Source organism: Malaclemys terrapin, chromosome 4 (genome assembly GCF_027887155.1).
Source record: "Malaclemys terrapin pileata isolate rMalTer1 chromosome 4, rMalTer1.hap1, whole genome shotgun sequence".
Classification (NCBI taxonomy): Eukaryota; Metazoa; Chordata; order Testudines; family Emydidae; genus Malaclemys; species Malaclemys terrapin.
Window position 1 is genome coordinate 85,651,447 of NC_071508.1, and position 144,179 is coordinate 85,795,625.

At 43.9% G+C, this 144,179-nt stretch overlaps 1 protein-coding gene across 1 annotated transcript; it reads right to left on the reverse strand.

Moving 5' to 3' along the window:
* Positions 1-7,494: 7,494 nt before the first annotated feature.
* Positions 7,495-110,946, reverse strand: DCAF5 (DDB1 and CUL4 associated factor 5). Its single transcript, XM_054026507.1, has 9 exons — positions 110,723-110,946; positions 98,807-98,950; positions 94,901-94,937; positions 91,799-91,938; positions 83,204-83,333; positions 56,214-56,427; positions 35,470-35,536; positions 20,473-20,600; positions 7,495-11,468 (listed from the first exon to the last, which is right to left on the reverse strand). The coding sequence occupies exons 1-9, from the start codon at positions 110,934-110,936 to the stop codon at positions 9,651-9,653; spliced, it is 2,892 nt and encodes a 963-aa protein (XP_053882482.1). The 5' UTR covers positions 110,937-110,946; the 3' UTR covers positions 7,495-9,650.
* Positions 110,947-144,179: the final 33,233 nt, after the last annotated feature.

Here is a 144,179-nt window from a genome sequence, read left to right on the forward strand (position 1 = left end):
GCTGCGAGCTGGGATGTCGCTGGCCGGCGCCGCTTGGCCAGGCAGAGCCGCTTGGCTAGGGCCGATGGGGCAGGAGGTGCTCGGCTGCTGGCCGGCAGCTGAAACTGGGGCCTGAGCCGAGCCGGAGCGACCGGGGCTGAGGGTGCTCGGCCGGCGCCTCAGGGCCCAAGTCGGGCCGGAGCCACCAGGGCCAGGGCCTCTTGGCCGGCCCCTGGAGGGAGCCGCTGGGCCGGGGGGGCCAGAGTGGGCCACGTCTCCTCGCACCCCCCCCCCCCAGCCCCAGCTTACCCGCTGCCTGCCTGTTTCAGGCTTCCCGCGAACATTTGATTCGCGGGAAGCAAGGGAGGGGGAGGAGCAGGGGGCAGAGCATTCAGGGGAAGGGGTGGAGTTGGGGCGGGGACTTTGGGGGAAGGGGCGGAGTTGGGGCGGAGCTGGGATAGGGAAGGGGTGGAGTTGGGGCAGGGCCAGGGCCCCTTGGAGTGTTCTCTTTTTCAGGGGTTCCAATATGGTAACCCTAAGAGCCTGTTCACTCACTAAATGAGAAAATGTGAGCCAGATTTATGCACACATATTTGTAGGCAGATACAGGTATATTTGTACTAATTGACTCTACATACCTACAAACAGTTCCACATGCATAGTCTCATTAAGTGTTTTGCAAAGCAAGAAACTTAAAGAACAGCTCAGATCTGCTCACAAAAGTAGTGACAGATTTATGCAGCACATACAGTAACTCAAGTACAGGGCTAGTGTGGTTTGCGCTTGGGACAGTCGGCTTGTCTAGGATTCTATTTGGTATAGAGTGACCAGACAGCAAGTGTGAAAAATTAGGACAGGGGTGGGATGGGGGGGGGGGGGGGGGTAATAGGAGCCTATATAAGAAAAAAGACAAAAAAATTGGTAATGTCCCTATAAAATTGGGACATCTGGTCACCTTAATTTGGTACCACAGGACATCAGAGATGCGAGGATATTATAGCAACTTATGTTTGGATGGCTGGAACTCAGCTGTTGCATGCATGTTATTCTACTGCTGAGCTGAACAATTTGTGCTCATCTATACATAGAGCATATACATGGGGTTCCAATAGGGGGGATGTGATTAGCTGGGTTTTTGTTCTTTACACTTAACCAGACCACTTTCAAGGTGACCTTGTCCATATTAATAGACTTCTGCAATAACATGCAAACTGTGCCCATGCTTGATTCTGTGACTAACTGTGCAAGAGCATTTGTAAACAATATCTGAATGGAGAGAATGACTTTCACACTCGGAGTGACTATTTGTATTTAGCTCTTGCGTGAAGTGCACCTTTGGGGCAAACTTCATCCCAGATGTTTAGGAACAGGAAAAAAATACAGAGGGTTACATTCCTTGTTACAAAAGTGGCCAGCCTATGCACACTTGTTATTCTCATTATAGTTTTTTAGTACTTGATCTTTGTCGATCTACAAACACATCCATTTTATAAGCCTCCCCATCTGCATTTTAAATCGCCTCTAGCCCAGAAACTATTCTGATGCATCAGATCACGTCCTCTGTCCTTTGATTAGAGGTGTGGGTCCTGCCCGTCATCTTTTTTTCTTTTTTAAGAGAACATGCAACACAGATTTGCGGAGGAGAGGTGCAGCTGCCCCTTCTCACACAATTCTGTGGTGGAATAAAATTAACATAGCACAGGGAAAATCAAAATGGGAGGCTGTCACTACCTTAGTTTCCTACTCCAACAGAGGATGAAATTGTCCAACCTGGACCTTAACCAGGATGCTGAGGGTAATAACCATAACCCTTTGAAAAAGTGTCAGAGGATCCGGAATGGCCAGTAATGGCCAGAACCTCAGGCATTATTTGAATCTAGGGCTATGTCTATATGTACAGTGCACATCTGTACTGATGCCACTGCAGTGCATCCGGTGAAGATGCTCTATACAGATGGGAGAGAGCTCTCCTGTTGGCATAAAAAAAACCCACCTCTGCGAACGGCAGAAGCTGGGTCAGCGGCAGAAGCTCTCCTGCTGACATAGCACTGTACACACGAGCGCTTCTATCAGTGTAACTTATGTCACTCAGTGGGATGGAATATTCATACCCGTGAGCGACCTAAGTTTTGCTGGCATAGGCTGTAGTGTAGACAACCTAAGTGCTTGTGAGAGGAACACTTGTGACTAGTTACATTGGAAATCGTATATTTCTCTTTCTTTAAAACCCAACACACCTTTCTTATTGTGTGAATTGTGGACCACCACTGCATGTCCACCTGGCTCCCCATTTTAAACACTCCACAGGGACGTAGGGGTGCACTTTGCACATGCAAAAGTTATAAATGTATTACAGCAGCTTGGGGGAGGGGGGAAAGTTCTCCAAAGGCTACCTTTGGCCATTCAATTATTATGCTAAGATTACCCACAGCAATCTATAGTACCCTTCATGTTCTGCAAAAAAAGAAAACATTTTGAGAATCAGTAAATGGAAAATTGGGAGCCTGAGAGGAAAGTTTGGCGAACATAAGGGTCTCCCTGTGATGAAGCTGATGGCAGACAGAGTTGGAGAACCATTAACAGGCAGAATTTTAATCTAGCAAAGAAACTCAAATACCTGTCCCTTTCTTGCCGGCAAGTAAAGAAGGAAAGTGCTATGCAAAAATGAAAAAAAGTTCCAAATCTTCATGGGAGAGGGCAGCATTAACCTTTGATGGTCATGATGAATAAAAGTTTTCTATGTATACATTATACCAACTTTTGAAAGAAAACAAGGCTCAAGCCCATGACTTTAGGGTGTCCAGCATCACACTCAGCTAGTATCCTTAACCAACAAAAATCTTGTGATGGGATCTAGAGTATTTTAAATACATTTCCTTAAATTTACGAAGTGTTTTCCTAGTTATCAAGTGATGTGGCTTACGAATAGGCAGAAAAGCCAGGTTTAAAGTAGTAAGGAATGTGATATTTCAGGAAACATACTTTTCCCATGCACTGTATTTTGGGAAAAATTGACTCTGAAGTAACTTGGGAATCTCATCTGAAATTTCTCCATCCACCCCTCCTCCCCCAATTACACACATCATCAAAATATCTTGGAATTAACAAAATGCCTTGCGCATTTGCTAAGTCTGCAGTCAAAATCCCTGCCCCTGGCTTCTGGAGGCAGGTATATGCATCTGTGCATGCTGTGTCTAAGAAACCACCATTGCAGAAAGCTGAACAGCTTCCACAACTCATTATTGGCTTAGAAGGAACTCCCCACAAGTCATTGTATTTGAAAAAGGGCTTGTATTCTCCAAGTTCTCCACACACTGAATCTCTTCTCTTGGAGTGGGAAAACAGCCACAGAATTTTGCATGACGACCCTTAAGGCCCACTTGTGGGAATGAAAGAAGGTCCCCAAATCAGCGAGGCTGCTCTTGTAGTGCTTATCCCTGTTTGACGGAGAGCTGGTCTACACTACAAAGTTAGATAGACATAAGCTGCCTTCCATTGATCTACTTGTATTTGTGTCTACACTTAAATTTGTCTCCCACCGACGTAAGCACCCCCTTGCAGCAATGCAGTAACACCACCTCCTCACACAGCAGTGAGCCATGGGCGATGTACTGAGGTCGACGCATTGAGAGTGTAGCCACTGCGTTACTTATGTTGACCCTAACAGTCCTCCCAGCAGCTGTCCCACAATGCAGTTTATGTATACAGAGGTGTCCCTTGAACCCTCCTGAGCGCTCTTGAAACTTTCAAGGAAGTGGTCTGCATTTCCCTTCCAAAAGGTTTCTAGGGATGGCAGCCTTATTTCTTCATCCATGGTAGAATACTTTCCCATGTCAGTCAGCAATAGCTATGGCAGACCATTGTAGTAAACATGCTAGTGGCATTCAGGCCTTGGCAGCTTTGGGATGCCAGCAGCAGCTGTCCACTGTGTCTTGTTACCCTCAGGAGTGAGATAACATCTAAAATCACCACTACCTGTCTGGTGCCAGTATTCAGTGCCATTGCCTCATACTCAGTTTCATGCAACTCAGCAATTCTCTCATTTCCCTTGTGGGCAATACTCATCCTGGCTGGTGCTGTGAGTGGTGCACACGCATGCCTAAGCAGACATGGCACTAAGCAAGTCTTGTTTAAAACTCTCAGGCAGCAAGGAAATCTGAATCTTAAGTTTCATGTTCTGATTTGACTTTACTGACACTGGTATATTTGTTCTATTTGGAGTTGCTGCTGTTGCGGCCTTGAGGGGTTCCCCCTCCACACCCGCAGAACACCTGAGCCAGATAAAGAGGAGAAAGAAGAGGATTTGGGATGACGTGTTCACTGAGATCCTTCAAGCCAGTGCTGCATCAGACCATGAGCAGAGGTCCTGGAGAACGAATACTGCAGACTGTATGGAGAAGGAAAAAGCAGACAGGAGAAAGACCCAGGAGTCCCAGCAGAAAAAGGAAAGGGAGATGCACCAGGACATAATGGGGCTTCTCTAGCAGCAAAACACAGATGCTGCAGACTCTCGTGGACTTACTGGTTCAACAATCACAGCTCGGACGACTCCATTTTAGCACCTCCCTGTATCCTGCCCCCCTCAACATTCCAGATGGTTTCAGGGACCGCATTCCTACCCCTACTACACCATACCAGGGGACAGAAAGGACAACTACAGCTTCACGTATGCTGATCTGTGAGACCCATGGTTGCTCTATGTGTAGCCAAAATTGACTTGAATGTTCTTTCCCTTTAAGTTCTATTCCATTAGTTTTTAATGTATTTGCTTTTAACGTGCACAGATTTATTATTTGTAGTGGTTTCTATTTTTTGGAAAATAATCTTTATGAGTTCTCAACATATGCTGCAGAATATCTAGTGGTACTGAAAGCACCCACTTATTTACTATTGTATAGTGTGACAGCTCTCAGGATCAGTGACCAACACAAAGTAATAATCAAATATACAGCAAGCACCACAAAATAGGTGCACTGAGAGTGTTTTATTCAAACATACACCCAGCACTACAGAATTCTTAACAGGCCCCAAAACTGTCAGGCCAGATAGAGCACAGTCCACAATGCCTTACCATGGCTCACTGTTACCGTGATCTTTCAGGGCATCCTTGAGCTGTATAGCTCTGCACTGAGCTCTTTGGCAACTTTTCCCCTTCGCTTTACAGATATTATGCAGGACACAGCAGGCATTTATAACCATTGGGATTTTTTTTCACCGATATCCAATCTTGTGAGTAAACGCCAGCATCCCCTTCAATCTACCGAAAGAGCATTCAACGGTCATTCTACACCTGTGGAGCCGGTTGTTGAATCTTTCCTTGGTGCTGGTGAGGTGGCTAATGTTCAGCTTTATGAGTCAGAGGAGCAAGGGATAGGCTGGGTCCCCCAGGATCACTATTGGCATTTCAACATCACCAATGGTAATCCACTGGTTCAGAAAGAAAGTCCCTGGTTGTAGCTTTCTGAACAGTCCTGTATTCTTAAACAGTTCTGTGACATCATCATGTATCTTCCCTGACCAGTCACCATTAATGTTGGTGAAGTATCCCTGGTGATCCACCAATGCTTGAACATAGAAAAATAGCCCTTTCTATTGCCCTACTCTGGGGTGATGTGGGCTGGTGCCAAATTAGGGATATGCATGCCATTTATCATACCACACCACAGTTTGGGAACCCCATTGCCAAGAGTCACAGTCCTGTGTAGCAGGAGACAATTAATGGCTCTGCACATTTACATGACAATGGCCCCCCCAGTGGATTTTCCAACTCTAAAATGATTTCCCATTGCAGATTTCCCCAGTGCGATCACCACTCACCTCTCCACTGTCAGTGCAGCTCTCAGGGATGAACTCGACACACAGATCCAAGAACACAGCCATGCACATCTGAAATTTTTGCAGCCACTGCTCGTTGTTCCAAACCTGCAGTACGATGCAATCCCACCCAGTCAGTGCTCGGGCCCGGAAGCAGCGCTCCACCATCAGCAGCTACTCTGTGAATGCCACCAGGAACCTTAAATTCAATTTGGCTATGTCCCACAGCAATCTGTCCTCTACAAAATCATCGTGTTCCCCCTGATGTCCTGTACTTGCATCACTCATGAACATATTGCAGAGCTGTGCAGGTTCCATGCTTCCATCAGAGATGGCAGACAGTGAGCAGGGTGGCACGAGTTCATGGTTTTTTTAAAAAGATGTGAAAATGATGGGATATGGATGACATTATGGGGATGGATAAAGTTGCATGCTGGGAAGTTGACTCCTTGCTCCCAGTCACCCCTGTATGACTTTTCTGCACCGCTTGGCCTTGCCAAAACTTCCCAAAACACAGTGGTGGATGGTGGTGAACTGCACACTGGGATACCTACCTATGGTGCACTGCACCATGCATCGACAAAAGCACTCCATGGTAAGTGCAGTGCTGATGCAAGAAGCCAGGTATACACACACGATACACTAACTGCAGCAGCTTTAACCAAAGTTGGTAGACATGGCCTTAGAGAAAGTTAAATTTCATTGGTACTTTTCTTTTTGTTAGTTTGACAACTAGGTTAGCTTTGGCACTAAAGCTGTGAAAGGGGAAGTGGGAAGATGGCAAATGTACTCTGTGGCTTCATAGACGAGTGTCAGGTGGTCACCCATTAGAGATTACGCTATGAGGAGATGGGAAAGAAGAATCCCCTTTTCTATCCCCCCATGAAGTTTCTTGGAGACAAAATGTAGCTAACTGAATAGCAAAGGTGAAGGGTAGTAGTTGCTAATAAGGTAGAAAAATATTGATGTAGCATCTTTTATCCCAAAGCACATAGTAGAGCTGATTGGAAGAGATGTAAAATCTTTAGGTGAAAATGTTTTTAGTTACATTTTCATAAAGATTTTCCATTTTACACTAAAAATAGGATATATATATAGTACAGCACTAAAATTCTGGGGTGCAGGACAGAAGTCAGGAATGCAGCAAACCAATGTAGGCTCTGAGACTGGCCTCTGACAGAAAGTGTTAATGTCCATGCAGAGCAGACAGGACCTGAATTTTTTTTTTAAAAAGATCTTGGCCAGGAGATGCAGCATCCTGGTAGTAAAATGTATCCCTCGTGAAAGGATGGAGAGCTGAACGGATCATACTGGATTTGAAGGTGTGGGCCTAATGAACAGCTGTGCTATCTAATCCCTGGTCAACAAGGGGTTATCTCTCATCCTAATTTCCCCCTCCCCTAAAGCAGGTGCTCAGAGGAAGGGCTGAAAGTGTGACTGTTAGGGAATCATTGGACAGGGCACGTCTTTGGGAAGCCATAGTGAGTCCCCATGGCCTGAGGTTATAAGACAGAGCTGAACTTCAAGCCCTGGGGAGCTTTTCTTCTGTTTCTAGTAAGAAAATAAATTAGAAAGTAACACACTAAGCATTCAAAGAAAAGACCTTGCTTATTGGAATACTTTTCAGTGGAGTATTTGGTCAGGAATTCCAGGTATTTCATAGCACATGCACAGGAGGGGGAAAAAAGTGACTATAAAGGATAAAAAAAGTTTCCAATTTAATGAACTTTAAAAGATAGATTTTTGCTTTTGCAACCTTAAGATTTGGGCTTACAAAACCAGGATTTACAACAGTTTTTTTTTTTAAAGTATAAACAAAGACACTAAGAAGCCATCTCGATTACAGCAATCCGAGTCCCACTATTACAGAAATGTTTTTCCACTGGTAAGATAGCAAAATATTAACACTTCCTTGTTGCTACTTACACTTGTTTTGAAAACGTTTCCCCCTCCAACCTTCTTACATGCTCATTAAATATTCTATCACTCATCATCGGTGTTTCCCCTTAGAAAAACGGACCCTGACCGGGAGAGAGGAAATCATCTATGGCACGTCATTTCTCTCTCCTCCTCCTCCTAATTCATCAAGGTTTTTCAGTTCCCACAAGGGTAGCACATTCTTTTCCCTTCTCCTTCCCTCTCTCCTCTTTCCTTTCATCATCCTTTCAGAAGCTCTCTCTGTCTTTCATTTTCTTTTTTCAGGGCATTTTACCTGTCCTCCAGGTACAGTATCTGTGAGGCAGTTATACTGAAACCAATGCTGAACCACAAGCTGAACAGAATGGTATTGCAAAAAATGTCTTCCCAGGCAGAGTTCCTTATTCCTGAAAATCAGGCAGCCTTTGCTAGCACTTTCTAGCAACTACTACATTCAGCACAAGCATTTTTTTCTTTTATCGATACTATCAGAACCAAACAAGTAATTTTTACGCCCTATGTATCTGTTTTCTCTTTCCTCCCTAGATTCCTCTCATCTAATTGTGTGGGCAATAGTACCACTACCCCAGTACACCTAGTGTGTCAGGGCTGTTGGACTACTGCACTCTAGTAAAAACAGGGCCCAGCCAACATTACCCATCCTTCCAGAATGATATACCAGCTTCCCAGCGACAAGCTGCAAAGGCACCCTTCTCTGACACAAGACACCTCCTAAGTTTCAGTGTAGCCATATTTAGGGTAACTAGTTCATACATAGAAATACTTGTTGAGCTGGAAACCACAGGTCCAGTTGCAATTTCAATATTGCAGCATGGCAGAGGAAAAAACCAACCACGTACTCTAACACCAGCCTATTTGCACAAGCTCCCTAGTGTGATGAATAAGACCAATTTTGATACAAATGAACAGCAAAATTGGAAAGGCTTGAGAAGCTGTGTCAGATATATTATACATTTTTCCCTCCCTCCCATCTATAATCATCCTTCTTTCTTTGACAGATTGCCTCTTGTAAGTATGCACACAGAAGGTAATGCTTTTGTTATACATCCCTGCATTCAGGGTCACGTTCCAGTGACAATGAACCAAAGTATGCCAGGCACATTCAAGGGTATATTTCTGCGCCATATTTGAATGGCCTTTGACTGGAGTTGGGTCTACATCAATTCACACTTCTAACACCAAACATCAATATTTCAGCTTAACGATGCAACTGTATTAACTTTTTTTTAAAAAGGTAAAAGGTATCATAGGAACAGCCTAAGCTGATTTTGGAAAGAGGCTTGTTTCCTACACCTTTGTATTCGTATTAAAATGACTTCACTGAAGTACACCAACGTAAGTGCTTTATGAAGTATCTCCACATACATAAACGAGGATATTTTCAAAACATATCTGACACTTCTTTACTTTCTGAAGTGGAATACAGGGCCAGAGCGCTTTTTCCCATTTGCTCCCATTTTCTTTAAAGAACACACTGCACAGCACTATCAGTGTGGTCTAATTCAACAATCATTCTTCATGAGACTGTAAAGCCTGCATTGTAGAATAACTATCAATATGCAAAAACTCCTCTTCAGCAGAATAATTACATTAACACCAGTCAGATTAGGTGGCTGGCTGAACAAACACACGTTCACACAAGAATAAGTCAACCGTCTTAATAAGGATTTACTTTAACAGAACCTTGAAGGGTACACTATACTCAGTCTCATTATCAGAGAGTTGATTGGATTTTTATACAGCATGAGCCATAGGCAATCTAAAATAGACCCACTGAAGAATGGAAAGGAGAGTCAGAAAAGCAACATTTTAGACCCCCGGCTCTTGGTGCCTTTAATACTTCCTGTTTTTCTTTTTTTTAAGGAGAGAGAGCGAGCACGCACGCAAGAGAGAGTGTGCTAAACAGATATTTTCATTTATCATGTTTTTAACTTCTTTTCTGATGAAGAATTCTCTGAATCTGTGTCTTCAAACTCTGCTCTGTGCCTTTTCAGTCCTCCAAGAGCTTGAGAGCTCTCACTGTCTGTCAGATGCAAGTTGCTGATATCCTCTTTCGTACCCACACTGTAACTGTTGGAGTCCATTTCAGACAGGCAACAGTCTTTGTGCAAGGTCACACCTGTCTGTACAATGTTGCCATTATCAGCATTTAAGTGTGATTGTAGTCCTTGGGTTATAGTCTCCTGCTCTCCAAACCTCTGTCCATTGTTGAAATATGAAGGGCAAGGATGTAAGTGGCCATTATTGTGATTTACACAGGATGTCTCAAGGTTCCTGTCCTCACTGTCATCAGTTTGGTTTCTGGAGTAATTACCAGATCCGCTACAGATGGCGGCAGCAGAGAGTGAATCCTTGGAAATAGCCAGTGAGTGGTGGCTTGATGCTGGTTGACAGTTCTGGCTGTTTTTCTGTTCTAGAAATCCTGCAGTTTGAGTGCATGGCTCTTCGGTACGACTACTTAGCCCTTTGCAGATGGCTTTTCCATTGAGCTTTTTAGTCTCAAAAGAATGTTCTACAGACCCACTGCTGGTGTCTTGGGATGTGCTTTCTTGATCCTCTGTCCGTCGCTGATTGTCGCGTTCATGATCTTGACCATTACTAGAGTTTTCTACCGTACCATATTCCTTTAAAGTTTCTTTGCTGTGGCTTTCAGTAGAAATATCTTGGGCACCTTGAGGAACTAATAAACTCAAGTTACTAGCATCTTCCTTATTTAAGGAGAGTGCTGTACTGTGTCTTCCACTAGTTCCTGGTCTCCCCTCATCATTCTCCCCCTCTTCATGAGAGGATTCACCATCTTTACCAGTTGAATAGGATATATAAGAATACTGAAGCCATTTGTAAGCCTTGTAAATCTTTCTCTCTACTGATTCATTATCTGAGCAAGGAGAGGCCCTTTCTTTGAGGACCTCCATATTAGTAGAACTTCTTCCAGGTGAAGAAGCTGGAGAAGAAGAAAGGTCATCTACTTTGATCTGTGGGTAATCATAGAGATCCTCACCTATGTAGGTGCTCACATTTTCTGGATTTGTACTAGTCCTCTCTTCCCTTTGCATTTTCTGTCGTCGTCTCAATGCATTGCGTTGACGTGTTGATGCACGTCGTTCATTCAATTCCTCTTCATCATCTGTGCTGCTACTACTGCTAGAACTGCTAGATTCATTCTCCTCAGGACTTGGGGACCTTGGCCGTGGGAAAAGGTCTGTGTCCAGTTCTGCTTCACAGGTATTCTCATCAGAATCAGACTCATTGGAAAGAGCCAGGAGACGTTTATCCTGATATCTTCTAAGTGCAGATAGCCTCTGTTGACGAGAAGCCACATCTTCTCTTGCTGGCGGAGATTCTGTTGATCTTAAGGTCCCCAAGTTATAGGCTGTTTCGTCTGATTCTTCTGCCATTTGCGGTGGGGACTGATGAAGAGAGGCAGAGGACTCTGATTCACTATACCCGGAGCGTTCACTTACTCCAGCATGGAGCTGCAAGATGGTGCTTTCACTAAGGTCGCTGTCGGAGTCAGAACTCCAGCCTTCAATCTCCCGGCGCACGAGGGAGTCAAAGAATGCCATCATTCGTGGATCTTCCTGGACAGACTGGTTGGCATAATCATGGGACAGACCACTGCCACTGTTCAGCACAAGACTAATGTACTCTTCATGAGTGTAGAGGCAACGTGAATCATCCTCAGTTCTACCATCCAGATCTCCTGTGCAGTCAGGCTGCTTATAAGGACTCCAGATCTGTAAGAGTAAAACAGAAGAATACATTGCTTTTTATATACACCTATACACACACACACAATTTTAAATACATACTATTTAAAAGGATTTCAAATACTATAGCAACACAAATGCAAAGATTATGATATAAAAGACCATGTTTTAGACATAACTGTCCCCCACCTCCCAAACAAGAACTTCTAGTACTTGGAGAACTGTTCCTTTCACCCCATTCCAGATTTTTTTTAAAAGGAGTTTTTCCTCCCTTGGCGGCTCACATCACAAATCCCCAATAATTTCAGTATTTCAGACTGTAATATTTCTTGCAAATATCAGTGTTCTATTTTTGTATAAATAGGTGTTGCTTACTCACTATGGGTAAGAATAGTTTGTTGCCTACAGTACAATCTAAGCAATAATGAAGGCACTTGTTTCCCAGGAAACTAGGATCACTTGTAATGATGTGCAGTGACATTTCATCCAGTTGCATATATATCTATATAAAAAAATCTGCTCAGTGATCAGGATGCTGAATGCATGCAGGTAAAAAGCTGGATATTACTAGTACATCTGCTAAACAGTCCTGAATTAAAAGGTTATGTGAGAGATTGACTTCCCCATCCCTCGATGCATCTGATGTCAAGGGACTGCAGTAGATCTAATCAAAAAGATCCCCCACGCCTGCATTCCCATGAAAGAGAGGGGAAGTAAGAATGTTTAGATATTTATTTACGCTACCTTTGAAGGGGAGCTGAGCAGTGATGTTGGGAAATTGATTGACTCAATGTCAACAGTCTTGGCTATGCTACTGATGCAGAGCCCAGTGCTGCTAGAGGTTTCTCGATGAAAGAACAGAATACCAATGCTCTGTAGGGATCATGGGATGCACTAGCTAATGCAATACTTAAATCCTCTTTATTTTATTTCCAGATGGAGAAGCAACAAGACTAAAGCATTAATCTGGACTCTGATATAACCACCATCACCTTGCTAATGATTAATATAAGTCCAATATTATAATTATGTATATATGTATTGTAGACAGAGCTGGCAGCATCACCTATACAGAACCCTGGTCTACACTACGGAGTTAGGTCGAATTTAGCCGCGTTAGGTCGATTTTAAAATGAATGCGTCCACACAACCAACCCCGTTCCATTGACTTATAGGGCTCTTAAAAAAATCGACTTTTATACTCCTCCCCAGTGAGGGTAGTAGTGCTAAAAATTGACCTTGCTGGGTCGAATTTGAGGTAGCATGGACAAAAATCAACAGTATTGGCCTCTGGGAGCTATCCAAGTGCTCCACTGTGACCACTCTGGACAGCACTTTGAACTCTGATGCACTAGTCAGGTACACAGGAAAAGCCCTGGGAACTTTTGAATTTGATTTCCTGTTTGGTCAGCGTGGCGAACTCAGCAGCACAGGTTACCATGCAGTCCCCCCAGAATCGTAAAGCGTAGAATGTTTCTACGCTCCCTCTATCATCTCCGTCCCTGAGGTTATCGCAGATTAGAAGGCGAAAAAAAACGCACTCGCAATGACATGTTTTCCGAGCTCATGCAGTCCTCCCGCACTGATAGGACACAGCTTAATGCATGGACGCATTCAGTGGCAGAGGCCAGGAAAGAATTAAGTGAGCGCAGAGGCAGGACACAATGTTGAGGCTAATGGGGGAGCAAACGGACACGATGAAGAGTCTGTTGGACCTGCAGGAAAGCCGAAAAGAGCACAGACCCCTGCTGCAGCCACTGTATAACCGCCTACCCTCCTCCCCAGGTTCCATAGCCTCCTCACCCAGATGCCCAAGAATGCGGCGGGGGAGGCTCCGGGCACCCAGCCACTCCACTCCAGAGGATGGCCGAAGCAACAGAAGGCTGTCATTCAAATAGTTTGATTTTTAGTGTGTCTACAATAAGCAATGTGGCCTTGTCCTTCCCTCCTCCCCCACCCCACCCGGGCTACCTTGTCCGTTATCTCTTTTTAACGGAAATTAAATAAAGAAAGAATGCATGGTTTCAAAACAATAGTTACTTTATTTCAAAGGGGAAGGGTGGTTGGCTTACAGGGAATTAAAATCAACTAAGTGGGCAGGTTTGCATTAAGGAGAAACACACACAACTGTCACACCGAAGCCTGGCAAGTCATGAAACTGGTTTCCAAAGCCTCTCTGATGCGCAGCGCGCCTTGCTGTGCTCTTCTAATCGCTCTGGTGTCTGGTTGCTCAAAATCGGACGCCAGGCGATTTGCCTCAACCTCCCACCCCACCATAAACGTCTTCCCCCTTACTCTCACAGATATTATGGAGCACACAGCAAGCTCTATCCTGTCCCATATGCCTACTGGACTGCCATGTGCGGCGGGTGTCATAAGCTGGGGGGAGGCTGTGCCTCCCCAAACGGTGTGACCCTGCCCACACTCTGCCCCCAGGCCTCCCCCCTCCTGCTTCCCACTCTGTGTGGTAGCCCTGGCTTGGGCCGCGCCATCTGCCTTCCCTCCCGGTGCTCTGGGGCTGAGGGGCCTGGGGCCATGCCGACAACCCTCCTGGCACTCCTGGGGTGGGGCTGCCCCATCCCTCCCTCCTGGTGCTCTGGGGCTGGAGCCACGCGTTAGCCTGGGGCAGGGCCTGCGGCCACGGTGAAAGGGCTCTGGGCTCCAGCGGGGGGATTGGGGTGAGACACGGAAGGGGCGGGGCCTCGGGCTAGCCTCCCCCAGCCGGCTGTTCACATGCCACCCATGCGAACTGCATATGTGCCATTTCACACAGAGCAACTGAGCATCCCAGAGCTGCTGCTCCTAGCAGCCAAGGGCCACTGGAACTGGCAGCAGGGAGACTGAGGGTATGTCTACACAGCAAAAAAAAAAAAAAAACCTCTGCAGTTGGCCCATGCCAGCCAACTCGGGTTCGCATGGCTTGGGCTGTGGGACTGTTTCATTGCTGTGTAGACTTCCAGGCTTGGGCTGGAGTTCTCTAGGACCTGCCTGAGCCCAGAAGGCTACGCAGCAATGAAACAGCTCTACAGTTTTGAATTACTGGGATTTTTGAATTTCTTCCCCCAAAATATGCCTGATTGTAAAGAACAGGAACTAGGTCCCAAGCACTGAAAGAAAACTGATCTGGCCTACTCCTGTGAAAGCATCTCTGGAGGAGTCTTTCCTGGCTTGGGAGCAACTGGGGCAGAGTTTCCCTTGGTGGAACCTGAACTGGGTTTCTTCATAATCAAAATGCCTTGGCCTTTTGACTGTCCTGTCTGGGTGACCACCACACTGAGGGATGTGGAACAAATGGAGATAATAAGCTTGGCAGGTAACAATCCCTAAAATAATTCATCTCACGGTAGAAAGAGGAGAGGAGACCAGCACTACTCCCAGTTGTCCCAAATTTTGGTTTTAAAACCTGGGATAGCAACAGATATCTGAGTGCAGAATTATCTGCCTGGTCAGAGATGAGGATGCTTGGATGATCATGCAAGGGGCGTAACTGAGCACTGGAGCTCTACTTACAAGTCTAAGCTGCCTTTGTTATTCACAGGAAAAGAAATGCAGCCCCAAGTGTCTCAGACTTGGGGAGAGGTCATAATCCAGGAAAATCCATGAGGTACTGCACATAATTTATACACCATGTCAAAATAACTGGAAAAAAGTTTCAGAGTAACAGCCGTGTTAGTCTGTATCCGCAAAAAGAACAGGAGTACTTGTGGCACCTTAGAGACTAACAGATTTATTAGAGCATAAGCTTTCGTGGACTACGAAGTGGGCTGTAGTCCACGAAAGCTTATGCTCTAATAAATCTGTTAGTCTCTAAGGTGCCACAAGTACTCCTGTTCTTTTTGAAAAAAAGTTATGCTCTTAATGTAAGTGAAAATAATTAGAGCCACCTGACTACATCAGATTATCCTACCAAGCAGCAGCAGATAGCCATGTAGACAATGGCTTGTCACCATAGAAACAAGGGTGAAAAGATTTTCCTATATTTGATACACTGGTAATTTTCAAACAAGTGGAACATCACCATTCATCCTCAAACTCCAAAGCTGCTATTCATTTTAGGATTTAATGCAAAATGACCGTCATTCTTAAAACTCTCCCTGGACTTGCTTTAGTTTGTGTCCTATGGACATTCTCGCTGTACTCCCAGCATCCCTTGCCCAGCTGCACAGACCTCCTCTCTGGCTTCACAGGTGCTGGTGGGAGTGCCTCATCTGCATCTCTCTGTCAGACCATTTTTTCATTCCATCATTTAATTGTAAAGGAGTTTACAATGCAGTTTGTAGGAAAGATGTTAAACTAAATAAAACTGCAAAGGGCAGCTATTAAACCAGTACCTTAACTCTAGGGTTATCATATTCAAACATTTAAAAAAAAGAGGACACTCCACGGCCCCGCCCCAACTCCACCCCTTCCCCGCCCCAGCCCCGCCCCAACCCTTCTCCGCCCCCATTCCAACCCCTTCCCCAAAGTCCCTGCCCCAACTCTGCCCCCTCCTCTGAGCATCCTGCATTCCCCCTCCTCCTTCCCGCTCTGATCTTGGTTGGGGGTTGCTAAGTGCTTCCCTGCTCCCCACTTGCCCCGCAGCCCCTATGCCCTTGCCTGCCCTGCTCCTCCTCACCCTGCAGCCTCTGCACCCCCCCGTCCCTGCAGCCTCTGTGCCTCCTGCTCCCCACTCGCCCTGCAGCCTCTGCACCCCCCGCCCCTGCAGCCTCTGTGCCCCCTGCTCCCCACTCGCCCTGCAGCCTCTGCACCCCCCCGCCCCTGCGCCCCCTGCTCCCCACTCGCCCTGCAGCCTCTGCGCCCCCCGCCCCTGCAGCCTCTGTGCCCCCTGCTCCCCACTCGCCCTGCAGCCTCTGCACCCCCCCGCCCCTGCGCCCCCTGCTCCCCACTCGCCCTGCAGCCTCTGCGCCCCCTGCCTGCCCCTGCAGCCTCTACACACACACACACACACACACACACACACACACACACCCGCCGCCTGCCCTGCTACCCCCGCTCACCCAGCAGAGGGAGAAATGCAGGCTCCACGTGGAATCAAACACAGCCGCGCTGCTCTGTGAGGGAGGAGGGAGCGGAGGAGGGGGAGGGACTCTGGCTGCTAGAGGCCCTAGTGGCTGCGAGCGGCTTTCAATCAGGCCAGGCGTCCAATCAGGCACGCCGCACTCCTCATGAGGGGAAGGGGGAAATCCCGGACATTTCTACTTGATTAGAAATCCCCCCCGGACAGCCATTTAACGCTGAAAAAGCCGGACATGTCCGGGGAAGCCCGGATGGATGGTAACCCTACTTAACTCACTTCTACACTCTTCAAAATCATGTCCTCCCTTCAGAAGCCTGCACTTGGAAAGAGAGAGCGCTATACTCAGGGGTTAATGCATCCAGTATTTCCTCTCTGGTAATATGGATTCAAACACACTTTAATCCTGAGCAAAATGAGCACGATGGGGCTCAATCAGGGCTGTTTGAAGTACTCTGGGTTTAACTATACCCTCAAAATAAGCACCCAGATTTGAATTTAAAGCTTCTTACATGCCGTGTTTTCAGGTCTGGTGAACATCAAAAGTCCAAGCCAATGAGATATATTCATGTGGGTTCATTTTAAAAATCAAAGGCCAAAGCCACCTCTGGAGTAAGCCCGCTGATTTTATTAGAGTTAAGCTAGAGATTAATTTGGCCTTCCTTTGGTACCCAGCACTAAAATAGCAAGTGTGTTGGCAGAAGTGCGTGGGAATCTCAAATAGCTTGTCTGTATTATACCTAGATGTCGGTGCTAGCAGTGTCTTACTTCAATAAGTGCTAAATTTAGTAAAGCTAGTCTAAAAATTAAAACCCAAACAATTGCTTTTATCCACACTTTTAGCTCATCACCAACCTCATATAGCTGAGGAAATGGAACACTGGTTAATAGCTGAAAGGTTGTCTTTATATCTTCTTTTAAAAAAATAAAAAGGATTTTTTCGAGTGGCAGTGAAGGGAAGAGGAGAGCTTTTAAGAAAGTGATTTGAAAACTAGCTGTAGAGGTCCATTGTGCATCTCCCCTCTCACTTGCAATATCATGACATCCCTGAGGCAGCTACAGTAATTGCTTACATGAAAACGTCACATTAGGAAAGGATATACATTTTGAGAGGCTTTAATGCAATAAAAAGCCATTTCCCGTTGCTCTTCATCTCATCTTTTCCATCCACCTGTTCTGTCTCCGGCCTCCCTCAACATCCATCTCTGCCACTTGGTCCTTTTCTTCCTCTTTTCCATGGACATCATTCCCTCTCGTACTTCCTGAATCCTCTCATCCAAATACATAGCATGGACCCTTAGCAGAGGGCAGCTAAATTGACTTTTACTTTCTTACAAGCAGCTGCTTTTATTGGTCACCAGGCTTTTCCTTGCAATGAGGAGCACTGGACACTTGTAACAGGAACTGGAAACGAAGAGAAGCAGCCAGCACCATGTAACCTACCTACTTCCCATGATGAGCAATTGCTCTGCAGATCAGTTTGGTAACTGCTGCTATGTAAGACGGTACCTCTAATAGGTTAGCAACCTTCACCTGCAGTACTGCAGTGCAGATCTCAGCACTGGAAATGAGCTCAAATGCTGGCAACAGACTTGAACTCAAGACACGCTGGCCCCTAAATGAGAAGCATAATTAGCTTAGCCAGACAGATGATGTACAACAATCAAAGGGCAAGAAGTTATGCCACTTTCATGTATGGAGTTGCCTGGATTTTATTAAACTTTTTTTCCCCCACTGATTTGTTTCCAACTTGTGATCTTAAAGACTTCAGTTGTTTCAAAGCAGATAAGCAAGTTCCATCACACACATAGTGACAACAGAAATTGTCTTTTAAAAGAAGCGCTGGAGCAAAGTGATCTTCGAAAGTTACACATCCTATGAATGAACACTTAACTGAACCAAGCTTTTAATCATTAGACAAAGAGGAAAAAAAAAAGTGTACACAAAAGCAACACAGGGGATGTGTTTATGCCAAAGTTAATCCAACAGACTAAGTACAGTCATGCAGGAAGGATTCACAGGGTAAAGGGTCAATATATCCAAAATCCAAAAGAGAGACTTTAGACTGCATGAATTAAGTTCGCAGAGCCAAAAATTCCTCTGGCAGAATTGTGTTTAAATAGAAACAGGCAGTCTGTTAGAAATGGAAAGTCAATAAGCGTCTAAAGACTATACAACACACTTTGTCAAAATCCATACTTAGGATGATGCAAGCCAGATATTTTCTTTTGTTTTAAAAACACACACAAGTCTCTCAGGAGAATATAAATGAAAATGGAAAGAAAGAAGAGGAGGAAAGTGGAGGTGCAAAACTAATGTGTCAGAGGAAAACACGAAGAAGAAAGTGGAACTAGGATAAGATTCTAAAGGCTGTTAATAGTTGGAATGTGAATGAAGCAGATGGGCATTGGGCCATGCTCCCAAGGATTTGGGCCACGTCTCATCCCCAAGTTGCAGACTATTAAAACATTCCTTGGCAGGGTAAAGGTCAATTTGTAACTGACTAAAAGCATTTAGTTATACTCAAACAACCTCCTTTCCAGCCATGTGCACTCAAGAATCTTACAAAGCCATTCAAGCAAATGGTTTGAAGCAGGATCAGTTTTCATGGTTAGAAATTTGGTCAGTCTAGGTCTGTCAACAGGAACAGTGAAACAGAATTACTTATTTCCATTGCAGTGGCATGCAAAGCACGGTAGGCGCTGTACAAACACCTAGGACAACTCAGGAACAGAAGCCAACTTATCTTACACCCCAAGAGAAGTACTTGATAGCAAAATAGGATATACCTCTGCATTCCATGTAGTTTCTGGTAGTCACCGGCCTTCTGAAAATTCTGCACATTTTAAAATGCAGAATACAGAGAAGAGACAATTCTAACACCTAGCAATGTCCATCCCCTCTTGAATACATACAAAGATATGGTAATTTATACAGCTCCACTTATTCATGTCATCATTGTACAAGCATCTTAATACACTTTTGTGAAAAATTAGAAATGGACCCAGGAGGTAGTACTTGGGTCAGGTATAGGCTAAGGTTCAGTTGTACTGAAGTCTTCCAGGATGTCAGAAATCATATGAGGTAACTGATCATACTACATTTCTGCCAGTTCGGGCCAAAATCTCAGGAGACTTTAGATATGCTCAAAATGAAACTGGAAAATAGGTTCCTTTTCCTTCAGGCCCAAGCAGGAAACAAATCATAGGGGAAGATTCAAATCCACAAAATTCAGATCTGACCCTATGCCCCCACATCATTTGAAATTCAATTGGTTTAGATTGAAAATTCTACTTTTGCCAGTCTCTAATAAAACACTATATTTAGCTGAAAAAATCTGCTATTAAAAATGTATATAAAAAAAGAGACAAGGTCTAATATCAGGAACATGGTACTGATGTAATATGGATTCAAATATATGGAAAAAATAGGTTGCCCAAATTAAAGAGTTGGGTAAGAGACAAATCATGTCCACTTGATAGGCTAGCCAACTCGAGCCATTGCCTTCAGAATACTGCTGCCAAACAGCAGCACTTGCTGATGATCAGTTAAGGGCTCCAGGTCATGTGATGCTAACTCTTAGCATCTGGATACAGAACAAATTAAATTATATTTAAAAAAAACAAAACAAAAAAAAAAAACAAAAAAAAAAACCACACCGCACAGACATTTTCCTAATGTTACTTTTCTATGTATGCAATTTCTGTTGTTGTCACAGGAATATGATTGCAAATGGTAGGGTATTATGAAAGGGAGAGTGTCCACAAGACAGACAAACAGATATACATTAAAACATAGTCCACACTATGAGAGACTATGCTGCTATGAAGTCATGACAACTCATGGGGACACACCCTGTTTGGGGCCAGACAGATAAAGGGACTAACCCCCTTGGCATCAAACCTTTTTTTTTGGGTGTGGTGGGGTAGGGAAGTGAGTCATTAACAAAACAAAGGTGCTGTTTCAATATCAGTTTTTAAAGGAAAAATGTATTTATGACAATGACTGTTCTCTTACCTTTATAATCTTTTCAACGCCAGAGGAGCAAATCATGTAGGTATGGGGATTAAACCGAACCTGGTTTACAATAGACCGATGACCTTTCAACACCATAAAGGCACCATTAACAACCCTGCCGATCCCACCTAGGCAAACAGAAGAAAGAAGAAGGGAACTGAATTGGAGCATACTATATTTAACAGTACATCTTAACTATATTCTGTAACTCCTGTGTTGACAATAGAATATCAAATATGCACATTAAGTTACTACAGAAAGAATGCAGCTCCGATGAGGACTATACCTCCAGTGAATCTGTACTTGGAGACTACACACTTCATCCTCCTAAATAAAAAACATAGGCGGTTTTAGAACCCCGGGATAAGTGTGATAAACGTATGCATCTCATATAAAAGAACAGTAACATATTTAATTGAACTGCAAGTGAAGCTGGCTTGTTTGAAGCAGAAGACCTACTAGAGTCTAAATTTGAGGCAGAGATGAATTCACAGGTTGGTTCCCCAATCATTGTGCCTTCCTTTATCAGTGGTAAAGATTGCAAGATAATCTGCAGGCAATGAAATGGAGAAAAAGAGCATTGTTCCATGGGGTGTGACTCCTTGTCATGAGGCAAAGGAAATAATCCACACTGGCTATATACAAGATCTCTATCAAGCATTCTTAAAACTACAATACCCACCTGCTGAAGTGAAAAAACAGATTGACAGAGCCAGACGAGTACCCAGAAGTCACCTCCTACAAGACAGGCCCAACAAAGAAAATAACAGAACACCACTAGCTGTCACCTTCAGCCCCCTACTAAAACCTCTCCAGCGCATCATCAGAGATCTACAACCTATCCTGAAAGATGATCCTTTACTCTCACAGATCTTGGGAGACAGACCTGTCCTCGCTTACAGACAACCCCCCAACCTAAAGCAAATACTCACCAGCAACCACACATCACTGAACAAAACCACTAACCCAGGAACCTATCCTTGTAACAAAGCCCGATGCCAACTCTGTCCACATATCTATTCAAGTGACATCATCATAGGACCTAATCACATCAGCCATACCATCAGGGGCTCGTTCACCTGCACATCTACCAATGTGATATATGCAATCATGTGCCAGCAATGCCCCTCTGCCATGTACATTGGCCAAATCGGACAGTCTCTACGCAAAAGAATTAATGGACACAAATCTGACATCAGGAATCAAAATACTCAAAAACCAGTGGGAGAACACTTTAACCTGTCTGGTCATTCAGTGACAGACCTGCGGGTGGCTATATTACAACAGAAAAACTTCAAAAACAGACTCCAACGAGAGACTGCTGAGCTAGAATTGATATGTAAACTAGACACAATCAACTCCGGTTTGAATAAGGACTGGGAATGGCTGAGCCATTACAAACATTGAATCTATCTCCCCTTGTAAGTATTCTCACACTTCTTATCAAACTGTCTGTACTGGGCTAGCTTGATTATCACTTCAAAAGTTTTTTTTCCTCTTAATTAATTGGCCTCTCAGAGTTGGTAAGACAACTCCCACCTGTTTATGTTCTCTGTATGTGTGTATATATATCTCCTCAATATATGTTCCATTCTATATGCATCCGAAGAAGTGGGCTGTAGTCCATGAAAGCTTATGCTCTAATAAATTTGTTAGTCTCTAAGGTGCCACAAGTACTCCTGTTCTTCTTTTTGCGGATACAGACTAACACGGCTGCTACTCTGAAAACTGGCTATATAAAGAGGAGTGCCAGAAAACAATGGTAGTACCTATAAGGCCCTACATTACTGACTCCAATTTAAGTGCGAGAAGCTCTCTGTATTTTATTTTATTAGGTCTATTTCCCAATGACAACTTTTCACACAGTTGATTCTTCAATGTATTTATATGCAAGTATAATTCGTTTGAGAACATGCACTTGCATTTTAAAATAAGGAAATGTCATAATGAAGAATGTGAGCAAAAACAGCACTGTTCTTTAAAAGTCAAAAATGAAAACAACTACAGAGGAAGGAAAATGATCTATCAAAATATAACTCCTGAGGTCAAAATACATCTTTTAGAAAGCTGAAGGCGGTTTACTGAGCTATGCTGCCTGCAGCAATCCTAACTTCAGAAGAAAAAAAAAAAAAAAAAAAAAAAAACACACACACAAAGCTTGCTTGTTAGGTTTAAACTGAACTGCTTTTTCCCCCCAAGTGGCTCTGCTCATCAGGTTTCGTTCCCCCTTTGTCCCCATACTTGAGCTACTTCAGAACAAAGATGGTACTGTAGTTCGATTCCTATGTTGTCCTAATTAACTAGCAACATTTTCTCCTGAAATGGAGAGCAGTGAAATTTCCATCAAATGGCCATTTCCTGTAGGAAAAGCTGCACTGACACTAAATGGCAGCCGGGCAGGGGGAAAAAAAACAAAAAAACCCCAAAACCAAAACCAGACATCATCTCAAATACAGATTTTATAGCAGCCTTCCTTTGTAGCTTACATGAATAGCGTAGAACATGTAATCTACCAATTTCTCAACCTTTCTCCCTTAGTGAAAGCTTTCATCAGCTGATTTCTACTCCACTCCTCTATCCCTGAAAGCTCACCTCTCAACCTAGCAACGCATAAATGAGGGACACAATGTGTGACAAGAACCCAAAATGACAGGGACACAATTTTACTTGATTTAAAATGTGGGACTTAGTCCTTTTATGTAAATAACTCTTTCCATAACTTCAGTTTCATGGTACTTTATTTCTGGTGGAAGGACTTTTCAATGGTAAAAGAGAAGGGACCCTAAATCTGCGTGGGACACAATTAACTTTGGGACTTGAATGAACATACCACATTTGAGATGTATGCATGAAAGAAAGAGGGAAGAGAGGAGGCCATAAATTAGATTTAAAAAAACAGAAAGACAGAGACAGCCTGGCCAAATGCTTCAAAATTTACAAAATGAAAAGACCCCCAGTAACCTCTGAGAAATTTGGAAAGTTCTTTCCCCTCACCTACATCTCTTCTTGGGCAGTCACCAAGATTGAACCAGGTGACAATTTTAACTAATTTGGGCAAGTCTCCACAGAAAACGCCAGTTATGCGAATGGAATCCCACTGGCGTAAGTGGGGTTGGTACGGGTATAACTGGAAGCAGAACAGGACCCTAAATCCTTAATTTCAGACCCGGCTTTGACTCCTCACCCTTTTCATGCTATTGTCCATGCTAAACATTCATGATCACATTCATTCATGGCAACTTGCCTTACTTCTACGGCATTCTTTCCAACCAATTCACAACTGTCAATCATTAGCATGCATCAGGCCAGCTGTGCAAGGTTATGCCAAATGCATTTCTTGAAGTTCTTATCTTAGCTTGGTGGAGAAACATTCCAGGAAAAAGCCTTAGGAGTAAAAAGGCAGAAGCTGCTCAGTAAATGTTTCCAATACAAGTGATGCCTGGAAGGCAAGTTTTAAACCATCCACTGATTCTACACACTGGCTACTTGAACACACTGTAGTACAAGACTCAGGTCTGATATTGGGAAATGCTTTGCAGAGGATTAGGAATGCTCCTAAGAGTCAGGCGCTAGAAATAAAACGGGAAAAGAAGGATGGTCTTGTGGTTAAAACACAGGCTTACAAGTCAGACACCTTGGGCTCTATTTCCACATTTGTCACAGGCTTCTTACTTGCCCTTGAGCAAGTCACTTCCTCATCTGTAATATGGTTATAACCGTTATTTACCTCAGAGTTATTCTGAAGATTAGTATTTGTAAAGTACATTGAGAGCTCTGGATGGAGAACAACATGTAAATGCAAAAGATCTTAAATATGTAGGCATCCAGAACTTCACAGCTGTCACTATGCTGCAAAGTGTGACCACTCAGAAATTCAGCGGCAATGGGAAAGGAGCTCCAATCATTCTGCTCCAAAACTGGAAGTCCTCATCATTTCAGCTAACAGAGGCTCCACTTGCTGGACCAGACTCATCTGGCTAATCTAGTCCAGTATCCTGTGGCCAGTATCAAATGCTTCAGAGGAAGATGAAAGAAAGCCTAAAATGGACAATTACAGAAAGATTTCCCTATAAGCAGGTTATTCTAACCCTATTAGTTAGTGGTGAGCTTATGCTTCCAAACACAAGTGTTTATATCCCTTACAGTAATATTTTTTTATACTCTCCAATGTTACTGATGAGATTGTTACCCCTTGTGACCTATGTGGCTAGCCAAAAAATCAGGGTCTTTTAGGTTGTTCCAGTTAGGGTGAGAAATTGGTGAGAGTCATGTATTTCTTTGATGCAATTTTATTTATTTACAAAAAATAGACAAAGTACTGTTTCTCTGAATACAGGAGAAACCAAACAGGAGACAGTTCCTTTGCTCGCTATTCTAAGCCTGCCTTTCCAAAAAGCTCTCACTTCTAGCTTTCCCTCAGGGCCACATTACCAGCACTTCTGTTACTGTTTGCTTGGGTTTCTCTCTGCTTCTGTCACTGTTCTGTTTTTCAATCTCACGTACACATACTTACTCAAACAATGCCTAGCTGAGTTCCTGCCCATATAATTCAAATTCCTGAGTGGCCTGGGATGTGCCTTCATTTTGGCAGGAGACATGGGCCTGTGTTTGGGGTAGTGGCCACTTAACTGTTTCAGTCACCTGATTACAATGGCTTCTTTACATTTATCCTGAATGTAAAATGGCAGTTAAACTGGACCCATAACAAGGTTTAATTCAACCCATAAGAATAGCCATACTGCGTCAGACCAAAGGTCCATCTAGCCCAGTACCCGGTCTTCCGACAGTGGCCTATGCCAGGGCCCCAGAGGGAATAAACAGAACAGGTAATCTTCAAGTGATCCATTCCCAGCTTCTGGCGAAACCCATAACAGTATTCTCATCCATTTATGTGTCATACATGTCAGTTTGCTCCAGCACTTTGTTTTCAGACACCTCAGTCTCCGACAGTGGTGAAGGCTAATGCAAACAAGTTATTTAGCTTTACTGTAATGTACTAATGCTCTAATCAGTCCTTTTACTCCATAGTGATCTAGCAGACTCATTCTAATAGGGTTTCATCTTCCAATATACTTAGACTTTGGGAGGTTTTGGTGATTAGCGGTTCAAATTCCTAACTCCATCTTTAGTTTTATTTGCCATAGTTTGCATCTTTCTGTTGGCTTCACTTAGACTGGACTTCCATTTTATGGAGGACAACTGTTTGGCCAGAATAATCTCTTGTATTATGCCATTTGACTACATGGATTTTTTTTTTCCATCGTTGCCCTTATTTCTTTTTTTGTTCATGGGTATGCATACCTTCTGTGACTGACTCTGCATGGTGATTTCAATATTCTTGCATAATTATAGTATACATATAAGCTGCTTCTATTCTGAGTCTGAGGATTTAATTTCCACACTTTTGACTTTAGGGTGGTTTTGATTAGCTTCCTTTTTTTTTTTTAAATCCTCTTTTCTGAAAGTTTAGAATCAAAAAGTTTAACTTGCTTTTTATGAGATTCTTCCCATGAAGGCAGTAAGTTTAGTTGTACTGTCATCACTATAACTCAGTGGCTTAACAGGGGTGAAAAGCAACAGAGGGTCCTGTGGCACCTTTAAGACTAACAGAAGTATTGGGAGCATACGCTTTCGTGGGTAAGAACCTCACTTCTTCAGATGCAAGTCACTTGCATCTGAAGAAGTGAGGTTCTTACCCACGAAAGCGTATGCTCCCAATACTTCTGTTAGTCTTAAAGGTGCCACAGGACCCTCTGTTGCTTTTTACAGATTCAGACTAACACGGCTACCCCTCTGATACTTAACAGGGGTGGTAGCTACTTTTTGATCTACTTCTACTTCCTACATGTTACTCAAAATTAGAGTCCATAATAGGTCTCCTTTTGTATGCTCCAAAGCTAGCTGCTCCAAAGAAAGAAATGTTTAATGTGTTTTATGATTAATTATTATTTGTATTACCATAGCACCTAGGAGCTACAGTGCCCCAACATATCTGACTCATTTCTGAGAGCGGTGCAAATACAGGGCTTATGAGACAGAGCTGGGTATTTCTGATTACATCCAGCAGAAGGCAGTGGCAAATGGACTAACCAGTTTGGTTTAATTTTACATATTATAGCAGAGTCTAATTCTTCTAGCATTGAGTTAATTTCTCTCTGCTAGAGATCCTGGATTACAAATCTGAACAAAACAAAATTCCACAGGCTAATTATAGTTGTATTTAAATATCTTCAATTTCCTAGACATTTTTTAAATGGCTAACACAATAATAGTTTATGAAATATGTCTGGGTTCTAGTAGCAGACAAAAGGTAATACTAACCTACAATGTTAAGATGGTAGGTGTCTAACAACGACAAAGGGGTTAGAATTAGGCCTGTTTTTATAATCTGTACTAATTATCTGGAAGAAGGGGTTTAACAGTAGGGAAATAAAATCCACTGATAATAAATTATGCAGTGCTGCAAATATCAGTTTGGACAGAAACACCACAAACAGGGCATGAAATACCAAAGTGAGATTACACTTAGAAATATGCATGCCAATACATTCAGGAAATGCTGTTAAACATACTGAAGGGAAGAGCTATACTTGGACAGCAATAATGCCAACCAAGATCTACAGGTGGTAGTACCCAGCAAATTAGATAGGAGTTTGAAATGCCACATAGCATTGGGAGGGAATTAAGATTTTTGGACCACACAACCAGAGGTATAACTGAGGAACCTATAGCATTCTGGAATGGAGAGGAGTTGCTCAGGTGTAATGGGATGAACATAAGTAACAGATTGTCTGATTAGCTGGAAAAATGCCCTAGAGTTGAAAGTCTACTAAAATGTGGAATAGTCTGAAAAGTAATCGAAGTCCCATTACTCAAATCATTTAAAATTGGACAAGCCTCTGGAGAACTTACTGCAGGGAACAATTCTCCACTGGCCTCCTGAGGACAAACTCAGTGACCTAACAAAGTCTTTTCCATCTAAAACTTAAAAAAAAAAAAAAATCCACTCACTCATATAAGGTAGTGGGAAGTTGAGAGACAAAAGTGTAACTTCATACAAGCCTTGTGAATTATTCTAAGTGCTGAAAACTAGTGAGAAGGGCCAGATGTTCACAGCTGCTGCCAGTTTGACACAAAACACCATTAATCTGTAATACATGGCACTGCAGTAGCAAGCCAATTTAAATTAATTTGTTTTTCCATTAATAATATTCTGGGACACTTTGTGCCCTAAAGGCACAGTCCTGAATTTGAGTTGTATAATGCTAGGGGGAATCCATGGAGGGATTGTACCTCAGGGAGTCATGTGGTGTGGGGAATGGTGATGGTAATGAAGGACCATGGCCTTGCCTCAACTCCTCCCCATGAATAAGTAGGACACGGGTAATGAAATTAGGCATGTTTCCTACAAGGGGGAGAAGAGGAGTCCAGGTAAAACATCCTAAATTCTTCCTTCTCCCCACTCCTTTGTGCACCCATGCAAGGGACAGGCACAATCTGGCTCTTTGTATGTTAGCAAACACCTCTGTTTCTGGTTTTAAAAATACATGGCTTCCCATTTGCAAAAAACAAGCAAACACACACACACAAACAAATAAAAAACAAACAAACCACAGATACACACAGCATGGACCAGACCCTTGTGTGTAAAAAAACAAAACAAAACCCCCCCACACACAACTCAAAACCAAAGCACTATACAAAGCTAAAGTTAAGCAAAAAATGGAGGTTTCTATTCTATCCCTTCTAGAGAGTGGGGTTGAATAGTCTATAATGCAGACAAACTGGAGGCCTGGAGAGGTTTTGAAATCCACAGGGAAATTTCAGACTGAAACATCCATAGAGAGTGGAGGCTTCTGCACAGAGGGTCAGTCCCTGTGTAATACTGTGCCCTGCCGTGGGAGCAGGGTTTCCTCTGAGATGTTGGTGCTGGAGGCTCCCCACCACTCTGAACAACCAACCCACCCCCCAACAAACCACATGCTTGACAGTCTGCAGATGCAGAGCAGGACTTGAAGGAACAAACGCTGACAGTCAATGTTAATTCCTTGGGATATTTCCTCATGGGTTTGCCAGGGGGACTGTCATGTGGTGCAGCCCCTTCACCCTCACTAGAATACCAGAAAATCCAAATTTCACTTGCCATACCTGGAATGGGGAGGAGGAGTATAATGCTACATAAGATCAGCTTCTCCCTCCAACAAATTTTATGGCCAATTATTCAAGATTTCTACACATTTCATCCCCTCCGTAGGGGAAGTTGCAGGTGATAACATGGACCTAGCATGAGTTGTAAGTATCTTTTGGGAACAGCTCTTGTGAAACAAGCAAACATTAATAGGTTTTTTTTTTTTTTACTGATTAATGTGACTGGAATGTAGGTGGGCTGGATAATTTGATGATGAAAATTCTTACTTGAAATGTCCCGAGGGGAAAAGTAAGTTCCACCCTAAATGATCCAGCTCAACATTCTTCATTAATGCAATTAGCAATTTTAATTTTAAGTGGTAAGTCGCTGAAATCACTTCCTAGCCTCTAGAGGAAGGGCTATGCCTATGAATGAAGATATGCTCGAAAGTGAACTTTCTATAGCACAATGGAATTTGATTTAGGTACCAAGGAGTTACTGTCTGCCTCTTACTGTCAAATTGATTGGGAAACTCCAGCATCACTTGCCAGCAAAAACATGTGATTTTAAAAAGTTACAGTAAAAATCACTGTCTAAATTCAGGGCTGTCTACCTCAGGATTCTTTGTTGCTAAAAGCTGTCGGCACCTCATCTACACTAGCCTCTTGTTGCTACACTGGTGGAGTTGAACAAACAGACAAGGCCAGAGTAATTACTGAAATAAACTGGAAACAATTTGGAGAAGCAACACACCCTTTAGATTCGCTCTTCTCTTCGGTCAGGAGAAACACCATCTGCTGGTGCTTTTAGCTATACAGTTCTCAAAAAAGTGCCTAGCACATTGTTGGCACCATAAAAATTAACAATGATCAATAGTCCTCCAGAATGCTCTTCCTGAAGTTAAAGGAACAAATCTTGTGAAGTTATAAGATGGAAAATAAATTATTTTTCTTGGATGTGGAAGTGCCAAAGACTCTGAGCATTAAGGCAAATGGACATATTAAAGCCACACATAGTAGTTGCCAAAGAATTCAGCACAATGTAGAGAAAAATACAGGCAATTGAATACTGGGGCAACCAAAATGGTAATAATTTGGTATTTATGTTTCTCTTCCCTTTCTGTTCTCAGCGTGATCCTCACTTTTGAAAATATGTATTAAAATTATTTTAATGCTGGTGAAAGGACCTAGAATGACAGTCCTGGATGCTGAAACTTAGAATCATAGAATATCAGGATTGGAAGGGACCTCAGGAGGTCATCTAGTTCAACCCCCTGCTCAAAGCAGGGCCAATTCCCAACTAAATCATCCCAGCCAGGGCTTCATCAAGCCTGACCTAAAAAACATCTAAGGAAGGAGATTCCACCACCTCCCTAGGTAACCCATTCCAGTGCCTCACCACCCTCCTAGTGAAAAAGTTTTTCCTAAGATCCAACCTAAACCTCCCCCACTGCAACTTGAGATCATTGCTCCTTGTTCGGTCATCTGGTACCACTGAGAACAGTCTGAGAACACTTTTTGGAACCCCCTTTCAGGTAGCTGAAAGCAGCTCTCAAATCCCCCCTCATTCTTCTCTTCTGCAGACTAAACAATCCCAGTTCCCTCAGCTTCTCCTCATAGAAGTCATGTGCTCCAGCCCCCTAATCATTTCTGTTGCTCTCTGCTAGATTCTTTCCAATTTTTCCACATCCTTCTTGTAGTGTGGGGCCCAAAACTAGACACAATACTCCAGATGAGGCCTCACCAGTGTCGAATACAGGGGAATGATCACGTCCCTCGATCTGCTGGCAATGCCCCTATTATACAGCCCAAAATGCCATTAGCCTTCTTGGCAACAAGGGCACACTGTCGACTCATATCCAGCTTCTTGTCCACTGTAACCCTTAGGTCCTTTTCTGCAGAACTGCTGCCTAGACATTCGGTCCCTAGTCTGTAGCAGCACATGGGATTCTTCCTTCCTAAGTGCAGGACTCTGCACTTGTCCTTGTTGAACCTCATCAGATTTCTTTTGGTCCAATCCTCTAATTTGTCTAGGTCCCTCTGTATCCTATCTCTACCCTCTAATGTATCTACCACTCCTCCCAGTTTAGTGTCATCTACAAACTTGCTGAGGGTGCAGTTCACGCCATCCTTGGGCACTTTGCTGGATACCGGCTGCCAACTAGACATAGAGCCATTAATCACTACCTGTTGAGCCCGATTATCTAGCCAGCTTTCTATCCACCTTATAGTCCATTCATCCAGCCCATACTTCTTTAATTTGCCGGCAAGAATACTGTGGGAGACTGTATCAAAAGCTTTGCTAAAGTCAAGAAATAACACATCCACTGCTTTCCCCTCATCCACAGAGCCAGTTATCTCATCATAGAAGGCAATCAGGTTAGTCAGGCACGATTTGCCCTTGGGTGAATCCATGCTGACTGTTCCTGATCACTTTCCTCTCCTCTAAGTGCATCAGAATTGATTCCTTGAGGACCTACGCCATGATTTTTCCAGGGACTGAGATGAGGCTGTCTGGCCTGTAGTTCCACGGATTATCCTTCTTCTCTTTTTTAAAGATGGGCCCTACATTAACTTCTACTGGATACAGCAGTACAAGCTGCCCAATAATGCCTCCACTCTGGAGGATGTCCTCTCTGAATAGCATCTGCCTTCACAGCCCACTCAGGGTTTGCCTTCTCTCCCAAGAAAGCCAACAAGGGCTTTTTAATGGTAGTTGAGGTGGTAGTTTGTGCGATATGGACAAGTTTTGGTCACTACTGAGTTGAGGTGGATTCAAACCAGGGTTCTAGAAATGAAGGGATTTATATCCAATCACCAGTTGTCTGAGACACAACAGACTTTTTAAATTTAAAGTGTTCCAGAGTACGTTCCCACTGGATTAGATCACTTTCCCCCCAAAAATAAAAAGTAAGTTCCACTAATCATGTTGGGACTTTGAGAGCTTAAAACACAAACTTGTCTCCAATGCAATAAAATCTTGCCATCTAATACTTCAAGCATGAAGAGCTGTTTGCATTTGCAATGACATTGCAAAAAAGGTAAGAAAAATTGCATAAGTCATGCTGAAAATTGCCATAATTAGTTTAGTAACTGGACCACAATGACAGGCCTGTTACTGCCAGCTGTTACAGAGTTATAGTCAAAGATGTTATTAAGAGAGATTTGGGAATGCAGTTTGCTGTTCTGATTTATTAAGCAGCTCAAAAGTCTGGTAACAGTTATTTCAATTAAATAACTCAGTGATCATCTGATCACCTTCTCCAACCCACAAAATAATAATAAAATTCCTGTTGCTAAAACAGCTTCTTGGAGTGATATTTAAAACACACACACACACACGCACACACGATTTGGTAAATTCTGTTGAAAAACCACAAACAGTTAAACAAGGTTTTAACAGTTCTGCTGAGCAGCATGGGCGGGGCCTACATCTCATCTCGCTTCAGCCTTCCTCACTGCCAATAGAAACTTGTAGAAATACTGGTCATTTATTTGGCTAACCAAATTCAATGTCCCAGCATGGTGCTAGGGTGCCCTGTGCTGCAGGAAATGCTATCCATCAGAAGAAAGATAAAACTGAGGCTCTGCCCACTTGTACCCTTCGATGAGGAGTCCATAGCTCTAATGAGGGAATTAGCTAAAAAACTCACCAAGCCATTATGATTATTTCTGAAAAGTAACTGAGAACTGGATAGGAACTGGAGATGTGGGGGAAGCATGGGAACAAATGTTCCACCATCTTCAAGGAGGGAGGGAAAAGGGTGAAGGAAGTGTGATCGCTGGCACTTATACATATATATTACATTATCCCTATTAAAAATAATCAAACATACAGGGAGAAAGTTGGAAAAATGCTTCTAAGCTTCCTAACTTTTAAAGAACTATTCTATTGTGACATAAGACTCTCAAGGTAAGCAATGAAAGCCCCATTGTGTGGGACATTTAAAACTAGGCTGAACAAATCACTGGAGAGCTTACTGTGGAGTGGGGAATGGCCCAGCCTATCCACTGGGAGAACATCTCTAAACTACAATTATTTGCAAGAGTAGCAGAGTTTGTTACAGAGTCCTGGAAAGATGCCAACACAAGTAGTTGCATTCCACATACAGTAGAATCTCAGAGTTACAAACACCCGGGGAATTGAGGTTGTTTGTAACACTGAAATGTTTGTAATTCTGAACAAAACGTTATGGTTGTTCTTTCAAAAGTTTACAACTGAACATTGACTCAATACAGCTCTGAAACTTTGCTATGCAGAAGAAAAATGCTGCTTTTAAGCATCTTAATTTAAATGAAACAAGCATAGAAAGTTTCCTTAGTTTACAAAAATTTGACAAGGTTTCCCCTCTTTTTTTTATAAAAAAGTTTAGTAGTTTTACTGTTTAGTAGTTTTACTGTTGTTGGTTTTTCTGTTCTTTTTTGGGTCTCCGCTGCTTCCCTAATGTGTACTTCCGGTTCCAAATGAGGTATGTGGTTCACCGGTCAGTTCGTAACTCTGAGGTAAATGCAGTTCTATTTGAACAGTGTATTCTTTACTGCCTCCTCTAATCTGCTGTGGGATGATGCTGTGAGCTGTTAAATAGCTATCATCACTTTCCACCCTTGATGTGGCTACATTTTGGTAATGAGTGAAGTTCTCCTTACCTAATAATTCTGTAAAGCAATTTCAGGCTTGCAAGAGAAAGGTACCATATCATACACAAATCATCAGTACTGCTCCCTTAAATATGTATTAATAGAAATATTATGTCTCAAATCAATTGAAGAGGGTCATAACTCAGCTGTAGTCATATCTTTACTAAAAATACCAATAATTAGAACAGTACAACTTTAGTTCATAACATTTATGATTGCCCTCACTCTACCTTATTGGATCATGGGCATACAGACACTTCTTAAGACTCGTATTGGAGGCCAGAAATGGAGCATGAGGGAATTTCCTGTATTAGCTAAGGTGGGGTGTGATAAAAAAGGCCTCAGCACACCTGTGGAAGGAGATTTTTTTAATGTAAATGTCGGTAATTTTTGTAGTCAAACCCTACTCACTGGGTTGAAAAAACTGCCTTGCCGGTTTAGAAAGTACCTTTCATCACAATAAAGAAGGCTACATAAATTCTGGAGAATTCCCCCACTCCCTCTTAGGTTGGAAGAAGAGGTGAGTGAAGAAGACAGATAACTACAGATCAGTTCATCCTAGATGAACTGGATGGCTGGCAAATTAGTTACCACAGAAGCCAATATCCATAAGCTGTATAATAGCCCCACTATTACTAATGAAAATCTTGAAGAGTCATTGTCAGATCAAAATTCTGGAAATGTTCACTGGATACATTAAAATGCATCGGGGTTTAAAAACAGATTAGCAGCACAGGACAGTTAAATTGGGCCTCCTCCAGGGAGTGGCATAATATCAGCAAATAAAGTGATGCCTATATGAGATAGGAATGGTTTACCAGCAAGAGTATGAGCTCAGCTAAATTCTTCCAAAAAGGGAACCACTCAGGTTACAGGAGATCAAGACATACATAGTCTATCTTGTGATTTTCTGATCATTACTGCATTTGACATTAAGCAATTCGTTTTGTAACTGAAGTGTTGAAATCTTATACTACTCCCACCCTCAAGTTACAGGAAGAATGGACAGGAAAATGTTGACTAACATGACATTTTAATTTGTGCGAACTCTAGGTATCAGCCCTTGTACACAGGTGCTCATCTGCTCAGCACCAAGTTCAGAATTGCATGGTTCACAGCCAATAGCTGAAGACAACTAACAGAGGGATGGATCCTCTAGATATTAGGGCCATCAGCATCCATTGCCAGAGAAATGCAATATCCTGAATCCAGGAACTGACCGAAAAGTAAAGGAAGAGTATATGAACAGGCCTATTTTAGAATATAAAAGTGTAATTTGGAATCTACACATTTTCTCTTATTAATTTCAAATAGCTGTTTTAAACCAAAAAGTTACACAGGAAATTGAGGAGAGTGATTTCCTAGAGAAAGGATGAGAATGTCAAAGGAAAAGGCAGGACAAATCCATATAATCCTGGTAAAGAGACGTTAATATCTTTAAATTTCTATGGTCTAAACATAGTCATCAGTTTTGTATCCCAATAAAATAGATTATTATACAGAATCAAGTTTAATAACCAGTCCAAAATTAAGAGGCTTCATTTTCTCCAAAGTTCTCCAGTTTGCTGAGCCTTTTATGACCTACTCTCCTAATAGCAGCTAGCTCTCATAATTCACTGTACCTGACCAGCTTTTAAGAATAAAATAAAAACTTGGCACTTTACTTAAGGCAAATTATCTGCTGCATTACTATGTAACTGTAGCACAGGAAGTCGTCTTCTTATTAGCGGATGTGCAATGTGCCTCAGGTGGCACGTGACCAGGATTCATCACCGAATTTGGTTAGCTGGTTGGATCATTAACTTCCCCGACTTGGGCCAAGTACTGATGGGGAGTGCAAGTGAATGCTGATCCGTGCCCCCCAGCACAACAGGTCATACTTAATTGTATTCAATACAAATAAGGTACACATTTTCAGCAGTGAGGGTTAATAACTGAAGCAGTTTATCAAAAGAAGTGGTATATTCTCCAAACACTTGACGTCTTTAAATCAAGAGTCAACGTCTTTCCAAAAAGTTATATTCTAGATTAAGCACAAATTATTGGGATCAATGCAATGGAGAGACTGGGTGAAGTTCTAGGGCCTGCATTATGCAGAAGGTCAGGCTAGAACAGACTATATGAGGGTCCCTTCTGGCCTCAATCTATAATACAGTATGATATTGTGCAATATTTTGAGAGGTAACTAGTATTTAAACACTAGTATTCGTCAGATTCCACATGCAAACTTACCTGCTTCTGGATCCGGAGGAATCCTCCACATGTATAAGTTGAAGTCGTCAGAGCCAGAGAGGATGTACTATTAGAAATAAAAATAAATAAAGCAAATTACAGGTGAGGCATCACTTGAATTAGGTTCTCTTTCTTAAAAGTGAATTGAGAGAATTCCAGCTGTTTGGTCATGACTTTTAGAACTTCAAAGTTTTACTTCTGTGTGTGTCTGGACAGGCTGCTGCCCCAGCTAGGAATCTCAGAACTCTGGACACAAAAGGACGAGAGTTCCAAGCAAGTGTCTGCTGTCCGGGTTTTATTTTTGGTCTGCTATGCAGTCTAGCCTCCAAGGCAGAGATGGATCCAGACCAAAATCCCAGACCCAACCACCCTGAACTTCAAGCTCTCACCCTTTCCTAAACTCAAAATTCTTCATCCTCAGACACCACAAGCATCTAGAATGTGCCATATATTCAACCACCCTGCACCACTGATACCTTTATGAAGATTACCATGAAAAGTCACTCACTGTTGCCAAGAAACATCTTGCTATTATTCAGTAGAAGGAAAATGACCAAATCTAGCTCTCTCTTCTTAAATTTCAGCCAACGCCGCAAATACGAGTTTATCACAATACTGTACTTTTTTTGGCCTATAGTTTTGCTGGGGAGGTGATTACAAACAGCCCCTCCTTTCAGCAGCCTATAATGGATGAACAAATGCTTTATATGTACACAAAGGCACAATGCACATTTCTTTATGTATTCCCTACTTTGCATAGTGCAAAGAGTCAGTCTGACTGATGTTTCACTCCATATTCTTTATGAAAATATGCTTATGATATGAATAGGACATAACCGATGTACTTTATGCAAGATGGCTCATGTGAGATATCATTGGAAAGGTTATGATTTATTGAATGTGATTATCCAATTTGTATGCCAGTATCATTTCTGTATCGGCAGTTAGGAATATTAATTATGTATCTGTATTTCAAATGTGTTACTTTGGGTGTCAACCCCAATTAGTTCTTCAGGTACAACAATGGAAAAGCCAGACAGGGCTAATGGGCCATTAGCAGAGACAATGGACTGTGAAAGAGCTTAGGCTTCCTGTGGACACTCCAGACAGCCTACAAGTAATGGCAGCCACAGCTCTGCAGAGACATGGGTCTGAGTCACCTGGTACTGGACCCACCCTTTGGAATACCAGTGTTCTTCCACTGGGAGACAAAGGCTTCCCACCATACAAGAGCTATATAAGGCGGGGAGTGACAGCGAGGTTCTCCTCTGCCTCCCCACCCTAAGAGACACTGAAAAAGACCTGGAAGCAAGAACTGAACTGAGGGGAGAAGGGTTGAGTCCAAGCTGGAAGGGCACCCAGCTTGTGAGTAATATTAACTGAGGTTTCAAACTGGAGACCAGTGTAGCTGTCTTTCAAGACTTTCTGTAATCTGCCTGCAACAAAATCTAGGGTAAGAAATTACTATTTATAACCAATTTCTTTAGTGAAACAAGCTTAGTTTGCGTGTTTGGTTTTATATGCTTAGTAATCTGCTTTGTTCTGTTTGCTACCCCTTTAACCACTTAAAATATGCCTTTTATAGTTAATAAAATTTGTTTTGTTTCTTATTAAACCCAGTTTCTGTAATTTCTACTGGGGGGAGGGGGGCAAGGAGTTGTGCATACCTTCCTCCACATTGAGGGAGGAGGCGGATTTCATAATATGCCTTTGGGTCTGCACCCCAAGGGAGGTGGACACCTGAGTGCTGGGGCACGTCCCTTAAACTGAGCCTTCCCAGAACTGATCTCAGTGTCTGTTTCATCATGCAGTTGGGTGTGGCCCTGCTTGTGTGTGTGCTGGAGGAGGCTTAATAGCCTGGCTCAGCAAGACAGGTAAAAAGGGTCCCAGGCTGGCATAACAAGTGGGCTCAGTGGTATCTCAACACATCAGGTGGCATCCTAAGGGATCCAACCCATCACAGTGACAAGGGGACATTTGAAAAAGAACATTTCACTGCCTTCCAGTTGCCAGGGAACACAAAAAATACCTCTTACCATATCTTCCAACAATCTGCTCTGTAACTCATTTACCTTAATCTCAGATGATGGACAACAGGGCATGTAAACTAAGGACAAAGGGGCAGATTCTGGTCTCAATTACCCTGATGTAAACTGAAAGTAACTCTGTTGAGTCTACTGACTTAAGAATCATTTAAATTGGTGAAAATCTGATTAATCTAGCCCCCCCCAAAAAATCAAACATTTTTTGTAAGTGAGAGAGAAAGAAAATTTGGCCTTTTCTTGACCCCTGACAGAAGATAAGCTCTACTTGTCTGGCTTGAGTTTAACTGGTTTTCATTCTCCAGGGATAAACAAACTCATCAGGCAGAGTGATAGCAGACTGTGAAGAGACAGGTTCGGTGATCTTAACACAGGACTAAGAAACAAAAATAAAGCCAAACGACATGGAGAAACATACAATTTTTACAAGGTTGTGAATATGATAGTTATTTTACAGGTAAAATATGTGCTGCCACAACAATGCATCAGACCTCTGGAATCCCCTCACATTCCCCCCCACCGACACAATGCAACCAACTATTCTTTTCTCCTCACAGCTCCAATTTTAAAACTATATGGGTATGAGTAAGCATCTACAATTGCAAATTGCCTATTTACTGAGGTGAAGGAGCATGGATCAAACATCAGTTGCTTTACAAAACTTGTGTGCACTAGTTCTGTATTGCTTAGAAACCCTTCCTTTCAGTGCCAAGCACTCCAAAGAGTAATTCCTACAAGCGAACATGTTCAGGCACTTAGGCAGCTTACCAGTGCCAAAATGACCTAGTGGTGCCAGGAATATAAGCGGTTCCCTTTCATATGACAGCTTATAAGTGCTAGCCCACAGCAGGCTAGGCGACTGTGCCAGATCTACATAAATTAGGGCTTATGCAGGCAGCCTCCCAAACAAAAACAGTTCAAGAAACAAAGCAGTTCTGCAAATGGTATTTGTTACACAAGAAAAGGCTACATGGAAAGTTTTGTTGTTGTTTTTGTAGTTGTTTAAATTATACAAAGGGTTGCCATCTTATCAACATTTGCTACCCCAGAATGTAATCAAAGCAGAAACTGCTCAGCACAGGGGAAAGATGGTCCTAGTTTGAAAATAAAGTGACAAAATATCCCTGAAAATGGTCCAAGAGAACGCTAAACAAATGCTTCTATCAGGAAACATCTGATGCTGAACAATAATCAAGTTTCCCTCTTTACCAAAATCACTGTCATACCCAGCACCTCATGTCTTGCTTTACATAATATATGTACTACAAAAGAATAACCAGAAGGAATTAGTTTCAGATTTATTTTTTTAAGGGGAAAGGGAAAAAGAAATCAAAAGAAAAACCATTTGTAAAGAATAGAACAGATGCATACAGCCCGCCTGGAAACTTCAAAATGCATCAGGCTGCAGCTATGCTAAGAGTCTGGTTTGGGAGCAAACTTCTTTGGGAACCTAGTAACAAAGGGAAAAACTGAGGCTACGTACGTGGTGGTGTCTAGCAATCCAAGTTTTAGGGAGTCTAACTTGCCATAACTTGCATGCCAAGGAGCTGGAAGAGGAAGTTAAAAGCTCCTCTCCTACTTTTTAAAGTTACTCTTTTTAAAACTTTCCTGCTAATCATTCACTTCATGCTATAGTCCTCTCTCCCATTGATGAAGCTGCACAAGCTTAAACTTACTTTAGAGTCAGTGTGCCAAATTCCAAAGTGAGGCATGTGGGTGCATACATGGTATGATGTAGCCTGTAGCTGCAAAATTTGCCACAGACTTCACTTCTTGCCACAGACAGATGTACCCGAGTCCCAGTTTTCATTTTAAATAGTGAGTTGTGCCTAGTGATAGCCATCAAAAGCTGTTAGTAGTGTAAACTGAAGAGTCACCTGCACAAGTCTGCAGACAGCTTGAACCAATAGCTCAGTGATGGGAGATCAGAACCCCATGGACTTTGGGTAGGAGTAAAAAGCCACATTTTAGAAGATGCCAAGAATTCAGCATTTCTGTCACAGAATTTGCCATTTTGCTGCCGTCAAAGCCAGTAGCCAACGTTCCCACCTCCCACCCCTCCATATCTCCTTGCCCTGACAGGATCTCCCTATAGTTGTCTCTTGTTTTCCAGCTTTCCTCACAATAGCAGTTAACTGGATTACAGAGCATGCTCCCTACACTGTTGCATGGAGCCATGAAGCAGGGGTCAGGAAACCAGAACTGGAGTCCAGTTTACAGTCAGGGACTGGGGAGCAGCCAGGAGTGTAGGCATGTGAGCTGCACTGGCTGAAGAACAATGCAGCAACTGAAGCTTAAAAAGGAAGATGAGCTGCTGAAGCCATCAACAATCTCCCCGTGTCTCTGGCACATTCAGAGAGGAAAGGAGGTTCTGATCTGTGCTGTCTGTACAAGAGCATTGGAGCCAAAGCCTGGGGCGTGTAAATGGGCCACCTGTCCAGGTTTGTTTAGACATCTATTTTTGAAAATAATTAATTTTACTTCAATTAGTATTTCAATGAACCATAGTTGCATGTGGTATTGGGGGATAGGAATAGGAATGAAGTATATTTCATGACAGAATGAATTAATACTGCTGTAGAACACAGCGCCATGGTTATATGTTGGTAAGTGTCAGAAAGCCACTAAGCTGGTTTAAAGAAAGGCACCAATTGAAGGAGCCATATAAGCAATGTTCTGTCAGCTTAGACTCCACTTTATATGTGGTCCAAGGATCTTAGATTGTAAGGGAATGGGCAAGACTAACTCCTAACAGAGTATCTTCTACCAGCTGATTTGTAGAGTAACACTGATGAGGATCATGGAGGTAAGCCAGCAGAGATGAATCACGAGGGTGGTAGGAAATAGTGAAAAGATAAATGGTGGGCCCCCAAATAGAGGAGTATTGAAATAGTGGTGACTTCTGAATCAGGCCAGTCACTGAGGGAAGAGCTCACATGCTCAGATGTTTGGTAGGAGAAGCCTCCACCAATGTTAAAAACACCTGCTTCATAGTCTGCATTTTTTGCTGCAGTAGCTGATCACTACGGTAGATATTAACATGCAGGATGTTCACATGTGCCATTAACAGAAAAGTATTTGCTAAGAATCAGCACATAATTAAGTATTTCATTCTTTTAAAGGGAATCATTAGGAAAAGGATAGATAATAAGACAGAAAAATCATATTGCCTCTATATAAATCCATGGTAAGCCCATATCTTGAATACTATGTGCAGATCTGGTCCCCGCATCTCAAAAAGGATATATTGGAATTAGAAAGTTACAGAAAAGGGCAACAAAAATGATTAATGGTATGGAATACTTCCATATGAGGAAAGATTAATAAGATTGGGACTTTTCAGCTTGGAAGAGAGATGACTAAGGCGGGATATGATTGAGATCTATAAAATCGTGGCTGGTATGGAGAAAGTAAATAAGGAAGTGTATTTACTCCTTCTCATAACACAAACTAGAGGTCACCAAATGAAATGAACAGGCACCAGGTTTAAAACAAGAAAAAGGAAGTATTTCTTCACACAACACACAGTCAACCTGTGGAACTCTTTGCCAGAGGATGTTGTAAAGGCCAAAACCATAACAGAGTTCAAAAAAGAACTCGATAACTTCATGGAGGATAGGTCCATCAAAGGGTATTAGCCAGAATGGGCAAGGATGTTTGCCAGAAGCTGGAAATGGGCGACGGGGAAATCGATCACTTGATGATTACCAGTTCTGTTCATTCCCTCTGAAGCACCTGGCATTGGCCACTATCCTGAAAGACAGGATACTAGGCTACACTGAGCATTGGTCTGACCCAGTACAGATGTTCTTATGAAGGATCAGCCTCCATCTATGCTGTTAGCAACAACAAGGGGAAAAGGCTTCCAAATGACTACAAGTTGCTGATTCAGAAGTTGCCTTAGAAGGAAGAAAACTCTCAGGTGCGGTTAATATCTGCTGCAGAAGAACACATGGATTCATTCTCAGAGCTGTAAGTATGCATAAAATGCTTGGAATTAACAATGACTAGGACTTTGGCCGAGTTACTTCTAGACTTGTGTGTTCTTCTTTTGGTCCACTGCAGCTCCTCCCATTCCCCCCCACCTCCCCACCACAGGCGATACACACAAGTTGAGATCTGATCTTTGCTGCTGCAGTCACACAACAACAAACATTAGCACATTCTAGAATCCTGCTGCCTTCAGGTCTTTATTTCCCTATTGTCGTCTGTTGGAAAGCTCTCCGTATCTTGCAATCTACATTTCCTACATGAAGAATTTGAGAATTCCACTTTCTCTTATCCCCATGAAATGGTTATTCAGCTATACTGATTAAAGCAAAGTATGTGTGTAAGGAAGGGTCACTTGATAAGCAGTATTCTATATCCATCTCAACCCACACTTTGTTCTAAAAAATAAAAATAAAAATAAAAATAAAATCTGTAGTTGCCATTAGGTCTTCCATTATATTAAATCAGTCCTATGATATGAGAACTACAGGGCAGGTTCAAATGGATAACAAAGGAGATATTTTTCATATGGAGAATATTAATTGACGGACATCTACTTTACAATTTCACTGGAATTATTGTAATAATTCCACATTTCTTGTGTGTAGAAAATATGCACTTGTGCAAGCAACAGGAGAATTTGGTATTTATCAAGGACCTGTTTTCAGTACTGTGTCACTGTCATATTAGCAGAATGCCCACTGGCCACAGCTGAGACAAAAATAAAAGACGGTTACTCACCGTTGTAACTGTTGTTCTTCGAGATGTGTTGCTCATATCCATTCCAATTAGGGTGTGCGCGCGCCGCGTGCACGATCGTCGGAGAATTTTCTACCCTAGCAATACCCGGCGGGTCGGCTGTGGAGCCCCCTAGAGTGGCGCCTTCATGGCGCTGGATATATACCCCAGCCGACCCGGCGCCCCCTCAGTTCCTTCTTACCGGCTACTCCGACAGTGGGGAAGGGGGGCGGGTTTGGAATGGATATGAGCAACACATCTCGAAGAACAACAGTTACAACGGTGAGTAACCGTCTTTTCTTCTTCGAGTGCTTGCTCATATCGATTCCAATCAGGTGACTCCCAAGCCTTACCTAGGTGGAGGGATCGGAGTGAGACATTGCTGTATGCAAAACTGCTGATCCGAATGCAGCATCGTCCCTGGACTGCTGTACCAGTGCGTAGTGAGCTGCAAATGTGTGGACTGATGACCAAACTGCAGCTCTACAAATGTCCTGGATCGGAACCTGAGCCAGGAAGGCAGTCGAGGAAGCTTGAGCCCTCGTGGAGTGAGCAGTGAGGTGCGGTGTTGAGACACCTGCCAGGTCATAGCAAGTCCGGATACAAGACGTGATCCAGGAGGATAGGCGTTGTGAGGAGACCGGTAAGCCTTTCATCCGGTCGGCCACCGCAACGAAGAGTTGCGTCGTCTTTCTAAAGTGCTTTGTGCGGTCAATATAGAAAGCCAGGGCCCTGCGTACGTCCAAAGAATGCAAACGCTGGTCTTGGCGAGTAGCATGTGGTTTAGGATGGAAGACTGGGAGAAATATATCCTGATTCAAGTGAAACGGAGAGACCACCTTAGGAAGAAAGGCAGGATGTGGACGAAGCTGCACTTTATCCTTATGGAAAACCGTGTAAGGGGGCTCGGATGTAAGCGCCCTGATTTCAGAAACGCGCCTTGCTGAGGTGATGGCTACGAGGAAGGCGGTCTTCCAGGATAGATACAGAAGTGAACAGGTGGCTAGTGGCTCGAATGGAGGCCCTGTGAGCCTAGAGAGAACCAGGTTGAGATCCCACGTCGGAACGGGCTGACGTTGTTGTGGGTACATCCGGTCTAAGCCCTTGAGGAATCTAACGACCATCGGGTTAGAGAATACCGAGGATGCGAGTTCCCGTGGGTGAAAGGCCGATATAGCAGCCAGGTGAACTCTAATTGAAGATATCGCCAAACCCTGCTGTTTTAGGGAGAGGAGATATTCCAATATGAGAGGAATAGGTGCCTGTAACGGGGACATGGCTCGTTGTTCGCACCAACAGGAGAACCGCCAAGTACGTGGTCCGTGTTGAAGGCTTCCTACTGCTCAGCAGAATCTGTTGGACAGAGTGCGAGCATTGCCGCTCTGCCTGGGTGAACCATGGAGCAGCCATGCCGTGAGGTGGAGTGATTGTAGGTCGGGGTGACGTAGTCGGCCGTGGTCCTGAGAGATGAGATCTGGACACAACGGAAGCGGGATCGGCGTCTGAACCGAGAGCTCCAACAGTGTGGTGTACCAGTGTTGTCTCGGCCACGCTGGAGCGACTAGAATTACTTGAGCCTGGTCTCTGCGTAGTTTGAGTAGCACCTTGTGGACCAGTGGAAATGGAGGGAAGGCGTAAAACAGGTGGTCTTTCCAAGGAAGGAGAAACGCGTCCGATAGAGAGCCCGGGGCTCGCCCTTGCAGGGAGCAGAATACGTGGCACTTCCTGTTGGCTCGAGATGCAAACAGATCTACCTGGGGAAACCCCCACCTCTGGAAAACAGAATAGATGATGTCCGGACGAATAGACCACTCGTGCGTCTGAAAGGACCTGCTGAGTCGGTCCGCTAAAGTGTTCTGGACTCCAGGGAGGAACGATGCCGTGAGATGGATTGAGTGGGCGATGCAGAAGTCCCACAGGCGAATGGCCTCTTGGCATAGAATCGACGAACGTGCTCCTCCTTGCTTGTTGATGTAAAACATGGCCGTGGTGTTGTCGATGAGAACTAACACACAGCGGCCACGTAGGAGATTGAGGAATGCCTGGCACGCCAGGCGCACCACCATCAGTTCCCGAACATTGATGTGCAGGGCTAGCTGGGGTGCAGGCCACAGGCCCTGGGTATGGTGTTCGTTGAGATGGGCACCCCAACCCAGAGAAGAAGCGTCTGTGACCAGGTGCAGAGAGGGTTGTGGGGCGTGAAACGGCATCCCCTCGCAAACCACACTGTGATCTAGCCACCAGGTGAGGGAGGTCAAGACCGAGTTCGGAACCGTGATCACCATGTTCAGGCTGTCCCGATATGGGCGGTATACCGATGACACCCAGGTCTGGAGTGGGCAAAGCCGAAGTCTGGCATGTCTGGTTACGTATGTGCAAGAAGCCATGTGACCCAGGAGGGTGAGGCATGACCTCACCGTGGTAATTGGGAAGGCCCTGAGTCCTCGAATGAGGCTTGTGATGGTATGAAAACGATTGTCCGGTAGAATAGCTTGTGCACGTCCGGAGTCTAGGACTGCCCCAATAAATTCTATCCTCTGGGTAGGCTCTAGAGTGGATTTCTCTTCATTGAGTAGGATGCCCAACTCGTGGAATGTGTGTACTATTATGTGGACGTGAGCTCGAACTTGCTCTCTGGTGCGACCGCGTACCAGCCAGTCGTCTAAATACGGGAACACCTGTATCCCTTGCCGACGAAGGTATGCCGCCACGACGGCCATACATTTTGTGAACACTCTTGGGGCCGAGGATAGGCCAAAGGGAAGGACTGCAAATTGGTAATGCACCTTGTTTACCACAAATCGCAGGAAGCGCCTGTGAGGCGGGTAGATTGCTATATGGAAGTATGCGTCCTTCATGTCGAGGGCGGCGAACCAGTCTCCAGGATCCAGGGAAGGGATAATAGTCCCCAATGAGACCATGCGGAACTTCAACTTTACTACGAATTTGTTGAGTCCGCGTAAGTCTAGGATGGGTCGCAGACCCCCTTTGGACTTGGGGATCAGGAAGTAGCGGGAATAAAATCCCCTGCCCCTTAACTCTAATGGAACCTCCTCTATGGCCCCCATAGATAGGAGCGTAGAAACCTCCTGTATAAGAAGTTGCTCGTGAGAAGGGTCCCTGAAGAGGGACGGGGAGGGGAGGTGGGGGGATGAAGAAAACTGGAGAGCGTACCCCCTCTCCACCGTGCGAAGGACCCAACGGTCCGAGGTTATAAGGGACCAAGCACGGTGGAAATGGGAGAGGCGATCCCGAAAGGAGGGGGCTGGATCCTGGGAGATGACTGGGGCGCCGTCCTCGACCGCACCTTCAAAAGTTCTGCCTGGGGCCTGAAGGTGGCCGAGGTGGCCCCTGGTTCTGACCGGGTTGAGGGCCGGTCAACCTTCTCCTACCACCTCGCCCCCGCCTTCTGGTAGAGTCCTGTCTCGGACGAGGTGGGGGGGATAGAACCGCTGAGGTTGAGGCCAAAATGGCCTGCGCTGGGGTCCCGGAACATGCATCCCCAGGGAGCGCATGATTGTTCTCGAGTCCTTGAGGCTCTGCAGACGAGAGTCCGTCTTGTCCGAGAACAATCCGTGTCCCTCAAATGGTAAATCCTGCAGGGTTTGCTGCAGTTCCGGAGGCAAGCCCGAGACCTGGAGCCAGGAGATTCTCCGCATGGCGATACCTGAAGCCAGGGTTCTCGCAGCCGAGTCTGCTATGTCCAAGGAGGCCTGTAAGGAGGTCCGTGCCACCTTCTTACCCTCCTACACTAAGGCCCCAAACTCTTCCCTGGAGTCTTGGGGGACCAATTCCTTGAACTTCTTCATAGAGTTCCAGGAATTAAAGTTATAGCGGCTCAGGAGCACCTGCTGGTTAGCCGCTCTAAGTTGTAGCCCCCCGGCTGAATAAACCTTACGCCCAAACAAATCGAAGCGCTTAGCTTCCTTCGATTTGGGCGCTGCGGCCTGTTGACCGTGGCGCTCCCTTGCATTCACTGATGACACCACCAGTGAACACGGCTGGGAATGAGTATACAAGTACTCATAGTCCTTTGAGGGGACAAAGTACTTTCTTTCCACCCCTCTGGCTGTGGGTGGAATAGAGGCAGGAGTTTGCCATATCGTAGTGGCGTTAGCCTGGATCGTGCGGATCAGGGGCAACGCCACTCTGGATGGAGCATCCGCAGAGAGGATATTCACAATGGGGTCCTGCACCTCCACTATCTCCTCTGCTTGTAGGTCCATATTACATGCCACCCTACGTAATAGGTCCTGGTGTGCCCGGAGATCTATCGGGGGTGGACCTGTGTTCGTTGTGCCCGCCACTGCTTCATCTGGGGAAGATGAAGAAGAAGCCTCAGGTGGCAAGGGATCCAAGGGCGGGTCCTGGTCCAATGAGCCCTGGAGCGGAGCATCACCTGCCCCTGGGTCCAGGACGTCAGGTGGTGCGGGTACGGAAGCCTCCATGCCCCCTGGAGGAGGGCGAGAGATGGTGGACTCTGGGGCCCTTCGCTCAGAGTGCACCGAGCGAGAGGCAGATGGTGGTGAAGCCCCTTGTGCTTGGTGGTACGCCCACGGGGTCCAGAACGACCAGTGCGAAGGACCCCGAGCGGGATCCTCCGCTACCTCCTGCCAGTGGCCCATGTCCGGTTCATTGGCCTGCCCCTGAGGGGGGTATGCCGATCTCGATGCCCCATCGGAGGAGCGAGACACTGATCTCGATGGCCATGGCAGTGCCGACCGCGCCAAGATGAGCTCCGGAAGATATGGTGCCGTTCGGTGCCGGTCTGGAGATGATCGGTCCCTATGCAGTGCCGGTGCCGAGATCGGGATCGGTGCCGATGACCGCGTCGGTGCCGAGAGTCCGACCTGGACGGCGATCTCGAGTAGGCCTTGTGCCGGGAGCGGCCCCTCGACGTCGAGCGTCGCTCGTATCGGTGCCGGGAACTACGTCTCGAGGTCGAACGGTACCAACGATCATAACGGTGCCGCGACGATGATCTTAGCCGCGAGTACGACCGGTGCCGAGGTGATATTTGGCGCCGGGACTGCGAGCGGCGTCGGGACCTGCTTCGGGACCTGGATCGGTGCCGTGGCTCCAGTCCTTGAGACGGTGGGCGCATCAGGGCAGGTTTCCCCCTGGATTGCACCGGACGAGGGGCCAACGGTGCCGGTGGTTGGGGCGGTGCCGGCTCCGTGAGAGCAATCAAGTCTCTCGCTGTCGCAAAGGTCTCTGGGGTCGACGGGAGGCACGGTTCCACCACTGACCGCGGTGGTGATCCCGTCCGCACCGGACTCAACGGCCTCGGAGCCGGAGTCGACGGTGCCGGAGGCACCTGCTTTTGGTGCTCCACCGGTGGACGCGGCTCTACCCCCGGCACCGGGGGGGCCAGCGTCTTCAGGACGGCAGTCTCCTGCGCCTTACGGGATTTCCTATGTCCCGGTGATAACGATCGGCGCCGAGGCACTTGCGGCGGGTGCGGTGCCGAAGGGGTCTGGTGCCGCGGAGGCTTGTCCGACTCCACCCGCGGTGCCGGGGCAGTCGGTGCCGCCGGGTCACTGCGCACCGAGGCGCTTGGCGCTGGGGCTTGACGCGCCGATGGAGTGTCCGGGCTAAGTGCCACCTCCATGAGGAGTTGCCGAAGCCGAAAGTCCCACTCCTTTTTGGTTCTCGGTCTGAAGGCCTTACAGATCTTACACTTATCTGTTTGATGGGACTCTCCCAGGCACTTCAGACACGAGTCGTGCGGGTCACTTGTGGGCATAGGCTTAGCACAGGACGCGCACTGCTTAAAGCCGGGAGCCTTGGGCATGAGCCCGGCTACGCGCCGGGGGAAAAAGGGGGAAGAACAACCCCCTTAATCCCCTTTAACTATATAACAACAACTATTAATAGAGTAAACTGAACAACTATCTAACTATATAACAACTACAACTATAACTACAACTATCTACAAAACAGAATAAGCTAGGGAGAGTGGAGAACAGCTATGCCGCGCTCCACAGTTCCAACGACCGTCAGGGGCGGTAAGAAGGAACTGAGGGGGCGCCGGGTCGGCTGGGGTATATATCCAGCGCCATGAAGGCGCCACTCTAGGGGGCTCCACAGCCGACCCGCCGGGTGTTGCTAGGGTAGAAAATTCTCCGACGATCGTGCACGCGGCGCGCGCACACCTGATTGGAATCGATATGAGCAAGCACTCGAAGAAGAAGGATATGTCTATGGAATTAGTTGGGGGAAATGTCTCCAAATAAAAAAAAATTAAAGTAAAACCCTCAGGAAAATACCACTGCCTGACAGGAAAAATAGTTCATATTCTAGGCTCCCCTCTTTCCCTGAAAGACAAGACCAGACAAGACCAGTTTGTTGACCAAGCCTTCCCTTCTACACACAAGACCATTGTCTCCATGCCTGGCTGTAGTCCGCAGTCCCGTGAACCCAGCTCCCTTTAAGCCTCTCAATATGAGTTTTTCTCATCAGGGCAGCCACTTCTGAGGCCTCTCTCCTCATAACTGTTCCCTCCCTATTACTAACTCCAGCCAAAGGGCCTGGCTTGACACTTATGATTGTGGAGTAGAGCTGATTTAATACCTGTATCCAGGGCAGACTATTAACCCCTTCTTACCCTGTCTCAATGGGGAGTTCGTATACCCAATCAAAAGTATGGAGAGAGGCAGGTAGAAATTATTCCTAGAAGTATTTGTTAGATTAGAAAAACTTATGAATAGAAAGCTGTATGTAGTGATGTAGTCATGTCAGTCCCAGGATATTTGAAAGACAAGGTGGGTGAGGTAATATCTTTTGTTGGACCAACTTATGTTGGTGAAAGAGAAACTTTCGAGCTTACAAAGAGCTCTTCTTCAGGTCTGGGAAATGTACTCGGTGTCATAGCTAAAGGCCAGGTCTACACTACACACTTACTTCAGTATAGCTATGTCATTCAGGAGTGTGAAAAATAGTTAGTTATACTAGTTATACTGACCTTAACCCCCCATGGAGATTTTATACAAGTTTCAGTCCCCAGTCAAGCGAACATTTGTACATTTGCTACTTAATGAAACTTATCTGTACTCCTGAGGTAACAAGTGCCTTTTTCCCCAGCTTCACCATCTCTTTCCCTGAGTCCAGATATCAAATCTACCTTTCCCTCTAGAAGATCAAACAAAAGGAAACCAAGCCATTCTATGTAAAAAGCATATAAACAAACCAAAATAAAATTCATGACTAAGACTAAAAAGAATACAAGTCTGATGACTCTTCTGTGGGGATTTTTGCCTTCCAAGACTCACTTCATAAAGGGCAGGGTCTTGCTTTCTAAATAAAATATATAGGATTTATGCAACACACCTATTCTGCCTTTGAAAATTCACAAGCCCCCTCTCCCCCGCTGCCCCCAATCTACTGTACAAGTTTGCCTTGCGTCCTAAAATGGCTTTTAAGTTTGGTTAATGTTGAAAACCAATTCCATTAACATGGCTGTGCCACGGGTGTGGACAAGGCACAAGACATACTGAAAATCATGCAGGCCTATGTAGTGTGACCAAGAGGAGAGATTTTCAACACACAAATTTGACTATGATTAGGCTGCTGGTGCATGAGACCCACTACTCATAAAGTCTGCCAATATTGTCTTATTGTGTTCTTGTACACCCCCATCGATCTGTCTGTATCCATCTATTGCCTTGTTTCATTTATTCAGTGTTTGTACAGTGCCCAGCACAGGGGGCTCCTCAGTGTTATGGTAACAACAAAAACACTGGCTTCAAAGAAAAAAAAAAAAAGTTATCCTTTTTCACACTAACCAGCACAATTCTATTAACCTGAAACTGTTTTCCAGGCTGGTTTCCCCCCCACCCCATGTTTGAGCCATGTTAAGTAATTAAACAGGCCTTATAACCTCCCCTTATCCTCAAGGAGCAAGTCAAGGGCAGAGAAGAATCTTCTCCATTTATAACATTTACATAAATGTTTACAAAGCATACAATGTTTGTCCAATTAAAACGGTTGGAGAAGGAAACATTTATCAACTATTGTTGTTAACCATGTGCTGATCAACTTACACAGATCCCCAAAGGCTTTCTCTGCAGTAATTGATCGATTGTTGCCCAGTAAGAGACATGCTGGTCTAATGAACTGTACTGACTGGACAAGAAAAGCCAGATGGCTGTGTAACAGAGAATACGGAACTGCACTGAAAATTCAAATCAAACCATTACTCCCACCCCCAACACACACCCCAATCTTAAAAGCAACTGAGTGTCCACGGAGCAATTTTGAAGACCTGTCATACAAAACTGTCATCAAAACCTATCAATCAATATTTTGCAGACTCACTGCATAGTAAAACTGAATTTTTAATCACCAGGCGAAGTAGCTGAAAATCTATGACTGCAGATTTCTGCAGCAAGGAAAATATTCCCACTATGTCCAAAAGAAAACAAAGAAGAAGTTTCTATGCACGCAGAGAGGAAGAAGGGTAGATGTAGACTATTTCTGAACATTGCTACAGCTGCAGGCACCCTGCATGCTTTTCCTGCTCTCTTGAACCCAGTGACTACAAAATTCTATTAATTATGAGAATTCAAAATTCTTAGCCTTCTCATCACTATCCATCTAGAAAAGGGCAGATTTTAAGCTTGATTCTGAACACAGTTTGTCCTTGTCTACACTTGCAGTTAAACAGCATTCGGTACCAGTTCAGCTGTACCCATCGCTGGCCCCTATTTTGTTAGCAACAGGTAATTTTTTTTTTTTTAAAAGCGTAGATCAGACCACACCCATCATCCTGATGAGAGAAGTCCTTACACTGTAGATTTCCTAAAGTATACATAAAAGAAGCTCCAATTCTGCAAACCTCTGAAAGTACTCGAAATCAGGGCTCCTTGCCTGCAGAGCCTAAAAGGAGCACAGCTCCTTTTGTGCTGACCTCAGTGGCCAGAGGACTAAAGCTCTCCTACAAAGGTCTGCAAGAAATGAGGGAGAAGAAATGTACAGGGCAGGAAGGTTGCAGGGAGACGAGGGGGAGTCAGCAGAATCAAAGGGGGCATTCTCTATCACTTCTGCTGAGACTCAGATCCCATGAAGTCTCTTTTGGGATGGGATGGGATGGGATGGGATGGGATGGCAAACACTGAAAGTGACAATGTTTGGCTGTGGAATTGTGTTTCTTCAACTTCTATATACAAAGCTCAGTTCCAAATACAGGCTTTTAAGATAAATAAAAAAATCTTTACCAATGAAGACCAGCCATTCAGCAAGCTGACAGACACCAATTTTATCTCTGCAAAATTTAGTAAGACACTAAATTATTTTTTATGTAAGGAAGTGTCCAACCCCCCCACCCCCCCAAAAAACCCCCATATTTGCACACCGAGTCCTTTACATTTCAAGGCCTGATGCTGCAAGAGAAATTAGTTGCTGTGCGCTATGGTTCATACTCCGGCATCCTTTCACACAGGAAAAGCTTACACGTACTCTTTAGAGAGGAAATCGCTCCTTTAATTTTTAAAGAATTAGACACTGAAGTATCACTGCCTCAAACAAATTCATTTTAACTAGAAAGCATGCAGGAAAGTACAACAAAAGTTAGATTTCTATACCACAGCAACACCCCCCCATTTATGGGGCTTAGGAACCATATAACTAATCCGGTTTGGGAGAGAGCAGTGCTGATGTTTTGATTAGTTGATGGGCATAAATCATATTATCCCCAACCAGAGTTTAGTGTGCAGAGTTAAACATAACGAAAGCTGTAACTTTATAGGGAGTTTGAACAGTCTGCAGTACAGCAAGTTATGCATTCCTGAAACTCCCCTTCAGTGTAATGTCAACAGAAGAGGCTGAGTGGTGATGTAATGTCTGAGGGCATGCCATAGATTCAAGACACTTTTTGTTCTATTCACAGGATACAAATTAACCCTTTTATTGAAGCAAGCAACAACCAGCTGTATATTTTACTAATAAAAGTTGGTTATTGGCATTCTGTTCATTTGCACCACATATTGTAGCTGGGAATCATGAGCAGGAAGTTTATCTATCTTCAGGTTTTATACCACCACCCAACACTAAGATACAAATGCCTTCCACTAAATGTATATGTACTGGGACAAACTGTGCTCTTCATTTAAATCCAGGCAGTCCCTCTAAAGTTGATAGGGTTCATTGGTGTAACTAAGGCCAAAGTCGGGCCTATTCAATCTGCCTTCCCCACACTCCTTCTGTGGGTGTGTGAGCAGCTAGGCTGGGCTGAGTTGAGCTCCTAATTAAGGCAAACAAGACACTATATTGTGTTCATTCACTGACCAAGATCAGAGCTCCTGTAAAAGGAAGAGGAGTCTCTTCTTAGTAAGTGGCATGCGAACAGTGTATTCATATTTAATACCTAGGACAAGGGCAGAATTTTGTGTGGATCCAAACAATAAAAGTTTTCATTTGGACTTTGGTCACCATAAGAACCTAGGTATTTGAAGAAGAGTAATACACCACTCAACATGAGTAAGGGTAGCAGAATCTGGCCCTAATATCATCATCCGTTATAATCCAAACAAATGGAAATTCATTATGGATTGATTAAAAAAAACACAACTAAAAAGAATGCAGATATTTAGAGCAAACTAGATTGAGGGTCTGGCATTTCTGGGAAAAATCTTGCATATTCTGTTTATTATTTCAACAGGTTCGTAAGGACAACGGTTATGTTAGTGTTCAGACTTGAATGATTCAGATGCTTTCATAGGAACACAAAGGCCTGTAACCAAGGGCACAGAAAGAAGCACGGCTAACTAGCCTCTACCCAACAAAAAGGATATGTTCTTGTCACAGCCTACGTGCCCAAAATATCTAAGTCCAATAGGAACGCAAACCAGTGAAGCACTTTTATATCATTTCTCTCAATTTCAGTAATGATTGAGATTCAGTTTATATTTTGTATGATTTTTAGTTCAGCAATTTCATAGTGAGGCTAAAGAATGAACATTTCTACTTTTTACAGCTTCAAGGAACAAGGATACTAACTCATCGACATTAGGCTTCTATTTTACTAGCAGCAGGCCTGCTTTAATACCATTTGCCTGCATGCAAATCACTTGCAGCAGGTTCCCATTCTCAATGACAAATATTACAGCATTTTCTATCCCTGTTCCATGAGATGGTTAACAGAGTCTATCAGAGAGAATGGGATTCCAGAGCACAAAGCCCTATAAAATAATAAGAGATAAACACAAGAACACCTGTAGAGCCTGATGGCCATAAAACTCTCTAACAGTTTCTATCTTCATCACTGTCTGGACAAAGAATCATCTACAAGTTCTGTTAACCAAAACTACATTCTTAGCAATGTTGGTTATTTAGGACTTTTGCCGTACAATGAAGAGTGTATTTTATACTCTCTAGTGGGAATTAACCTTTATATTCAGCTATCAGCCCAATATATATGTAAAACTAAGCAACTAGTGAATAATATAAAGGAGGACAAAGACATGGAAATCTGCCTCTTCCCCATCTCTAAACAGTCAATAAATTTACTTTTCTTCCTCCATGTTTTTTTCCTGGTTTTGCACGATCATTTGCTAATATGTTTATGACTTGTTCCGTACCTCATGCTTCATCTTTGAGACCCCTTAGAATGGTCTCTTTCCTGCCCCAGCTCCCAAAGACGAAATTAAAAAAATCACTAGTTTAGTCGATAGAACTCATTTCTCAAGTACAGCCCCCTCAACACAACCTCCATCTCACGCCCTATTAAGGTATGCCTTTGGTAACCACATGTTTTCCATTTAGGAGTATAACTTTTAAATCAAATACAACTTTGTCAGAGGGTCTCAACTTTTGTACAATACTCAGGATTTTTAATTGAAAATTGGAATAGCATATAAAGTATTAATCACTAGGTCCAATGTAAAATATTAAATCTTGAGTTACTTCCTGAAGATGTCTTGAACATAAAATTAAAAACAAGGCCTGAATCATACATATTGTCTGCTTAGCAAATACCAGAAGACAAGAAAGAGAGCTGCAGCTGGAGAATGCCTTTCTATCTTAAGTGACACTCACAAATTGAACATCCCTTTTATTTTCAAACCCTTCCTCACATCTTCCTACCTCCAAAAACAACCCCCCACCCAAAGCAGAGTTCTGACCCCATAAAGGGAAAAGGCTCATTTGCTACTGATTTTACATGGAAGGCACTAAGGTACTACAGTAATAGGATGCAGCATAACACTCCAAGATAAACAGATGGGAGCAAATTTCCAAGCCTTTTTTCTGTAAATTCTGTAATTTTTCTGGTTTCATGAATGGACACATATAACACACAAAAACAAAGAACTCCAACACACCCGCCAAAGTACAGAATTTGTCTTACAAAGAACTGCAGAAGTCTCCTGTCCTGTATCCCTTGTGGATTTGGCTGCAGGTTCTAGCTCTTATCTTCATGTCTAGATATGCCCTACCAGGATGCAATTCCTATTGGAAGTGACAGTACCTACATGTCCAATTCCTATCACTGGATATTTTAAAACATATCCAGTTACTTACTTCTAACTATTGCTGTGTAGTTTCTTGAACTTTCATATTCCAATTCATTATTTTTGGAGTCCTCTAAATCAGTGGTGAAAAAAAGTCACTGCAGTTTTCCTTCAGTTTGGTTGACTGATGTACTAGGTATGATTAGTATGCCCAGTAATATTTGACATTTCTGCAGTTAACAGACTTCCCCACACCAAAGATTAAGTTACACGTACATGTTTTGGCACCAGTGAAAGGTTTTCCGTAACACCCTAAAAAAAGTTTGCCATTTTGGAAGACTGCCCCAATTGTCTCATGATGTTCCATTTTATATCTCAGCTTCCCTCTTTCCTTCCCTGCTCTAAATTTCATCAGGAAGTGCATCTCCCATTGCTCAGAGATTCTATATTGTATTTAATGCTTATATACTAGCTTCCTAACTGAACCAGATAACCTATCGGGTTTTCCAAAAGGCAAAGAAGAGGCCCAGTGAAGAATGCCCACATTCTTCCCATAAAGTAATGAATGTATGTGCCCCCCACCCAAAGTACAAAAAGCATAATGCTAAAGGTCTATCTGGGTCCCAATTGTAGTTCTACTCTGACCTCTAGAGGAAAAAAAACTAGTTAGTGTCATCTTTAGGTTTGTTCATTATGGACCCATAAGAAGTGGCATGTTTCCAAATGTATAACAGGTTAGTTTGCTTCTGCAATATATTTCTTTGCCCTTTTTAAGTTTCCTTGGGGCAAACTCCTCCAATTTTTAAATTGCCTTCAGTACTGCTTCTGTGCACTCTGATTAGAAATGCACAAACATACCTACTCCCTATGCTTCTTAGTCATATCCACTTACTTCAGTAACAGAAAGAGGTTTTCATGCCTGAGCCCTTATAGTTACAAGAGACTCTATTCTATCTCCTGCATGGGAAATTAAAGTTCCGATTCCAGAATCTTTATTATTGATATCAGGGGAAATCTCACATGCTGGGCAGGTTTTGTGGTTCCAGTAGTTGTAAAAATTCGTTTTTACTTGTAAAATAATAAAATTTGACATGTAAGTTGAGAAAAAAGAATTTTAAATACCCACAATGTTTGATTTTACCAGCCTGTTTCTCTGGCTTTAAATAATAAGTTTAGTTTTCTGACCTAGACAATATTGTCTAATTCACAGGTCTGAAAATTGATCAAATGGACCTTTCAGAGAGCTAATTTACATGTTTCCTTTGAAGACATATTTTCTAATTTTAGATTACTTTATTCAGATGTAGAATTTACCACACCCCTTGGTGTGCATTATTTTTCACTTACAATTGTGTGGTATTGCAACAGGACAACTCCCCCTCTTTCCCCCCCCCATGTGTTCTGGATTCAGTAATACCCCCCAAATCAGAGAAGGCTCTTAAAGTTGTTTTCAAATGCTCATGAAAGCCTCTACTTTTGCACAGAGTAATTAGCACATGAGCTTGGGAGGGCACCACTTGCCCATTACCTGGTCACGGTCGCCTGCAAAACAGCAGCTCTTCATGGTACACGAGTTGAAGTAACCTTGGTTGTCAAACTGGAAGACAGGCAGTCGGGAGTGGATATCATAGAGGACTGGTGGAAGACGCCGACGCAGTGCCAGCAGCTGGGTTCCATTGCTGTTGAATCGGACACTCATGGCACTTTGAAGGGACAGATTTCCACCATAGCGGAGCAGTGAACTACGATAGGGAAGAGAGAACAAGTCAGGCAGGCTGCCTGAAATTTAAAGTGTACATAAGAGTATCAACTGTATTTCACTTTTTAAAATACATGTGTGATCTCCCAGTGTAGTTATCAGAGTTTTAAAGAGAAGAGGAAATTCTGCAGAATGATCTTTGCTCCAGGTGTCGTCATTTCATTATGCTGCAATATAAACAATTTTATACATCTGAATAAAGTCTCTCTCTGCCCAATTTCTGCAGAAAAACATTCAAAGCACCCATTCCCCAGCAAATTTGAATCAAAGCTTGAATGACAAGCTAGCAAAAGTGCTCAGTTTAGAACGGTGTTTGGAGATAGAGGCTAGTGCTACTTGCTTAATTGACAGAGATTTTATTCTCCTCCCTGCCGCCATGTGCAGCAGATAGAATTTGTCCCCATGCAGGGAATTCTAAGACACAGATGATTACAATTATTAACTAAAAAACAAAAAAACCACACACTGTTGTTGTAGGGTTGGGCTATTTGCCTTTTTGATTTTGCCCTGCCAGCACTCAGATCTTTTGGTTCATCTGGTGCCCTAACTAGTGTGGGCTAATATTTTTCTGCTACCATGCTGGTGGAGGATGGAGGCTTCAGTTCTTTATCCACAAGTAGATGATCAGACCATTCCCTCATTCCAGCTTCCATTTACAGTTTACATCTCTACAGCACATCAGGTAATGTTTGTGTTGACTGCTAGTGAGGACAATCAGCTCTAAGTATCTTAAATAAAAGACTACTTTAAGGTTAAGTTATTATGAGAAAGCATAAGATAAGAGTTAGCTAATCTCAAACATGCGTCAGCTACAAATACTGCTAAGTAGGCAAAGCTTATATTACATAGGACACTATTGCCTAAAATTCTTACATGATAGAAGTCTGTAGCCTCACCCAGCATGTTACTCACAACAAGTGTACCTATGTCAACTCTTGCTCACGTGTCCAAGACAAAAGTGAGTGTTGGTGTTCCCAGACCCTAAAGATTCTTCTTTAGGGGAAAGCCAAGCTCTTTGTCTCCCTCAGGTGCCCAGGATAATAGAAACTTGGTTGGCTTGGGTTCCTTTGTGCTTTAATTTTTTTTTTTTTTTTTTAAATGGAGATATCCCATCTCCTAGAACTGGAAGGGACCTTGAAAGGTCATCGAGTCCAGCCCCCTGCCTTCACTAGCAGGCCCAAGTACTGATTTTGCCCCAGATCCCTAAGTGGCCCTCTCAAGGATTGAACTCACAACCCTGGGTTTAGCAGGCCAATGCTCAAACCACTGAGCTATCCCTCAACCCCAAAATGCATATTTATTCTATGGATGGGGAAAATCTTTTGTTTGCTCTGTGTCTGGTTTTAAGGGATTTAATGACTCCTGCCACAACATCTGAGATAGACCTTTTCGTTCATGGGTTTGGGGGAGTCCCCACCAACTGATTTGTACACAGCTGTGAAATCTTGTCCACCCTCAGTAGCTAACAGGCATGTGCGAACAGATGTCACATATTTTCAGAGGAAGTTGACTCAGATTTTAACGCATCATATTTCCAGATATAGTTCTCTGCCCAAGGCTTTTATAAAAGTGAGTCACTCCCCATGGAAGGGAATCTGCATTCCACAAACGTTTAAGCATGTCTTGTTTCATGACATATACTGTAAAACTGAACAGATACTTGCTCTTTAGTTAGAGTCAAGAAGAACCTATTAATGTATTTTAAATGGGCTCAGTTCCCCCCCCCCCCCCCCAGTGGCCAGAGCTGGATTTCCATGAAGAATCTAGATATGTTTTTCAAAAGTGACTAATGACTCATGTTGGGCACCCAAGGTGCTTAAAAGGATCTGATTTTCAGAGAACAGGTGCTCAGCATTTTCTGAAAATCAGCCCCCCGCCCCATAAGATATCAATTTAAGCACCCAAAATCACCAGTCTCTTTTCAAAATTTATCCTGGGTTTTACTCCTAAATATTAAACCTACAAACCCTTGAAAGCCTCCTTTGTAAATGACCTCTTTATGAAGTCTGAGACAATGGTAGTATGGAAACCTAACATCATAGGCTGAAACCATTTCCAACCTACTTTTTGAAGGGAACAAACGTGAGTGGGGGAAAAAGTTGTTTTTTTAAAAGACAAAAGTACCTAGAAGTGTTACAAGTAACACTTGTAACTATAGTCTTGAATTCACTGAGCCAGGTCTACATTTGGAAGGCTTTGCTCGTGTAGCTATACCATTATACTGTATCAGCAAAGAGCTCGTAGGCCTGGGTCTACACAGACATTTTGTACTGGTATAATGATGTCTCTTATGGATGTGATTTTTTTTAAACTAATGTAGTTATACCATTGCAGCTCTAGTATGGACACAGTTATACTGGTACAAAAATGCCTTATGCCGTATAGCTTATCCCCCTTTCTATAAGGTAACAGCTATACTGGCATAACTGTGTTCACACGAAAGGGAGTTGTACTGCTTTATCTATGCCAGTATTGTTAAAGTGGCACAACTTTCTAGTGTAGACAAGCCCCTAAGGTAGATGCAGTTATACTGGCAAAACTGTGCTTTTGCCAGTGTAGCTTATCCAAACCACACACATCACAGAAAGAAAAAAAAAAAGCTATATCTGCAAAAGTGCAGTTTTGCCAGTGTAACTGTGTGTATAATAGGGGTTTTTACCAGCGTAGTTATGCTGGTCACAAATCTTGCCTTGTCATACCCCTAGCCAACATAGCTATGCTGGTAAAAGTCTGTAGCCTAGACCTGGCCTAGCAATGAAAAAGGGTAGGAGGGAGAAAAAAAATGCCTCCCTCCATACGTTTGTACTGCTTCCCCTGTATAGTCAGTCAGTCACCCTTGTTGTTTGTGGGGTTGTATTCCCCCTGCCCGAAATAAACCAACCGGGGAGAAAAAAAAATAGATATCTCTTGGAAAGGGAGGAGGGGGAAGTGACAGCTTTAAAAAAACCACAACACTGACTAGATTTCAAGCTGCATGTGTACGTCAGTGCTAGTTTATTAAGAAGGGAGGGGGAAAACAAAAGAGCAGGTTGAGAAATGGGGTTTGTCTGGTGAAAAACTGCATGAAAATGAGAGAAAAAAGTCAGCATTTTCAGGGGGAAATTTCAACATTTTGTGGAAAAACTGAAAAATTTTCACCAAAAACCTGAAAGGTTTTTTTTTTTAAATGAAAACTTGAAATCTACAAAAAGCAGCTCTCACACACACACACACACACACACACACACACACACAGTCACAAAAGAAAACTGTTGTGTTTTCTTTTTACTAACTAGCCCTAGAAGAAACCTTCATGTTTAAACAGTGTTTTATTTTTAAATACTAAGAGTTTACAAGGCCATTCCATCCATCGCCATGAGGTCATCTCGCCACATCCTCCATTTCATCAGTTCTGGCCATCTCTCTCACTATATCTGTTCCCCCTCACAATCCACACACTCCCTTCCCCCCCTCATCCCCTTTGATGAACACAGATGAGTCCCCTACACCAGCTCTTTGAACTTTCTCCTTGCATCACTACTGATTTTCTCTTTTTTTAAAAAGAATGTTGCTCAAAACCAACTTCTATACAACCTAGAAATAATAGTGCTCACCAGTGCCCCATGCCACTACTCATTATCAGCCCACTACAATTCTCCCAGTCTACTGTCCCCACCTACTCTCTTATAGTAACCTTTCCATGGCTGCGACTGCTATGCACTGACAGCTGTATGAAAGACACATTCCAAAATGCCATTTTATAGTAGTAGCGTAACATTAAAGCAGATGGAAACTGGTTTACAGACCTTTGCATTAGTCTCCCATAGTGGTTGCAAAGTTATTTGACAAAAAACAAAAACAAAAAACTTTGTTAGATTTAATGTTGTGAATGTTTTAGTAACTTGGGGGAAACAAACTTTAAAAGAATATTTTATCTCAAACACCAGTCAAGCCCAAAAGAAATTCGGGGTTAACGTTATACTTAAAAAGAAGTCTGAAGCTATGGAAATGTATATTTAAGGCCTCTCAAAAGCACGAAACCTCTGCCCTCACATTCCCCCATAATGCAAGCTAACCTTTAATGTAAATACAACTCTGATCAGTAGAGTCCCATGTATTCTGCAATTCCATTGCTGTGGAATTGTACTCTAGAATCTCAGTTTTCATTAAGTTTCTCTGGTTGCAGTGAAGCTCAAACTGAATGTAAACCAACTGAATGTTATCTTTCCAAGACTGTCAACAGCTAGAAAAGTACTCAGTGGTTCGATCTACCCCATTCATCTCAATCAGGGCTCCCTGGACTCAGACTTCATGGCCATAGAATTCATTATTTTGTTGCACCAATTACCTGACATTTTGTTTTCTGTCTTCCTGCCAGCACATGCCTGCCAGGACTCTCTGCTCTCCAGCTCCCCACTACAAGGGTGATTTAATTAGATTACACTGCATACTCCCTGCACAATTCTATGAAGCCAAGCAGCAAGTGGTTGGGAAGTCAATGGCGGGGGAGGGGAGGGAGAAAGAAGAGGTAAAAGCAAAGATGGCAGAAGGGAGTTAGTGCTTTATAGCAGAATGGGGACCATGTTTGATAATTGTATATAGAAAGTTGGATGGGGATGGACAGGAGTATGCATGGTAAGAGGAGAAATTTTATAGAAGACTCACATAGGAAAGGGTGAAGAAGAGGATCTGATGGTTAAGGAAGCATCTGAGGCATACGTCATAGCAGGTATAGTTAGCGATATCTAAAATCTTGCATATCTTTTTGATTCAACTGTCGACTTTCTAAATGGTGCTCAATATGTGGATGATATAAGCTCCTAAAGATTTCGCATAGCCTTGGCCCAAAGTTACTGAACAACTCCAAACCTACTAGAACCTTCCCAAGACAGTAAAAGGTATTCGGGTGGGGGGGAGGAGGGGGGGAGTACAATAAACCAAGTTTGGAATCTCTAGGTCAAACTATTTTAAAGTTATGATGTGGCAAAAAGGTAAAAGTTTGGTTTTTCAAACTGTCATAACTGTCACTTTCAGTTTTTGGGGCAGGAACAGTGTCTTTCTCCATCATTTGTGAAGTGCATAGCACATCTTTAGTACTAATAATCTGACTAATCATGCTGTCTAGATTACCCCAAAAACTTTCCCCAGATAAAAGTCTCTTCTGGTAGAAAAGCGCACACACAAAAAATCAGGTGGTCTAGTTTATAGTGCAAAGCTAGTTACAGTCTTAACTACCTGCTGACTAACAGGTCTTCCAATAATCTCACTTTCCAGCATTATGGCTGCTCCATGAAGAAAGCTCATAAATGCATATTGAGAGGTTTTGATTCCAATAATTCAAGATAAAAGGACTCTTGCTTCTCAGACTTAGATTGCTGGGCTGATGAAAAATATAGGTACAGTCTTCTTTTAAACTTTGATGTTGGGAGATTAGAATTTTCCCTTATACCATCTGAACTTGTACATAAGGTGCCCCCAATGCCCAGTCCCACAAGGATACATGTGCAATACAACACAAAATAATAGCCATCACATACACAACACGTTTACATGTTTTATATGTGCAAAAGATAATTAATGGGTAAAATGGACTACCAAATACAGCAAGAGAAGCTGCAGCCATGAATGCATTCAAAGGAGTTGGACAAACATTAAACCTTCTGTGCGCTGGGAGATGGAACATTTGTTTTAAAATAGTTTTCAAAACACAGCTCCCTCCCCACAAACTTTAAACATTTAGCCAGCAGGAGTAGATCTAGCCAAATTGCAACAGTGACCAGATTTAGAAATAGTAATTCAGTCCTGTAGAAGCAGATGTCAAGTAGGCTTTCTGAGTTGAATACTGCATACTGTTTGGTCCACAAACCTGTATTGCATTTGGTTTTGGGGCACATGGGGAAGTGAGGAAAATGCATTTGCAGACTTTTTGGACAGGACCCCATTTTCTGCTATACACAGGGCTTAAGAGGGGGAAAAGGAGCATAACAGGGTACAAACCATAGCTACATAAGTGAATGGATCTAGAGAAGCTGTGCGGCACTCGTTTCAGCCCTAACTATACATTCAAGCCTACTTACCACAAATTACGTCCATTAGATTGGCAATTCTTTTAAGTGAAATTAACAACGTGGTAGGGCTTGTCTGCAACTTCACAGTACCAAGTCAAGCTTTACAACTCACCATCAGCGTGAGCTTACCAAATATCTGCTTGCCAACTGATGCTTAACTATTAAGCAGTTCTCAGCATAGATCTCTGTGGGAATTTGGGTAGCTTTTAATGGCCAGGTAATTCTCTGCTGAGTCTGGACAAAGCAACTGAGAAATCCAACATCTGAAGTTCATTTCAACTTTGATAAGTGACTATAAGAATAGCATCTTCTTACTAAAAGATCAGATTCTTAGCTACTGTATTTAGTGACTAAAAATAAAAGTTGTCACTGTTTTTAATCCTAAAGAGCCGAGACAACGAAAAGAGTGATGCACAAGTTGGAATACAATCCCATCTCAACCACATTGTTTACCAAGTTCCAATCAGTTACACCTGTGCAAATCCACTGAGACAATGGGGCACCCTAGAACCTTTACTACAGGTAATGGGGATATTGAAAAAACACAGCTTGCCTCACAAACTCTGGGGTGAATTTGCAGGACTGGCAGTTAGTGGGGAAAAAAATCTGTTTTTACTTGTATACTATTACATTTGTCCTGGAGTTAGTGAGAGACATCAGTCTTTTAGAGTCATATTTCAGAAAGGAAATCTTATAGAGGATTTTTTTAGGTTGTTATCATTGCTGACCAAAAAAAAAAAAAAGAAGGACGGCCATTCTGTTACTCAGAATTTCCTTCACTTGTTATTTATCATGTCCCCTTCTCTGTAGCTAGAAGAGCAGACAAAAGTCTCTCTCCAAAACTGGGCAGATGACAATATACACTCATGGGGTTTTTTATTTTTCCCCTGTGTGAGCCACCAAGTAATAGGAACATAAAACTTTATTCAATTGTACACAGTGAAGAGGTGTCACTTCCCTGATACGAAGTTAAGGTATTAGATCAGTGCAGGTTTTGGCTCACTTTAAAACTGCTTTCCCCCCCTTCCCCCATCACTTATACTCCCCTGCAACTTTCCTTCACAGAGTAGTTCTCAGAGGTGGCATCCTCCTGCAGGAAGTGTTATTAGTGTAATCAGCTAGAACCAACCCATATCCCTCAGAGAGATGAAGGCCACCAGTAACAAGATACCTGAAGTCAACTCTCAGAGATCACCATCTGTCATGGTAACACCAAGCACAACCAGAGCAACCACTGATGGAGCATGTCTGCGTGAGCAAGGTAACATTCACTTTCTGCCATAAGCATCACTTCACTCACTCATTCAGAACTATCTTGGCATTTTGTCTGCTTCTACTGCCAGCTGGGTGAGCCAGATATGGAATGCTGGCATTGCTGCACAGCTCTGGAAACAACAGACAAAGACAAACATACATTTGAGCTTAATTGGTGGTGGTAGTGGGTTTTGTAGAATTAAGAGAAAGATGTTCTGTCTGTGGACTAAATCTAAGTCCTAACATATATATACTGGTGTTGGTGGCAGGGTGAAGGAGAGAATGACAGAGTTATGTGCAATACGGTCATTGCCATAGCTGGACGCACTGTGTACGGGCAGCACTCACGTGTTAACCAAACATGTAGCTCAGATGAACAATATGAGGCTATCAGTCCAAGATCAGCACCATTAGTGCAAATAAATCAATTTCTGCTGGAAGCTGGGGGGGGGGGGGGGGGGGGAGGGGAGAACCACAACAGCCAGTATTTGCTCAAGGCTTCCTTTCCAGGGAAGTGGCGGGTGGGGGAAGAGAGAAGAGGGGGAGGGACCACTTATGCCTGAAACAAAAAAACTGCCTTTTTAAAAAGAGCTGTTTAAATAAACATTCCAAAAAAAGATGGAATGTTTAAACATTTGGTGGGTCAGCATAAGCTTGCCCAAGTTGTTCATAAGTTAGCTTGGCCACACTTAGTAGCCACCGATACAGAGAGACTAGCATAGGACCTTGGGGGAAGTTTAAAACAAAAAGTGCACCAGGATAGCATTAGTGGAGCCATTCAATACACATTCCTTTTGATAAGCAACAAATGTTACACAGTGAAATGTATTACAGTCAATGTCTTTAGGAAATGAAAGTCATTTGTGGGGAAGGGAAGGAAGGAAGGGAGAGAAAGTGTTGATAATTTCAAGCAGGGCTGTTTACAATATAATGCAATAAAGAAGACGGACCTTAAAAGGAAAAAAAAAAATTGAATGCTTGTAACCAATATGAAAACAAAATGCCCAATACACACGATCACATGCCATCAGGTTTGTCAGCACTCTGTAACCACTAACCTGAGGCACTTCTAACGGTGCAAAAAAGAATTTGTATTGGGATAAAACCTGGCAAAAAGAATCTAAGCCTGCGAAAAACAGAGAAGGAGATTTTAACAGATCAGTTAGGCTTTGAAAGAAGGTTGTTTTCAATACACAAACAAGAAGTTCTCATTTATTATGGATCACTCCCTATAGGGACTGAAAATATTGATGGTCTAGAAGAAAACACAAGATGAGTGTCTTGGCTTTTGAGACCAGTGGACTTCTCTACTTTATTTACAAAGCCAAAACAAACCTGCTATACAGCTAACCTGCTTTGAAAACATAAGCATGGCCATACGGAGTCAGACCAGTGGTTCATCTAGTCCAGTATTTGGTCTTCAGACAGTGGCTGGTACCAGATGCTTCAGAGGGCATGACTAGAACAGGGCAATTATCAAGTGATCTATACTCTGTTGTCGTACCAGCTTCTGGCAGCCAAAGGTTTAGGGACACAGAGCATGGGGTTGTACTGCCATTGATGGACCTAACTTCGTGGGTTTTTTTTAAACCAGTTATACTTTTGGCCTTCACAACATGCCCTGGTAACAAGTAACACAGGATGACTGAGTTGTGTGAAGAAGTACTTCCTTAGGTTTGTTTTAAACTTGCTATTAATTTCATTAGGTGACCCCTGGTTCTTGTGTTATGTGAAGGGGTAAATAACACTTTCTTATTTACTTTCTTCACATCATTCATGATTTCACAGATCTATCCTCCCCACCCTAGTTGTCTCTTTTTTAAGCTGAAAAGTCTGAGTGTTTTAAATCTCTGCTCATATGGAAGCTGTTCCTGTCCCCCAATATTTAGGTTTTTTGCCTTTCTTTGTAAATTTTTCCTAATTCTAATTTTTTTTTTTTTTTGAGATGGGGCAACCAGACCTGCACACAATAGTCCAGGTGTGGGCATACAATGGATTTACATAGTGGCATTATGATATTTTCCCTCTTATTATCGATCCCTTTTTTCATGGTGCCTAACAGTTTGCTTTTTTTTGACTGCTGCTGCACATTGAGCAGATGTTTTCAGAGAATTATCCATAATAACTCTACGATCTCTTTCTTGAGTGGTAACAGCTAATTTAGACCCCATCATTTTGTATATATAATTGAGATGACGTTTTCCAATGTGTATTACTTTGCATTTTTCAGCACTGAATTTCATCTGCTATTTGGGTGCCTAGTTACCTAGTTTTGTGAGATCCCTTTGTAACTTTTCACAGTCAACTTTGAATTTAACTATCTTGAATAGTTTTGTTTGCAGCTGCAAACTTGACCACCTCACCCTTTACCCCTTTTTCCAGATCATTTATGAGTAGGTGGAACAGCACTGGTCCAAGTACAGAGCTTTGGGGGGACCCTGCTATTTACCTCCCTCCATTTTGAGAGCTGACCATTTATTCCTACCTTTTGTTACCTTTCTTGTAACCAGTTATTGATCCATGAGAGGACCTTCCCTCTTATCCCATGATTGTTTACTTGACTTAAGAGCCTCTGATGAGGGACCTTGTCAAATGCTTTCTGAAAGTCCAAGAAAGTTATATCCACTGGATCACATTTGTCCATGTTTGTTGACAGCCTCAAAGAATTCTAGTAGATTGGTGAGGCATAATTTCCCTTTATAAAAGCCATGTTGGCTCTTCATCAGTGTCTGATAATTCCATTTTTTACTATAGTTGCAATGAATTTGCCTGATACTCAAGTTAGACTTCAATAGCCTGTAATTGCCAGGATTGCTCTGGAGCCGCCCCTCCCATTTTTTTTTTAAATAGGGATTACAATAGCTGTCCTCCAGTCATCTGGTACAGGGACTGATTTAAGCAATAGATTACATACCACAATTAGTTCTGCAATTTCATATCTGAGTTCCTTCAGAAGTCTTGGGTGAATACCATCTGGTCCTGGTGAATTATTATTGTTTAGTTTAATCAGTTACTTACAAAACCTCCTCTACTGACACATCAATCTGGGATAGTTCCTCAGATTTGCCACCTAAAAAGTATGTCTCAGGTGTGGGAATCTCACTCACATCCTCCACAGTGAACAGCAATGCAAAGAATTCATTTAGCTTCTCAGCAAGGGCCTTCTCTTCCTTGAGTGCTCCTTAAGTACTTACTTAAAAGTACTGACTGTTTGGCAGGCTTCCTGCTTATGATGTACTTAATTTTTGAGTCTTTTGCTAGTCACTCTTCACATTCTTTTTTGGCCTGCCTAATTATACCTGTACACTTGACTTGGCAGAGTTTATGCTCCTTTCTATTTTCCTCAGTAGGATTTGACTTCCAATTTTTAATCAATGTCTTTTTCGTCTCTAACTGCCTCTTACTCTGTTTAGCCATGGTAGCATTTTTTGGACCTTTTTTTTTATTTGGGGGGGTATACATTTAGTTTGAGCCTCTACTACAGTGTTTTTAAGCAATTTCTATGCAGCTTAGAGGCATTTAATTCTTGTGTCTGTTCCTTTTAAATTTCCGTTTAACTAGCTTCCTCATTTTTGTGTAGTTCCCCTTTCTGAAGGTAAGCTACTGCGGTTGGTTGCTTTGGTATTTCCCCTCCTACTGAGTTCTGAGGTCTCTTAATGCCTGTGAAACATATAAAAGGGAGGTGAAAATAGCCCATCAGTGCATACAGTAAAAAATTAATCTACACATACAAGATGGTCCTAAGAATTCTAATATAATTTAATAGTATGTGCACAATGTTCTGAATGCCCTTTAGTATTTCTAATCATAGCAATACTTCGTACAGGTAATTCCTGTAGGACTACGCCACCCAGAACCCTTCACAGGAAATTGGGAGTCTGTGTTGGGAGAGTGAAAAAACAAAGCTTGGGCAAAAATTAAGCTTCCAGGTCTGTCTCCCTTTATAAAATTAACCCCACATAAGTACAATACACTACATCCTTCCAGACTGGATAAAGCGTGGAGAAATTTAGAGTAAATAGTACTGCCAATTCCAAACATTTGGAAAAAAAAAAATCACGTGTACTCCTCCCCCACACAAAAAACAAAATATATTTTAAAATCATGAGGTTAAATTTTATATTTATAAAATCTGATGGGGGGAGGGGGAGGGGAAGAGAGGGTTGGCTTTCTGGTTCTTGTAGGGTTCATTTAAGTCTCATTTTCAAGTTTTTCCATCCCAACCAGGAAGGCTGAAAACTTTCATTAAAACAAAAACAAAAAGTAAATTGAGATTCTCATGTGATAATTGACTTCAGGAGCTAGGACTCTAAAATAAATATCACAAGACTTGTGATAAATTTGTAAGAGTTGACAAAACTGGGTAAATATCAGGAAGGATTTCCCCAGGGTTAGATCTGCCCTATCTTCCAGCTCTATGATCTAATTTGGCCATTGAATGCCTCCTTTGCCCTGCCAATGAATTCAGCCTTTCTGGCCAGTTCACTTCTTTCACAAATATTTTTGTGCCTTCTTCCATTTCATCCTTTATTCATAGACAAAGCTACAGACTTTTGCATTTGAGGGAGGAAGGGTGAAGGGGAAAGCATAAAAAAAAAAACAAGTTATCCTTCTTCAAACCCCTCCTTCAGACTCACCTCCACCCTTATGCCTACAGAACACAGCCAGATGACAACAGTTAGGCAGCTGAGTCAAGACTACTGCTAATTTTGCAAAATCATGCTTATTTTACTGTTAACTAATCCTTCTTCCATCCCCTCTCCATTTGCTTGTTTCATCCACCTGTTGAGTCTTCTCATAAACCTGTCCCAGAGAGCTCAACCTCTGAATCATCTTCATGACATATCTGTACAGCACCTAGCAGAATGGAGCCCTGATCCCTGTTTAGGTCCTCTAAGAGCCGCCGTAAATCTAAATAATAAGCGAGATCTACCAGACTGTAAAATGGTTTTTCAACAGAAACAGAAGACCTCTTGTTTGATTTAAAAAGCCAAGTGAAGAATACAATTTAAAAAAGAATCCTGCTATGACCACAGGGAATGGTCTGAATCACCTAATAGATCTCTTCCATCTCTAAATTCTCTGATTTAGGATTTTATTATTTAAATTGGTCAAAAGTAGCAGTTGTATGGTAAGGTGACGGTGTGTGAAGGGAATATACGTAAGCAGGATTCAAAGTAAAAACAAAAACCAGCAGATTCCACCAGACTGACGAGACACCAGATATGCCATAGGAAAGCGACCTTCAGACAAAAATGAAGGCACAAATTATCATTTCTGAAATGAAGCCGATTTGACATCAGTAAAAAGCAAGGTACACAGCTACCAGGGAAGGCAATGTGTTAGTCTGGAAATAATTCATTATGAATTACAAACTGCTGCACTTGAAAAGTGAATCTGTTACTATTACTTTACCTTAGCAGTTGAGCCAGAGTCAGACTGCAAGACTATCATGATGTTGGACACTAATACACACACACCAGGACTGACACTGCTAAGCAAATGAAACGAATGCAGCCACACCCCTCTTTGCTATCAAAAGTAATCACAACTTTCTTAAGTAACCGGTGATGGAAAGAATAAATCAATCTGATTATGGGGGTAGCGTTTTGCTGCTATATTAGTCCTTCCATTAGAGAATCCCAAAGCAGGGATTTACAACTAGCCAACCAGTTAAGGATCACATGCTTCCCTGTAAATGGGTAAACTGAGGTAGAGAAAGATAGCGAGATTTGTCCAGCTGACATCATGATAGAGTTGAAAATAGAAGTCAGGTTTTCTGACTCCCACTCTGTTATGTGAAGATACTTTTATTCTGCGGGGGCGGGGGGGACAAAAAAAAAAAAAAACCCTCTCTAAATATCCTTTCATGGTCCCATTTATTGACTGTTCCATAAAGGATTTTGTGATGCAGTTTTAATGAAAGCTGCTGTATATAATGAAGCTGAGTAGTACTGAACCAAGGCAGGAAAATATGTATGCTGGAAAGTTCATACCTTTCACAAAGCCTTGTACCTATTCACTGCTAACACTATTCTGGAATCAAAGCAGCATTTAATATATAACTGATGAAAGTGTTCCAGGTACCCTTTCACAAAAGATACTCCTAGCACAGGTCACTACCATTGTTGTAGTACAGAGTGCAGCCCTTTTCTTATGAGAATGCGCTTTGCATCCCTTCTCAAACACACCATCCTTACTCAGCCCATCCCTCTGCCGCTTTCCTCAAGCACATGAGAAATGAATATGTGCAAGAGAAACAAATAATCAAAGCAGTAGATCACTCCACTCCTTTTACACCACCACCTACATGTGACACAGAGGCCCATTGGGTACCAGCTGCAAAGGGTTTACTATTCTGTGACAGCAGTTCCTAACAGACCTGAAACTCACAACCCATAGCACATCACTTCCAAGATATTTATCCATAAAGAATATCATGTGAGGTTTACACTAAAAGCTGTCAAATGTATGTATTGCTACTAGATACTGGAAATGTGTTCTTATAGTTTGCATCAAAGTGTTAATTCCAGGCAAAAGTGAAAAACTGGTTTCTTGCCAGACCAGATATGTTTACCCATCTATCTGTTGAAATGTAAATTGAGTGTTGTCTCATTCACAATCACCTTCATGCAGATGAAGGATTGTGCAATTTATCAGAAAGAGCAGAACAGCAGGGGGGAAAAGAGCCTTATCTGGGGGTGCACTTCAAAGGTTTACTGGACTAGCTGAGGGACAAGGAAAGCACCCTATTATCCTGCATCTATGAAGTAAATGAACACAGTTTACACTCATGAAAATGGGATCAAAACCAGCCTGGAAATGCTGCAAAAAGCATTGGGGGAGATAAGCCTACTCTAGACAAGAGGTTAGCTTGGTTCATTTAGTCTAGTCTCTAGAAATTGTGTATTTTGTTTTATATGTAACCCTTCTGCTTCCATTATCCTTAACTTACTCTCTCTTGAATCTTGATATTTGATAAAAAACTTATTTTTGTTTTCACTATAGATATATCTCAGTGCTGTGGTATTGTACAAGGTATTGATCTGAAGTTGAATCATACAAGCTGGTGTGTGTACTGTTCCGTTAGGGACAGCATATCTGGTATTACTAGGAGCAAATCAGTGGATAAGCGACTGAACACTACAGGGGAATGGTTCAAAGGGGCTCAGGGACCAGGGAACACCTACTGTTAATCTGCAAGGCAAAGTACGGGCTGGCATAGCCCAGACAAGATTGTTTGGGTGGCTAACAGGCTGGAGGAGTCAGGGAGCTGACACAGTTAAGCACACACAAGTCTCCCCCTTGCTGGAGGCACAGGGGTAACAAGGTGACTCTCAGACTTGGGCATCTTGAGAACTGTCAAAACACCGAACTAAAAACAAACAAGTTCATTAACAATTCATCCTGAGTTTCAAAGACAAAGGAAAATAAACCCCTTATAAAAGGACAAGTCATTTGCCCTTTGAGACAAGGCTGAGATACAAAGGTGCCATTTCACAGTTATCACAAAGCAATAGCTTGTCTAAGGAAGAAATATATCTAGCAAGTGCACTACAGCCATCTTAGGAAACACCCCATGCCAGTGAATAGCTCTATTCCCCCCTCCCCCTTCCCTCTTGCTTGGCTCATGGCCTGTGTTTTTATGAGTGATTTAGTCTTTGTTCTGCAGGTGTTAAAAACCCTCATTATACACAGATATGGAGGTCATATTTTTACCTATAAACAGGGTTTTTTATTCCACCTTGTTTAATAATGCTTCCAATAGCCAGTCAAAAATAATTTGCCTTTCTATTTGTAATTGAGAGATCACAGATTGTGTTCACCAACGTTATTGATGCAAACAATCAGTAACTTCCTTTTAGAGCTTCTTCCCCCTAAAAGTCTAGCAGCTCCTTTGCAAGGGGACCCACAAACAACCCCTAGTGAATAAAGTCAATTTAACATGCGTATAGCTTCTCTCCTCTGACTGAAGAGTTTGTTTTTCCAGACTTAGGGTGACCAGATGTCCCGATTTTATAGGGACAGTCCCGATTTTTGGGTCTTTTTCTTATATACGCTCCTATTACCCCCCACCCCTGTCCCGATTTTTCACATTTGCTGTCTGGTCACCCTATCCAGACTAGTTCAGCATTGTACTTTATATATGTATACCTGGATCTCCTAATTTATCTAAGTATTAGAAATATTCATTTTGATACACTTACCTCTATCATATGGACACTGAACAAGTCTTAGTATTTATAAAAAAGCTTTGAGATCCTTAGCTAAAAGTGACAGGTTTTGTTACTAATGAGAAGCCATTCAACTAGGGTTACCATATTTTGTGCCTCCAAATGGAGGACACTCCACGGGGCCCCGGCCCCGCCCCCAACCCCGCCCCCAGCCTCGCCCACGCCCCCGCCCCAACTCCGCCCCCTCCCCTGCTTCCCGCGAACATTTGATTCGCGGGAAGCCTGAAGCAGGTAAGGGGGAGTGTGGGGGGAGGAGGCGCGGCCCAGGCTGGCCCCCCGGCGGCTCCAGCCTGGGTCGGCTCGGGCCCCGGGCCCCCGGCCGAGCATCCCCGGCCCGCCCAGCACTGCCGGTCCCCGGCGGCCCGGCAACCCCGGACCGGCTCCCGGCCCCGCGGGCCCGGACCGGCAACCCCGGCTCCCCGGCCCAGCGACCCTGGCTCCCCGGCCCCGCGACCCCCGACCGGCTCCCGGCCCCACGGGCCCGGACCGGCTCCCCGGCCCAGCGACCCTGGCTCCCCGGCCCCGTGACCCCAGACCGGCTCCCGGCCCCCGGCCCGGCAACCCCGGCTCCCGGCCCAGCGACCCTGGCTCCCCGCCCCGGCTTCCCGGCCCGGCACCGCGCCCCCGGCTCCCCGCCCGGCCCTGTGCCCCTGGACCCCGGCCCGGCACCGCGCGCCGGGCTCCTGGACCCCGGCCCGACACCGCGCGCCCGGCTCCTGGACCCCGGCCCGACACCGCGCGCCCGGCCCGGCTCCCGACCTGGCACCATGCCCCCGGCCCCGCACCGGCCCCGACACCAGCCAAATAGGCCCCGGCCGAGCACCACTGAGCCCTCCCAATTTTCCCGGACATGCCCGGCTTTTGGGGATTTCCCCCCGGACGGGGATTTGAGCCCCCAAAAGCCGGACATGTCCGGGAAAATCCGGACGTATGGTAACCCTACATTCAACTCAAAAAACCATCAGACTCCTCCAAAGTTTCACTTTAGAGATGGGCCACTACCCTATTCCACTCCCTTGCCACCTTCTCCTCCTCCCCTCCCCCCCAAAAAGAAGATTCAAATTAAAGAGCAGCCTTGCCTCTTAGACCTGGCACTCCTACATAGAAGAATATGAAGAACCTGCTCAGTGTAAGGTCCAACTACAATTTCTGAATGTGTGTTGGAAATTGGTCCAGTCTATATTTTAGATTAGTCTGTTTTCAGTGCAACCATTGATGACGCCAGTTATCAGCACCTGGTAAAAATTTTTAGTGTCCACAAGTTGTCTCCTAGCTTTCAGAGTCCATATTAACGGGAAGGAATGGAGGTGGGGGAAGTGACAGAACTACAAACATATAGTGCCATTCTCTTTTTGGGCAACTAAAACAGTTTACCACAGTAAGACTTCAGCAGTACCAGCCAGTGCCTATTTCTTCTCAGCTCTGGACCATCTGACCTGCAGCAGAGCTCAGGCTGCTACAAGTCTCGGTCTTGGGTTTAAAAGACTATGGTCTGGAGCAGGCCAGACTCTACTGGAAGTTTGAGAACACACACTTCAGTGGGAAGGAGGTGCAGTAGCACAGAGCTCAGCACAGAAGCTTGTTGCTAATGGACACAGACTGCATAGTTAACTCAAGTGATCGGTACCCCGGTTAGCCTAGCCCAGTTGTGAGCAGCAACACGGTAAAGCCATACTCAAGTTATTGTGCCCACACTGTTGCCATCCTCACTCATGTGAGTCATTAGGACTTCTGTGATCAAATCCCATGGTTCTCAGTGCTGCAGTAAGCAGAGATTAGCACTTCAGTGGTTTAGCATGCAGTCAGATTGCAAAGTGGGCCAGTTACCAGCCCGGACATAAGCAGCACTCTGGCTTTAGCCTATAACCCAAGACAGGCCAGCTAGCTCAGGTGTAAAGCACACCATACTCTGATGAGAGGCACATAGACAAAAGCCAAGTCAGAGGCAACATCTGAGTAAGATTCTGAGTCCATTGCCAAGTTAAGACAAGCTCTAAAAAGGCAGGGAGGCCAAAGAGAGATGACAGTACCAATCTCAAAAAGCTTGATTTACCTACCAGGTTGTATCCAGCAGAGACTCTTTGGTGATGTCTACACTGCAGCTAGAGGTGCAATTCCCATCGTGGGTAGACAGATTGGCACTACCTCAGCTTGAGCTAGCACACTAAAAATAGCAGCATGAACATTACAGCACAGGCTAGCCACTCAAGCTCAGACCATGGGTTAGCTAGCTGCTTGAGTGAGTCCAAGCCCACCAGACCCAAGTTGTCACCAGTGTTGCAACATCCACACAGGTCTAGCTCACTAAAAATAGCAAAGTGAGGGAGACTCAGTACTGTCTACCCGGGCTGGGAATCATACTTCCCAGTTGCAGCATAGACATACCTAGTGATAAGCATCTTTAGAAATACCTTAGGTAAGTGTGTATGGTATCTACACCAGCAAATTAGAAAAAAGTGTTCATCTCAGGAGTACAAATATTTGGCAGCAAATACACCAGCAGTTTGCTGTGCAAATTTTACAGATTTAAAGAAGCACCTCTGCTTTTAAACCACTGGAGCATTTAAACCACTGGAGCACTGCATTTTTCCAAAAGCTACCACCAAAGATTAGATGTGCACGTAAAACTTTAGGAAAGAGAAATGCTCGGCCGTGCAGAAAACAGGACTCACAGGTAAAGTGGTGGATAAAGTCTGAATGCAGTCACAAGAGCTTCAATACCTGATCCATTTCCAAAACAGTAATTATGCTGAAGGCTCCAACACCCTCAAAAATAGAACTACCACCATACAAAAATCCTCATCCTACAAAATCTGAAATAGTACCAAAGCTCTTCACAAATTCAATGGGGTTCCACTGTCAGTTTCAGTGGTTTACTGCATTACTTTTCACAGTGGTAAAAAGCAGTCTTCAGACACAATTGGAAATAAATGCGCAGATCTCAATTTAGCATCTAGGCATGAAGGGCATTTGTACTGAATTATGCATTGCCAGGCGGAGCCCAGGAGCAGAACAATAGCCAGTAGTGCAGATTAAGGGTGAGGTGTATCAGTTGAGCTGCATGGCACCACAGAACTCGAGTAAGAGGATGCTACAATTTAGGTCTGAGATGCATTTGTAGAACTGTGGGAGAGGACTGCAAGTCAGATTTGTGTTGCTTTGGTAGAGCTGTGGAGGCGAGAGTTTACACTGCATCTATTTGTCCTGTGCCTGTACTAGCTATCACCAGTAATTTCAACAAGTACAAAATTAGTCAAACTCACATCAAAAGGCAAAAATGGCGGGGAAGAGGAAATGAGTTGACAAAAATGCTGATGAGTAATAGTTGACAAAAATGCATTTCTTTATTTTTTGCTGCACACAGCAGCACAACTTTCATTTAGGAAAGAGGCTGGCAGATGTCCCAACATACACACACAAATATATATCGCATATAATTTTACTGTACTGAACCAATTAAACAGTTAGTGCTTATACATAGCCAAGCAAAGGGATGTGGTTTCTTGGCCATTTGAAGGGACTTCTGCAATCCCAAAGCTTGCGAATTAGCATTTATTTGTTTGTACCACATTGTCTGCTCTTGAGATTACTAATTTCTTTCTCCCCATTTGAATACCACAGCTCTTATCGCTTGACACTATGGAACATGAGGCTGGTGCCACAATATGGCCACAGAGCAGCACTAAAACCCCCACAGTTCCTTTTCCTCAGAATAGGTCCTTTTATGAACAGAGCTCCACTTAAAGCACAGTCATAAGATCAGACTACGTGCAGATCTTTTACTTCCACAAAGAATGGAGAGCACATTACAGTTGCTGTTTATTTAAGGTTGTCTAGATCAAGCAGTAATGCTTAACTAACATTCAAACTCATAAGTGCTCTTTCACAATGGAGGTTTGTGTCATTCACAGCAGGGGGAGAAAAAAGTACTAGAGAGAACCACTGGGAAGTATTATATGAATAAATAGCACCCCATTAATTTTAACTAGGAGAAAAGTCGGTACAGTCCAGACTAGATTTTTTCCTTAGGAATCAGAATTATTCTTACATTTCACTTACATAAGGGATGGGATTCAAAACAAAGGTTCCATAGTAGGCTTATTTGCCAGGTGGGAGGGGGGGAAATGTTGCACTGTATAGCAGAGTGCAGAGGCCTTACATTGGATCCAGCATCATGGAAGTTAACTCTTCAAGTTTCCATTAGCTCACACCCACACAGGTAGACAGGACTGAGGCAATAAGGAAAACCAGTCAGGAGTGAAGGGTTGGATTTTCAGTGGTGCAGACCACCTGAAGTTCCCATCCATTTCACTTGGTGGCGCTGTTGCTCAGCACTTGGAGACAGCAGTTACATTATATGTGTACCATTGTGAAAGCTTGCAGACAACCAACCAAAGCCTGCCTCAAATAGTGCTTTTCTGGCAAGCTTGTTAAAGATGCTGACTGGGCTACAACAAGAACCAGCCTGTATTAACCCAATGTATCTCACATGCACAACTTCCAAATTCTTTCGCTTCATTCACAGGAACACCTTGACATGTTAACATTCTGACTGTCAGTATGACACAGTGAGAGCTCTTCCCCAAACCATCTTAGTAGCTTAACTAAGCTACTGCAGAGAAGAAACAGTCTGACTTACTACTTTAGTGCCTTAGTATGTACAAATGATACCCTGCAAAGGTGCATATCTACAGCCTAATGCCATGTGTGCCAGTTCACTGAAATACAGCAGCTTGTAATAGCAAGGGGTTAAGTGGGTCAAGGAGACTATAATATTCTCCTTACTCCCCCTAATACAGTTAGGATGAGTCCATTCTGTGACTACAGAGGATTCTTTACAAGCTGTTCCACCTTGAGCTACAGAGCCACCTTTCAGTACTTTCTTTGGGGAGACAGGGTGAGAAATGCTCTCTTTTTGACTTTACTGGAGTCCTGAAGATACACTGAGTTTTACCCCACTTTACATTTTCCACATGATAGCCCCCACCTTTCCACTATATTCAGACAGGAAGGAACATCCTTAAAGTCCAAAGGATCTGCTCTTTAATTAATGGGAAGGTTCACTACTGAACCAAGTGAGGCAATCCCTACCTACAGAGCTGGAACTTGCTTCCTGGGCTTGGAGTATGAGAGAGGCAGTAAGACCACGTTCCAACTCAAGATGCTAATATGGATAAGATTCATTAGCCCAGCCCTCTTAGTTTTAGTAAGTTCTGTATGAATAGTAGTGCATCTTAGGCTCAGGTAAATTTTAGACAATTATTTATGCAAATAGCTTTTTCTTATCAGAAGGGGCAATATACACCGGAGTACTGTTCTCTTCGCTGAGAAAAGAAGTTCTACAAGACAACTAAGAGCTGATTTGATTTTAGGAGTTGCTTGTTTTGTTTTTAAGAGGTGGTGAAAGCTACTGTCTTAACCTCAACACCCAGCTACTTGAAAACAGACTGATTTATGTGACAAGGGCTAGAAGTCATAGTACGGCCATCAGATGGTAACTTTTGGTTATTACAAACCTTAGCTAGATTTGAACCAGTCTCTTACAGGTGAAGAGTTCCATATCTCACTACCAATCCCCTACGGAAACTATTCAGTTTCACCCCCTTTCACTCAACCAAACAAGACACTTGTTCCTGGACAGCATTTAACACCTTCACCCTTCAAGAATGAGGAATAGGGGTGCAAGCTCAGCATCCCCATCATGAACAGCAGTCAAAAGCACTAATGGGAGTTCATGGGAATGTTTTGTTTGCTGACCATTTCAAAAGTGGAAGATGGCAAAAAACAAGAGGCACCTAAATCCATTCTGATCTCAAGTGATTTCCAGATTAGTTGACATAGGTAAGAATAAACCTCATCTGACTTTGCTAAAGAGAGAGAACTGAGATGGAGAAATAGACAGTATATCCTTTAACAGGTTCCAGGTTTAAAAAAAGTGGAAAACTTGAGAATTTAAAAATACTGTGTAATTAGACATGTCCAAAGGAGAAAATATGTAATCTGCCTTATTTATTTACTCCAGGCAGTTCTGTACAATACATTCTTCACTCTTGTAAGCAAAGATAATTTTCAAGACATGCACAAACATGTTTTTTGGGTACACAATATGGATTCTAGACACCATCTAGTGGCACAAAAGCCTTATGACAGCTCAGTCTGAACAGTCATCCTCCTCAAGGATTTGCAAAAGCAGTGTAGCATTTTCTTTAGAGCAGTGGTTCTCAAACTTTTGTACTGGTGACCCCTTTCACACAGCAGGCCTCTGTGTGCGACCCCCCCTTATAAATTAAAAACACTTTTTTATATATTTAACACCATTACAAATGCTGGAGGCAAAGCGGGATTTGGGGTGGAGGCTGACAGCTCGTGACCCCCATGTAATAACCTCGTGAGCCCCTGAGGGGTCCCGACCCCCAGTTTGAGAACCCCTGCCTTAGAGAGCTCACTAAACCTGGTTCTAAGGTATTATTAAAGAAAGAAGGACAATAAGTAAGGCCCATATGATTTTGGAGATCTGTTTCTTTCAACAAAACCACCTTATGCCCCAGCTAGGCTTCATACAGCGCTGTTTGTGTTTGATCAGCACTTCACATGTTAGCACTCAGGAGCCAAAGCACCATACTCAAGATTCCCAAAATATCAATGCAACAGAAAAATGCACTTGCTGTGTTGAATCAGTTTGGCAACAGAAAAGCAGTTAAGTGACTTGTCTTGTATTTAGAGATTAGCTCTTTCTATTGGTTTCTTTTTAGTGGTCATTCTCTCATACAAGATGTAACCTAGGACTCATTTAGTCAGTTCATGATCAAATTTAAGACTTGACCAATTAAACTTTTGAGACCTATCTCAAGCCTGTGTAACTTCCCCTATCTTTCCCCACATATTTAGAGGAAAGTTTGGCTTCTCATTTGATCACTACACTGCAATAGTTAGAAAGCTGCTACTGTCTTCTGCTAATCGGAAGGCTGATCCATTTCAAAGCCTGGGACAAGTTGTACTCACACAGCAGGAACAAAAAACTGAAAAATATTTTACAGTTTTTATGGTTAAATTAGAAGGGGTGAGGAGTGCTGCTTCTTATAGTGTCATGGCTGCTAATCTCTAGTGGCTGATGAACAGAAGGTATAAAAGCCTCGTTACTGATAGAAATTCTCCTTAGCGCAAATGGCAAAGACTTTTGTATTTTAGAACAAAATAACCTGGGATTATAACCCAGTTAATTCATATGGTATAAGGCTAGAAGGGACCACCGATCATCTAGTCTGACCTCCTGCACATCACAGACCATAGAATTTTTCCAAAATAATTCCTGTTTGAACTAGAGCATATATTTTAAAATCACCAGATATAGGGAAGCCACTACCACAACGTTATCCTCACTGTTAAAAATTACGCCTTATTTCCAGTCTGAAATTGTCTAGCTTCAGCTTCCAGCCATTGATCTTTTTATACTTTTGTCTGCTAGACCGTCAAATTTTTGTTTCTCCTGTAAGTACTTATAGACTGATCAAGTCAGCCCTCAGTCTTCTCTGTAAGCTAAACAGATGGAGCTCTTTGAGTATCACTATAAGGCAGGTGTTTCAATCCTTTCATCATTCTCATGGCTCTTCTATGAACCTTCTCCAGTTTATCAACAGCTTTCTTGAATTGTTGACACCAAAACTGGATGCAGTATTCCAGCGGCAGTCGCATTAGTGAGACATACAGAAGGTAATGTAACCACCTTACCCCTTTCACTTTTCCCCTGTTTCTACCTCCAAAGATCACATTAGCCCTTTTGGCCACAGCATCACACTGAGTTCATGTTCAGCTGACTGAAGAAATCTGTGGGGGTGATGGTGGATAGAGTCACTGCTTCCCAGGATAGAGTCCCCCACCCTGAATGGCCTACATTCTCTGTTCCTAGATGTATAAGTTTACAGTCTATTTTGACCCCTTCTCACCATCCCAGCCAGCTTGGGCGGTGGGGGTTGCTATATCACACAACATCCTCCAGTGTAGAAAACTAGAACAGCTGAGGCATACTTCTGAAACTACACAAAAGCCTTGTCTAGATTAGAGTTTAAAGAGTTGATGTTAAGGCGGTTAGCAAGTTGGCCAACACAGCTGAAGAGTCTAGTGTAGACAAGGCATCCGGCCGTTAACACATGCTTAACTCATAGAGTTGTTAAACTGGTCAAGTTAAAGTATGTGCTAAGGCAGAGTACCTTGTCTACACACTACGCTTAAAATATGCAAGTCTTTGCCAACATATTCCAGTCCAGTCAAAGCCTCAGCGGCCTAATCCTGCATCCCTTAGTCAGTGGAAAAAAAAAAAAAAAAAAAAACTCACTGAAGTCAATTATGGGACTTTCTTGAGTAAGAGATGCAGAATCTTGCCCTAAATGAGGATTTCATATGTCTGACATTCAACTTCTCCCTGCAAAGTTTATTATTTTGTTCAACAATAAGCCTGTTAAATCCAGAACAATATAAATAGCAGCCAAAAGACAGAACATACTCAGATTGGTGACTCTTTTTAAGGTGACCATTTTGGGTATCAGCAAGAACAAAGCTATACAAGTATGAATTAAATTAGTGCCCTCTGAAATAATAGGCAAAGTTGGTTATTCCTCCCTTCCCTGCCCCAAGCTCTCCATTCTGCAGTAAGTTACTGCTTACTAAGGCTAAGCAATGGGGCAGAGGAGTGTCTTAAGGTTGGAGATCTTAGTTATTCTACAAGTCAGTGAGAGAAGCAGAACACCATCAGGTTCTGAGGGGAAAAAAGATCACTACTGACTCCTTAGAGACCAACCCAGAGACCTGGCAGGATGGAAATAAAGGTCTAAAATGTAGAAACAGAAAAGTATGAACTCGCCAGCAAGAGAGTGCTATCACGGCCAGAAAAAAAGTTAGTACATGCATAAAAATGGTACCATCTTACATATATTTATTCAAGATAATTTCTGCTGCATTTAATGACAATTTTGGCTACTTTCTAGGTCATGTTAGCCCAGCACAGCACAGCCATCTATTTGGGAGAGCACATTTCACTCTATTCTAGCTCATCTAGGAATTTGGTAACTAAGGGCTTATCTATACGGAGCAACTTTCTGGCATAACTATACTGCTGTAACTCCCCATGTGGACACTTATTCTGGAATAGAGAGCTGTGTCATGACATAAGTTAAACTGGAAAAAGGCACTCATTCTACAATAAACGTCCATACTGAGAGTTATAACAGTAGAGTTATGCCAGTACATTTCCCTGCGTAGACAAGCCCTGAGTTACAACCATGGAAGCTTTATTACCATAGATAGGGGTGAGCCAGAAACAAAGAGCCCAGATTGCTTATCTTTTTACAAGCAAAAAAGATATTTTATAGTATTGACAAAGGAAAAACTGAGCTGGGAACCTGACTGTATCAGTGAAACTGGGACACAGAATTCTACAATTAAACTGTTAGTAATTATTTAGGGCTTGTCTACACAGACAGCGCACTGCAACCTGGAGTGTAAACATAGTACACAGGCTAGTACGGGGTAAGTGTCCATGTGGATCCTGCTCATATGCACGAAGAGTTCCCTACTGCATTTTGATCTATTCCGGAAAGCATACTACAGAATTTGTAGTGTATGGCAGCAGGATCCACCCAGACACTTAGTGGGCGGCAGACTGGTGCAGAGGTGATTTAGACCCTAGCTTGCCTCAAAAAAAGAGTGTTTGCATAGAGAAGCCCTTAAACTAGAACTTCATGTTAAAGGGATGAGCAAGGACAACAATGCTCATTAAGGGCTAAATAAGTCTCAGTAACTATCAGAAAAGTTACAGTTAGCTTAGCGTTGAAAGTATGGAAAAGATCAGGTAAGGCAATTTAGATACAGATTCTAACTACTCTTTTAGTTCACTCTCTCAACATTTAGATGGTTGACGTGTAGCATTACAAGGCAGCCAATGAGGGACTCTCACAGATCTTCCAAGTGAGAGAGTTCCACAGCCAAGGACCCATGGGAAAGTCCTGATTAAAACTAGGTACCAAAACACAAAACCAATCCATTACACAATTCACAGTTTAAATAAATCAGAGTCCATCATTCTGTCATCAGTACAATGGATGTCTCAACAGGTTTAAATGAGTTTTCTATAAAAGCCAGTCCTAATCTAATTCCATTAGATGAAGATTAGTCTGCTCTACCAGTGGATACGTAATAAATACAAGTGCGCTGTTGTCTGAGTAAAATTGTAAATCTGGGGCTATGGGCAGTGTAAATCACTGTAAATTCATTCGCTTGGAATTCTCTTTCATTTATCGGCACGTGCCAATTTTCTTTACTGTAATGTCATTTGCGTATTTCCAATTACGAAACAAGAAAAAACAAAAAGGGAAATTTTATACATTTACTTGAACTGCTCAAAAGAATTCTCAGATTATGCTGATCAAGAGAAAATTAAATTTAGTTCTAAAGTTAAATTTGTAAAAAGGGAGAAAGAAGAAGAAGAACGTTCCTTCCCAAAAAAGCAGCTCCAAAAGAAAAATTCTAAGTGCACATACCACACTCAGATGTTGCACATTAGGGATGTCCTTCATTTTAAAAGGAAGTACATCTCCCCTAATACTGTAATCGCACACACTCATTTTTAAATTGTACATTTTTGCCAGAAAGCAGAATAATGAAGTTGAATTAGACAATAGAAGTCTGAGTATCCATAGGACTTTTTGAATATCTGAAACCCTTGGATAACTGGGAGTTGCTGCTGGGTCAGCTCACCCAAGGCACACAGACTTTGGAGACTGATGGCTTTTCCTCCAGTTACTCAAAAACAGCTAGCTTCCACTAAGGTTGCGCACTCTACCAGTATTTCAGTGCATCAATGCTGGGTGTAAAGTTAAGATGCAGTGATGATAGCCTGGTGAGCCTTTCAGCTTTCCAAAATTCCTGGGGAGATGAAGCTCCATTATGAATAAAAGGAGTTTTTGTATAAATCAAGGTTCTACTATATATATATATACACACACACACACACACACACACACACACACATATACACACACACACACACACAATTAATCCTCCATTATTGCAAAACTTCGTGCTCTAAAATTTTTTATTGTGCCTCTCATTCAGGTCCTTTCTCACCACCCCACATTTGGACCACAGCTAGTTGAATGGCATGCCAGCACCTATGAAAAGAAGATTAGGCAACATAATACTCTATAAGAATAAAAAGACAGCCAGCTCTTACCTCTGTGGTTTGCGAATATCCCAAAGTCCCACACCCTCTTTAGAGTTGGCAGTAGCCAGTAATCTGGGTTCTACTGGATTAAACATCACACTATGAAAGGCTGATGGGTAGTTTGCCAAGCAGAAGGGATCTGTTGAAAAAAAAAAAAAAAAGAAAAAAGATTTCAGACATAAGAACAAACAATGCATGCAACTGTTCTGATGCAATGATTTTGCAACTCAGTATACCATTTCCATATAGTGATCTGAAAATACAGACACATTTCCCTGCAGATTCTTACATTAAACACATTCCAAACAACAAGTTTCAGAGTAACAGCCGTGTTAGTCTGTATCCGCAAAAAGAAGAACAGGAGTACTTGTGGCACCTTAGAGACTAACAAATTTATTAGAGCATAAGCTTTCGTGGACTACAGCCCTAAGGTGCCACAAGTACTCCTGTTCTTCTTATTCCAAACAACATAACTGATGTTTTGAAATCCACCCACATATATCATCTTTGCCCAGTGTGGAAAAATCCCATATATGGCAGTTTAAGAAAATTCTCCACGTAGAAGCTTAACAGAAGAGTTTAAGGCCATGACATTATACAGATCCAAAATTTCAATCTCATTAAGATGGAAGGCAAAAGCTGATCCTAAGTCAGTGGGTTCTTAAATCAGCAGTTTTCAAAGTTTCATAGTGCAAACCACATATTTACTAAAGGAATAAATTTCATGGAGCCCTCCCCATTCATAAAAGGCAACTGCAGTACTTGCTTACATGGAAAAGTAACATTACTTAATGAAATTTGGCAGCTAGAAACAAGGGGAAAGAGTCAGAACCATGTGAGAAGCCATCTCTCCACAAATCACTGCAGATTACAAATGCTCTAAAGATCAGTGTCAGAGAACCACTGGCTGTGTCATTTATTTTAATTCTAAGTGTTATTCAATAGTTTTGTGATTCACAGAGATGTGCTGAAGTTCAGAGGAAACATACCTGGTACACGTAACATCACATGTAGGTAAGTTACTTGGTTAAGCAGGTTTATGATTCCAATAGCATAATCTGCATCAGCTTTTTATTCAGTGGACATGAAAAAATTAGTATAAGTTACATCAATTTTACGTTCTGTGGTGACCGCAATCAGCCCTGGCTGAATATGGGCACAACTCCTTTAAAAATCAGCATTAAAGAGTCTCAGCACCTCTGAAACTCAGGTCACTTGTATTGGGTTTTTAACATTAAGCACTCAAGTTTGAAAGTGTTGGCAAAAGTTCGTACTACCCAGCAGAAGTAGTGTCACTATGACTCCATGGTAATACAAGAGTATTCTAATTACTTACATTTATTTTTGTAATCACTAACAAACTACCTTCAAGTCTTATACACAGAACAATAAAAATAAAACCAATAAAAATGCATAAAAACTTTTTAAAGAGAAAGACATGCAACTAACATGACATGTGCCTGCCATCATCTCAATTCTTCTACTTGTAGATTACATGCTATTCTGCCACATTTTTTTGACTCAGCTCTTCAGAGCAAGGACTTTTTCCTTAAGTGTCTGTATAGTGCCTACTACAAATTTGGCACCTATCCAGTTTGGGACCTCTGAGCAGTGAAGCATTTAAAAGAAACATGAGGATCTGCTATCCGGTTTGAAGAGGAGCTTCTCTACCATTAGAAATCACTGGAAATGGAAGAGTAAGTTGTTTTAAACTGACTGACTTTTGGGTCCCACATTTGCAAGCATCCAACATTTTGGAGATCTATAAATATCAGGGCTATTTTTAAGGGAGGGGGGTGGTTTGTTTTTCTTTTAAAAAAGAAGTTTCAGTTTCTAGTTTCTATTCATTAGAGAGATTACCTGGACATCATAAACTGAACACTAAGTTTGAGAAGTTATCCCTGTGATTTCCTCCCAAATGATCCCATTATTCATAGTCTACCCCAGGGGTCGGCAACCTTTCAGAAGTGGTGTGCCGAGTCTTCATTTATTCCCTCTAATTTAAGGTTTCGTGTACCAGTAATACATTTTAACGTTTTTAGGTCTCTTTCCATAAGTCTATAATATATAACTAAACTATCGTTGTATGTAAAGTAAGGTTTTTAAAATATTTAAGAAGCTTTGTTTAAAAATTAAATTAAAATGCAGACCCCTCCTACCAGTGGGCCAGTGTGAGTGCCACTGAAAATCAACTTGTGGTTGCCTACCCCTGGTCTACCCTATAGCTACCCATGACTGGCTTTTGGTGCTCTTGAAATTGACTTATTTTTTAGGAATACTTTTAACCAATTTGCAGCCCACAAGGGGTCAATGGTTGCCATTGATGGCACATGTCAAATGCCTACAGCTGAGCCAAGTACCTCCACTGAATAGCTAGTGTGACCTCTAACTATGAAGGGGAAAAGGCGAATAGAAGGCAAATTCACCGAGCACAGGACAGATAAAGGGACCCTGTGTTTTAATAGAGACTCCCTTTGTAGCTTTGGTCAAGTCTCAGCCTCCAACTGATCTCAATTTTACAGACAGGGAAATGTTTCTATTTTATAGTGCTGTTCTGGTGATTAAAGTTTATGAAAAGCTATTACAAGTGCTAAAATTTATTGGAAGGCACACACAACCCTCCAGAGACTGCAGGCCTAACAGCTCCTAAAGCTGAGGTCTAGAGAGCGGTCCCTTAAAACACACTTGCCTGGTGACAGCTAGGCACGGGCCCCAACACAAGCAGCAGGCCTAAATTTCTCCCTCCCATTTTTACAGAAGATCAGTTAAATTTGGAGTACCCAAGACTGTCCTGTGTGTAGTAGTGTGATCAGGAGGGGCAAACATTTGTTTGGCAAGCCCACCCAAAGCACTAAGGCTGGCTCTAGTCAACAGGCAGTTTCAAAAGCAGACTAACGGTAGAACCGATCCTTTCAGTTTACATCATCAAATCGGGTTCCTGCTGGGACATAAATGCTGTATCATTAAAACGGCAGCCCTCACTGAGAAACACAGACCCCATTCACCGAATGGAGATCCTGGAATAGTGCCAGATTGCCAAATGAAGGGTTTTTTTATTTAGTAAATATTCACTTGGCCGAGTTACTGTAACTAAATCACTGGAATTTCACCTGCATTAAAGACACACTTACCTTTCAAAGTACAGCACTGTACTTTTCTCCTAATTTACAAAAGTCTGACAATTTGTTTAATTAAAAACAGATTATACTATCCAAATTAGTCAATTTAATTAAGGGATTTAATTTGGTTATCGTTCTCTTCTGCTTTATTTCACACTTGCAGCTCTCACACATAGCAATATGAAAAGGTTTGTTTCTTACAAGAGACGTTCAATACCATCCCTCCCAAAGCTTGAGAAAACAGGTTTTTAAAAGGGAAAGTCTATGCAAGAGATTGAGGGCTTGGGGGAACTGAATTCCACTCTATGGCTGTTAGTTAAAATAGAATATATTCTAGTAGCTTATATATGAGATTTGAGATTTTAAAAGGAGTTTGCCAGACTTTAAGGATTTTGACCCTGCATACATTTACTAGTAGGCATAGTGCTCACTACCACAAATGGTCCCATTGAAATCAGTGAGAGTACTTACTGGCACTTATAGTGGGGAGCACTACGTCTTGTAGCAAAATGATTACAAGCTTGGGACTTAAATGCTGCACTGGAGCCTCCATACATGTTTGTTTCTATTTAATCACTAGAAAACATGCAGACTTCATACTGACACCGAACAACCCCTGGACAAAAGGCCATCCTTATCAATAAACCTCTTAAGAAGCTGCCCCAGAACCATCTCAAATGTATCGAGTGCAATCCTGCTCCACGTTAGTTATAAGGCCATCTCTTAAATGAGTGTCAGTAACAGGTACAGCTGAAGCAGTGACAAATATGATTTAATTGCAAGTATAGGTAAGTACAAATGATTTCAGAAGCCTTAGTTAAACTTGAGTTTAGCCATATGATGCTAAATACAGTTTCATCTTTTGCACACTTGCAGTTAAACAGTGCTCAGCTCTACCTGTTGCTAACACCCATTGTCTGTACTGGGAAAACTACCTGTTGCTGATAAGGCTTTACAGTCTGTCTTGTCAGAAAGAGACAATAAAAGAGGGTGGGTTTTGTTGTTGTTTTTTGTTTGTTTGGTTGGTTGAAGAAAAAACTATTCAGAGACCTACCTGTTTAGTTAGGTGTTCACTCAATATGGTGTATTTTAATAAACCTAATTGTATACTTACCCAACAGTGGGACTATTAGAGATACACTATCAAGTAGTTTAGTTCAAAAATTGAGAATTAAAAAAAAAAAAAAGAGTTTTGCATAGGGCTGTCACTTAATCGCAGTTAACTCACGAGATTAACTCAAAAAAATTAATGATTAAATATATTAATCGCAGTTTTAACCGCACTGTTAAACAATACAATACCAATTAAAATTTATTAAATTTTTTGGATGTTTTTCTACATTTTCATATATATTGATTTCTATTACAACACAATACAAAGTGTACAAGTGCTCACTTTATAATTTTTTACAATGCAAATATTTGTAATAAAAAATAATATAAACAAAAGAAATAGTATTTTTCAATGCACTATAGTACTTGTATGAGCTGAAATCTTTGTCCTGAAAATGCAACTTACAAACGTAGATTTTTTTTTGGTCACATAAATTGCACTCAAAAACAAAACATTGTAACACTTCAGAGACTACAAGTCCACTCAGTTCTACTTCTCCTGCAGCCAATCGTTAAGACAAACAAGTTTGTTAACATTTACGGGAGATACTGCTGCCTGCGTCTTATTTACAATGTCACCTGAAAATGAGAACAGGCATTCTCATGGCACTTTTGTAGCCAGTGTTGCAAGGTATTTGCATGCGAGATATGTTCAACATTTGTATGTCCCTTCCTTCTTCAGACACCATTCCAGGGGACATGCTTCCATGCTGATGATGCTCGTTAAAAAAATAAATGTGTTAATTAAATTTGTGACTGAACTCCTTGGGGAAGAATTCTATGTCTCCTGTTCTATTTTACCAGCATTCTGCCATATATTTCATGTTATAGCAGTTTCGGATGATGATCCAACATATGTTCATTTTAAGAACACTTTCACAGAAGATTTGACAAAACGCAAAGAAGGTACCAATGTGATATTTTTTAAAATAGCTACAGCACTCGACCCAAGGTTTAAGAATCTGAAGTGCCATCCAAAATCTGAGAGGGATGAAGTGTGGAGCATGCTTTCAGAAGTCTTAAAAGAGCAACACTCAGATACAGAAACTACAGAACCTGAACCAGAAAAAGGGAAAATCAACTTTCTGCTGGTGGTATCTGACTCAGATGATGAAAATGAATATGTGTCGGTCCGCTTTGCTTTGGACAGTTATTGAGCAAACCCATCATCAGCATGGACGCATGTCCTCTGGAATAGTGGTTGAAGCATGAAGGGGCATATGAATCTTTAGAGTATCTGGCACAAATATTTTGCGACCCCGCCTACAACAGCATCATGCAAACATCTGTTCTCACTTTCAGGTGACGTAAACAAGAAGCAGGCAACATTATTTCCTGCAAACGGTAACCAAACTTGTTTGTCTGAGCGATTGTTTGAACTAGGACCGAGTAGACTTGTAGGCTCTAAAGTTTTACATTGTTTTATTTTTTCAAATGCAGTTATTTTTTTGTACATAATTCTACATTTGTAAGTTCAACTTTCATGATAAAGAGACTGCACTGCAGTACTTGTATTAGGTGGATTGAAAAATACTATTTCTTTTGTTTTTTACAGTGCAAATATTTGTAATAAAAAATATAAAGTGAGCACTGTACACATTGTATTCTGTGTTGTAATTGAAATCAATATATTTGAAAATATAGAAAACATCTAAAAACAATAAATGGTATTCTGTTAGTGTTTAACAGCATGATTAATCAAGATTTTTTTTTTGTGGAGAAAGTGGATGAGGAAAAATTTATTTACTTATTCCCATAATACAAGAACTAGGGGTCATCAAATGAAATTAATAGGCAGCAGGTTTAAAACAAATAAAAGGAAATTCTTCTTCACGCAGCGCACAGTCAACTTGTGGAACTCCTTACCTGAGGAGGTTGTGAAAGCTAGGACTATAACAGAGTTTAAAAGAGAACTGGATAAATTCATGGTGGTTAAGTCCATTAATGGCTATTAGCCAGGACAGGTAAGGAATGGTGTTGCTAGCCTCTGTCTGTCAGAGGGTGGAGATGGATGGCAGGGGAGAGATCACTTGATCATTGCTGTTAGGTTCACTCCCTCTGGGGTACCTGGCATTGGCCACTGTCGGTAGACAGCAACAGAGGGTCCTGTGGCACCTTTAAGACTAACAGAAGTATTGGGAGCATAAGCTTTCGTGGGTAAGAACCTCACTTCTTCAGATGCACCTCTTGCATCTGAAGAAGTGAGGTTCTTACCCACGAAAGCTTATGCTCCCAATACTCCTATTAGTCTTAAAGGTACCATAAGACCCTCTGTTGCTTTTTACAGATTCAGACTAACACGGCTACCCCCTCTGATACTTGTCGGTAGACAGGATACTGGGCTAGATGGACCTTTGGTCTGACCCGGTACGGCCTTTCTTATGTTCTTACGTTAAAATCTCTTGACAGCCCTTTTTTTGCAAAACGCAAAATGCAGTAGAAATGTTTTATTAAACTTCACTCTTTCCCCTCCTTTAGACAACATATAAAAGCAGCTTGAAAACTGAACCAAGCCTAGAACAAAATGTTAGATTTCACCACTAACCAAGCTATATAGAGCACTTGGCATATGTCACAGAATATTGTTATATTTGTGTTTGAATAGAGACAGACAAACTTCCAAGAACGATGCTGGCCAGTTCCAGGTTCTCTTTCTGTACTACAGAATGTACCACCACTGGGGACATCACAGCTACCTGAGAATTTCTGTGTGCTACAACAAACAGCCGGATTCAGAAAAGTTGTGGATTTATTTTAATTAGAGCATGGTTTATTTTTATTGTTTTGCAAAGAATTAAAAGAGAAACCCTTTTAAAAAGTACTGCATTAAGGCACTTAGTTTCCATATACAGAAAAGAACAAATTTTTCCAGGCAACTAATAAATGTATTTGCCTTCTGTCACATTAATTTAATAGATCAGGAAAGAACCTGAACACAAAGTAAGCACACACCCGAAAAACTCTCCTCATCACATAGAAGAAAGTGTAAATGCAGAAGCAGAAAATTTTACAGGAGCCAAATTAACGGCTCAGTAACCTCAAAGGTAAATGTTTAGTTCATGTTGCATACAGAAACTGGATTTATTATAGGTACTTCTGATGGGCTTTCATGTCTAGTTCAAGGACTCAGTTCATTCTAGGACCTGAAAATGCAGGCCAGAGGGGTAGTGCCTGCAACCCTGCTAATCACAGACAGCTGCACTAATCCCAGAAGTGGGTGGCACTGACATGTTAGTGGGCAAGGCCAGGACTCCTAGCAGATGACTAATTCAGTGAGGAACCAAAGTACTGTGGATCCAAACAGCAGCTTTATGCCAAATAAAATGTTATATTAGAGGGCAATAAGATGAAACTGATGTAAAGTCAGGGAGGAGAGAGAAAGGAAATAATTACTGCAGTGACATGATGCATGTTCTGAATTCAATTTCCAGACAGAAACTATTTTAAAATGGAGTTAAGGGGGAGAATACATACCAGTCATTTAGAGTGATATACTACAGGATATTGTAATTATCTCCAAAATGATCTTTATAATCCCAGGAAATTCAGATTTAAGATATGGAAATGCACAGTTAGAGCAGAGTTAAGGTTGTTTAGGTGCCCTATAATGAAACCATACAATAACCATAGGATTCTGATTAAGGCATTTTAATCTCAGATCTTTGATCTTTAGAAGATACTTCTTTTTCTAATGCGTCTTCAAAAAGGGACAAAGGGAAAAAAAGGAGAGCGTGGACACACCAACTGTTAGGAGATGGGATAGGCTCCCTGAATGTATGGATGCAGAAAAACGTATATTTAAAACTAAATATGATCTTTCGGATCTGATATTTGAAGCCGTGTAGGCTGGCAATCCTGTGCTATTACTAGGTTTGCCACCTTTCTAATGGCTGGTAACAGGACCCCGAGACCCCGTACCTTCTCAACCTCTTCCCCCAAGGCCCTGCCCCCGTCGCTGGCAGGGTCTTCACCTGCACAGCCGAGGCCGCCTTACCCACTACCTGAGGGCTGTGCAGGGCCACGCACCGCTGCAAGCCTCACAAGCAGCCTGGCCCCACAGGCAGCTGCAGCGGCTGCTGCACTGCCTCCTCCTTTCTGCTTAGGATTGCAACATTTTCCACAGATAAACAAAAACACACGGCACCCAGACAGACACACAAGCTGAAACCCGGACTGTCTGGGTGAAAACCAGATGGGTGGCAACCCTGGCTATTACCACAATCCAACATTAGTACAAGACAGCAAATCACCACCCACACCAATCATGCACCATACTCCTTCCCCAGCCCCCAAATCTACCCCAATAAAGGCAGCTTTTCTGCATTCAAGAGCTCTCTCTACATTAATACTCTTTTCTGCCTGCAGCTCTCACCTCCATGGGGAGACTCTCGGATATCCCAAATGAGAACCCGGCCATCGTCGGATGAACTGGCAAAGACGTTATCATTCACTGGGCTCACTGAAAGGCCATACACTGCATCTTCATGTGCAAACACATCCAAGGTCTCACTGCTGCAAGACAAATATGTATTATTTCCCCTCCTTTTGGTGTACATTGTTTCAGGAGGCAATTGATAGCCATAATTTTGTCACCTGGCAGTACTGAGCGACAAGATTAACACTGCTCAGACTAGATATGAAGTTCTTGTTATGGAGTTAAAAAACAATATTTGCTAACTAGACACCTACATATCTATCACAAAAAGCCTCCAAAGTGTGAAGGTGGCTACAAGAGTGAGGTTGCATTAGATAAGTTTTGCAATAAGTGAGCTCCATCAGTTCCTCTTTCTTTTCAGTCTTTTAAAGTTTACAAGCTACTAATATACTAGTAATTGTAAACAGAATTAATATAAAATAAACAGTTACTCAACTGTGATGTTTTAAGGAAGGGAACATAAGTAAAGTAATGGGGTAAATTCATATATATATTTAACACCAGGAATGAGTTTGGCCCAACATTCTGTGCTACTAACAGCACTGAAGCTTTTAAAATGGCAAGAACTTCATGCAAGGGTGGAGCCAGCAACTTTGACAATAATATTAAGGGAAAATACATTGTGGGGGTCATATCTGTTTTAAAGAAGTAACCTTGCTTAAGTTGTGCTTGTGTTTTTTATTTTATTTGCATTTCTTTAGGGAGTAAAAAAGGTGGTCTCAAAGTGTTCTGATTTTAGTTAAAGTTTTTGTTTGCTTGCTTGTTTTTTTACCTTGAAAGTATTATGAATGTCAGCTCTAGTTTCCTGTGTTTGAGAGGGGTCTTCCTGGGGCCCTAAAGATAGCTAGCTTTCATTTCTTAATTAAAAAGGGACAAGGAGGTGGGAGTGTTGATTCTTTAATACAAGCTCTCTTTCACCTAGAGGTGTGCCAATCATTGGAGTTAACTGTTAAAAGAACAACAGTTTTAAGAAGTCTCAGCTACTCAGCTTTCCTCTTGGGATGTCATTTCACTAGTTCTCCAATCAGTGTCTTCCAGGATAGACCACATCTGAATTTCTAATGTGGAAAACAAGCTGAGAAGACACTCCCCCCACAAACCCCTAGCCCCCTTTCCTCACATGTAATCTTTATCCAACATACAGTAGCAAAACAAGGGTTCAAGCCCAGTTTCTACTCTCCTCCCATTTTTGTAGGTCACTTTGAAAAGGACCAAGAAAGGAAGAATGCCAAGAAAAGACAGGCCATCATGACTACTTAAAGGCTAGAACAGCCAGTGAGAGACTCCTGGATTTGCTGTATTTCTTGGGGAACAACCTAGATGCACAATCTGTCTAGCAAAAACTCCAGGGTACAGCAAGTCCTTCAAGGAAATCCTGTCTGAAATTAATGCAAGTTTTAGCAGAGCCCATGCTAGAACTGCTGATCTAGGAGACAGATCGAGTAACTGTCTCAGAGGTGACTAACTTGGAAAGCAGTTTTGATAATGTAAAGGCTAGAATAGCAGCAGCAGGAAGTTCCACTTGAGCATATGAAAAAAAAATAAAAAAGAATCTGATGGAGCTAGTTTACATACAGCCATCATTAAAACATAAAATGTTAAACAGTGAAATTTTAGAAAATTAAAATCAGAATTCAAAATATCACCCTGACTGCGTTCCCCGCAGAAGATGGTGCAAAGTATTGCAGTAATAGAGGAAGGGGTCAAATGTGCTGCAATTGGACAGAATAAATCTGAAAATCCAGTATGTAACAGAAGCACATGCCAAAACAAAATCAAAGGAAGGACTGTACTTAAAACAAACACTCAAGCAAGATATATGGTGAACAATCACTTTCTATAAAAGATGCCAGTGATAAAGACTTCTTGTCAAAACTAGGAGGGAATGGGGGAGGGTGGGGAGAAGAGATATAAAACAAAACTGTGTACGGTTTTTGTTTTGTTTTACATTCCCAGGTGTAAGCCAGAGAACACAAGCAAAGTGGAGAGGATTTGTTCTTACTAAGAATGAGTGTGAAGAGCAAGCCATACAGCGGTTATATTTTCTCTTCAGTCAAAAGTCAAGTCAGACACTCAGGTGAAACATTTATTTTGGGACTTTTATTCAGCATAAAGAGTTTTGAACACACTTAGCAACAGAGATCCTTCCAAATTATGCTAACCAGGACTCAGGCAACACAGAGATTTAAGGTTTATATTTCTCACTATTCTTAGATCCGTTCTTGCCTTGTCTGACTTCATATTCATTTTTCATCAGTGCACATTACTTAATCTTTATTACTTAACAGTTTGTGGGAGCTAAACAGCATGTACAGACCAAAACATTAGCCCACAAAGGTTGCACCCCAGAAATCAAATCCAGATCAGAAGAAACTTACTATCCTGATTGTTCAACTCTGATATTTAGACAGGGTAACACTATGTTGTCAAAATATACTTTGGATAACCTTTCTACCCATGTTATCTCACCATATCACTTCTAGGACACAATTCCCCACAGCCTCGTACTTCTGATATCAAGTGGGTGTAAAATCCTATAGGTGTGAATGACCAATGCCTTGCACCGTGTGTAGTTATTTACACCTGTAGGATTTTACACTCACTTTGTACCAAAACCGCAAGGCTTTGGGGAACTGGGCCCTTGGAGCCAGATTTTTAAAAGGTATTTAGGCACTTAACTCCCCTTGACTTCAGTGGGAATTAGGTGCGTAGGTGCTTTTGAAAATCCCACTAGGGCCTCGATACCTTTAAAAAATGTGGCCCTTCAACTTTATAATTCCCCATTTGCAACATACTACTGTCTTCATAAGAGTACCTATCCCCCCGCCCACCCAAATAACATGAAACCAAAGGGAAAACCTCCCCACAATGTAATATTTTTACTTCAAAATGTCACCTTTTTTGTTTTTGTTTTTTTATAAAGACAGTACGTTTTGGGCTAAAATGTTCTAGAAGAAAAGTAAAGACCATCAGTTTGGACGCCTCCAGTGACTAAGGTTATGAAGCTGAAGCAGCAGTGGAAACAAACTATGCATTTACCTTTCAACATCATGGAGTATAACTTGCTCATCATTGCCTATAAAGAGAAATATAAACACTTAAAATCACGTACTGGTCATTAAAACTTTATAGTGAAGAAAAAAAGGTTTTGTAATTTCCATTTTGAAAACAAAAGCATTGTGGAGTGATGACCAGCCTGGTTGCCCAATGGTCAGCACTCTGCTCGTCTACACAGAGGCTCTGGGTCAATTTCTGGTTGTTGTCTAAAGCACCAAGCCTTAGAAGAGTGAAGAGTGCTGTAGAGGTAGTAAGTCTTAAATAAGGCATGCCTCACATTGCTCAGATACTTCAGTTAGTTAATTAAGGAGTGTTGCTGATAATGCTCTGACCAGTGAGCCAAAATTTTAGTGCATGCATGGGTGGAGAAGGTGATGATGAGAAGGTTCAGGTCTCCTACAGAGACACTTATACCCACTGCAATTCACAAGGAAAGATGTAACTGCTTAAGCTGTTACATCAGAGGAAGGGCAAACTAGATGCTATCATAGTTTTAGCATTTGAATTGTGAGCCCAGTGCACTCTGCATGTTAGTACAACAATGCTCAGTGCTGCTGCAGTGACAGCATATTGGGCTACAATCACTGTTATGCAGGTGTGCACACACACACACACTACTGTGACCACAATTATTTTCATGTTAAAAATCAGATAGCCTCCCTTGATCATGTTCGTTAAATGCAAGTCAAACTGTCCATATCAACTGCAGGCCAAGGGGACTGCATCCATAAAAAATATCCTGGTCCCTCCAGGTATCCCCAATTTCTAGTAATGAAGGTTGTTCCCTTCTCTATACTAAACACTAGCAAATACAGGTTTAGCTTCTTCGGTTTATGAAAGATTCAACACAGCATTATGCATGCAGTTACCATTCATTTGCAGTGGAATGAAGAAAGGATAAAATAAAAACCAAAGAACCTCATCCCTAGTCTAAGTGCATCTATCCATCCCGTAAATATGATGCCAGCTATCAAGCAGTGAAGCTCATGTGATGTTCAGGAGAATGAACAAGGGTTCAGAAGGAACAAAAATCCATTTATTGATATGCATTTTAAATGTAAGGAGGACTCTAAATTTTGGTTCATCTTGTACATGTTTAAATCTGTTTGCTCCATGGAATAAACATGAGAAATAAGTTTACATGTAGCTAAGTGGAGGCAAGAAGTGTTTTCCTATGTCCACAAACTCTCTTTAGAGGCTCCTGGCAAATGAGGACACAGAACAACCATTACTGTGCCAGCATTAGGCTATGTTTACACTTCAGTTTATGCCGGCATTGTGTGTGTTGCTCAGGGGTGTGAATAAACCACCTGTCTGAGCATCATAAGTTACACCGACATCAGTGCTTTTGTGCACAGCGCTATGTCAGCAGGAGCATTTCTCCTACCGACACAGCTTCTGCCATTCTCGGAGTTGGTGCAGCGTTGTACATGTAGACACGCCCTTAGATTACTGTGTAGTGGCTCTTTTCCATGGTCCCTTAATCAAGCCATTTACACAAAGTGCCTAGTTTAGATCCAATAAAGCCACATTGATTTCTATGAAATTACACCAATGATGAATCTGGCCTAGTTTTTCCACAGACTTCGAACTCCACCCAATATACACAGATGAACTGGGGAGGAAGCCATCATATCAGGCTGACTTCAATCTCCTACATATTAAGGAACCTGCTTTCCCCTCCCACCACAAGCTGCAGGAGCAGAATGAGGAGGAAGAGAGAAGTGGGGGGGGGGGGGGGAGGGGGGAGAATACAAAGTGGCCATGACTTGCCTCTATCTCTGGTTCTGTTGCTATGGTGGGAGGAAAAGATGGGGATGTGGCCAGGACCACAAGTTGACTGGGTTACACATGGCACCCTAGTAGTTGTTTGCTGTTAAAAGTGTCACCACCATTCAGGTAAGTAGGGTTTACAATAACTTGGTTTTACTGTGATATTTAAAGAAAATTCATACCCTTTGTGGAGATTAATTTGGTAAGAAGTGTGTGTGTGTGTGTGTCACTCTTCCACTTCATTTGGAACATCTCCCCTTTTACACTGGTTATGACAACGAAAGACCAGAAAATGCCCACTGTTCTATTCAATTATACTTCTGGGGATGGAATAAAGCATATACAGAAGGTGGTTTGGTAGTCGAAGCCCCAGATTTGTATTAGTGGGACTCCATGGAACCACAAGTTCAGTTCAGCTTTTCATTCACCCAAAGTATGAAGTTGAGTTCAATACAGTTTACTATGAGTATTTAAAAACCATTCATGTTCTCTGTGTTCATTGAACATTAAAGGCTCCATGGCACTCTTTGTAGGAGCAGGGTTTGCCTGGTGTCTTTGGCCAAAGTTTCCTTTCCAAAGTTTGTTGTGCAGAGCACTGTCCACCCAGCTGCTGCCCACTGCTCTAGAAGTACTATGATATTATAATCTCTACCTGTATACATACACACAAAATGCTTTGAGATCTTTTGGGCAGTAGACTATATATAAAGTGAAAAATATATATTTGTTTTGGCAACCTGCGTCAATCCATAACAAACACACTGTCAAACATTTTCATGATAAGGGGGAGCTCTTCTTTCACTGTGAGTATGAACTAACAGTTACACTCACCTTAATCAAGTTTCCATATTTTAGTTTTTCAATTTGCAAAAATAATCTGATTTTCTGTGGTTGAACTTCAACTCAATTCAAATTGCAATATTATATTGGATAGGGAAAAACCTTTACACTTGCACTTCTATCAGACCTTTCAAGGATGAATCCACTTTATAAAGTATATTTAGCGCCTTTTATAAAGGGAAATAAAATAGAGAAGATAAGAGACTTAGTTTACAGCACTGACTATAAAGTTCACAAAATCTCAGTGGGAGAAGGAAATCAAGAGCTCCAAAAATATGCTAAAAAAGAAACAAACTTAATTACATCATAGGGTGGGCAGATGAAGGATACACATTTCTTTCCCTTCTTTACTGGTCTCAGACTGTAGAAGGAATGCTCTGCATGGATTTTGATACATATGCATATATCCATTCATTAAAACATGTTTCTTCCCCTCTTCTCTGAAAAAAAAAAAAAAGTGTGTGTGTGTGGGGGGGGGGGGGAAAATCTAGTACTGATGAAAGGTGTCAGACCAAAAATTTTAGAGACTGCAGTCTTCTATATATTTTTCCAGATCAAGTACATGTTTCTGCCACACAGCTTCTGTCCCAATACCTCAATCCTGAATTTTAAGAATGAAAATTGTTCAGTTTTAACAGTCAGTTTACCACCAAAGTGAAGCAAGACTATCAGCAAGTGGGCCAATCAGTGCCAAGTGTGCTGGTGGTTTTTCAATGTAGGCATCTGCCCACTGAAAGCTGGAATGAGATCCCAAGCTCATTTCAGAGACCACTGAACAGCCATCAGATGGTAACAGCATTTGATCACTACTAACCTGTTCTAAATTTGAACTGGCAACCTATAATGAAAGCTCAGTATTCCATGCATACTTGTGGAACAGTCAGAGACGATTCTGTTGGAGGGCCTGCTCCTTAGCTGAGCCAGAGCTCAAGGAAGGGCAAAGGTGGCTTTTAGCCATCTATCCACTTCTTCAATCTCCAAGGGCTGATTTGGACCAAATGATATCTTCCAGAAGTCTCAGAGTGTTAGGCCTCCTATGCCAGGTTGGGGGAGGGGTCAGGAGCAATGGCATAGAGCAGACTATGCCAGCTCAGCAACATAAATAAATAAATAAATAAAAAATGTTCCCATTTCAGGGGACTCCTCAGGGGCCAATTTAGAGCAGTTCTGTGCAGGCCAATAGGTCTTTGTGAGGGATAGGATCTGGCTCATTGTTTTTATTCTAAAGAGTTTATAATCCAGTTTCCTTAAATTAAGTTTCTTTTCCTCCCTTACCTCCAGAGAACACTTTTGTGTTACCACTGTTGAAAGCTAGGCAGAAGATGTTAGAATGATGTTCCCCTTTCAGCTGCACTGGTTTGACTCTGGAGTGGATGGCTTGTTCCATATGCCAAAGCAGGACCCGGCGGTCATCCCCTCCTACAAAAAAGGAAAGGAAGCCTGTGTGACAGACTGAACTAAATGTAAGCCAATGGAAAAGAGAAGTAAGGTATTTAACACTGTCAACATTCACACAGGCTTTGTTGGGATCCAGATTAGTTTACCACACAGCCCCCCCCCCCCCCCCCTTCCACCTCCATTGGTTTGGATATGCTAATAGTTATGAACAAAATTATTCACATCAAGATATAACACCTGGACATTTGGTTATCATTTATGAAATGCAGAGAAGACAGTAGGTTAAGTCTAAAAGATTAAATACTTTCTTTTTGAAAACAAAAAACAAACAAACATTCTTTCAGCATATACAGACACCATCAGCCTGCAGGGACCAAAAGAACCTCACATATGGACATAACACCCTGTTCTGTAGCCAGCCCAATTTAAATATCAAGATTTGAATACAGATGCATCAGCATGCCCTCTCAACCTGCTGTTAAATTAAAGACTTGTAAAGGGTAAAAAATGTATTTCTGTGGTGAATACCTGTCACAGGTCGGTTAATAGTGGCAATCAACAGAGCAATATGGGCTTAAAACCATTTTTTTTTATTCGCAGCTCATTGTACTTTTGACCATTAACCTGGTCACCATTTTGAAAGGCAGTAAACCATCCATAAAATACACTCAAATATTTGCCAGACAGATAAGGCAAAAGTTGGCAAGGAAAGAAATATTAGCTGGTTTTCAAACTTCTAAAAAGAAGTAGTAAAACAGTTATTAGACTTAGGCAGAATAGAATTTGACAATGCCCTTTGAATATACAATGCTTTTGAAAAGTATATGTTTGAAGATTTGGATAAGAAAGTATTTTTTAAAGGAACAGCCAAATAAGTTAGGCTCAAAATAAATTTAGTTGGTGATTTTTATATGTGAACAACAAATTATATTGGAGATTAGACGAGTCATTACATATAGAAAAAATTCAGTTAAAACAACATTTTAACATTTCCTTGCACAACTGGAAGCCCAAAACACAGCAAACTTGGGCCATTGTATAGGCCAAAAGTGAAACAGACTATAACCAAAATGAAGCTGATTGCTTGGATAATAAAATCAAACCAAAGTCAAATGCATAGAGTTATAAAAAACAAAAAACCCACACACTAAAAAGATTAAATATAATAAAATTTGTTAAAGCTTTTTTAGTGACAGAAAGAAATTTTTTCATGGAATTGAGTTATACTGAATGTGCCTTAAGTTACTAGTTTCTCAGCTAAGTCAAGTGTCTTAAGGCAATCCTTTTAAAATCTATTAAACAGCACAGCAGTATTCAAACACTTCTTATACAGTAAATTCTTAGGGACAGAGACCATCCCTTCTTCTATTTTTGTACTGCACAGTGCAAGCTGATGATATATGATAGACTTGTAATGTGTTTGATAATCACTAGGAATAGAGATGCCAAATAAGTGACATGTCCAGATTAATTATAAATGAACTTCAGTTTATTGGAAACTGATGTGAGCTTGGCTTTCTTGCTGGCTGGAAATGTGGCACAGGAAGTTCACGTGTACACTCCAGCTGTTTTAGATGAGTGAGTAATTAATAAGTGAAGGCTTCAGATAAATGCAAGAGGCAGTCATTGAAATACATTAAATTAAGTCTTTAAGCTGAAGAAACCTGGCAGACACTGACACTTTTAATTGGTTACTTTTCAGAGATCAGAGTTATTGTCAAAGTATCAACTTGTTTGTGACAATCATGTCTTTTAGTTGTCACCAGCCAGCACACCAGCAGTTTAGCTCAAGCCTTCAATATGTAGGGGAGGTGATCAGCAACATTACTGTACTTCTATCAGCTATGTCTTGAGATGTACATTGTAAGAGGGCTTTTTAGAGAGTCAAAATATAATTTAATATTCTATTGTGGGAACAACATAAGACTGTAAAACCACCACCACATGCCTACCTTACCCTAATGCTCCTAGTTCTCAAACATGACTACCATCAACTAGGATTCCCACAAATTCTGTTAATTCTGTAAAAAGTGCATTTCCTGTGAATGCAATCTTTAAGAGTTAAGGACGTCACCAAGTAAGGCAACATTTACAACCCCATCAACCTAAGTTCACATTTTACCACCTGAACGACACAATATCACGGACACTCAGAATGTTCATCTGTAAAATAAATTCCCTTTGACTTCCAACAGACATTCAGTCCTGCTCTGACAGAAGCTATGAAGGTTACCCAAGCAAGCATAAGCATTGCACAGCAGGGCTTCCCTGCTGCAGAACTTTGTACATTTAGTGCATGTGTTCGGAAGAGGAGGAATTACAATTTGGATGGGATATACAGTGGGAAAGAGTCTTATCCATGTTACAATTTAACACTTTCAAGTACTGAGAGTTCAACATGTATTCCCTCTCCCTGTCGCCTTTATACACCCCCTTCTCTTTAATGGGTTCCTGTTCCCTGCAACTCCCCTTTATGCCTCCCAGACATATGCAACACTCCCCTGCAAACCTCTGAATAGCCTTTCTGGGCATCCACCCCATCCACAGCCACCTGCAGACCAGCTAAAGTTTGGTACAGAGAATATGGATTACCTAGTAGGGTTCAGATTGACATGTGCCAATCTGGAGAGCCATGATCATGGAGGTATGGTCTCCATTTGGCCAACTACAAGTTCCCCTTCTCAGGAAAAAAGTGTAACTCCTCCCTATTTCCTGCCCATTCCATGCATCCTATTGCTAATATCTTAGGTATATATGTGGCTACTCCATTATGACACCATCTGAGCATCTCATTATCTTTAGTATATACTTATCCTCATATCAACCCTGTAAGATGGAGATAATAGCAATTCCCTATTTTACAGATGGGGACTGAAGCAATGAAAGACTAAGGCCTAGTCTACAATGAAAAATTTTGCTGGCATAGTTATGCCAACTGTCAGGGAAGAGTAGAAACAAAACCGGCGCATCTAACCAGCATCTCTCCACCTGCAAAAGCCCTAGTGTAGATGCAGCTATACTGTCAAAAAAGTCATTTTGCTGTAGAGCTTATTTCATTTGGGAAACTGTTACACACTATACCAGCAAGAGAACTCTTTCAGCAGTACAAGTTGCATCTCCACTAGGAGTGTTTATTAGCAAAGCTATACCCACAAACCCTTTCTAGTGTAGGCAAGGCCTAAGAAATTTGCCCACGGGGTCACACAAAATCTGTGGCAGAACTGGGCACTGAATCCAGGCCTCTGAATCATAGGCTAGCACCCTACCCGCTGGACCATCCTTTCTCTAGGACATGGTGGAAGAAGGCAAAGGGATTTTAGATTCGCAGGTAAAGTTGCCTGAGAAGTACAGCTTATAGCTCCTCTCTGAAGGCAAATCTCTCATAGCTCACTACAAGAAAGTCCAAGAGTCCCAGTGCTCCTGGACTGGGACTCCCACTACCAAAGTTTAAGTCCAAAAAAAACCTATAGTTGCACAGCTGGATGGATGGATGTAGTGGCAGCACAGAGGAAGCTAAAGTGTAGAGTTTGTGTATTACTGACCCCATCCCATCTAAAATGGTGGTTAGAATAACTAGTAGGTGTATGACTGGCAGTGCTTTACAGTGTCATAGTAGCATTAGAGAAGATTTGAATGATCCATGAAAATTTTTTTGATGAAAATTCCTTCTGAGTTGATATTTGCTATGCTGTTTCTCAGACAGAAAACGAATGGTTCTGAAGTTTTATTTAAAAAAAAAAATCCATTGAGTCATAATCTGTTGATAATTACTTGCATTATGATTTTTCCCGGTACTGATAATAAGCTTAGACCTCTATATTATTTGCATCGGCAGGATATCCTTTCTTCAGGATTGGGAAATAATAATTAAAGTAATTGTCAACAGAACAAGTCCAGTTTTAGAGAAACTAGTAGGCACGAAACAATGAGACTTCAAACCAGGCCAAAGTTACACTGATCACACTCAGAGTTGACGGGGAGGAAGGGGGGGGAGGAGAGAAGAGAATGGGGATTAAAGATGTTTGCTGTTTTCATCAACTTGAAGAAGGCTTTTGATTTGGTTTGGAGGAAAGCATTAAGAAAAGTAGTAAAATCAAATGGAGTTCCAGATAGGGTAACTGCAATTGTAAAAGAAAATTATGTACTGAGAAAATTAAGCAACTGGTTCAAGTCAAAGTTTAGTGTAAGACAAGGAGGCATGGAATCCTCATCACTTTTCATCATGTTCTTAAATTGGAGGTCAGGAATGGTAAGCAAATTGGAGGGCATGGCACTCTAATCTAGAGTTAAGCTCTTTACTTATTCCGATGACATCATACAACTGGCAAAAACGTTTGAATTAGTGAGTATACGCTTTGCTACTTTGGAAAATCGGTGTAGTCAACTTGGAATTACAATAAATGCCAAGAAGATGAAGGGGTTTTAATTTTGGAAAAGGGACAATACATAAAGCAGTGAAATGCAGCTGCGGTGAAGTTGAAGAACAAGTAAAAATCATACATGTACCTAGGAAGCTTGATGAGTGCTGATGGTTCCATCAAGGAAGAGGTTAAACAGAGATATACTTTAGCTACAAGTGTTGCACAGAAGTTGATGAAATCATTAACTGATAAAAACAGTATGTTTGGTACCAAAGTGATAATTCATCAAACCAGTATTACTCTATGGTCCAGAAGCAGCTGCATTAAATGAAACTATTATCAGAATGCTGGAGACAGGAGAGATGAGAATTCTTCAGAAGATGGCAGGTGTAAAGTGGAATGATTTTAAGATAAATGAAGTTAGGAGGAGAGCAGATAAGAAATCATGGTGCTGGATTGGCTGCAATAGAAAATATTACAATGGTGGGGAAGAGTGTAGAAGACAAACAGATGACAGAATGCCAAAGAAAATAATGCAACAACAACAGAGGTCAGTCTGACTTAGAGGCTAACCACCAACTAGATGGTGGGACATCGCATGCAGGGACATTATCAGGCTGGATTTAATGGGGGAACGAGCCATGGACAGGAACGAATGGTGACACTTGTATTGCACCTAAAAAGATGCTTTGGGATGAGAAGAGGAGTCATATAAAGGTACATAATGACCCCTCCTCTTAAAATGTTGCATCCACTTTCCTTACTCCTACAAATCAGATGTCTCTTGGCCTGAAGTATAGTTTTACTCATAGAAGTAACTATATCAAGATAGCACATTCCTTCTCAACAGAACTTCTCTCCTTGAGTGTACTCAGATATCCCATCTATTTGGTTTAAATTAGTACCCAAGTTTTTACAGCATTTTGGTCATATCAGCACTTGCTGAACCAGTACAGCTAAGATCCACAAGAAGTAAGGGAAATCCGGTGTAATAAAATTGTTTACTAAAATCCCAATCAGTTATACCTGTGCCACTGTAGACAGAGGCATTGAACAGGCGTCAGAGGCCTAATTTGGACTGCTGAACCTTTATTAATAGTAATGATGTGCAAAATGGGAAGAACTCAGTTTAACTCACAGATCCTGGATTATGTTTGCAAGATTGGCAGTTTGAAAATTGCAAATTGAGCATGAAACCCCACAATGCCATTTTTAGTCACTTTTCAGATAGAATCACACTTTAAAGGCTTTAAACTTGTCCTCATTGAAGACTAAAGAACTTGACAAGGACCTTTATTCATTATGGGTCAAACTCTGGCTTCTTGCCTCAGCCCCCCCTATGAAGATGTCAGCCACGTAGAGAAATATGCCAAAGAAAAATCCACCTCCAGGATAATCTGATGGGGGCTAATTTAGCTACAACAAGTCAGGAAAAAGATCTTGGAGTCATCGTGGATAGTTCTCTAAAGATGTCCACGCAGTGTGCAGCGGCAGTCAAAAAAGCAAACAGGATGTTAGGGAATCATTAAAAAGGGGATAGAGAATAAGACGGAGGATATATTATTGCCCTTATATAAATCGATGGTACGACCACATCTCGAATACTGCGTATAGAGGTGGTCTCCTCATCTCAAAAAAGATATACTGGTACTAGAAAAGGTTCAGAAAAGGGCAACTAAAATGATTAGGGGTTTGGAACAGGTCCCATATGAGGAGAGATTAAAGACTAGGACTTTTCAGCTTGGAAAAGAGGAGACTAAGGGGGGATATGATAAAGGTATATAAAATCATGAGTGATGTGGAGAAAGTGGATAAGGAAAAGTTATTTACTTATTCCCATAATACAAGAACTAGGGGTCACCAAATGAAATTAATAGGCAGCAGGTTTAAAACAAATACAAGGAAGTTCTTCACGCAGCGCACAGTCAACTTGTGGAACTCCTTACCTGAGGAGGTTGTGAAGGCTAGGACTATAATAGCGTTTAAAAGAGAACTGGATAAATTCATGGTGGTTAAGTCCATTAATGGCTATTAGCCAGGATGGGTAAGGAATGGTGTCTCTAGCCTCTGTTTGTCAGAGGATGGAGATGGATGGCAGGAGAGAGATCACTTGATCATTGCCTGTTAGGTCCACTCCCTCTGGGGCACCTGGCATTGGCCATTGTCGGTAGACAGGATACTGGGCTAGATGGACCTTTGGTCTGACCCGGTACGGCATACATTATGTATGTAATCTGGGAAGTGGGCACCCTTCCCCACAATCCCAATTCCTCTATATGCACAGCATAAAACAGAACCCCCAAATCAGTCGGTATGTTCTCCTTACTCTAAGGCTACAGTGACTCTAGCACTGGGGAGAGGGGTAGGTAGCATTCCTGTACCCTACTCAAAAGTGTTATACTAAGTAGCATCTACACTAAATAACTTAACCCTTTCCTAGCAGAATTGCAGGACCATAAATTTAAGCAGAAACCATTCACTGCCTTCACATTAGCCATCTGAACCATTACAGTTTTGCCCCACATACATTAGTGCTCCCCTGAACTGCTTCAGCTGATGCCTTCTGAGTAGGTACCTATCCAACAGGTCTCAGCACTATGGATTCTGGGAGATGAGAGGCCACTGTGGGACAGTAGCAGGAAGGCCACCTAAAAACTTTCAGTATTGTCCACACTAGCCCTAAAATGATCCAGACAGACCCAGTATTTAGCCTTGCTGAAAGCAAATCTACTCTCAACTATATTTGCCAGGCATTGTAAACCATCTGGATCACTTATGTATGGACACCGAAGTATTATACAAGCATGCTAGGAAGGACTAAACAGCTCTTCACACACAGTTCCTCTAAGGTATACAAAGCCTAAGTGAGCTCCCTGATCCTCTCTACTTCTGGTACACACCAGGACCAATCATTGAGGAACCAGTGCCCCAGGGAGGTGACACCCCCAATCCCAATTGCCAAAACCTATTGATCCAACCATCTAGAGTGGAGTGTCCCCATATTTGCAAGGGAGTTGCACACACTTATGCCAGGACTGAATTTGGCCCTTTTTAAATGTACTTAGTAACATGATTCCCCTAACAAAAAGTGGTAATACTTCACTACTGTTGCTAAGGTCATCTCGTTACCCTGCTTCTGATCCACACTCCTTTGGACTTGCCTGGCAACAGAATGAGAGGTGCAATACCAAACACTCTCTCATATCCCTACAAGCTTCTAATTAAAATTTACAATCATAGGCAGGCCATTTAAATATTATTTGGTGAGGGGAGAGCATCAGAGAGGGAAAAAAGAGCAGGAAAATGCATACAAATATTAAGGAAACCTAGGACCATAATATCCTCCAGAAATTCTCTTGGTGATGCAGTTTAAACCAGAAGAAACTAGGAGGCACTGATAAACACAAGTATGTGTTTATCAAAGATAACAGGGACACATGGGGGGGAGATGGGCAAATGCACAAATAAGAAAACATACCCAAAAGCAAGGCTTGAAAAACACATTAGGTAACGCTTACTAGCCCAAGAATAAAAGTTCATTAGTTAGGATTCCTCTACCACCTCACCTCTTTAAAGCCACACCCGCCAGAAACCTCACCCCTGTAATTTAAAGGAATCAAATAATTGAGTATAATTTACGGTGTGCTACACTTAACTCTTACATATAGTCAATCAACCTCAATTTTTTTTAAATGTAACTTGCTCTCAAGGCTAATGGAAAAGCAGGGGGAAAAAACTGTTGAATAAGCTTGAAAACTTTCACATTTATTTGTCCAATAATATATCTACCAAATAATATCTGATGAGCTACAGAGGAAGCGGCCGGCGCCGCTTCCCACAGCCCCCATTGGCCTGGAGCGGTGAACCGCGGCTAGTGGGAGCCGTGATCGGCCAAACCTGCGGATGCGGCAGGTAAACAAACTGGCCCGGCCCGCGAGGGTGCTTACCCTGGTGAGCCGCGTGCCAAAGGTTGCCGATCCCTGCACTAGGCCCTGGCCTAGGCAAACATACACTTTCCCTGGCCCAGTGTGGAAGGGAGGTGCATTGGAGAGTTAGCCTGCCTTGCATTCACCCCACAGCAGTGGTTCCTGTCCTGCAGTGCTGGGCCCAGCTCCCAGCATTGTAACGCCATTCACTCAAATTTGGCCCAAGCACCCCATGACAGAGGGGCAGATGGCCAAATGTAAGGTTATGTCTACACTAAGGACCTTACAGTGGCACAGTTGCACTGCTACAAGATCTCTTGTGTAGCCACTCTATGCTAGTCGGAGAGAGCTCTCCCACTGGCATAATTAAACCAATGTGCAGCAGTAGCTATGTTGAAAGGAAACATTCTCCAGCCAACATAGCGGCAGCACTTTTGTCAATGAAACTTACGTCGGTCAAGGGGGGTGTTTTCTTCATACCCCTGACCAACAAAAGTGCTAGTGTAGACAAAGCCTGGATGATTAGTGTTGACAGTCCATGCACCAGATCACAATAACTACAGTGAGGAGCCAGGCCCAGCCTGACAGGGCAGGAGCCACTGCTTTGGAGTGAATGCGGGGCAGGTTCACCCTCCAATGCATCCCACCCCTTTGGGTTCCTCCTCCTCACCAGACCATAAAATAGGGTTGTGATTACAGGGTGAAGGGCACATATATGTAACAGTTAAAAAAAAAAATGCAGATAGTGGGTTGCCTTAGTAAAAAGTGTGGGAATCAATATCCTAAGGCTTTTCCAAGCAGCAGCAATGTGAAACTAACATGATTTGTGTCAGTTTCTCTTGCTGCCTACAGGCTTCTTAATAGCAACAAAACACTCTGGTCATTTGTGTCTCTGCCACAGATTAGGAAAGCTAAGAGCAGCAGCAAAGGCACTTGAGCTGTTGGTGGATTTAGGGCTTGTCTACATAGAGACATTTACAAGCATAACTATATCACTATAACTGGCCACATGGACACACTTACTCCAGGGTAAATGTCTACATTGGGAGTTACCATTGTATTATAGAGGTATAGTTATGGTCCTAAATTTCCTCATGTAGACAAGCTCTACGGAAGGCTCATTGTTCACATTTAGGTTTTCTTTTCTAACCATTATGATAGAATCAGAGGGGTAGCCATTTTCGTTTGGATCGGTAAAAAGTGACAAAGAGTCCTGTGGCACCTTATAGACCAGGGGTCGGCAACCTTTCAGAAGTGGTGTGCTGAGTCTTCATTTATTCACTCTAATTCAAGGTTTCGTGTGCCAGTAATACATTTTAACGTTTTAGAAGTTCTCTTTCTATTAGTCTAATATATATTATATATATATATAAACTAAATTATTGTTGTATGTAAAGTAAATAAGATTTTTAAAATGTTTAAGAAGCTTCATTTAAAATTAAAATAAAATGCAGAGCCCCCCAGACCGGTGGCCAGGACTCGGGCAGTGTAAGTGCCACTGAAAATCAGCTTGCGTGCCACCTTTGGCACGCATGCCATAGGTTGCCTACCCCATTATAGACTAACAGACGTATTATAGGAGCATAAGCTTTCGTGGGTGAATACCCACTTCTACATGCATCTGACAAAGTGGGTCTTCACCCACGAAAGCTTATGCTCCAATATGTCTATTAGTCTATAAGATGCCACAGGATTCTTTGTCGCTTTTTACATTATGAATAGAATTTTTCTTTAAATTAGTTTCCGCAGCAGTTGATGGCATTTGCCTAGGAAAGATTCTTATTGAACCCAGTCAAATGGGTTTTTCAAGCACAAGTGTTGCTACCATACACTATGGCTAGGCAAAAAGCATCCGTTATACCCTCTTTCCCGCCCCCCCCCCTCCCCTGTGTCTCCAGTTACTGTTCACAGCATATCAGATAGTCCCCAGGCAAAATCCTGAACATTTCTCCTATTTGGTTTGCATCAAGTATGTTAAGACTCTTACAAATGAGAATCCATTCTTAAAGCAAAGGCTGCAAAAAAGACATAAATCCCCACGATGTGCATTAGTATATGTAATTATTGCTAGCAGAAGGCCAGAGAGGCAGGAAAATTTCTCTTTACCCCATTTTGAAAGAGGCAGATCTTTATTCTGGAGGAGAGGTATAATCCCCTTGTCCAGCCCTATGGGGTAGAGGACCTTTTGCAATACATACACACACACACACACACACACAAGTTTGGAAAACCATGACTGTCAGTAAGGGGAAGTGACACTCCTCTCCGATCTCTCATGTCCCCATTTTGGGAAGCTTGGCTTGGGGGGGGGGGGGGCGATCCTCCTCCCACACACGGGGAGAAAGGTCTTGGGGGGGAGGGGGGACACTGTGACACACTCCAGTATGGAGGGTTTTGGCTTTCAGTGGAGGTCCATGATCCCTTCCCATCCACCCCCCAGTCGGGGACCCCTGGCTCGGGGGAGGGGGGGGACTGCAGGCAGCCCTTTCCTTACATCGACGACGCTGGATCCCCTCCCCAGGGGGTGCTGTGACCCTCCCCCGGGTTGGGAGTCTCGGGCTAGATAGAGGGAACTGCAACCCCTAGCCCCAGCAGGGAGGATCTGGACGAGCCTGCTCCGGCCTCCCCTCCCCTGGGCGGAATAGGCCATCGATTCCCCGGCCTGTCGCTATGAGGAGCCCAGGAGAGCGAGGCCTGCAGCTCCCAGCAAAGCCCCGGCCTGGAGTTTGCTCCCTGCCCCTCCGCGCGGAAGGGGAGCGAGGCGTGAAGCACCGCAGGGGAGAAGGCACCTGCGGCAGCCCCGGGGGGACCCGAGCATGGCGCCCCGCGGCCGCTCTCCCCCCTCCCCAGGGTAGCGGTTAACGTCAAGCCAGCGCCCCCGGCTACCTGACAGCGCCCGCACCCCGGCAAGGGCACCCGCCTGGGGGGAGATCCACCCAGCGGCTCCATCCCCCTCAACGGGTCCCAGGAGCGACCCGCGCCTCCCAAACCCACCCACCCAAACAGGTCCCGCACTGCAGCCCCTCACCCAGGGCAGGGCTGCCCCCCCCCCGGAGCCCCCAGCGCAATGCCCCCCAGCAGCCCCCCGCCCTCCCCAGTCAGTGACCCGCTCCACAGCGCCTCCCGACTCGCCCCGGCCCCGGCTGGTCGCTGGGACATGTCACCGGGCTCTGACAATTTCAGCCCAGCTGGCTCCCAACGCCTTCGCCGCGCAATAAACCCCCTGTACCACCCCCCCCCGTGCCAAACACTTTCCTACAAACTTTGTTGGGGATTCACGCCCCCCCCCCCAAAAAAAATACAAAAAATGGGATGCGAACCTGTCAACCATTTTAGATCCCTCCTTGGGGAACACTAGTTCCTTGTGGGGGGAAGGGGGGACACTGGAAACGCCACCACAATCCCCCCCTTCCCCGGGTGAGCGTGGGGGGAGGGAGGCGAGATGCTGGGGGCGTGGGGGAAAGCTGGCATGGACTGGGGGGAGAGGGGGAGGATGTTTGCTTTACCTGAGACCAGCCACTGGCCTCCATTGTTGGAGAATTCAATGGCATTGACACAGCCGAAGTGGCCCAGTAGGTCCTTCTTGTAGAGGTTTCTGCAGCCCCGCAGGCGTCTCCTCTGAAAGTCCTGGGTGAGCAGCGGGTCCCCCTGCAAGCCCCGCTGGGACAAGAAGCCCACCACCGACCTCATGCTGCCCCCCGGCCCAGGTCTCCTCTTCATGCTGCTGCCTCTGCTGCTGCTCCCCACCGCCCCCCTCACTCTCTGCCTTCTCCCCTCCCCCCCCCTGTTATGGTTATGATGATTTTTCTTTAGCCAGCCATAGCAGAGAGAGGTGTTAGACACTCCGTTGCTTCCTGATCCCCCTTAAACTCCTCCCCCTCCTCCCCCCAGCAGCTGATCCACAGCTGCAGCCTTGTCCTTAATGCAATTCTTCTGCTGCCTGGGTTTGTTTGAATGTTGGTGGTGGTGGTGGCAACGCATTTGGATGTTTAATGGCTAACGCTGATGTACAATAACTCGCAGACTTACTTAGGAGGGCATCCTGTTTTTGCTCTCGAACTTATTTCAAACACCCCTCTCCCCCGCCCTCCAGAAAATCGCTGCGGAAGTACTTTCTTCTCCCATTACGGTCGGATCAAGGTGTCGTATCGTTTCCCATTTGAAGGGGGTTGCCATGTGAAAGAACTACTAGCTCTTTTGGATGGGGGGCAGGAGTGCGTGAGAAGGATGTAAAAGGAAGCAGCAGCGCTATGCCTGACGTTGGTATCTGTTGCCTCTCATATGAAGAGTTGCTGCTGATCCCCAGAAAACACTACATTTTCTGAAGTCGAACGTATGTAATAAACCCATTTGATTTCAGGGTCCCTGGAATTCGTTCCCCTTTGCACTGACTAGTAGGGGCTTTCTTCTCCATGCAGTTCCTAGTAGTGGGAAATTGCCAAAATACAGCTAATTTTTGGGGTGGGGAAGATAACACCATGGCAATTTCCTGGGGGTCAACACAGCTTCTTCAGGGCTCGGATAGCCCTAAAAAAAACCCTGTTGGGATTACCCCAAAATGAGCCTGGAGGGAAAAGAATGTTTCTCCAGCAAAGCTGCAAAATAACGCCTTGAGACAGACATCATTACCATTAATGGGGATGCTTTCATAGGAGTTCATCTTGAAGAAAAGGGAAAACAGTGCCCATTTTCTTTTAAATCTCAAAAAATCTTGAAATTGTGGGATTTGAGTATAAGGAATGGGGCTTTTCTAAAGTGGGTTCCAGCCTATTCTGATACTTGCTAAGAGCTCCTTGAGATGCAAATGCTGGGACATGTAACCCAGTAATTGGGAAGAAAAAGAGTTGGGGGGCAGTGGGCAATTGACAGAACCTATGAAATTTGTACTGAAAAATGCTTGTGAATTTCTGCAGGATTTCCACATGCACCCTTCCCCCACCTCCCAAAATGGTGAAATTCTATGGGACTTTCTTTTATCCACCAATGGTGATTTTTTGGCGGGGAAAATGCCCCTTTTCCTCTCGTCTGCCCTGAAAACTGATGAATTTCTGCAAGGTTTCCCATTTCTAATCTAGTGGATTGCTGTGGATCTATCCTCATGAGATGTGGTGAAATTTGGCAGGATTTCTTTCCCAAATCTGGTGTATCACCTTGCTATGCTTCAGTATGTGTGTGTGCGGGGCCAGGGTAGAAAACTATTTTTATTTTCTGTTCTACAGAGCCATATTCTTAAATTTTAACACCAGATACCATTGTAAGACAAAAGGAAAATCATTCTAAAAGCAATTAAAGTACAATATAGACATGCTCTATGGCCCCCGTCTTGCAAAGACACACATACACACACACTCAATTTTATACACTGTAAGTAGCCTTAGGATTTTTAGATGCAAAATTCCTAATGGGTGCAGGTTAACTCATATTAGTAGTACCTGTGGAAGTTGTAGTTTAAGCAAGGCTCAGAGGGTGGGAAACATCCTTGACCCAGTCTTGTCTTTGTAAAGATACCCATGTTGGGAATTACGAGTCCCCCAAAACCTAGTGTAGACAAGATAAACATTTTTTTTCTTTACTTCATGACCAAAACTGTTGTGTAGCATTATTATGTACTCTTAAATAACTGTCATGTTCCACCTCAGAGGTGACTGCTTTGCAGTAGAAAATGAAATGATTTTGTTCTATAAAGTCAGTAAAATCTTTGGGATTCTTCTTGGCTAAGGTTTATAGAAAGACCATAAAATCCAATAAATCACACTTTTTAGCTAACAACTCTATAAACACTATTTTTAGTAGCAAACCTTTCAATTATATTAAAAATAAAAATCTGAGATTTGACTATTTAAAGTGTGCAGCTTTTGTTTCAGACAGCATTCTTTCAAATGAATTAAATGTCAGTATGTGAAAATGTCTCCAAATACACTGTTTAAACCCAAAAGATAATAAATGCATAATAGTAATTTGACAAGAACATCCAACCACAGTGCATTAGCTGGATGTTCCTGATACAGTGATCATCTTAACAATATTAATATTGAGACAGTATATCGGGTTTCATATTTAACACCTGACATTTCTTAGGTCTTGTCTATGCCAAGGATTTGCCCTGTTTGCAGCCATAAGAGGCCAGCCATTAGTGCACTTTACTCGTGCAAATTCTTAGTGTAGACAGGCAAACCTGCTAAAAGTCATGATTTGCATGAGTGAAAATTATCCTAGTTTCACAGACATGGGTTAACTGCACTGGTGAAAATGATAGTTTATTGCAGTTTTGCCAGTGTACACTAGAGGCACCTTTTACAATTGAACTGGTGGCTGGTCACTGATGGCCAAAATTCCCTGAGTAGGCAAGACCTTAGTGACATTATTTCAGTCTGTCTGTAGATTCAAAACTGTCCCCATCAGTTTACATTCGATTCTATTGTATTCCATGTTGTTTTTTATACTGCCCTCATCATTGTAGCATCTGATGTTCAACAACATGATTAACTTCTGCACGTATGATTCATTTTCTGTCTCATCCTCTTCCCAAAGGGGAAATTATGTGGTCAGAGTAAAGTATTGGTAGCTTTTTAGTTTCTTTAAATACATATGTACATGTACCTTGCATTTGGAGAGGAAGGTGGTGAGGTTTATGGTAGTTCTCAGTTTGTTCCACAATCTGGGACCAGTTCTGAGAAAAATCTTTGTCCTCTGCACAGATAACGTGTATAAAGGCTATTTTCAAAACCAAAAGTACCAGAACTTTTTCGTACTACTTAATGGAAGTTTTGATTTGGAGAAAACAATCAGATCTGTGAGTGAAGAGAGGGAAAACATTACATCATAAGAATGTGTGGGTTTCCATTGTCTTTGAAAGAAAAATGATGGCAGAGTTGCACATCAGTGCGACTAAAGGTCATTTTTCACAAAGTCTAAATGCATTATCTATTTGATAAAAATGCTGGTAAAAATGTTGATAAAAGTATTTTTTCACCCTGTTTCCTCTTTCTGAATTATCTTAAAAATAGAATTATAATCCGTAAATAAATTATCATTACTTATGCCGCTGAGTAGGAGCTGGGCACATTTTGGTTTTTTAAGAAGACTATTCTGCTGTATTTACTCCTGAGTACATCAGTCTGATCAATACAAATATATTACAGGGCTTAATTGTGTAAGTCCCCTAAGAATGGAGCATCTGTTGACTTTAATGGGAGTTCTATAGCATGGGGTTGGGGATGAGGGGAAACTTCTTGAATCAGGCTGAATTTTATTAGGTTAACATTTTAAGCATTTGAGGAAACAGTGTTTGGTTGATTGGTCTGGGGCTTTTGCTTTCTATTCTCCCTCACCATAACAGACAAACCAATCTTTTTGAGAACTGAAGACTTGAAATATTATGTAAAAAGAACAAGGAATACTTGTGGCACCTTAGAGACTAACAAATTTATTTGGGCATAAGCTTTCGTGGGCTAAAACCCACTTCATCGGATGCATGCAGTGGAAAATACAGTAGGAAGATATATATACACAGAGAACATGACAAAAATGGGTGTTGCCATACCAACTCTAACGAGACTAATCTATTAAGGTGGGCTATTATCAGCAGGAGAAAAAAAACTTTTGTAGTGATAATCAGGATGGCCCATTTCAAACAGTTGACAAGAAGGCGTGAGTAACTGTAGGGGAAAAATTAGGATGGGGAAATAGTTTTTACTTTGTGTAATGACCCATCCACTCCCAGTAGAAGCCCTCTGCACCAACATTCCACACAAAGATGGATTACAAGCCATCAGGAACAGTATCCCCGATAATGTCACGGCAAACCTGGTGGCTGAACTTTGTAACTTTTTCCTCACCCACAACTATTTCACATTTGGGGACAATGTATACCTTCAAGTCAGCGGCACTGCTATGGGTACCCGCATGGCCCCACAGCATGCCAACATTTTTATGGCTGACTTAGAACAATGCTTCCTCAGCTCTCGTCCCCTAACGCCCCTACTCTGCTTGCGCTACATTGATGACATCTTCATCATCTGGACCCATGGAAAAGAAGCCCTTGAGGAATTCCACCATGATTTCAACAATTTCCATCCCACCATCAACCTCAGCCTGGACCAGTCCACACAAAAGATCCACTTCCTGGACGCTACAGTGCTAATAAGCGATGGTCACATAAACACCACCCTATACCAGAAACCTACTGACCGCTATACTTACCTGCATGTCTCCAGCTTTCATCCAGACCACATCACACAATCCATTGTCTACAGCCAAGCTCTAAGATACAACTGTATTTGCTCCAATCCCTCAGACAGAGACAAACACCTACATGATCTCTATCAAGCGTTCTATCAAGCGTTCTTAAAACTACAGTACCCACCTGCTGAAGTGAAGAAACAGATTGACAGAGCCAGAAGAATACCCAGAAGTCACCTACTCCAGGGCAGGCCCAACAAAGAAAGTAATAGAACGCTACTAGCCGTCACCTTCAGCCCCCAACTAAAACCTCTCCAGTTCATCATCAAGGATCTACAACCTACCCTGAAGGATGATCCCTCACTCTCACAGATCTTGGGAGACAGGCCAGTCCTCACTTACAGACAGCCCCCACAACCTGAAGCAAATACTCAGCAGCAACCACACACCACACAACAAAAACACTAATCCTTGCAATAAAGCCCGTTGCCAACTCTGTCCACACATCTATTCAAGGAACACCATCATAGGACCTAATCACATCAGCCACACCATCAGAGGCTCATTCACCTGCACATCTACCAATGTGATATATGCCATCCTGTGCCAGCAATGCCCCTTTGCCATGTACATTGGCCAGACTGGACAGTCTCTATGCAAAAGAATAAATGGACACAAATCAGACGTCAAGAATTATAACATTCAAAAACCAGTCGGAGAACACTTCAACCTCCCTGGTCACTCACTTACAGACCTAAAAGTCGCAATTCTTCAAGAAAAAAACTTCAAAAACAGACTCCAACGAGAAACTGCAGAATTGGAATTAAATTGCAAACTGGACACCATTAAATTACGCTTGAATAAAGACTGGGCGTGGATGGGTCATTACACAAAGTAAAAACTATTTCCCCATGCTAATTTTTCCCCTACTGTTACTCACGCCTTCTTGTCAACTGATTATCACTACAAAAGTTTTTTTTCTCCTGCTCATAATAGCCCACCTTAATTGATTAGTCTCGTTAGAGTTGGTATGGCAACACCCATTTTTTCATGTTCTCTGTGTATATATATCTTCCTACTGTATTTTCCACTGCATGCATCCGATGAAGTGGGTTTTAGCCCACAAAAGCTTATGCCCAAATAAATTTGTTAGTCTCTAAGGTGCCACAAGTACTCCTCATTCTTTTTGCTGATACAGACTAACATGGCTACCACTCTGAAATATTATGTAAGTTCATCAAATCCCTACACTAGGGAATTAGTGGCAGCTAACATAATGAAGATAGAATGTAATGTTTTCTGCGAGGAAGATTCTTTTTGTGTATTTCGGGCCTGCTCCAGCAGCCAGTGTGGTCAATGACACAACTCTCAGTGGCTTAAATAGGTCCAAGTTTGCAGAGATGCCAAGGGTTGACTGTCCTTAAGAGTGAGATTCAAGGCCAAAGAGTGAGAGTTTCCAGGTGGTGTGTTAGGTCATTGCTTAAGACAGGGACTCTTACCTTTGGTCCTTGGTGACATCCAATAGTCCAGGTTTTTAATCCAATCAACACTTCTTAGTTTATTTTAAAATGTACAGTGCTTAATATTGCATATGAAATGCTTAAATGTCCTAATTCATGCTAAAGTCTAGGGCATGTTAAAATTCTATATGCAATGCAAACCAGTGGATTTTAATAAAAACAATTATTTGCTGGTTGGAACAAAAACCTGGATGGCTGGTGATCCCTGAGGACCAGAATTAATATTCCCTGGTTTAGGCACACAGTCAGTGAACAGAAAAAGAGAAATAATAAAATATATATATAATAATAAATAATTAATGGAGATATCCCATCTCCTAGAACTGGAAGGGACCTTGAAAGGTCATCAAGTCCAGCCCCCTGCCTCCACTAGCAGGACCAAGTACTGATTTTGCCCCAGATGGCCCCCTCAAGGAGTGAACTCACAACCCTGGGTTTAACAGGCTAATGCTCAAACCACTGAGCTATCCCTTCCCCCCCTGAAAAATAAACTGTTTTTATATAAACCTAACAAAAAAGAAAACTGTTTTATCAATACAACAATGTTTATTTTGCATATCACCTTGTCATAGTGATCATCCATTTGAAAAACACTTTACAGTACAAATATTATTTGATTTGTATATATTGCTAATATTACATTTACAGCAAACTAAAATAATCAGATTCCAAAATAAATACATGCAAAATAAATTAAAATGAAATAATTAAAATGAAACACAAACAATACATTAAATGTATGTTAAAATAAAGTAATTAAATTGAATTTTATTAATTTGAAGCTAACAAACCATAGATAAAGGATTCAGATTCCACATTTCTTTTAATATCTAATTTGGTTTCACATTTTATTCATGTGCTTTGTTATATTGTCATGTGGCCCCCTTTGCTGTTTTTATAACTTCTTTTGGTGGCTCAAACTTGAATCATAGCTCAGGATTTGCCAACTTCACTTGGATAATAGAGGACAGTGTCCCGTATAGCCCAAAGTTAGGTCTGAATGGAGTCTTATTCTTTTGAACAAGACTGAACACTCTCTTCTCCTGTATTTGAGGGAGGTAAAACTAAGACAAGCCTGGCAACCCTGGACAGTAATGGGAACTTGAAAAGACCACATTTTAAAAAAAGAAGTCTTGCTTGCTACTGGGATGATGAAGGGCCATGAATTTGTCCAGTGTGGTTTAATTTCTGAACTGTATTTTGCAGTACCTGCAAACTTTCAATCAACTCCTGCTCGTTTTTTGGGCAAACTCATATTTTTTTGACCATCAAGTATTCATACACACACACAAAAAATCTGCATAGCCTCCTCTCTTCTCTCCTGCGTGTATAGAATGTGGGTCTGTAGTCTCCATGGTTACCACAGTACCCAAGCTTGGAAAGCAGCTTTCCAAGCTCTAAGCCAGTGGTCCCCAAACTTTTCAGGGTCATGCCCTCCTTACCTGCCCCCCCATTGCCCCTGTCCATGCCCCTCCCCCCGGAATTGGGGCCATGGCTCCTGGGGAGGGGGGTGGACAGGGGCAAGGGGGCCGAGGCTGCGATCACAGCTGGGTGCACAGTCGGGGCCGGGTACAGAGCCACAGCCAGGCTGCGGTTGAGGGCCGAGGTGGGAGCGGGAGCCAGGGATGCAGCTGAGGGTTGGACCAGAGCAGAGCTGGGAGTGGAGCAGGGCTGGGTGGCACTCCCTCCCCGCCCCCCATGGAGGCTGGCCTGGCCCATGCCGTGCCCCCGCTGAACATTCCTCTGTGCCCCTCTAGGGTGGCACGCCCCACAGTTTGGGGACCTTTGCTCTAAGCCCTATGCCTGAGGCCCTGGATGTATTGTTGTCTCTTTCAGGCACCTGAGTAAAAATATTTTAAATCTTTATGTATTTACTAAAAATTAGTGACAGATGTATATGACTGTGTGAGACAGCATGCTAATGAGTGAGTCTCGCACCCAATGAGTGACACTTGACATGTCTGAGTTTGGGGGCCTTAATGCCTAGAGAATTATAGTTCAAGTGGGGAAGGGTGGATAGTTGGTTAGCTTATTACTAGCCTTTTACTTTTGGAGATCTGGATTTAGATTCATTGGATGATCCTGGCCCCACTATAATCACAGGCATAGCTCCTATTGATTTCAGTGGGGACAGGATTTCACCAATTACACCTATGTCCATTGCCTAGCACAATGGGGAGCAAATCCCCAATTTACTTTTCAGACCACTGTGATTGAATTGCTTACTCTTCTCTTTCTTATAATGAATGTTTTACTGACAAAATGTATTGTTATACTGTATTATAAATTCTGTAATATTTGGATGAACATATCTCATTTCTATACCTTGTATGTAACTAAGCAAAACAATAAAAATAACTCAGAACAACTTTTTAAACAAAAAGCTTTCTTTTAAACATAGCTCCATTCAGAAATGTGACTGCAAAAATGGCATAGTGAGGTTTTATTCCAGTCTAGTTTATTCAGGTTTTTCTACTGGCCTCATTACCGCAGCATCTGAACACTTTCCAGAAATGCATTAAGCAATGTGACTAACATTGGCCATGTTTATTATTTCTCTATCATCACATATCAAATTTGCTCAGTTTAGCAGCTAAAGGATTTTTTTCCTAATGGTTCATGAACAGGAAAAAAACCCAGTTTAACTATTAGATCCCTAGGTCACACGTAGACATTTTAAAGTAGGAGATCATTCTAATAACTGCAATTGCACTTATTTGAATGTCAAGAGCATTCTGAGTACCACACAGCACATTTATATACCCCTAAGTAATTTTGAATTTATTCTGACCCAGTACCTCTTTCTCCCCACCTGTCTGGGCAGTGACAAAATCCTTTTACTTCTTCCTCCTCCACATCATACAAAAAATCCACCACTTCCTTTCCATCCTGACAGCTGAACAGCTATGGTTGCGAACCCTCCAGGATTGGCCTGGAGTCTCCAGGAATTAAAGATTAATCTTTAATTAAAGATTATGTCATGTGATGAAATCTCCAAGAATACAGCCAACCAAAATTGGCAACTCCTATGAACAGCTTGTCCATATTATTCCATACACTGCTCACAACCCAAGTTGTCTGCAAATGAAGCCCCACCCATTTGAAATGCCAGAACAAGATGTCACTCACAGTAGATTGTGCAGATGTTGAAAATATGATAACACATTCTGTGCTAGGTTCTTCCAGCTTAGCTTCTTCTTGCTGTGGTTCAGATACCCTACTAGACTTTTCTGGGTTCACCTCCCCTTGGTGGGGCTTGGATGCCCCATTGAGCTGTGTGGGACTGACTCCTCTTCAAAGGGGCTTGAATATCCCTGTAGGGAGACAGGGTGGCTGCCCTCCGAACCTGAGGGTAAAGGGCCTTTCCCTCAGCCTGAGTGGGCGGGGCCAGCCCAAGCTTGCTCCACCCCCCGGAAGGGGAGGGGTGGAACAAGAAGTATAAAGGGCGGGGCTCTTAGCTCAGTTAGGGCAGCACCAGGGAGGGAGGCAGACGCAGACCGCGGGCTGCTCCCTTCAGAGCCTGCTGCCACACCAGGGGAGGCCCTGGACCAGTGGAGACCTCACCTGGAGGACGGACTGGGGCTGCCAGGACTGCCCGCGGCCGAGTACCCAGAGGAACTGGAGGAGCCGGAGGGGGAGCTGGAGCTGCCAGCCGCCGAGTACCCAGAGGAGCTGGAGGAGCCTGAGCCTGAGGGGGAGCTGGAGCTGGAGCTGCCAGCAGCTGACTACCCCGACGCACCGGCGGGACCAGAGGGATTCGGACGAGCGATCGGGTAGGAAGTAGCCCAGGGACAGAGCTGCACCGTGGTGAGTCTATATTGCGGAAAGACCCCACTGATCCAGTGGCAGGACCCTCGTCCTGCCACTGTCAGGGCCCTGGGCTGGAACGCAGTGGTGTAGGGTGGGCCTGCGTTCCCCTACCCGGCCGAGCCACGCCGGGACCTTTGCCGGCGCTCCCCTGCCTGAGGGGCGCGCTATTGACCTTTGCCGGCGCTCCCCAGCCTGAGGGGCGCGCTATTGACCTTTGCCGGCGCTCCCCTGCCTGAGGGGCGCGCTATTGACCTTTGCCGGCGCGCCCCTGCCTGAGGGGCGCGCTACTGACCTTTGCCGGCGCTCCCCTGCCTGAGGGGCGCGCTACAGACTCTGGCTGGCGGCCGCCCCGCCGCTAATTCCCCGCTGACGGAGGCATGACCCAGGCCGGCCAGTGACCTCGTAGCTCCCCACCGCCCCCTAGCGGGTAGGTGGGCTGACGCCGATCACAAGTGGTGGAGAATGCGGGTAGCGCCCCCTATCCCTGCCGGAAGGGATTAGAGCAAGGAGGCAGCGACAGCCCTTAAACGGAAGATGGAGATGGAAAAGCTTATCAAGGTGCTGGCCGAGACTCAGCAGCAGCAGCAGCAACAACTCATACAGCAGCTGGGTACCCACCAGCAGCAGTTGCTTCAAACCTTGGGGGCCCAGCACCGCGAACAACAGACTCAATGTTTCCAGCAACTTGCCACCCTGTGGCCGAGCCCCGGTGGAGCCCAGCCGGGCGGAGTGATCACCCCCAACTCTCCTGCTCCACCAATCCGTCTGGCCAAGATGGGGCCTGAGGATGACCCAGAGGCTTATCTGGTGACCTTCGAGTGGGTTGCTGCAGTAGCTGGTTGGGCGCCGGACCAATGGGCAACCCTGCTTGCCCCCTATCTAACGGGGCCGGCTCAGAAGGCTTACCGGGGGCTACCAGACGATGAAGCCCGTGTTTACTCCAGAGTAAAAGCGGCTATCCTGGACGCCTTCGACGTCACCCCGGAAACTTTTCGGCGACGGTTTCGGGGAAAGCTTTACCCCCTGGGTGCCCGGCCCCGGGCCGTGGCACAGGAATTAAAGGATGCAGCGTGCCGATGGCTACAACCCGAGCATCGAACTGTGGCTGAGGTGACAGAACAGATCATCCTTGAGCAATTCGTGCACATCCTTCCGACTCCAGGGAGGGCGTGGGTGTTGCGGCACCGACCTCAAACTCTAAGTGCAGCGGTCACACTTATGGAGAACTTTCTAGAGGCCGAGGCTCCAATAGGACCGACAGCCCGACCCCCAAGCTCTGGACCCGGCGGTCAGAAGCCAGAAAGGGGGTCTACCCCCAAAGCCAATGTGCCAGCTCAAGCCCGACGACCAAACGGCGGCGGCACTACCTTTCCCCGATGGCCCGAGGCCCCACAACCCGCACTGTCCGGACGTTTGGCCCGTCCATCGGGCCCCGGCCAACCCCGCGGCCACCCAGGTGACCCTACACGGCCGGGGCGCACAGAGGTAGGACCTTGCTTTCAGTGTGGTGAGTACGGCCACCTACAACGAGACTGTACGGCAATGGAATGCGATTTTGGCCGGGTGTACATCGGGGAGCGCCGGGCCCGCCCGCCGTCCACGGCCAAGCTGACGGCCCCCATGAGCATCGCCGGGACACCTGTGGTGGGTCTAATTGATTCGGGCTGTGGGCAGACTCTTGTCCGCCAGTCCCTCCTCCCGGACACCGAGCAGATCAGCGGGGAGGTACGGATACAGTGCATACATGGAGATGTGAAACCGTACCCCACGGTGCAGGTCCCTCTCACGGTAGATGGGGCAACTCAGTTAATGAACGTGGCTGTGGCCCCATCCCTTGCCTACCCAATCATCCTGGGCCGGGACTGGCCAGAATTTGTCGAGGTGCTCCGGTCCCTATCTCCGGAAGAGGCTTTCGAGGGAGCCCCCTCTGCGACGGACCCAGGCCCCAGGCGGAGCCCCGACCCCGGCGTTAACCCATCCCTTTCACCCAGGCCGGATGGCCAGGAGACAGGGGGCCCCCTGGTGGACATTAGGGACTTTAGCCGAGACCAAAGGGAGGACCCTACGCTCCGGTTTGCCTATGAGCAGCTGGCACGGGTAGAGGGGAAGGTCGTGGAGGCCCAGCGGGCGACCCAATGGCCTAGATTTGAACTTGATCGGGATCGTCTCTACCGCGTGGAGCGGGACCCTCAAACTCAAGAGGTCCGGACCCAACTCGTGGTTCCCTGCATTCATCGATGGGCGGTCCTAAAGCTAGCCCATGACATCCCAGCAGCAGGCCATTTAGGACCGGAGAAAACCGCGGCTAGGGTCCTGGCCAAGTTCTTCTGGCCCGGCATCCACCGTGAAGTGAAGGATTACTGTGGGTCATGCCCGGACTGCCAACGCGCCGCCCCGGCCGGGGTCCGGAAGGCCCCCCTGGTTCCATTGCCAACAGTGGGCGTTCCGTTTGAACGAGTAGCGATGGACCTGGTCGGACCCTTCCCGAAAAGTCAGGCGGGCTACCAGTATATCCTTGTCTTGATGGACTACGCCACCCGCTTCCCTGAGGCTATCCCCTTAAGGAATATCACTGCCCGCACTATCGCAGCAGAGCTCGTGAAGATCTTCGCCAGAGTAGGCCTCCCTCGAGAGTTACTTACTGACCAAGGGACCAACTTCACCTCTAAGTTGTTCCGTCAAGTATGTGCCCTACTGGGGATTAAGAAACTGCAGGCCTCAGTTTACCATCCCCAGACGGATGGGTTAGTCGAACGTTTTAATCGAACCCTGAAGGGAATGTTGCGACGCTTCCCCACCCAGGACCTCCGTCAGTGGGATCAACTCCTTCCCCCTTTACTACTGGCGGTGCGGGAAGTTCCACAGGCTTCCACGAAGTTCTCTCCATTTGAGCTCCTTTATGGGCGACGTCCCCGCGGAGTGATGGACCTCCTGAGAGAAACTTGGGAACATACACCATCCTCAACGCAGGGCCTTTTACAATACGTCCTGCAGCTGCAGGAGCGGCTGGCCCGGGCGGGTGAACTCGCGAGGGAAAACTTAAACACGGCCCAAAGGGGCCAGGAGCAGCAATATAATCGGGACACCCAGGTCCGATTATTTGCCCCCGGGGACCGAGTTCTCCTCCTGCTCCCCTCGGAGGAATCAAAGCTTTTTGCCCGCTGGCAGGGCCCGTATGAAGTCCTTCGCCAAGTGGGGCCTGTCAATTACGAAATCCGGTAGCCTGATCACCGAAAGGGAAAGCAGATTTATCATGTAAATCTTTTAAAACCCTGGCGGGAACGGGAAGGACTACTAATTGCCCCGTACCCACCTGAACCAGACCTTGGGCCACAACCCCCCGAAGACTCTGATAATGGGGAACCCCAGCTAGCCGAGACGCTCACTCCTGAGCAGCGGGAACAGGCCCTCTGCTTAGTGAAGGCATTCCCCAGGACCTTCACCACGAAGCCCGAACAGACTACGCTCGCCTACCATGCAATCCAGACCGACCCCGGGGTGATGGTCCGAGAGACGACGCGGCCATTGCCTAGGCGAATGCGAGAGGCTGTGGAAGAGGAAGTCCAGGCCATGTTGGAACTGGGGGTTATAGAGCATTCCCAGAGTGAATGGCGGAGTCCCATCGTCCTCATTCCAAAGCCAGATGGGAGCCGGCGGTTTTGTATTGACTTTCGGAGAGTCAATGACATTTCAAAGTTTGATGCGTATCCAATGCCCCGCGTCGATGAGCTCCTTGACTGGCTGGGAGAAGCCTGCTATATCACCACCTTAGATCTCACTCAATTGAAGGGGACAAATAATCAGGCTGGTAGCAGGGCCTGAGTGAAGGAAGATATCGGAATCTTAAGGGCCTAACTGGTTCCTACTACTTCAGTTGACTGCCTGTTCTCCTCAAATGGGTTCAGGGAAGCAGCAGGAAACAGGAAGCTCCCTGAGAAGCTGGTGTTAATCAGTCCAGGCTCCTGGGGGTGCTAGAGAGGTACATAAGAGGCTCCTCCTCCTCTCTCTCCCTGCAGTTCCTTCCTGCTGCTTTCTGTTATTCCCTCTCGCGTTTTCTCCTGCCTGCCTGTTATGTCTCTTGTGCCCTCCTTCCTCCAGCACAGCGCTCCACCATCCTCTGTGCATCTAGAGCAAAGAGAATACATATGCACCAGCAGCAGACACAATTTTCTACACTCTGGGTCCTAGTGGAGTCATCCCCTCCCCACCCCCCCAGTCTGGCACCTGAGGCGGCCGCCTCAGTTCGCCTCATGGTAAGGCCAGCCCTGTGAACCCTAGTAAGGGGGAAATCTATCCCAGAAAACCCAGAGGGATTGTGATCGGCGTCGGCCCACCTACTCGCTAGGGGGCGGTGGGGAGCTACGAAGTCACTGGCCAGCCTGGGTCACGCCTCTGTCAGCGGGGAATTAGCGGCAGGGCGGCCGCCAGCCAGAGTCTGTAGCGCGCCCCTCCGGCAGGGGAGCGCCGGCAAAGGTCAGTAGCGCGCCCCTCAGGCAGGGGAGCGCCGGCAAAGGTCCCGGCGTGGCTCGGCCGGGTAGGGGAATGCAGGCCCACCCTACACCACTGCGTTCCAGCCCAGGGCCCTGACAGTGGCAGGACGAGGGTCCTGCCACTGGATCAGCGGGGTCTTTCCGCAATATAGACTCACCACGGTGCAGCTCTGTCCCTGGGCTACTTCCTACCCGATCGCTCGTCCGAATCCCTCTGGTCCTGCCGGTGCGTCGGGGTAGTCCGCTGCTGGCAGCTCCAGCTCCCCCTCAGGCTCAGGCTCCTCCAGTTCCTCTGGGTACTCGGCGGCTGGCAGCTCCAGCTCCCCCTCCGGCTCCTTCAGTTCCTCTGGGTACTCGGCCGCAGGCAGTCCTGGCAGCCCCAGTCCGTCCTCCAGGTGAGGTCTCCACTGGTCCAGGGCCTCCCCTGGTGTGGCAGCAGGGTCTGAAGGGAGCAGCCCGCGGTCTGCGTCTGCCTCCCTCCCTGGTGCTGCCCTAACTGAGCTAAGGGCCCCGCCCTTTATACTTCCTGTTCCACCCCTCCCCTTCCGGGGGGTGGAGTGAGCTTGGGCTGGCCCCGCCCACTCAGGCTGAGGGAAAGGCCCTTTACCCTCAGGTTCGGAGGGCAGCCACCCTGTCTCCCTACATACCCCATCCCTCAAATCCAGCTCCCGAACTTCGGAGCTGGCGTCCCCAGCCTCCCCCAGACGGGAGAAAAAGTCCGCATTGGCGTTGTCCCGTCCCGCCCGATGGCAGATTGTGAAGGCGTAGGTTTGTAGTGTGAGATACCACCGCTGAAGGCGGGCATTCGCGTCCTTCATCCTGTTGAGCCACTTCAGAGGTGCATGATCTGTAACCAGTATAAAGGGGGCCCCGAGGAGGTAGTAGCGGAGAGCATCAACCGCCCACTTAACAGCTAGGGCCTCCTTCTCCAGGACGGAGTAGTTCCGCTCCCGGGGGAACAGTTTCCGACTGATGTAAACAATAGGATGCTCCTCCCCGTCCACCTCCTGTGATAGGACAGCCCCAAGCCCCACGCCGGAGGCATCGGTCTGGACAATGAAGTCACGATCGAAGTCCGGGCTGAAGAGTACGGGCTCACTACACAGGCGGTCTTTGACAGTTTGAAAGGCCCTCTCGCAGTCGTCAGACCAGCACACTCTGCGGGGGGCTATCTTTGGTCAGGAGTTCTGTCAGAGGGGCCGTAATGGTTGCAAAGTGGGGTACGAATCGCCGGTAATAGCCGGCTAGGCCCAAGAATTGACGCACCTGTCTCTTCGTGGTTGGCGCCTGATATTCCTGGAGTGCTTGAACCTTCCCGATGAGGGGGCGTACCTGTCCCCGCCCCAGGGTGTACCCCAGATAAGTGGTTTCTTCCCGCCCGATTTGGCATTTCTTGGGATTGGCTGTGAGGCTGGCGGCATGGAGGTCCCTGAGGACAGCCGCCACTTGGTTGAGATGTTCCTCCCAGTTACTGCCATAGATGACCACATCATCCAGGTAGGCGGCGGCATACTTGGTGTGAGGTTGCAAAAGCCGATCCATCAAGCGCTGGAAGGTTGCTGGGGCCCCATGGAGGCCGAAGGGCATCCGAGTAAACTGGTACAGGCCTGAAAGGGTGGCAAACGCGGTCTTCTCCTTGGATTGAATTTTTTTTTTTTAAAGGCGAACATCATAAAGGGCGGGGTGTGGGAGGGGGTGCTGTGTGCAGGAAGGGGCTCAGGGCAAGGGATTGGGGCAGAGCAGGGGTGTGGGGTGTATGAGGGGGATCAGAGAAGGAGGTTGGGGAGCAGGAGGGGTGTGGGGTGCGGCAGGGGGCGCAGGGCTGGGGTTCAGGAGGGGTGCAGTGTGCAGGAAGGGACTCAGGGCAAGGGATTGGGACAGAGGAGGGGTGTGGAGTGTATGAGGGGGCTCAGGGAAGGAGGTTGGGGTGCAGGAGGGGTGCGAAGTGCAGGAGGGGGCTCAGGGCAGGGGATTGCGGGGCAAGGTGCAGGCAGGGGGCTCAGGGCAGGGAGTTGTGGGGCAGGGGATTGCGGTGTGAGGTGCAGGCAGGGGGCTCAGGGCAGTGGGTTGGGGGCAGGAGGGGGCTCAGGGCAAGCGGTTGGGGGGCAAGGTGCAGGCAGGGGGCTCAGGGCAGGCGGTTGGGGGGCAAGGTGCAGGCAGGGGGCTCGGGGCAGGCGGTTGGGGGGCAAGGTGCAGGCAGGGGGTTTGGCAGGGAGTTGTGGGGCAGGGGGTGGGGTGCGAGGTGCAGGCAGGGGACTCAGGATAGGGAATTGGGGTGCAGGAGGGTAGGCTGTTTGCAGGTAGGCCCTGGGCTGGGGATCTGGGCTCCCCCGTCCCGGCAGGCAGGCTCGGGGGCTGGGCGCTTGGGGCCAGGCGGGCAGAGGCAGCCGGGGTGGATCGCAGAGGGGCCGGGCTGCTCCCAGGGCTGGACTCAAGGCCGAGGGTGCCGGGCTGGAGCTCCCGAACAGCGCCGGGGAGCTGAGCTCGCAGCCGGGCTGCGGGGGGGGGCCTGTGGGCCGGGCTCGCCACCTGTCCTGGGCCTGCTGGCTCCCGGGCCCCACTTAAGGTGGGCTGGGCTCAGGGGCGGCCTGACCCCCCGGGTGGTGCCTGGGCCCCTGGCCAGCGCGGGGAGCCGCAGGCGGGTTTGGGGCCCTGGGCGCTGGAGGGGGGCAGCTCCCTTGGGGGGGGATGACACACCCTGTGGCAGCACTCCTGCAGGCCACCTTAAGCGGCTGTGTTGGTGCTGCCAGGTGGGAGGCTGCCAGGGAGCACATGGGGCTGTTAAAGCAGCCAGCCCGGCCCTGGGGAAGGGGAGCCCGGCTCAACAGGATGCAGGCAGGGGGCTCAGGGCGGGAGGGGGTGCAGGAGGGGTTCGGGCTCCGGCCCGGCGCCGCTTACCCGCAGCGGCACACTCCCTGCCTGCCAGGTCCCCATGCCACACCGCTCACCACGTCCCCGCGCAACCCTGGGGGAGGGGAGGGGCGGCACAGGGCTCTGCATGCTGCCCTTGCCACACTTCCAGGTACCTCCCCTGAAGCTCCCATTGGCTGCGGTTCCCCGTTCCCGGCCAATGGGAGCTTCGGGAGGCGGTGCCTGGAGCAACCCCCTGGCCCCAGAGACATGGTGCCCTGATGGCTGCTTCTGAAAGCAGCGCGGGGCCTGCGGCACCACGGGGGGCAAATCCCGTGGGCTGGATCCAAAGCCCTGAGGGGCCAGATCCGGATCCGGCCCATGGGCATTAGGGTGTGCCCGGGCACACCCGGTGCGCACGCCTATGTGCAGCATCCATATCTCCATCTCAAATGGATGTAACCATGCACATTCCTGAAGAAGAGTGTAGATCAGAGAAGAGTGTGGTGGAGGCGCAAGAAACACCTGCTGCTGAGTTTAGTTCCTTAAGTCTAGATGATCCAGGACTGTGTACCCACTTGAGCAGTAGCCTGAGGGACTTCCTTGTACTGCATGGGCCACAGCAAGTGAAAAGCTTCATGTTCCCCAAAGACAATGAAAATAGAAGTTTCCATCCAACACATAAATGGCGTGAAATCCCCAATGGTAACAAAGTGGAGAGGCCATGGCTTATGTACTCAAAAACCCAGAATGCTGCATACTGTTTTTGTTACAAACTCTTCCAGTCTAATGTTCCAGCCACATTGGTTTCTACAGGAACAAAGGACTGGAAAAATCTGGCTAGAAATCTGGCATGCCATGAGAAGGCAGCAAATCACCAGAGAGCATTCCACAGGTGGAAAGAGTTTGAGATGAGACTAAGGTTAAAGGCCATCATAGATGATCAGCATTAAGAGAAGATTGCATCAGAGTCTCTTTACTGGCAAAATGTTCTGAAAAGGCTCATTGCCATTGTGAGAATGTTTGCTACCCTAAACCTAGCACTGCGTGGCACTTCAGATCAGCTGTATGCAGGGCCGGCTTTAGGCCAATTCAGCCAATTTGGCTGAATCGGGCCCCGCGCTAAGAGGGCCCCGCGCCGCAGCTCTCCTCCCTGCCCCCAGCTCACTTCCCCCTCCTCCCCTCCCCTGAATGCTCCGCCCCTGCTCCTCCCCCTCCCCTGTTTCCCACGAATCAGAGGTTCGTGGGAAGTCTGAAAAGAAGCAGGGGCAGGCAGGCAGCACCAGATAACCCAGGGTGGTGGGGGGTGCGAGAAGGGCTCCGGGGAGGCACGGCCTAGTCCAGCCCCGGTTCCGGCCGAGTGCGCCGGCCCACGGCGCGGCTCCGGCCCAACCCGCAACGTGGCTTCGGGTCCGGCCCCCTGGCCCGGTCCCCGCGCCGCGGCTTCGGGCCCGGCCCCCACAGCGCGGCAAGGGGCTCTGGGCCGGACCCAAGCCCGGCGAACACGGCCGGAGTGTGGCTCAATTCCTGGGGGCGGGGCTTGCAGCAAGCCCCACCCCCAGGAATCGGGCCCCGCTCTTGCTAAAGCCGGCCCTGGCTGTATGTGCCAAACAATGGAAACTTCCTTAAAATTGTGGAGCTGATGGCTGAGTTTGATGCTATACTCCAGGAGCATCTAAGAAGAGTCACCACCCAAGAAATGTACACACTCCACTACCTTGGAAAAACAATTCAAAATGAGATCGTACAGTTACTGGCAACAAAAGTCAAACAGCAGATTGTGGCAGATCTGAAGTCAGCAAGATATTACTCTGTTATTCTGGACTGCACACCTGACATTGGCCATACAGAACAAATGACTTTAATGGTGCGCTTTGTAACAACAACAGAACCTAGTGAAAATGTCCCTGCAATGGTGACTGTCAGAGAGCATTTTCTAGAATTTATTGACATTGATGATACTACAGGAGCTGGTATGACAAATATGCTTCTTAAAAAGCTGGAAGATACAGGAATTGCGATAGCTGACATGAGAGGTCAGGACTATGATAATGGTGCCAAATTGAGAGGAAAGAACAGAGGAGTGCAGACATGGATCCGAGAGTTAAACCCTCAAGCTTTTTTTGTCCCATGCACTTCTCATTCATTGAACTTGGTGGTCAGTGATGCAGCATCAGCTTCTAGTGAGGCTGCTGAATTTTTTAATGTAATTCAAAGCATCTATGTATTTTTCTCAGCATCAACTCATCGATGGCAAATTTTGAAGCAACATCTGGGAACATCCTCTCTGACACTGAAACCACTGAGTGCCATGCAATGGGAAAGTCAAGTAGAGGCAATAAAGCCTATCAAACACCAAATTGGGAAGACAGATGATGCCATAGTTGCCATTATGGAGGATAATGCTATGAGAGAAACTGTTTGTGGGAGAACAGCGGCAGATGGAAATGGACTCACCAGAAACATACATAACTTCAAATTTCTGTGTGGCTTAGTGCTGTGGCATGACATATTGTTTGAAATAAATATTGTAAGCAAGAGACTCCAAGGTGTTGACCTTGATATATCTGGAGCAATGGAACAACTGGACAAAGCAAAGTCATACCTACAGTCTTACTGGTCAGATGAGGGATTTCAAAACATTCTGAAGAGTACACAGAAGTCGGCAAAGGAACTTCACATTGAAGCTATTTTCCCACCCATTCAAGAATACAAGAGTCACCGAAGAAGAAGACATTTTGATTACGGGGCACAGGATAATCCCATAAGAGACCCCAAACAACAATTCAAAGTTGAATTCTTTAACCAGGTGCTTGATTATGCAATACAGTCAGTTGAGGAATGTTTCATGCAGCTCAAGGAACATTTGGGATGTTGTATGCAGGGCCGGCTCCAACATTTCTGCTGCCCCAAGCAAAAAAAGCGCCGCGATTGGCGGCGGCAGTTCAGCGGCAGGTCCTTCGCTCCTAGAGGGAGTGAGGGACCTACCGCCCCCGAATTACTGCAGGTGCCACCCCTCTCCCTTGGCCGCCCCAAGCACCTGCTTGTTAAGCTGGTGCCTGGAGCCGGCCCTGGTTGTATTATATTCCAAAACTCCTCACTATACCTGAAGAAGACCTACACCAGTAATGCAGAGCACTAGAGACAGTGTTGATGCATGATTATATGTGCGATATTGCAGATATTCATAAAATGTCCAACCCTCTCATTTCGTACATGTGCAATTAAATAGTTAATAATGCTGATATTTCAGTAATCCTGAGTGAGATGAATAGGGCACATCTTAGAGCTATTATATTTTCTCTTTAAACCCCAGGCAGACATCACTGCATTAATCACACTCAGTTTACATTTTGACTTAAAAAGCAAGTTACAGTTACCTTAAAATGAGATTTTGGCTTGCATATGGAGTGCACGATTGGGCCCCAAGCAATATGTATTTTAATTATTAGTGGGCCAGTGGGGACCACATGTGGCTTTTGCTCATTGTCTTCTAACTTTATAACTCTGGTTTTGAGTCTCTTCTTTTTGATTATTGGTTACCATTGATTTTCCTTTGAATATTGAGTCGTACTCTAGTCTTCTCCCTGTTACGAAATGAGCTAATACTATTATTTAAAAAATTGGGATCTTTGGCTGAAACCTTTGCACAGATATCTCAAATCAGACTACTGAGAGATAGAGTCTCCTTTAGCTAACTAGGCAGCCCTACTGCTTCCAGATGCAAAGGTTCCCAGTTAACCGCTGAAACAGGTTTCTCATAAATAAGAATGTGTGCATTTAATGTTCACTCATTTGGTTACCTTCTCATATTTGACAGCGTCCCTGTCAGGCTTTTGTAATCTGTATTTTTGCCAAAATGTACTCATGCATCAGTTGCTTCCATTTATTTTTAATTTGCCCCTTTTATATGAATAAACTGCTCTGTAGATGGTTAGATGAGCCGTCAAAGAGAATTGCTGTTTACTGGACAATGCTTGTGCCAGTGACAACAGGAAAAATAAAGACTTCAGATTCACTAGATGATATGATTCTGTTATGGTGGTGAAACTACATTCAGAGCAGACATGGGGTTTCCATTATTCTTTACCTCTCTCTATAAATTATTCTCTTTGTAAAAAATATTATTTTTTACTTTTCATTTTTTTGAACAAAACTCCAATTGCTTTAGAGAGCCAAATAAACACTTTAAAAGAGAAACTGTCTGTTCCAACCTAGCCAAGTCCCTGACTCTGAACAGACACCAGTCTGTAGTGATTGGATCCAACCATTGAATCCCATGTGTTTCTAAGCCCTCTAGTAGAGTGACTAGTTCTTAGCTCTGGATTTCCCATTCCTAGGGACAGATTTTGTCTCTGACACCCTTCTTGGGCAGTGGCGCCCCACAGCCTGGCTGCCTTGGACCCCAAAACCAGTTCCACAACCCTCCTGAGCCCCCAGCTGCTTAGGCACATTCCCCCAAAGTCCACCTCAGTGTGGAAGCTCGGGTTTCTCAATTAACCTCTTCAGGGACTACCTGGCGGTAGAGCAAGGAACACAGGCTTAGCAAAGGAATGTCTTAATCACGAACACATTACTCTTAAAAAAAAACACAAGAAAATTACAGATCTATGGAAAATGACAAACTCCCAATGCAATTCCCCTTAGTCTGACCTCACCACTTCTGTGATCACTGGGATTGGTCCGAGTCCTTAGGCCAGGCAGCCCTTCCAGTCCTCTTGGCCTGGCCATCTTATTTCTAGTGGTGGAATGGCTTCCGTTGCTTAGAGAAGCACCTCTTTTAAAACCAACTCTGTCCCCCATTTCCTCAGGTGCTGCCTGCAAGCTAGGAGGTAAGGACTATGTTCCAGGCCTGCCCCCTTTAGCTTCTGTGTAGAGAGACATTCAAAGTCAATGGCCCCATGGTGATAGAAAAAAACATTGTTCTAGTAACAAAGCATAGTTCAATGTTGATGGCTCTGTCACAGCTTCTCAAGGACAAACTATCCACTAGGTCTCACACCTCTGCCACAAAATGGATGCTCTAATCTACAACGAAAGTTACAATCCCAAAAGGTAAAAACAAAATGGAATTCACAATGTGACAACACATCCCCAAACTATCACAATGTCAAAGCAATTTTAAGCAACAACTGTCATTGTTTCAGTGTCTCCATACACTAAATGCAGATAGTTGAGATTTTAACCATATAAAAGTTTGGAAATATAAAACTGAGATTTTCAAAGAAGTTTATAGAAGTTAGGTGCCCAAATCCTATTGAATTCCAATGGATTTTGGTCACCTACCTTGTTTAGGCCTCTTTGCAAAATCCAGTCCAAAACTTAAAGTTCTCACTAAACAACCAGAACTCTGTCCCCTGGCACGTATATATATATATATATATATCAGCATTGTCTAATGGTCCCAACCTCATTGTGTTGGAATCTCATGTTTATTATATATCAGTACTTGTTCCCAACATGTACCCTCTTGCCATGCCTGGGTATGGTTGCTGCTTCTCAATTGGTTTTTGTCCTTTTTCTTTCCTGAGTTTGTCTGTCTCTATCTTTTTTCCAGTTTGTCTCTTAATTTTATATTTATTTTGGGAAGGGTGGAGGTTATTTTCCATTTTACACTTTTCTTCTTGTTCTTTATTTTGTGCTTTTCCCCACTGCTTTTTTTTCTTTCTCATAGGTCCTTCTTTGACTTCCCAATTTTCATCCTATGTTTGCTATGTTTATGTTCCTTTCTACTGGCTTCAGTGGGGGTGGATTTCCATTTAATGAAGGATGCCTGTTTAGCTCAGATAAACTTTTGCAAGCTCCGTTTAACAGACTGTATTTTGTCTTGCCTTCCTGCTTTCATTTTAGTTTAAGGGTATACATGACTTCTGTTAACCCTGTTGTGGTTTCCTCAAGTAGCCTCCATGCTGAATGTAAATATTTTAATTTCCTCACTTTAAACTTTAGGATCTTTTTAAATAACTTCATTTATTTAAAAAAAATCCCCCTTTCTAAAGTTTAATGTCATTAATTTTTGGTACAATCCCTCCCCCAACGATGTTGAATTTAATTATGCTGTGATGACTATTGCTTAATGATTCAACTACAGTTACAACTTTTTTTTTAAAGAAAGAAACTTCTCTTTGTTACTTAGTAGTAGGTTGAGAGTATCCTCTCCTCTTCTGTGCTGCAGAACTAACTTTTCCAAGAAACAATAATTTTAAGTGTCAAGAAACTGCCTCTTTTAACCTTGTGACATATGACTAGTTTATATGCGGGCAGCTGACGTCATCCATTTATTAGATTTATTTACCTCTTTGATCTCCCTCAAGATTTAACACTTGTTATCTTTTTCTTGACCTGGAGGCAGGTAATGTAACCATATTGATATATTAACATTTATATGACTTTGGATTTGTATCCATACAGATTCTAGTGTATGGTCTTCTATACACAGCAATGTTTTTCATAGGTTTCCATGAAATCTTTCAAGTATGGTGTGATTTTCCAATTTCTACTACGTAATCTATTTTCTCTGTATAGTTTCTACCCAACTAATACAGAATATAGTTTATTTTCCATCATTCCACCATATTTCAAAAACGTTTGTTATGTCAAGGTCCTCTCCAATTACCAGGTATTGTAATTCACCAATTTTTGCTCCTATTTTCTCACACTGGTGTGCAGACATTTATAATGTTTAGTTTTGACTGTGTGCCTATTTTAAAAACAATTTTATATGCCTTCCTGTTCTTCCTCTAATTTTTTTCCTATCTTTTATGATTTGATAGATAATTACATTTGTATTATGGACATCTCTAGCTGATGTCTCAGTCTTAGAGTTTGCCTACACACAATAGTATTGTTTTAATATATATATTAAACCTCCCCACCCCCAAGTGGGTGCAGTTATATCAATATAAAAGTCCTTTATACTTGTATAATTATTCTCTTACAAGAAGGGGAATAAATCATAGTGGTTTAAAGCCTGGTCTTCTACACTACACAGTTAGGTTAATGCAAAGCAGCTGATGTCATGGGCAGCGTGTATAAGAGGCTTGGGGAGGGTAAGCCTCCCCAAGAAAGGCTGGCCATGCAGGAGGGTAAATGCTGGGGATGCGGCGCAGGTCACCTCCCTTTGGAGGCCCACCAGCCCGTCGCTTTTGGAGCGCTGGAAGCAAAGATCCCTAGAAGTGGGGTAGGGGCTCACCAGTCTCTGGACCGTGGCCCCACCTGTGCTCCACCCCAAGGCCCCCACCCCCACTCGGCCTCTTCCCCCTAGGCATCCGCTGCTCACTCCTCTCTGACGCAGAGATGAGCAAGCGGTGGGTGAGTGGGCCATGGGGGAAGAGGCAGAAAGGAGTGAGCAGCCAACGGGCAGGGGGTTTGGGAGAAGAGGAAGAGAGGAGCGGGTGGGCCTTGGGGAAAAAGGCAGAGAGGAGCAGGAGGTGGGTGGGTGGGCCTCAGAGGGAGAGGCAGAGAGGAGCAAGCAAAGTGGGCTCGGGGGAGGGGTTGGAGAGGACCTTGGGGGAAGAAGTAGAGAAGAATGGATGAGGGGGCTCAGGAGAGGGGGTGGAGTGGGGCGGGGCCTTGGGGGTAGGTCATGGTCTGAGCGCTGGTGCGTCCCTCCACTTCTAGGGAGCTTCCAGTGTAATCCTCCCCAAATGAAAGACTTGCGCCGCCGGTGGCTTACATCGACCTAGCAGTGTGACATTATGAGTGTAATATAATATCTCATTGAAAGGTGACAGGGCCAGAAAGAGTTAATTAACTCACAGACTGACCTGACCCATGGCCGAACTTTAGAAACTGGTTAGGAAGATATGTAAATGAATAGAGCTTTGAAATGCAAGCCTGTATTGTTAGAGGTAGAAGGGTAGGTGTTTGCTCAGGTCTTGTGATATAGCAACCAGGTCTTGTCTATTGCTATAGCTTTGATTCAAAGATCAAAAAAGGAATATTAACATTTAGGAAGATACTTGAGTGAAAGAGTATTATTGTCTATATGTCTCTTTGAAGGTTGTGGTAACCTGTATCTGAACTGTTTAATGGATAAATTACCCTGTGCTAATTGCCAGGATGTTTGGAAGAAGGAGAGTTAAGCCTATTGTTTTCTCAGGCCAAAAGGCTGCTGGAAATGTATTAAAACCCTGGGACACGATCCTGCTTCATCGCAGATCTGCTTTGGGTTTCAAGAGGGGGAATCCATAAGGATTGAGATCCCCAGTCACTGACTGGAGTCACCCTGAATATGGACATTGAACTATAACCTATGGACTATTTCTAAAAGGACTTTTGGCAACTACAAGCTCATCTCTACTATGTATCTGAACCTCAAGAATTGAATTCAAGTCTGTATGTATATTGATCTTTTAACCAACATTCTCTCTCTTTTCTTTTTAAATAAATTTTAGCTTAGTTAATAAGAGTTGGCTATAAGTGTGTATTTTGGGTAAGATCTAAGTTATAATTGGACCTGGGTATGTGGTTGATCCTTTGGGATTGGAAGAACCTTTTCTTTTATATGATGAGATAAGATTTTCAGTAATCATCATCATATCTGACGTGTGTGTCTGGACGGAGGCCTGAGGCTGGATCACTTTAAGGGAACTGCGTTGTTTGAACTTCTGAGTAACCAGTAAGGTACTATAGAAGCTGTTTTGTGCTGGCTTGGTAAACTAAGTATTGGAATATCCACCAGCGTTTGGGGTTTGTCTGCCCTGTTTTGTTTGCAGTTCACCCTGATTGAGTGACCTCAGCTGGCTCCCACGGGCAGCACCGTCACAAGCAGTCACATGTCTGCACTCAAATTGGTCACCCACCACTATAAGCACCCTGTTATGCAAACATAGTAACATCATCTCCCTGAGTGGCATAGAACCACGGTGGATGTACTTAGGTCAACAAGTGTAGAGACCCTAACTGTCCTCCAGCAGCTCTCCCAGTCCCCACAATGCTCCACACTGACCGCTCTGGTCACCGTTATGAATTCCACTGCCCAACCTACCCCTGCTTCCCTTTAAAGCCCTGCAACCAGCTCCCCTCCATGCAGCACCATGAATACCTCCACAGAGCCCAAGTCACAAGCCCCTGCCATGAACAGTGAGGAGGAGAAGGTGGTGGACAAGGAAGAGGAGGACTATGGGGGACTGGTGACTGGGGGATCCAGCTGCGCAGCGAGCCAGGACCTGTTTTTGACTCCACTGCAGTCCAGCCAGTCAAGCATGGCTGAGCCTGATGCAGGGGAAAGAACCCTCAGGTAAGTGTGTAGGTGAATTTTCAGTTACACGGATGGTATCCCCAAAGTAGTAGGACACATCTTTTGACTTTTCATTAATTTACTTGTGCTAGAAGACGTAGTGGTAAAACCAAGAGAGGTAGAGTTGCTATCTACTTTTCATTCCCCTTTAGAATTAGGCAGGGGGACCATGTGGAGCACATTGTTTATGTACATAGGGATGTCCTTTGAATCTTGAGAGATCTCAGTGAAACTTTCATGGAGGTACTCTGCAATTCTCTGCCAAAGGTTTCTAGGAAGGGTTGCCTTATTTACTCCTCCATGGTAAGACACTTTCTCACACCACTTAGTGATAACCACTCAGTAGGTACTATTGCAGTACACAAGCTAGAAGCATATGGCCCAGGGGGCTTCAGAATGCCAATCTTTGTTACCCTCAGGAGTGAGAAATCAGCTAAAATTACCACTGCCTGTGGTAAACGGTGCCAGTAATCAGTGCCATTGCCCTATACTAATAGAATCATGCACCCGAGCAATTTCCTCCTCACTTCTCCAACCCCTGGTGGGCCAAACTTACCATGGCTATTGCAGTGACTGGTGCCACACACAAGCAATCCCAAACAGAAGTGAGAACGTAGTGCTTAAGACTTTAGGGGAGCCAAGGGAGTGAGTTCAGCATCTTAAGGAATACAGTGACAATGGTACCTCTGTGTGTTTTATCTTCTGCTATGCTGCCATTGTGGCCTTCAGGGTCTCCCACTTAACACCCATGGAAGGCCTGAGCCAGATAAGGAGGAGGAAGAAGAGGACTCAGGATGACATATTCAATTAGATCCTGCAAGTCAGAGCTGCTTCAGACTGCGAGCACAGGGCTTGGAAGAGGAACATTGCAGATACCCTGGAGAAGGAATGAGTGGAAAGGAGAAAGGCCCAGGAGTCCTAGCAGGAAAAGGAGAGGGAGATGCACCAGGACATAACAGGGCCTACCAGGCAGCAAATACATATGCTGCAGACTCTGATGGACCTGTAAGTTCAAAAATCCCAGGCTTGCCTTCCTCTGCAGCCCATAGAGAGCTCCATATACCCCTGTCAAGCTCACGAGCATGAGTACCAACCTCAGGGCAGGCTGTCAAGAAACAAGGCACAAACCCCAAACTGATTGTGTGTTCTATAATTACATTTCATCAACCAAGTAACAAGTGTGAACTCCTAAAACTCTATAGCAGCCTTAACATGGAGCCACAGACAGTCCCCTTGGGCTTTCCAGTCTATCTTGTCACCCTGGCAAGCCTGCCTTTTACACCAAAAATTACAACAATTTTCAGTTCCAAAGGACCAGTCACTTACCCCTGGTCAATTGTACCTTAGAGCTCTTGCCAAAGACAACATTAGCCAATCTGTAATAAACTAGGAAAAAGAAATGAGAGTTATTTACAAGGTTAAAGCATGTAAACATACACACACAAATGTGTTCAAGTCAGAGATTCCAAAAGGAAACAGTGGCAGCTATATATGCAAGCTTTATATGTCCTGTAGGGCTAACCCAAACTAAGCAGCTTGGAGTGCTCAGCAGTTCTGACATCAACAAATTACCTCTTACTGCACAGTGTCGCACAATTCATAGAATCGTTCAGAAACAAAATTAATAGGTGCACTGACACTGTTATATTCCTTCAGCAGTCACCACATGATTCCTTCCAGATCACAAAAGAGCAGGGCCAGGTAGAGCACACTTTGACAACACACATTACTCTGGTCTCTATTAAAATGGTCTTTCAAAGACATTCAGTGCTGCATTGAGCTCTTTTAATAGCCCTTATATCTGGCAGTTCAAATTCAGCAGACAGACAGTGCACCTCTGCCCCGGTGGCAACTTTTCCCACTTTGCTTCACAGATGTTGTACAGGACAGAGCAGGCAGTTATAACCACTGGGATTCCCATCTGACCAGTAGGAATCTGGCATTGCAAGTTTCCACGGTGCAATCACCACTCACTTCTCCACTGTCAGTGCAGCTCTCATTTTGGTGTCCCTAAGCTGGAGGGCTGGGCCAAGCTCAGCGCACAGATCCAGGAATGTGGCCTTGCACATCCGAAAGTTCTGCAGCCACTGCTTGTCATTCCAAACCTGCATTACAAAGCGATCCAACCAGTCGATGCTTATTTCTTGGGTCCAGAAGCAGTGCTGCACCATCTGCAGCTGCTCGGTGAATGCCACCAACAACCTTGAACTTGTTCTCGCTATGTCCCATGGCAATCTGTCCTCCAAGGAATCATCATGTTCCCCACTCATTCGGTTCTTCTTGCAGTTCTGCAAATACTCCAGGATCGTAAGATACCTTTTTACTGATATAACTGAATCTACACTAGTGCCAATATAGCTACCACCGCTCATTGGAGGTGGTTTAATTATGGTTTAATAACACTGCTCTACCGCCAAAATGCTTCTGAAATAAATGTAGTCAAACTTTACTAATTCTGGGTCACTGAGAACGAAAATGATGCTTAAAACTGTTGATTGGCTTTAGTTTTCAAGATATGCTATTGGGTCAGTATATACGACCCTTGACTTGGGAATGGCGGAGGATAAGTGAGTTATAAAGGGAAGGGATCTCAATTTAAACCAGAAATGACTAAAATACATCTTTGACTGGATCTATGAATAAATCTATGACTGGGTTTGGACAGTACTTGCTTTTTAGGCAAAACAATAAATGATGCAATCTGAAGCTGGTATTGCGTCATACATGATATGAATTGCATCATGTTATTCCTAGAAGTCATGGATGATGCAATCATAACGAAGCTTACATCACTCTGCTGAACAAATTGCCCTATATCAGCTCTAGAAATCATACAGTGTTGTGCTCTCTTATTTGTCAGTGTTTGATTTTGCAAAGGGACACATTTCTGTTTAGCCAAAGTGAGCAGAGATGCCTCGTATTTGTGTGAACAGTGCAGATAACTTCTGCTATGTTTGTGGTGAAGTGACTTTTGCATCACAAAAGCGCAGTGTAACCACTATGGTAAGAAAGCCTATCACCTTTATTTTGGCTGCAAAATTGGAGATCAGGACAAGAGGTGGGCCCCACACATATGCTGCAACACTTGTGCAACAAATCTTCGCCAGTGGTTGAACAGGGAAAGGAAATCTATGCCTTTTGCAGTGCCAATGATTTGGAGAGAGCCAACAGATCATACCAGCAATTGTTACTTCTGCATGGTGTCTCCAGTTGGGAAAGGTGTGTCAAAGAAGAAAAAGTGGACTGTGCATTATCCAAACATTCCATCAGCTATATGCCCAGTACCCCACGGAGAAGGACTGCCGGTTCCTGATGCACCAGAATCATTCTCACTTGAGTCAGACAAGGAAGAGGAAGAGAATGAAACTTCTGGTCCTGAACCATCAATGTCACAGGACCCACATTTTCTCCCATCCTCCTCCTCTGAACCACACCTCATAACACAAGGTGAACTGAATGACCTTGTCAGGGATTTGGAACTACCCAAGAGTAAGGCAGAGCTGTTGGGCTCCAGACTACAGCAGTGGAATCTCCTGGCAGGTGATGTTAGGGTTTCCATGTTCCATGACCGTCAAAAGGATCTTGTCCCATTCTTCTTCATGGAAGGTGATCTTGTAGCCTGCAACGACATCGATGGTGCGATGGCAGCCCTCAACATCGTTCACGATCCAGATGAGTGGAGACTGTTCATTGATTCATCGAAGACGAGACTTAAAGCTGTTTTACTGCATAATGGCAATGTTTTGCCATTAATTCCAGTTGGTCATGCAGTCCATATGAAGGAAACCTATGACAACATGAAACAACTTTTGAGGTGCATAAACTATGACCAACATCAGTGGCAGCTTTGTGGCGATTTGAAGGTTGTTGCTCTCTTGCTTGTACTGCAGACTGGATACACAAAGTACTGCTGTTTTCTCTGCGAATGGGATAGTCATGCAAGAGATTCCCACTACATCAAGAAAGATTGGCCACTCCGACAGTCATTGGAGCCTGGGAGGAAAAGTGTTCAGCATCCACCATTTGTTGAATCAAGGAAGATTTTGTTACCACCCTTCCCTTACACATCAAGCTGGGTCTGATGAAGAACTTTGTCAAGGCCATTGACAAAACACAAGCAGCTTTCAAGTACCTCCGTGGAAAATTTCCAAGGTTAAGTGAAGCTAAGATAAAGGAAGGTGTCTTTGTTGGTCCTCAGATTCGTGAACTTCTTTGAGATGATGCATTTGACCATGCACTGCGTGGCAAGGAAAAGACGGCATGGAAAGCCTTCCAGTTAGTGGCAATAAATTTTCTCGGAAACAACAAGGCAGACAACTATAGGTTGTTAGTGGAAAACCTCCTCAAGGCATACAAAAGCCTTGGTTGCAACATGTCACTAAAGATACATTTTTTGCACTCTCCTCTAGATTTTTTTCCACTGAACTGAGGAGCAGTGAGTGACGAGCACGGCGAGCGATTTCACCAGGACATTGCAACAATGGAGAAACGCTATCAGGGCAAATGGAGCCCATCAATGCTTGCAGACTATTGCTGGACAGTGACAAGAGATGCTCCATTTAATGACTATAAGAGACAAGCCAAGAAGTGCCGAGTAGACACTGAATAGGACTAAACTATGTATATAATAGTTTTTTGCCTTTTGTTTCATAATAAATTTTATTTATATAACCCTTTTGCTGATTTTTAAAGTGTTATATAAACAGGACAGGTGAAATATTATCATGTAAAGCAACCATAAACACCTGAAAAGACCTAGGTTTACAATTTATGATTCAAACTCTACTATCTACACAATATACATAGACATAAAATGTAAAAACTTAAATATCTTAGAAACAGTAGCCAATCAGTTGTTTTAATTGTCATATTTGAATTCAGCATATCAAAATATATAATAAATAGCACATTTTATCTCTGAAGCAGACGACTTCTCAAAAATTGTAGACCAGTGTAATTATGTCGACGGCATAGAGTGGCTACTGGAGTGATCTTGTTAGGTAAAAAGCAAGTCCTCACTCACCTCTCCAGCACCCGAGTTCGTGCGGAGTTGGTATGGGGCTCACAATCTGTCAGAGACCAGACACCAATTCGTTGATCAACGGGCTCACACTATCCTTAGCTTGAAAAGCTTCAGAGTAAGTGTGGCAAGTTTATTAGGGGTGAGCATCAATATTTATACACAGAAGTAAACAAAGTGATTAACAGATCATAATGGTCATGTATAATCAATCAAGATTCTACAGGATAAAACAGGTTAAAATGTAAATTCAGAAAGAGAAAAGGGGAGATGACTACTTAAGGGGAGGGGGGTGTCATGAGTAGTTCGCAGGTCAGAGCTTTGATTAAAAGTTCAGACAGAGACATCAAGTCTGGGTTAAGTTTAAGCTCATCAAAAGTTCAGACTCAACATTCCTCCATTTGTAGCTTTGGGATAACTATTTACCAAAAGCTACACCCCATTTTAAGGAGCCAAGGGCCGCTTGGCAATTTCAGCCTGGGCCAACTTGAAGAGAGTAAGGCCCTTGGCTGAAGTAGGAAAAGAATAAACTGACCCACATGAGTCTATGAGGGAGGGGACACACTGAATACAGCAACACAGTATTATAAGGATTACTATGGCCTCAACAATACCCACCAAGAGTTTTTTTAACCCACCCAAATCCAGGCAGCCAATTTCATAAGGCTCCCCACCAATTATAAGGTGGCTGGCCAGAGGAGTAGTTCTTAGCCATTTCCCTTAGATGTTTGGTTCATTGAAAAGTGTTAGAGTAGGTGTTATTTACAAAAACACAGCATTCTTCATTTATGAGGGCACAAGTTCCTCCCTGGCCTGCTAACATTATGTCTAAAGCCATGTGGTTTTGCAAAGCTAACTGGCGCAGCTGGGACATTTCCCCGGCCTGATTCTCAAATAGGGTTGCAGTTTCATTGGTTAAAGATTCTAGTAGTCTCTGTTCTGCATTTACTGGAAATTGAGTACATACCCAGCAATTACTTCTATTTCCTAAAATACGAGTTTTAACCTCATGGGAATATCTAATAAAAGCATTATCTTCATAAGTAGAAAATAAACTAAAAAGGCATAATAAAAAACATACAGTTGTCAGAATAAAAGGTCCTCTCATTTTTGCCGAGTCAATTTAAGTCTGATGTCTGAAAGAGGTAAGCTGGTCCACTGGTCGGAGGCAGTGTCCTCAGTGGTGGCAAGAGCTGCTGGTCCGTCACTGTGGTCCACTACGGCTGGCTTGACGTGGGAGTGGTGGATCCAGGATTTGCGTCCTTCCAGGAACACTGCAGTCTGGGTTGTTAAAAGAACCTGGTGGGGTCCAGTAAACCTCGGCTGGAGGGTGTCGCCACGAACGAACTTTTTGGCCCAGACGAAGTCCCCTGGTCGGAACGGGTGGATCTGTTCTTCCAGCGGCACGGTCTGGGAAAACTGCGAGGCTTTCCAAAGGGTACGGAGGCGAGCCTGTAGGGAGAGAAACTGGCACGGGGTCATATGATCCCCTCCCAATAGTGAAACATCAGCACGTGGTAGCGCCCCGCCTTTGAAAGAGGGGTGTCCATAGAGCAGTTCAAAGGGGGATAATCCCAATACACGGGTTGGGCGAGTACGAAGGTGAAACAGGACCAAGGGAAGTACGTGAGGCCACTTTAACCCTGTTTCCTGACAGTATTTAGCCAATGTAAACTTAAGCTCCCTATTCATACGCTCAACTTTCCCGGTAGACTGGGGGTGGTAGGGTGTATGAAAGGAGTGTGAAATGCCCAGTCCTTGTTCTAAACGGCCAAGGACATGACCAGTAAAGTGAGGTCCGCGATGTGAGTCAAGCACGAGAGGGATGCCAAAACGGGGTACAATGTCTTT

Coding starts and splice junctions, on each gene's coding strand:
- DCAF5 (XM_054026507.1), bottom strand. CDS start 110,936: ATGAAGAGGAGACCTGGGCCGGGGGGCAGCATGAGGTCGGTGGTGGGC. Junction 91,939..94,900: donor ATACTCCATGATGTTGAAAG/GTAAATGCATAG, acceptor TTTGTCTTGCAG/CAGTGAGACCTTGGATGTGT. Junction 20,601..35,469: donor TCCTCCGGATCCAGAAGCAG/GTAAGTTTGCAT, acceptor CTGTTTGCCTAG/GTGGGATCGGCAGGGTTGTT.